We start from the raw sequence: 144,179 nt of genomic DNA, 5'->3' as shown, positions 1-144,179 counted from the left end.
AAATAACTGTAGAAATAATAGAGGTGCTTCGAAAAGAACTCAGAGAGAGCCAAAAAGAGATAAAAGATGCAATTAATGAAGTAAAGGCCTCAATTCAAAGCACAAACAACCGATTAGAACACATGGAGAACAGAATCTCGCTCTTAGAAGATGATCATTCCAAAAATGAACGCATAGTTTCTATTCTAGAAAAAAATTTCCGACAGCAGGAATCTGACATTGAAGAAATATGGGCCCATTTTAAGACAGCTAACCTAAGAATAACTGGAATAGAGGAGGGAAAAGAAAGTGAAACCAAAGGGATCAACAATCTCTTCAAGGAAGTAATAGCAGAAAATTTTCCAAACATAGAGCAAGAGGTCGATACACAGGTCCAAGAAACTTATAGAACTCCCTTTAGACAGGATCGGAGAAGAGGATCCCCATGCCACATAATTGTCAAAATGACCAATGTGGAAGCCAAGCAGAGAATCTTAAAGGCAACAAAAACAAAGGGCCAAGTGACATTCAGAGGCAAACCAATTAGAATCACTCCAGACTTCCCAAACCAAGTCATGAGAGCCAGAAGGGCTTGGAGTAACATATTCCAAACTCTGAAAGAAAACAACTTCCAGCCAAAAATTTCCTACCCAGCAAAACTTTCTATCAAATTAAATGGGGAAATAAGAAGCTTCCATGACAAACAGAAACTGAAGGAATTTATGTCTTCAAAACCAGCACTAGAGAAAATACTCAAAGAGATTAACTACAAAGAATAGGTAACACACACCAGAACCAGAGAAACAAGAGTTTCCATCCAACAGACAACTAAGATTGGTTATCTGTGGAGATTCATTATTTATGTTAGTCTTTTACCTATCTCTAAATGGTATTGTTTGCCTTTATTGTTGTTAATTTTTAGGATTTCTAGTTGGAATATTAATATACCTTCAGATATAGCATTTGGAAATATTTTATCCCATTCTATTAGTAACTTTTAACTCTGTTTACATTGTCTTTGGATATACAGTATTTTTTTTTTTTGGTAGGGAGTTTGTATACTTTTCTGTTGCCTGTGCCATTGAAATCATATCCAAGAAATCACTGCCAATTTCAATGTTGTGAGGTTTTATGACCCAGATTTTCTCCTTAAATTTTATAGTCTTAAGATTTATATTTAGGTCTTTTATCTATTTTGAGTTAATACTTGTATATGGGATTAGGTAAGGGTCCAATTTTATTCTTTTCCATGTAATTATTATTTTTCAACAATATTTAATTAAAAGATTATTATTTCCAGCACCAAATGTTCGTGGAAACCTTGTGAAAAATAACTTGACAATATAGGGAAGAATTTAGCTCTAGGCTTTTATTTAACTCCAATGGTTTATATATCTGCCTTTAGAATAGTACTACACTGTTTCAATTATTGTAGCTTTATATGGTTTGAAATCAGAAAATATATATCTTCTAGCTTTGTTCTTTTTCAAGATCGTTCTGGGTATGTAGAGTCCATATTCCATATTAGGATAGATTTTTTTTTCTGAAAAATAAATATATAAATATATGATAGTTTCACCTAAAAAATAGAAAAAAAATATTCTCTGGTAAGAAAGAAAGTAAAAAGAAATATTGAAATGTTATCTTTAAGTCATCAAAAGCTTGGTATCAGACAAATGAAACTGTTATGTGAGATTATCATTTTTAATTTTGGATAAATTGCTATAATACTAGATGTCAACCACTAAGCCAAGCATGGGAGGGAGGGATGGGGAGAGAATGGGGTGGGGATCAGGTGGGGGCTGACTGGGTGATGTGTGCATGTATGTCTACAAAAGTTTGTATCCCACTATGATGTATGAATACAGTGCACCAATAAAAAAATAAACAGAAATAACTAGAAAAAAAATAAAGTAGTATTTCAGTTTGGTTTTTATTTGTATGTCCCTAAAATCTGATGATGTTAAACATCTTTTCCTGTGCTTCTTTATATATCTTCTTTGGGAAAAATGTCTTCGAATCTGTTGACATGTTTAATTGGGATATTTGTCTTGTTATTATTCAATCTTAAGTGTTTATAAATTCTGAATATAAATATCTCATAAGATATATGACCTAAAAAATCTCAATCCTGTTGGTTATCTTTTCACCTTCTTGATAGTGCCCTTTGAAACACAGCAGTTTCTAATTTTGATGAAGTTCAAGTTTAGTTTTTGTTTTGTTGCTTGTACTTTTTGTAGCATACCTAAAAACCATTGTCTAAGGTCTAAGATCATGAGAATTTATGCTTTATTCTAAAAGTTTTAATACTTTTAGCTTTAAATGTATGATTCACTTTGAGTTAATTTTACATGGCATGAGGTTGGGGTGAGATATTTTTAAACCATTTTTATAAAACAAAAAGTTTTAAAAATTTTATCTAAGCAGTATACACCTTAGTTTTAGCTAATTTTCCTTCAGTAGAGATTTGTTCATTCATTCATTCATTCATTCATTCATTCATCCAGTGAATGGTTATTTAGAAACTGTTTTTGTGCCAGGCTCAAGCATAGAGTGCAAATAAAAAGGAAATATAGAGTAGTCTCTACTTCCAATAAGCTAACAGCAAAGGAAGAAAAAGGATAAAAGAAACAATTACCACTGCTTCATCAATAGGAGAGATTTGACCAGGTGGTACTTGACCAGGTGGTTGACCAGGTGGACAATGGAGTGTGGTGAGGGATGAATGGAATCTAGGTGGGTGAAAGCACTGGTTAAGAAAGCCATGGGGCCCTTGAGGAAGCACAGTGCTTTTTAAAATTTTTATTTTATTTTGACTCAGGATCTTGCTAAGTGCTAAGGTTAGTATTGAACCCACGACCCTCCTGTTTCAGTCTCCCAAATACTGGTTTTACAAGTGTGTGTCACTTCCTGGCTAGTGCGATGCTTTATAGATGTGAACATGTGGTTGTTATCCAGAAAAACATCATACTGGGAAATTGCAATATGATTCTGGTAGCAAAAAAGTAGAGGTGAGCAGACCGTGTGCAGGTGACACTATAACACAGGTGAGAAGTTAATATAGACCTGCTGGGTGTGGTGGTGCACGCTTGCAATCCCAGCATTTGGGAGGTTGAGACAGGAGGATCGTGGTTCATGGAAAGCCTCAGCTACTTAGTGAGGCCCTCTGCAACTCAGTGAGACCTTGTTTCAAAATAAAGAATAAAAAATAGGGGGTGGGGTGTGGCTCAGAAGTAGAATGCCCCTTAGTACTGAAAAAAAAGACAAAAAGAAAGAAAAATGAAAAATAAAAAAAAGAAAAGGTTAATATAGACCCAACTAAATCAGAGGTATAGAAATGAAGTAGGGAAGTAGATTGAGTCTTTAGGTTTAATTTCTGGCACAGGAAAACAACATCAAAATATATATGCATATATATGCATACACACACAATGCATGAGTTGGTGACTGATTTCATTTGGACAGTGAAAAGAAGATGCTTTTGGGGAACTTGGGTGTGGGAGAGATCAAGGTGCGGGAGAGAGAAAGGTGTGGCTCAAGTGTGGTTTGTAAAAATCTACCATCAAGGGCCTCTGGCCCCGACCCTGGGCGGGTGGGCAGGCGCTGGTGGGACATCCTTTGGCGACCCCCCTTCCACCTGGAATGACCCTGTGGTCCGGGCCGGCCTCTGGCCCCGGCCCTGGGCATGTGGGCAGGCACTGGTGGTGCACCCCTATGCAACCCCCTTTCCACCTGGAAGGACCCTGTAAAAAAGGAAAAGAAAAAGAAAAAAGGAAAATAATGGAGAGGGGTCAAGGAGGCCGTGGCGGATGCCAGGATACTTGGAGATGCAGACAAAACTTATCCAAATGAACTGGAATTATTGGAAAAATTCCCCGCTAAGGAGGACTGCTTCTTTTCTACATTGTTAAGAATCTTGGACATCACCTGTAAGGAGAGAGACTTTAGCGGAGACCAAGGAGAAAGGCGGTGCTGAAAGCGGTCTCCGCGTTGGTGGTGGAGACTTGTATCCAAGAGAAGCAGAAATCGGAGCCTACCAATCTTATTTTATTTATTTATTTTTGGAGAAATTACACCAAAGGTCGAATCCTACTGTCGCACATGCTTAGGAACACTGGACAACATTCAGAGTGGAAAAAGAACTTGGGAAAGATTTGAAATGGTGGAGACAGTGGCAATGGCAGTGGCCAGTACTCAGGGGAGGCAGAGATCTGATGCATTACACCTGGAACCTTTGAAGTAATGACACCAGGGGCAGAATGCTACCACCACACACCCTCGAGAACGTGGGACAAATGGTTGGGCGAAGAGGGTGCTCGGATTAGAGCCTGCCGAGGGGTGAGGCCAGCGACGGACACAGCAAAGCTGGGATTGGAGCCTGTTGTGAGGCAAGGCCGGTCCTGGGGCCTCCGAGGCCGGGATCAGAGTCTGCTGAGGAGTTAGACCGGTGCCGGGGCCAGCGGCCGACATCAGAGCCTTCCGTGAGGCAAGGCCGCTATTGAGGCCTCTGAGGCTGGGATCAGAGCCTGCCGAGGTTTCAGGCCGGTGCCAGGGCCAATGTGGCCAGGATCGGAGCCTGCCGTGAGACAAGGCCGGTGCTGGGGCCTCCGAGGCCGGGATCGGAGCTTGCTGAGGGGTTAGGCTGGTGCCGGGACCAGCGGCCTGCATTGGAGCCTGCCGCAAGGCAAGGCCGGTGCTGGAGCCTCCGAGGCCAGGATTGGAGTCTGCCAAGGGGTTAGTCCTGTGCCGGGGCCAGCGGCCGGCATCGGAGCCTCCCGTGAGGCAAGGCCACTATTGAGGCCTCCGAGGCCGGGATTGGAGCCTGCCTTGGGGTTAGGCCGGTGCTGGGGCCAACGAGGCTGGGATTGGAGCCTGCTGTGAGGCAAGGCCGGTGCCGGAGTCTCAGAGGCTGGGATCCGGAGCCTGCCGAGGGGTTAGGCCGATGCCGGGACCATCGGCTAGCATTGGAGCCTGCCGTGAGGAAGGCCAGTGCTGGGGCCTTCAAGGCCGGAATTGGAGCCAGCTGAGGGGTTAGGCCAGTGTCGGGGCCAGCGAGACCAGAATCAGGGCCTCCCATGAGGCAAGGCCACTGCTTGAGCCAGCAAGGTCTGGTTCAGTCCACCGGGTAGCCAGGCTACAACTGGGGCCGTCAAGAGTGGGATCGGTATTTTCAACGTGGCATGCACAGAGAAATATCTCAGAAAATTAAAACCAGATGCTTCCCCTAATCAGCAATAACTAGGAGGAAAGGGGCAGTAGGAAGTGGTCGAGCTATAGAAAGGGCCCTATAGTGAATCAATTAAGGTGACCAATCAGAGGGTATGGAATAGGGGAGGATGGAGCCTCTTTAAAAAGCAGGAGGTACATAAACATATGTATCAAAGTTAATCACCAAACAAGCATGGGATCGAGGGAGGGGGAGGGAATGGGATGGGGACTGGATGAGGGCTAATTGGATGATGTGTGCTTGTATATCCTCTCAAGTCTTGTATTCCAATGTGATGTATGATTACAATGCAACAATAAAAATAAATTTAAAAAATCTACCATCAAAGCTTTCAAAATACTTCAAAGAGTGTCGAGTGTTCTACTCTTTCTTCAAATTCAATTCCTTCTGTTTGAATTTTAGATAGAAAACTTCCTTATACTATTGTTAACATATCACCAAATTAGTAAAGCTTCCTTCTTTCTCCCTTTCGTCTTGGGTCCTGCTTCCCTTGTCCCCGTTTGTCCTTCCAACACTTGTGTGTTGAACTAGCTCATTGCTGGCTGGGGACAGGAAGAGCCCAGGAGTGCTGCTTTCCTACTGTCTCCGGAGTGGAGGTTCCTCCCTAGGCTGAGAATCGCCTGCTCCCGATGGATGCAAAGGAACTTGCTTTCCCATTGGCTCCCTTGGTATGAGCATCGCCTGGAACCCACAGATGCCTCCCAAGCAGGAAGTGCTGCTAGTTAGAAGAGGGAATTCAAAGAAGTGGCATGCTTCCTGTCATCTGCCAGCTCTGGCCAGAGAACAAGCCTTTTCACTGCAGCTGCAGCTCCCAGCACTAACAGTCTGTTCTTTGGGCATTAGAACCACATTGACCTGAGCTGCAAAACTCATGGTTCAAGATGGTCCAGTGGAATGTCATCTGAGAAGCTCTAACCCTGCTTTGTTTGGTTGGGGTGCTGAGTGAGCCAGGTTTTTGCTCTGCTTTTCTTGTGACCTAGTATTTCATTGGCGAGGTAATAGACAGGTCCAGGAAACTCAAGGTCCCTATAACAGGTCCAGGAAACTCAAGGGAACCAGGCAGTCAGTGTGTATCTGCCATCTCCACTAGAGTGTAAGCTGTCTGAGGACAGGGGAGTACCTAGCATCATCCATGTTCTTTCAGGAGAAATGTTCAGTCTCTTTACCTGTGTAGTATTATTCTGTGAAGTCAGCAGATTGGCTGCATCCTCTGCTTCTTCTCTTTATTCTCAGGTGAACTGATGGGGCTTTAGGAGTACATTCAGGCCCAAACTTTTCAGAATCTCCAAGGAGAGTAGGCACAGGAGTCCCTTCTCGCTGGCTCCGGGGAGGGTTGAGAGATGCATAGGAAAGGAGAGAGCCTACCCTCTCCTTGAGGCAGGACAAACACTGACCTTTTCTGGCTCCTCAGGAGGTGAGAGCTGGAGGACCATTGCTTTTATGATTTCCACCTGGTGATCCACAAGCCTCAGCCAGGTGGTCCTGGTTTCCTGGCTTTTCTTGCCCACTGTGGTTCACTTGGACCCATTGTTGGTTTGCTCATGTGCCAGAGCCCTGCACCCCCAACCTGACTTCACCTGTAGGGCTGGGGGGATACAAGAGTCACAAATGGGCAAAGAATGACAGCCACTGGGTACAAAAGCTAAGCAGGACACCTGGCCAAGTGGCTCTCTATGCACAAAGCTCCTTCCATAAACAAGATAAGAAGGAACTTTAACAAAATAATAATGAGGATTCTCAAGGAGATAAAATTAGAGCTTTAAATAGGCTTTCTGAAACTAAAGAACTCTGGTTTTTGAAGAAATCTAACAGATGCATTCTGAATACTTATTACTATTTAAAAAACTCTTCTTCTGAGTGCTGTGAGCACAGTGATGAGAGAGACTGTTGCTTTTCTCCAGGAGTTCAGTGTCTATTGAAAAGAGACATGGAAAACTAGATGGGGCACAAAGGAGAATGATGTCAGAACTCATGTGAAATGGGAATAAAGTGTCTCTGCATTTGGAAGGAGGATCTATTAATTCTAATTGGCATATCAGGAACGCTTGGCAGAGGAGGTGCTGTGCAGCCCAGCTCTGAGTGAGGAGGGGAAGGACAGGCCAGGGAGGCGGAGTGAATGCTGGGCTCGGGGACAGGGTGTGCAGATGCCTCTGAGGAGTGGCTGGAAGTGGATTTGTTCCCCAGGTGGACAAGCAGCGTGACACCTAGACTGTGGCCTTGGGCGTACTTAGGTTTCAAGGCCTGGTATGTGCTCTCAGCTGCGCGACCTTGGGGACTGGCATTGTGAACATAAAAAGAAGCGTTTTAAGGACTAGGAATGATGTATGTAAAGGGTGCGTGAAACATTGTGATCTTAGCATAGGTGTGTTTGCTGTCTCAATAAACAACCCAGAGAGAGGCTCGGGCAGGTTATCTCCATTTTGTAGTTGAGATGTTTGGGACTGAGAGGTTTAAAAATTTTTTTTTCTGAAGATTTAAAGAAGTTTATTAAAAAGATAGAAATACAGGGGATAGGTACAGCTCCATACCAGACTGACATGGAGGGGTGACTCGAATGAATACACCCGAGGTTTTAAAAAATTTTAAGGGGTTCTTTTTTGTCTTTTTGGAATTGGGGATCAAACCCAGAGCACTGCACCTGCAAAGCAGATGCTTTGCCACTGAGCTACATCCTGGCCCTGGGACTGAGAGGTTTAAATAGTGTGTCTAAGCTGTCCCAGCAAGGAAGATTTCCAATCAGGATGTTTACTCCTTTGAAGAGCATGCAGTCGGCCTTGTTTAGTGTGGAAGTCAGACTGCAAGACCGAAGGGCCACAGAGTTGTGCTAGAGGAGGTGAGCCCTGTGAGGGCCTTGGTAATGGGGGCTTCCTGGAGAAAGTGGATTTATCTAAAGAGATGAGCAGAGAGGAAATTCCAGGATGGGGAACACTGCCCAGCTGTCCAGTACCCTTCTTAGGAATTAGGGACTTAACTATCCCAACTATGGAAAACGCTACCAGCCCTCTGAGGCCTGCTTCAGCTGGAGAGAGGCCTCACCCAAGGCCACCTGCCTTCTTCCATACCCTGTGACTGACTGATGGCCAGCTTCCAGGCCAGGGCTTTTCGCTCACCTTGAGCCTGCTCCAAATACTCTTTCTGCACTCAGGCTCCATCTGGGATCACCTGAGGTCCTGTTGGGCAACCTGTCCCCTTCCTGCCTCCACCCCTCCCTGCCTCAGCTGCTGGCCCAGGAGCACTCCTTGTAGATGAGTCCACTTGCCAGGGAACTCAACCTGTGACATCCAGATAATAACCCACACCTTCACTCTGCAGCAGAGAGTTTGTGACTCAGCCCACCCCTGGGTGCTGTTGGACATCCAAGAGCTCCCAGTGTTCTCTTACAGACGAGAGGCCTGTTCCTTACTGTGTACCTACTCCCTCCCTAATATTCTTGCCTGAAAGGGACATTCTTTTATTCCAGGTGTTCCAGATCTGAGAACATTTAAGTGTGTGTGTGTGTGTGTGTGTGTGTGTGTGTGTGTGTGTATAGCAGGAGGACCATGAACGGAGGCAGCTATCTTCCAAATGCATTGTACTGTTGTAGTTGGCTGTTGGGTGGGGTGAGGAGAGTGTGGGGAAGGAGAGCTGGGAGGGACTGACAGAGGCCGACACAGTACTGAGCAGGGAGGACACTCATAGTCCCAGAAGGACACGTAAGTAGTCTCAATCTTTTTAAAGCCGTGCCTGATTTTGATGACTATGACTGTAAAAATATTATGCTCCATTATAATTATGAGAACATGTTCATTTAAGATGTATATTTAAAAATATGTTTGTATATACTTATACAACACAATGTTATCAGCCATATCCATTATATATAGTAAAATGATGAATAGAAAAAATTCATCAGGGAAAATAAAACATAATGAACAGGCATAAATGAGTAGGGTATCATAAAAAAAATCATACTTTGAAAGAATCGTGCAGAATAGAGAGCCATTTTCTGAAAATCTCCACCAGAAGAGATGATTCCACTGGGGTTTATTTTCTGTAGTTGGGATTATGTAGCAACCACTTATTCTTCATTCCACTTTATGAATATAAAATGATTAGTTGTGAAGTGGAGACTCTCCATTGGAAGTGTTTAGTATCAAGCACAGCATGCAGCCTGACCATGTGTCCATGTGAAGCTGGAAAATCTGGTGGTTGGTTCTGCAGGGGCCCTCGGTGCTGTTAGAAGTACATTTTGATGGCATCATTTTAAAAAAGACACATAATTGAAAGCAGCTTGGCAAGGTAAAATTTACTTTTTGCATAAAGGGATCCTTTCACCAGTAAGTCAGGTGTGCAGAAACAACATGGAGGAAACTTGCTGGGTATTTTATTTCCATCACTGGGCTTCTGTGCTGTGCTTCCATTAGTGGGAGCAGAGCCTCACAATCTTTACACCATTGGCTGAAGGGAATGCTGGGGGAGGGGTTGGAACTTATTCAAAGAAATGCTATCTTTGCAAAAATACAAGCACAAGTAAAGTTACACAATGACAGGTTTACAACATGGAGCCCAAGTCAAACTATTCCTTTGATGGAAAATATCTAATTATTTCTCAGAGTGCTAAGCAGCCACTTGGAACTTGGGGACCCCAGAAATGCTCTGTGCCCCAGTAACAGGAGGGTGCAAGCCTCTCAGGGCTACCTGACTTGCCTGTGTTTTAACAGACTCAGCACTCAAGTTTCCAGTGGCTTTCTCTGTGACTGACCTGGGCCTACTCTCTGCCATGCCTGGCGTGTTCTTCTGGCCATGTGCTGGCCAGGTAGAAAGCCAAGACCCAGCAGGAACACTGGCCCACACAGTGGCATGTCATTCTTCTTTAGACACCAAGACAATCATATCAGAAAATGTCAGACCTGGTCCTGAGAATGTGTGGGGGCCTGTATTCCTGTTTCTTCTCATTTCTAGGGCAGCAAAGAAGTAAGCACACATCTTGAATAAGGAACTGGAAGACTTGTGGCTCAGTTTTGACATCTCTGCAAAGTCCTGGCAGCAGTAACAGCAGCATGCATGTGAGTGCGTGCGTGTGTGCATGTGTATGTGTGTGTGTGTAGGGCAGGCTGAAGACCACACTGTGGGTGTGTGAGAGCCCCATCCCTGGTTGTACCAAGTTGTTGTCAGAATGGGGGCAGGGAGAGTGGACAGGAGGGATCACCAAAGACACGCCGAGGGCAGAATTTGTGGGAGGAAACAATGACCGGGATACAGAGAAGTCCGGTTTCAGTCCCGAGGGCTGGTGCCTGATGCTGCTAAACCAGGAAGTGAGTCTCACAAACCCTCTGAAGCAGGCTTCAAAAATAGATCTGGTTTCAAATTCTAACCCTGTTAGTATGAGCTGTGTAGGTGCCACTGGATAGTCATACCATGGAGTCTGATTTGGTGTTTTTTTAAATTTGTAAGATCTGAGATGATGCTGTTTCATAGAGTTGCTGAGTGCAAGGGATAATGGAGTGAGAAAACATTGCAAGGCATTTACAACAGGCCAGCATACAACATAAAGTCAATGGTAGCCATTGGTAGAGTGTGTAGGAGACACAAGCCCGCAGAGTAAACATTCTAGCCAAGTGGCATGGGGAGGTGTCAGAGCGCGAGCTGGTGTCTGTGCAGGGTCTGTAATGTTTCAGAAGACCAGCTCTCTGAAGAATCACAATGAGCCAGTTTACAAATGGTTTCTTAACTTTTTTTCAGCATTAGATGCAAATGGCAATCATGAATCCTACTGACAATCTCTTTTCTACATAAGGTTGAAGCAATTTTCTTTTCTTAGCATCTTAATAGCAGCTGAGATTTTTCAAAAAGGGAATTGGATCATAATGACGTTTATCATTTACTTCCTATGAAAAATTTTAACAATGTTATTAAGGATCTGGGTTCTCTCCTACTTTCCATTTACCTGATCTTGGGTACTTGGTTTTAAGCTTATTGACTGATGGTTATAAGATCACTGCTATAGAATAAGGTATCACCTCTACACTCGACAGAAAAATAAGAGAAAGCTGTAGCTCCACTAAGTTATTTGATAGCTATCCATTTTTATCAAAACCAGCATAGTTTTTTAGTAAACCTGTCTGAGTTTGGCCAGAATTAGGTCACATGGTTGTGCCCCAGGATTTAAGAAGTCCTGGAGAGCCAGTATCTGTCAGAGAAGAACAGAGTTGGCTGGCAATGGTTCTCTACTCTTGCAGGATATTTTTAAACAGTTGAGATTTGGGTATATGATTTTGGGAACTTAGAATTTTGGTTGATCCAGCGATTTTTCACTTAACTGAAGATTAATGGGCATCCTCATGATCCAGTAGGTCATCCAAGTGTTTTCTAGGGGACAAGAAAACTGAAAGGCTGTGTGAGAAGTAGAGATGTTTTTATCTTTATGGTCTCCCAGGGCCTACAGAAGCTTTGGTTCTATTTTTTAATTTTTAATAAATAAGTAGGGATCGCTGCAACTAGACAGTAACTAAAAATATGGGGAACTTCATGATTAAACTTTGTCGTAGCTTTTTAAATGTGTCTCCAAGTTTAGCAGAAGGCTCAATTGCACAGGAAGCTGAAATTACAGGAAAGAGGATGAAGTGGCCCATTCTACCTAGTGCAGGAAGGGACCTGGGTGATGGTGATGAGCAGTTTCTCCTTTTGAGCACTAAGGCCTGATGGCAGGCATGACCACCCCCCTTTTTTGGTGCTGAGAATTGACCTCAGGGGTGCTCTTCCTACAAACTACATGCCCATACCTTTTTATTTTGAAACAGGTCTCACTAAGTTGTTGAGGATCTAAGTTGTGAGACTGGCCTCGAGCTGTGTGCACCAATATACCTGACTCAGGCCCCTTAAAATTTTTTTTTTATGTGAATCATATTGAAAATGGCATACATTCAGACTGTGCTTGGTGTCCTCGCCCCCACTACCCCTCCCCCTCCCAACAATGAGTGTCCAGATTAAACATGCTACATTCCTACTTTTACACATATTTTATATTTTACACATAGCTCTTCCATTAATCAACCTCAGCCTTCTTCATCTCCTATCCTTACATTTCAGCTTTGCTGAGGTTTCCCCTCCATTATCTGGAATAACCTCTGGTATTCTTAATAGTCCCTAGTTTGGGCATATTAGAGAAAACATATGTCCTGTCTCTTTCTGTGCTTGGCCGATCTCACTAAACATAATGTTCTGCAGGCCTTTCCATCTTCTTGCGAATGACATGATTTTGTTCTTTATAGCTGAGTAGAATTCCATTGTGTGTATTTCCCATAATTTTGCAATCCATTCATCTGTTGATGGAGACCTAGGTTGGTTCCATATTTTGGCTATTATGAATTGTGCTGCTATGAACATGGGTATGCATATGTTACTGTAGTCCTCTGATTTCAACCCCTTTAGGCCCCTTCTTGAGAAGAAATACTTTTCTCACCCTTTGTGGTTTAGCAGGAGACAGCATAAACACCCACAGATATTTACAGCAGTCAAATGATCAAACTTCTTGTTATCAAGTGAATTAGAAAAAATATATATTTGAGGTGGTATTCAGTGACTTTGGAATCTATGACAGGTCAAGTTATTATAACAACTTCAAACACCTCTGTAATAATAAAAATGATCTGAATTAGGGATATTCATTAAAAATAGTTGTTTCTTTAAACAGAGGCAATGAAAAGAAATCTCCCCCAAATCTGAAGATGGATTGTAGTGATAGTAAGTACTTCATGCCTCTGAACTGTTACCTAAAAATGGTTAGAATGGTAATTTTGTTATGTCAATTTTACCAGAATTAAAAAAAATCTACTGAATGTATCTTTGCTTAAATGAGTGAATAGAATAATTTGTAAAGAGAAGAGCAAATAAAGCATGTAAGTGGGTGTTTTTACAATGTATTTAGTAGGATCTTGATCACAGAGTGTCCTCTTCAGTGGTGGACCCGAACATCCAATTGCATTCTACTTACTTGGCATGTTTCACAGGTACCCCAGGTCTACCAGGTCTGAAGCTGGATCAGTGCCTTCAGTTCCCCTGGGTACACCTGTTCCTCCCACCACCTTTCCTATTTATGGGCTCCAATACACACTTGCTGGCTCAAGCCAGAAATCCACCTGTCATTCTTGAATCCCAATATTCCCGTAGGCCCAAACCAAATCAATCACTGCTCTGATCAAATGCAGTCCCCTCAGTGTTTTTCTAATCTGCCCCTTTCTCTTCACCCCACAGTTTACACTTTGAGGTAAGTAAGGAATGAGGATTTCCCATCCCTGAAGTAAGTGCCCAGCATCCATTCTGCTCTTCACCAATCTTAAATACAATAGGTGTTACCAAGATTTGGTGCCCCACATATGTAATCCCCTACTCGGGAGGCTAAGACAGGAGGATTGCAGGTTCAAGAACAGCCTTAGGAATTTAGTGAGAACTTGTCTCAAAATAAAATATAAAAAGGGTGAGGGGTGTAGCTCAGAGGTAGAATGCCCCTGGGTTTGATCTCCAGTAACTTCTCCCTCCCCCAAATTGGTGGGTCTTTCCAAGGTGCAAAGAAATCACTTTCTTAGCCAAGGTCAATAAACTGTTGGCCTTCTTGGAGACATGATTGCTTAGCAAGCTAATTTTATAAAGGATTTTAGCCATCAGTTCTGAAAACTGGAGGTGAGTGATAGCTGAACAGATTTTCTGCACATGTTCAAAATGTCTTAGTCTTCCACAAAATAGCCAACATTCTCCTCTCTGTGTAGCACAGTGACATAGATAATAAAGACAAAAGAATACAAAGATTAGGTCCTCAGGGTATGTCGTAGGAAATAGCTATCTTACCCTAGCGTGGGCCAACCAACTCATCAGGTAATTCACGCAGATTCACAACTTATATATCTGGGGAACGATTAGGGGTTGAGAGATGGGACAAAGTCTCCACCTGCAAGGAGCACAGAGCCCTGAGGTGAAGGCAGAACAGAATGTGCTTTATAGCGTGGTGTGCAAATAGGGCAAGGTGCATTCCTCACAATCTGGAATGATTCATGCATGCTTCCTAGAGCTGGATAGTAAAGAAATGAAGTTGAGAACTTATCCTTTCCATTCCTGGCTCTTTTTCCATTTCAACTAAGAATGTTATCCATGAGGCAGGTACTGAACTTCAATAATCTCATTTTTATTTTAATTTCTATCTCCCTGGCTACCAGTAAGGCCGAGTATCTTTTCGTGTTTACTGAACCTGTGCATTTTCTCTTCTGTGTATTGTCCATGTATCTAACTAACCATTGTGAAAAAAATCTTAGTACTGAAAGATAGCCCTTTAGTAGATAGGGAACTTGTCTTTGCTCTTGAAGGACCGGTTTCCTAAATCCTACGTACATCTGTGGACAAAAATAAGAATCAGGATGTTTTCTTAAAAGGCTCTTTGCTTCCTGCCAATCTCTGCCTTCTCTCTGATTATCTGGCTTCCTTTTCTGGCCTGGTGTCACTAAGGGAGGTTAGCAGGACGTGGTGGAAGACACAGCAGGCATTGTCGTCATTGTTAACTGTGGTGCTTTTTTTTTTTCTTCTGTCAGAAGGGAGAAAATCTACACAGATGGACAGAGGGAGTTATGTGTAGGCTTGCAAATGTGAGAACTGTCTGATAAAAGCAAAGTATTTGAGTGTGCAAATCCTAGGAGAATGAGGTCCAATATCGGGTTTGAGGGAAGTATCTATAGATAAACAACTTAATGGATCTGAGAATGACTCTCGTTCATGCAGTAGAAGATGCATTGCCTTCAGCCTCAGAAGTCAAGGTCTCGTGCTCATCAGCACTGGGACCTCCGCCTTCTTGCTAGCTTCTCTGAGGGCAGCCAGAGACTCTCCAACTCTGCCTTGTTTTCACCATCTGGTGGCCAGAGGACAGAGTCAAAGCTGCCTGACATAGGACTTGAAGCCAGAGGTACCTAGCTAGGGGTCCTGGCTTCGTTACTTACCAGTTTTGTTTTGTAAAGCCATCTTCTTCATCTCTCGGGGCCTTTGTTTTCTCACATGCAAAATGGGGAAGATATTCCCTAGCCTACTGAGTCACTGTAAGAATTAAATAACACTAAGTTGCTGGACAGGTGTTAGGTGTGTATGTGTATTCTTTTTCACTCTTCTCCTGTTTATGATATCACACACACAACCAAGAAAAGGACTTTGCATATAGTTGGTGCTTAACATTTGTATATTGCTCAATTAAACAAACAGTGGTTCCTTGGATAAACATTTTGAAAACTGTTTATTTACTTACTGTACTAGGGATTGAACCCAGAGGCATTCTATCTCTGAGCTACACCCCCAGTCCTATTTTATTTTTTATTTTATATTGGCCTCAAACCTGAGATCTTTCTGTCTCAGCCTCCCATTTGCTGGGGTTATAGGCAGCCCCCCATTGTACCCCTGCTGAGGCTAAGGACCCCTTTTATTGTATCCCTGACCAACAGCCTCAGCATCAAATGAGAGCATGTTCTAAATGCAAATTTCCAGGTATACTAATTAGAAACTGCTCAGTTAGGGCTCAGCAAGTTTTTCTCCTTCCTTCCCTCCCTCCTACCCTCCCTCCCTCCCTCCCTTCTTGCTTTCCTTCTACTTCCCTTCCCCTTCCTCATTCCCTTCTTCCCTCCCCTTCCTTCTCTTCCTCTTTTTTTTTTAATACCTACAGGTGATTTTAATGCTTGTTAATGTTAGAGAACCATGGAAATTGTGTCTTCATTCTGTTGTGGTCAATGTAGAATGAAATTTGGTGAAAGGAAAAAAAAAGTGTCTTTTATTTTTAGTGGCCCTGGGGATGGAACTCAGGGGGAGTGGACCGCCGCCAAGCTATACCCCCAGCCCCATTTTTTAGACTTTTCATTTTTTGATATAGGGTCTCACTGAATTGCAAAAGGCCTTGCTAAGTAGCTGAGGCTGTCTGCAAACCACAATCCTCTGGTCTCCGCCCCCCAAATGTTGAGATTACAAGGGTGATAGACAAACTATTTAAAATCTTAGAGGAGGTTGCTGGGCATGGTGGTGCATGCCTGTAATAACAGTATGTAGGAGGTTTAATCAGGAGGATAGCAGGTTCAAGGCCAGACTCAGAAACCTAGCAAGACCCTGTTTCAAATGTAAAGAGCAGAGTGTGTAGCTTGGAGATAGAATGCCATCAGTTCAATCCCTAGTATCATAAAAAAAGGAAAAGTGATTTTTATCTGCTAGGTTTTCCTTAAGATAAAGAATGAAACCTGTTTCACACAGAATTGTTTTCTTTTATTTATGGAAGAAAAGAACAAGAGTTAAGCTTACTACAGGATCTGAGATAAGCTATCTGCATGTTGACACTGCACTGGAGCAGATAAGGTTTATCCTCTTTTCTGTTCTTTCTTTACACATACTAATCTCAGAACTTACAAATGAATGGTGGCTATGCTGACTACTCAGTTCTGGAAGATCTAACAATATGGTATTTTGCCATGCTATTGGTTCTGGTTAAATATATTTTTATTTAAAGCCTGAGCCTTTGCCTGTGCTTATAACCACAGTGATTAAACACATTAGTAGATTCATTAGTACATTTCTGCATATCAGTGAAAATACCTTCCCTCCCAGAAGTTCATTTCTAGGCATACAATTATTATGGCCAACCATCCTCAGCTTTGTCTCTCTTATAACTTAATTTTATCTTTTTACCATGATGTTATTGTCAGAAACAGACGCTAATGAATGGTTGTATTTATTATCATGAGTATCCTATATTACTGAATATTGCTAAGCTTATTAGAGATACATTAATCATTAGTGTACCTTTTGCTGGCCATTGGGATCTTTGGGTTTTTTTTGAGAAAAGGAACTGACATTTGTATTGGTGAACATAAAATGGATAAAGGAAATGTATATATACATAATGGAATACAATTCAGCCATAAAACAGTATAAAACATTATCATTTGTAAAAATGTAGATGTGCCCTGAAGATAGTAAGTGAAATAAACTAGGTACACATAGACAAATACTGCATGATCTCAAATGTGGAATCCTTTTTTTTTTTGGTACTGGAGATGGACACTGTATCTGTGATCTACACTCCCAGCCCTATTTTTTAGTCTTTTTAATTTTTTTGTTTTTATGTGGAACATATTGAAAATGGCATTCAGACTGTGCTTGGTGCTCTCCCCCTCAAACTCCCCTCCCTCCTCCCAACAATGAGAGTCCAGGTCAATCATGCTATATTTATATTTTTACATACATTCGGATGTAGCTCCTTCATTAATCAACCTCAGCTTTCTTCCTTTCCTATTTTTTCATTCTAGTTTTGGTGAGGTTACCCCTCTATTATCTGTTTTCCCCTATATTATCCCTCTGTTATCCCTAATACTCCCTAGTTTGGGCATATTAGAGGAAACATAATGTTCTCCAGGTCTTTCCATCTTCTTATGAATGACATGATTTTGTTCTTCTTTATAGCTGAGTAGAATTCCATCGTGTGTATTTCCCATAATTTTGCAATCCATTCATCTGTTGATGGAGACCTAGGTTGGTTCCATATTTTGGCTATTATGAATTGTGCTGCTATGAACATAGGTATGCATGTTACTGTAGTTCTCTGATTTCAACCCTTTTGGACAAATACCCAGGATCATATGGTGGATCTATTCCCAGTTTCCTAAGGAATCTCCACACTGAACTCAATAGTGGCTGAACTAGTTTGCACTCCCATCAAGAGTGTAAAAGAGTTTCTCTTTCCCCACATCCTCACCAGAATTTGTTGTTATTTGATTTCCTTATGCTTGCCACTCTGATTAGGGTTAGATGGAATCTTAGCATAGTTTTGATTTGCATCTCCCTGATGGCTAATGATGTTGAAAATCTTTTCATATATCTATTGGCCATTTGTATCTCTTCTTTTGTGAAGTGTCTATTCAATTCAGTTGCCCATTTCTTGATTGGTTGTTTGTTTTGCTAGTGTAGAGTCTTTTGAGCTCTTTGTATATTCTGGATATTAGCCCTCTATCAGAGTCACTGGTAAAGATTTTCTCCCATTCTGTAGGCTCTTTAGGAACTTTGAATTTTAATTGTTTGCTGTTTACATCAGAGAAGTAACCTGCTGACTTGTCTAAAGTGCAGTGTTCATTCCTTAGGGTGAAATGTGATGCTTAAAGGAGAGAAAGAGAGAGAGAGAGAGAGAGAGAGAGAGAGAGAGAGCGAGAGAGAGAGAGAGAGGGAGAGAGAGAGGGAGAGGGAGAGAAACAAGAAAAGAGAGAAGAGGGAGGAAGGAAGAAAACAAGCAAACAAGCAACAAACATGGGCTGGGAATACAGCTCAGTAGTGGAGTGTCTGTGTCTGTCTACCTAGCATGCTCCATGCCCTGGGTTTGATTCCCAACACTGGGAAAAACAACAGCAGCAGCAAAACAAGAAACAAATATGCAGTAAATGTTTAATAAAAGAAAAAGTTAAAATTGCTAAAAAAAAGGTAAGCCTATTTGTTATAATAGTCTTAATACTATATGTTGAGAGTTTACCATGTGCTAAGGGAGCTTATGAAAGTTATCTATCTTAATTTTTATAAGAACATAATTGGGCAGATACTACTGTTCCCATGAGATCAAAACAATCCTTAAAGTATTTCAAAACAAACATGAGGTACTTGGTGTTCCTGTACCCACTGAATATGGGAGAAGACTTGAAAGGAAAGATAAGGCTGGTTTCATAAAACTGGCATCTGAGAAACTACTGTCATGTTTCAATTGAAGACTTCTTACACCTTTTCTTTTCTTTTTTTTTTTTGATATTAGGAATTAAACCCAGGACCCACACATGCTAGGCAAGGGCTCTGCTACTGAACTATATCTCCAGCCCTTTTTATACTTCTTTATTCAAACAAATATTCTCGATTAATCTGACCTATTTGTAAATCTTCTTTGGTGCATAGTGCATGAAAGTATGCTTCAGGTTGGGGAGACAAGTGGTTAGGCACGCTGCCAAGCTCAGGTCCTGCAGGGGTTTGAGGCATGTAGCAGTTTACTGAGCACCTGGGTAGTGTTAAAATTCTGGAAAGCTTCAGCAGGATAGTAAAGTTTCATGGGTTTTCTTTATAGTTTACTCAAGTAATCTTTAGAATGTCAAAAAAAAAAAAGCAAATGAATTGTTAATAGTTTGAGCTAGCCTATGAAAATATACTTGGCTTGTTTTTTTTTTTTAGATTAGTACTATTTAGTGAAGAAAAGATGGACGATTCTTAGAAAACATGGAAAGATATTCTATGCACAGAAACTCTAATGGAAGAAAATTAAACTGTGAAGCAATACTGGGGGAGACAGCAAAACTGATATGGAGAAATGAAAAATGACACCAAATCCTTCACATTACATGTATCACGACAAACTGGGTAACATCAAGTGTTATTTTAACCACAGAAACAGCTTATTCAGTAGTGCTTTTTTGGTGTAAGATTACCTAGCAAATCCTTGCCTAGTTTTAATGAAGAACGACACACTGAAGTGGTACCTGTCATTGCAGACAGCCTCAGCTACATAGCAAGGCCCTTTGCAACTCAGTGAGACCCTGTTTCAAAAATAAATAGACCAAGGTATATGGTTTAGGGGTGTAGCTCCAAAGTAGAATATCCCTGAAATATGAGCTGTAAAGCTACTTTTAAAATGCCATTTCTAGGACTTCCAGGAAGATGGTGACTGAGAAAAGCAGTGTTTATGAGTCCTGCTAACACTTGATCTGCCACAAAATCAGCGCTTTTCATAGCCAGAAAACACTATCAGCAGAGAAATAAAAAATGTAAGCACAAGGGACAGAGCAAAAGAAGACTAGAAGAACAACCACAGACCAGAAAAGAAACCAGCCCCCATTGTGGAGCCACACCAGCGCCATCATGCCTCACAGCACCAGGCTCCAGAGAGGAAAGGTAAACAAGGAGCTGAAGTGAGCAGCTGCAGATCATTCAGGTGTAATTCAGCAGTTCTTTCAGTGCAAAGAACATCTAAAACTCCCAGTGGCCAGCTCATTACACCTTCCAGGGACTCATAACAGAGCTCAAAACCAGAAAAGAAATACACCAGCCTCACAGCTGAGGGCGTGGCAGTAGTGTCATACTGCCAGCAGTGGCGGTGAGTTCACCACATCCACGACAGCTCCAGATCAGCACGCACAATAACTGTAAGTGAAATTGCAGCCCCAACAGGAGAAATCCCAGCACGGCACCCCCAGGGACCTGCACAGCTTTGATAATCTATCTGGGTCTGAGATTTTGCAGTACAACCCAGTGAAGGAGTAGTGGTGGCAAAGATACAACACCCTAGTTGCAGCTCCCCGTGGGAAAACACCCAGCTTGGCACATCCACGGTCTCGTGCAGCCTCGATGAATTCCCTGTGTCTGAAACTTTATGATACAACCCAGTAAAGGAGTAGTGGCAGCTGAGATTACCACAAACTCCAGATCCAGAGCACCCTAAGTGAAGTTGTGGTGACCCGGGGAAGAACCCAGAGAAGGCACAAACTTCTGAAATCATGGGAAAGAGGAACAACAATAGAGCAATGAGTACCCACAACCCCATAATATCAGAACCCGATAACACAGAAATTCAGAGATCTCCAGAATATCAAATCAGGAATATAACTGTAGAAATAATACAGGACTTTCAAAAAGAATTTAGAGAGTCAAAAGAAATAAAGGATACAATCATTGAAGTAAAGGCATCAATTCAAACTATAAACAATCAATTATACCACATGGAGAATAGAATCTAGCTCCTAGAAGATGATCATTCCAAAAATGAATGCATAATTTATAACTTAGAAAAAAAATCCGACAACAGGAATTTAAAATTTAAGAAATATGGGCCGATTTTGAGAGCTAACCTAAGAATAATTGGAATAGAGGAGGGAAAAGAAAGTGAAACCAAAGGGATCAACAATCTCTTCAAGGAAGTAATAGCAGAAAATTTTCCAGACATAGAGCAAGAGGTCGATACACAGGTCCAGGAAACTTATAGAACTTCCTTTAGACAGGATCAGAGAAGAGGTTCCCCATGCCACATAATTGTCAAAATGACCAATGTGGAAGCCAAGCAGAGAATCTTAAAAGCAACAAAAACAAAAGGCCAAGTGACATTCAGAGGCAAACCAATTAGAATCACCCCAGACTTCCCAAACCAAGTCATGAAAGCCAGAAGGGCTTGGAGTAACATATTCCAAACTCTGAAAGAAAACAACTTCCAGCCAAAAATTTCCTACCTAGCACAACTTTCTATGAAATTAGATGGGGAAATAAGAAGCTTCCATGACAAACAGAAAAGGAAGAAATTTATGCCTTCAAAACCAGTGCTAGAGAAAATACTCAAAGAGATTAAAAAGAAATAGGTAATATACACCAGAACCAGAGAAACAAGATTTTCAATCCAGCAGACAACTAAGCAAAGAAGAATAAACATTATTTCAAACAGAAATAAAATCTTAACATGTTAGGAATTAAAAGTTATCTCTCAATAATCACACTGAATGTAAATGGCCTCCATTCCCCAATAAAAAGATATAAAGTGGAAAAATGGATTAAAAACCAGAATCCACCCATCTTCTGCCTACAAGAAACATACTTTACAAGTAAAGATAGTAACAAACTCAAGGTGAAGGGCTGGAGCAAGGTAAATCATATTAAGTAGCCATCCTAACAAATGTGAAGTAGTATTTCACTATAGTTTTTATTTGTATTTCCTTAATGATTAGTTATGATGAGTGACATTCATGTGTTTATTGGTCATATAAAAATCTTTGGAGATTCATTATCTATTTTAGTCTTTTACCTATTTATAAATTGTATTGTTTGCTTTTATTGTTGCTAATTTTAGGATGTCTATTTGGAATATTAATATACCTTCAGATATAGCATTTGGAAATATTTTATTCCATTCTATCAGTAACTTTTAATTCTGTTTACATTGTCTTTGGATGTACAATATTTTTCTATATTTTATGAAGTTTGTTTATTCTTTTGTTGCCTGTGCCATTGAAATCATATCCAAGAAATCACTGCCAATTTCAGTGCTGTGAAGTGTTATGACCTTGGTTTTCTTCTAATAGTTTATAGTCTTAAGATTTACATTTAGGAGGACTTCCGGGAAGATGGCGACCGAGAAAAGCGGGGCTTAAGAGGCCCGCTAACAACCAATCTCCATTACCACAAAATCAGCGCCTTTCATAGCCAGAAAACACCATCACCAGAGAAACAAAAAAATCACCAGGCTCCAGAGAGAAAGCAGACTGAGAATAGAGCTCAGAGCAACGGAGGAGATACACCGGCCTCATGGCTGAGGACGTGGCAGCAGTGCTTTACTGCCGGCGGCAGCGGCGAGTTCACTGGACGGCTACAGCAAGCCGAGGTGAGCCGCTGCGGAACAGCCAGGCAGGATTTCTCGGCGCAGAGAGCATCTAAAGCTCCCAGTGGCCGAGTTCAGCACATGCTGCAGGGATTCAGAGTGGAAATCAAAACCAAGAAGAAAAACGCCAGCCCCAAAGCTGAGGGCGTAGCAGCGGCGCCATATTGCCACCGGCGGCAGCAGCACCGAATTCAGCAAGGCCAGTACAGCTACATCTGCGTACTCAAGAACAGTGAGTCAAATTGCAGGCCACAGAGGAGAAATCCCAATACTGTACTCCCTGGGACTTGACCCAGTGGGGGAGTGGTGGTGGCAGAGATATCACACCATAGGAGAAAGTGCAATCTGGCACCCCCCGCAGTCTAAAGCAGCCTCTATCGACTATCTGGGTCGGAGACTCTGTGATAAAAACCCAGTAAAGGAGTAGTGGGGTCTGAGATACTACTGACTCAAGATCCAGAACACCTTAAGTGAAGTCATAGTGACCCAAGGGAAAAACCCAGAGAAGGCACAAATTTCCGAAATCATGGGAAAGAGGAATAACACTGGAGCAATAAATGCCCACAACCCCACAACATCAGAACCCGATAAAACAGAAAATCAGAGATTTCTAGAAGATCAAATCAGGAAAATAACTGTAGAAATAATAGAGGTGCTTCGAAAAGAACTCAGAGAGAGCCAAAAAGAGATAAAGGATGCAATTAATGAAGTAAAGGCCTCAATTCAAAGCACAAACAACCGATTAGACCACATGGAGAATAGAATCTCGCTCCTAGAAGAGGATCACTCCAAAAATGAATGCATAATTTATAACTTAAAAAAAATCAGACAGCAGGAATCTGACATTGAAGAAATATGAGCCCATTTTAAGAGAGCTAACCTAAGAATAATTGGAATAGAGGAGGGAAAAGAGAGTGAAACCAAAGGGATCAACAATCTCTTCAAGGAAGTAATAGCAGAACATTTTCCAGACATAGAGCAAGAGGTCGATACACAGGTCCAGGAAACTTATAGAACTCCCTTTAAACAGGATCGGAGAAGAGGATCCCCACGCCACATAATTGTCAAAATGACCAATGTGGAAGCCAAGCAGAGAATCTTAAAGGCAACAAAAGCAAAGGGCCAAGTGACATTCAGAGGCAAACCAATTAGAATCACTCCAGACTTCCCAAACCAAGTCATGAGAGCCAGAAGGGCTTGAAGTAACATATTCCAAACTCTGAAAGAAAACAACTTCCAGCCAAAAATTTCCTACCCAGCAAAACTTTCTATCAAATTAAATGGGGAAATAAGAAGCTTCCATGACAAACAGAAACTGAAGGAATTTATGTCTTCAAAACCAGCACTAGAGAAAATACTCAAAGAGATTAACTACAAAGAAGAAATAGGTAACACACACCAGAACCAGAGAAACAAGAGTTTCCATCCAACAGACAACTAAGATTGGTTATCTGTGGAGATTCATTACTTATGTTAGTCTTTTACCTATCTCTAAATGGTATTGTTTGCCTTTATTATTGTTAATTTTTAGGATTTCTAGTTGGAATATTAATATACCTTCAGATATAGCATTTGGAAATATTTTATCCCATTCTATTAGTAACTTTTAACTCTGTTTACATTGTCTTTGGATATACAATTTTTTTTTTTTTTGGTAGGGAGTTTGTATACTCTTCTGTTGCCTGTGCCATTGAAATCATATCCAAGAAATCACTGCCAATTTCAATGTTGTGAGGTTTTATGACCCAGATTTTCTTCTAAAAGTTTATAGTCTTAAGATTTATATTTAGGTCTTTTATCTATTTTGAGTTAATATTTGTATATGGGATTAGGTAAGGGTCCAATTTTATTCTTTTCCATGTAATTATTATTTTTCAACAATATTTAGTTAAAAGATTTTTATTTCCACCACCAAATGTTCGTGGAAACCTTGTCAAAAATAACTCGACAATATAGGGAAGAATTTAGCTCTAGGCTTTTATTTAACTCCAATGGTTTATATATCTGCCTTTAGAATAGTACTATACTGTTTCAATTATTGTAGCTTTATATGGTTTGAAATCAGAAAATATATATCTTCTAGCTTTGTTCTTTTTCAAGATCGTTTTGGGTATCTAGAGTCCATATTCCATATTAGGATAGATTTTTTTTCCTGAAAAATAAATATATAAATATATGATAGTTTCACCTAAAAAAAATTGAAAAAAATATTCTCTGGTAAGAAAGCAAAAATAAATATTGAAATGTTATCTTTAAGTCATCAAAAGCTTGGTATCAGACAAATGAAACTGTTATGAGAGATTATCATTTTTAATTTTGGATAAATTCCTATAATACTAGACGTCAACCACTAAGCCAAGCATGGGAGGGAGGGATGGGGAGAGAATGGGGTGGGGATCGGGTGGGGGCTGACTGGGTGATGTGTGCATGTATGTCTACAAAAGTTTGTATCCCACTATGATGTATGAATACAATGCACCAATAAACAAAAAAGATTTACATTTAGGTCTTTTATCTATTTTGAGTTAATATTTGTATATGATGTTAGGTAAGGGTCCAATTTTATTCTTTTTCATGTAGTTATTAATTTTCAACAATATTTAGTGAAAAGATTATTATTTCCTTCAGCAAATGTTCTTGGAAACCTTGTCAAAAATAACTTGACCGTATATGGAAGAAAAACCCAAACATATAAAAATTAATCAGGAAACCAAGCATGAGAAGGAGGTAGGGGGAGCAAAGGGTTAGGGTTTGAGTAGGGGCTGATTGGATGATGTGTGCATGTATATGTTTTTTTTATCTGATTAAGATGTATGACTACAATACAATGTACCAATAAAAATTTATTTAACAAAAAAAGAAAGGAGACTTCCATTTACTAAAATGATTGTCTCTTGTTAATCATATGTAAATTTTTAGCTAATAAAACAATGTGCTCATTTTGCTTTCTAAAATAATAAAATCATATAGAAAATAAAAATAAATAAACAAAATGCCATTTCTATTATTGTCTTATTGATCTGGCTAGAGTCTCAAGTACTATAATGAAAAGAAGTGGTGATAATGTATATCCTAGTCTTGTTCCTGTTTTTCGAGGGAATCCTCACAGTTTTTCCCCATTAAATAAGATGTTGGCTGTGGCTCTATTGTATATTGCCTTTATTAGCATAAATGGATGTTGGATTTTGTCAAATGCTTTTTCAGTGTCTACTGAAATGATCATGTGAGTTTTGTCTTTGCTTCTGTGTATGTAATGAATTACATGGATTGATTTTTGTATGATGAATGAGCCTTGTATCCCTGGGATGAACCCTACTTGGCCATGGTGTATGATTTTCTTGATGTAGTTTTGGATGCATGTTGCTCAAAGGAGTACAAATAGGAAAAGATGACCTAAAACTATCACTATTTGCAGATGAAATACTATACTTAGAAGATCCAATATACTCAACCAAAAAGCTTATAGAACTGATTAACAAGTTCAGCAAAGTGTTAGATACAAAATCAATCTTAAAATATTAGAAGCTTTCCTGTATGCCAACCATAAATCCACTGAAAAATCCAAGAAACACTTCCACTCGGGATATCCCACAAAAAATAAAATACTTATGAATAAGCCTAAGCAAGGAGGTAAAAGACCTCTACAAAGAAAATTAAAAAACATTTAAAAATGAAATCAAAGAAGACCTTAGAAGATGGAAAGATCTTCCATGTTCATGGATAGGCAGAATCAATATCATCAAAATGGTCATTATTTCTAAAAGTGATCTACAGATTCAATGCAATATCCATTAAATTACCGAGGTCATTCTTCACAGACATAGAAAAATCAGTCTTTAAATTCATTTGGAACAACAAAAAACCCAGAATAGCCAAAGTAGTTCTGAGCAACAAAAACCATGCAGGAGGAATCCCAATACCTGACTTTAAACTATACTACAAAGCCATAGTAGTAAAAACAGCATGGTACTGGCACAAAAACAGATACATAGACCAATGGAGCAGAAGAGAAGACTCAGAAACAAATCTGTATATTTACAGCCAATTGATTTTTGACAAAGGGGCCAAAAACACACTGGAAGAAAGCCTCTTCAACACATAGTGTTGGCAAAACCGGTTAACCATTTGCAGAAAAATGAAAATAACCCCCACTTTCTCACTCTGCATTAGAGTCAATTCACGATGGATCAAACACTTGGAAATTAAATCAGAGACCTTGCACCCCTTGAAGAGGGCATAGGTCCAACACTGCAACACATAGGCACAGGTCAAAACTTTCTCAACAAGACCTCAAGGCACTAGAAACAAAAAGGCAGATCAATACTTGGGATTGTAGTAGACTGAATAAACTGAAGAGCTTCTGTGTGTGGTGGGGCATGCTGTAATCCCAGCATTTGGGAAGCTGAGACGGGAGGATCATGGTTTGCAGCCAGCCTCAGGTATTTAGTGAAGCCCTTTCCAACTCTGAAACCCTGTTGCAAAATATAAAGAATAAAAAATAGGACTGGGGTGTAGCTTGGAGGTAGAATGCCGATGGGCTCTACCCCTAGTACTGCAAATAAATAAATAAATAAATAAATAAATAAATAAATAAATAAATAAATAAATCTCAACCGACAGAATGGGAGAAAAACTTTTCCAACTATTTCTCTGATAGAGGATTAATATCTAGAAAACAGAGAACTTAAGAAACTCAGCAATAAGAAAACAAATAACCGAGTCAAAAAATAGGCAAGTGAACTAAATAGATACTTCATAAAAGAAATTAAAATGGCCAATAATTGTATGAAAAAATGTTCACAACTACCCTGAGATTTTACCTAATTCCAACTAGAATGGCAATCACTCAAAACACAAACAACAAATGCTGGCAAGGATATGGAGAAGTGAGAACTTTAATACATTGTTGGTGGGATTGCAAATTAGTGCAACCACTTTGGAAAATAGTATGCAATATCCTCAGAAGAATGGGAACAAACTTATCATATGATCCGGCAATACCACTTCTGGGTATCTACTCAAAAGAATGGAAAACATACTACCAGACTAATGCATGGGTATCTTACGTTCATAGCCACATAATTAACAATTGCCAAACTATGGAACCAGCTAATACGTCCATCAACAGATGAACGGATTACAACTATGGGATATGCACACAATGGAATTTTACTCAGCTGTAAAGAACAGAATTATGTTGTTTACAGGGAAATGGATGGAACTGGAGAACATTATGCTAAGTGAGATTAGTCAGTCACAAAAAGTAAGAAATCAGATGCTCTCTCCCTAATATGAAGCAAGGGAAAAAATGGGTCATAGGAGAATCTCTAGACGAAGAAGAAAAACTACAGATGAGGAAATAAGGTGACCTGAGGGGGATTGGGGGCAGAGAAATTCCCTAATGTACATGATGTATACTCACAAACATATTAAAGTCAATCACTAAGCCAAACATGAGGGAGGGGGAGGAAATGGGGAGGGAATTGGGTAAGGGTTGAGTGATGTGTGCATGTATACCTCTACCATCTTTTACTCCATTAAGATGTATGACTATAATGCATCAGTAAAAAAAAAAATGCCATATCTAGTTCGGGTCATGAGTTCTACAACTTGTTAAGAGCTACAACAATGCTACCAAGGTTTCAGCATCTTTTTGGCTTTCATCAGCTTTAGAAGCAGTTACTTGACCTGTAGGTACTTATTTTACTGGCTGGCTGTTGCCAAAACATCCAGAAAATGAGGAAGATTCTTCTCATCTCTGCCTCTGTTAGTGCACCATACCTCATAACCTGTTAGTCCATCATAGTCCTTTCTTCCTAATATGTGCCATACAAATGCCAAGGATGTGATGTTCACAGTCCTGAAGCAGAAGACCCTCATTGATTTCCCTTGAGCAAGTATCATCATGAATGCCACTGAACGTTCAATATTGTTCTTAATATTTTACAAATGAGTTTGCCTGGATCAGGGAAGGGGACAAGGAAGGATCTGTACATCAGTGCAGTAAGTTTCTTCTACTGAATTCATCACTGTTTCTCTTCTTTTCAAGGACTGAAATATTCTTTACCAAGTCAGTGAACAGCTTTATTAAATTGTAGGCCTTACCTGGATGTGGTGTCACACACCTTTAATTCCAGTACTTGGGAGGCTGAGATAGGGGGACTACAGGTCTATGGCCAGCCTCAGAAACTTAGGCTTTTCAAGATAAAAAATAAGAAAGGTTGAGGGTGTAGCTCAAGAGGTAAAATGCCCCTGGGTTTAATCCCCAGTACTCCCTCCCCCCACAACTTACAGGCCTTTATGTCACTTTCATATCTAATACTTTATATAAATCAGATCTGGGATTCAAGAGAATACCAAGGAAATTTTGTGAAATGTTGAGATACAATATCAAAAGAACATCACAGAATTGATCCTATGTTAATCTTACCTATGTTAATTGTGAGACCAAGTTCAAACACATACCACGCTCATATATAGTGTGCCAACATATATACTCTCATATATGCTCATATATACTCTGCCAACATTATCAGTAATAATATTTAGTATTTTTATAAACTTCAAGTGTATATATGTAGATTATATACAGGCATATAAATATGTATATATGATAGTTCCTTACTAGAACTCAGGAAACAGGAAGTCTATATGCACTATTCAGAACTTAAGAGTAAACTCAGTAGCAGGAGCTTATGAATGGCTGGGCATGATAGTGCACATCTGTAATCTCAGTACTTAGGAGGCTGCGACAGGAGGACTGAAGTTCAAAGCCAGCCTTAGCAATTTAGACCCTGCGTCAAAATAAAAAATGGTTGAGGGTGAGGCTCAGAGGTGGAATGCCCCAGTTCAGTTCCTAGTAACACACCAGGGGAGAGAGAGAGAAGGGGAGGGGGAGGGGGAGAAGCTTTTTTGAGAGATATGGAAATGGTTCAATTGGATTCACACTGCTACCGTGGATTCATGGTACTTGCCACATCTTTATGGCTGATGGGCCACAATGTGGAACAATGCCAACTATTATATGAAATGGAAAAGCACAGCTGGACATGGTGGTGCACGCTTGTAATCCCAGCATTTGGGAGGCTGAGATAGGAGGATCACGGTTCATGGCCAGGCTCAGCTACTTGGTGAGGCCTTTTGCAACACAGACCCTGCTTTAAAATAAAAAATAAAAAAAATAGGCTGGGGGTGTCACTTGGAGGTAGAATGGCCCTGAGTTCCATCTCTGGTACTGGAAAAAAAATGAGTTAAGATTTAGCCAGCCCTGGCACTTTACTACAGCTCTTTCAACTTTTTGGCTATGTGATCTTGGGCAAGTCATTTAATTTTGAGTAAACTTCCAAGGGATGTTATAAGATTCCAGTGAGACTCTGATGGGAAAGCTTTCTGTAAGAGAATGTCTCCTATTCTTCTATACTGGAGTTTGCATGTTAGTGTTTAAGAGGGAACGGCAGATAGTTTTTGATTTTCACTGAGAGTCACTACGCACCACTAGAGAAACAACAAGATGCAACCTGCAGCATAATTGGCCTTGGGACTAGTCTCACTGTATTTCTCAATGTGATATTTGAGACATTTACTAGGAATTGAATCATTTTCTCTTAGTTTTTCTGATGAATAGACACATGTACAAAGGACTTAATTCCTGGCAGGCACAGTATGGAGCACTTAACATAAATAAGGTCACTTCTCGTCACAACTACCCTGGGAGAGGAAACCAGGGAATTAGAGATGGATCTACATTCAGTCATGACCACAGCCAGAATTTCACCTATTTACTGCGTTTAGTAGCAGTTGCTGTATTCTGTATGTTTGCTACTTTCTCCTACGCCTGTAAATCAGATTCCTAATAGAGGCTATTCCAGAACACTGGGTACTGTACAGTACCTTTGGGTGAGAAGGAAGTATAATTCTCCCCTCTCAGGTAATTTTCAAGCCTTGGATAATCAAGTGCGGAGTGATGTGCTGTGATACTTACTGGCAGAATATGCCATGTTTACAGCCACCCAGTAAGTTGGAAAGACAAGTTCCAGAGCATGGGAGGACAGCTGCAAATGGCACCAGGTATCTGCCTGGGGAACTTTCTTGAGAATTACTGCATTAAAGAGCATGCAGAATAGTTTCCAGATTTCCCAACCACACAGGCTTCAACCCCAATTTTGGCTGCAGCCCTCAAAATGTGTGGTTTGGAAACAAAGCTGGAATCAGTAGTCTCCCTAGCACAGATCTGTGCTCTCTTCCTACAGGATCTGCTAGGGGACTGTTTTAAGTTGATATGCCTGCTAGAATCTAGACGTGATAACTTTGTGCATTCTTTATATGGGGATCTCCACTACCTTAGCTCTCAACAGGAGCAATGGACTTGGGAATTTAATAGCACCACAGCAACTTCCTGGGACGCTGTTTTGGCGACAGTCCTTTTATTATAGCACACAAGGCATCCTGCCTACATGTCAAGCCCGTCTAGGCCTGCATCTCAGATGGCTTCAAAAGGACTCCTGTGGCTGGAAGTTCTGAAGCAGCAAGTTGTTGCAACTTTCTGTGGTGCCTAACCTTCTGGGAGTGTGCTTAGCAGTAGGGGTCATAGCAACATATTAATTTATTTGGGGCACAATGGTAAAACAAAACAAAACAAAACAAAACAAAAAAAACTTTAATTAACTCAAAAGAAACTATGCAGGAGGGAGATTTACTTCAACTTTGAGAGTTTTCCTTAAAAATAGCAGCAGTCTTAAAACCCTGGATAAGGCACTAATCCAATTAATGAATGCATTCAGCAGAGCAATGAATCTTATTTTGTAAAACTATTTGAAAGGCCCAGAAGAAAGGAAATATAGAAAAAAATCCAGCTGAGCATTATAACTACCTCTGCGATGTCACTTCCTTGGGCATTTATCCCATTTCTACTGTTAAATTTTCAGTAGATCTCTCAACATTATCACCACCCAAAAAGATTCCACACAAGACAGTAATTTATTCATAAAGAAAATACACCTCCAATTATTAATAACCAACTTTTTTTTATTAGAGCAGATACAGTTGTGAAAACTGTACATTATACATTTTGGTTTCAAGGATTATAAATAAAGGAACTCGCAAGTAGGGAGTTCTTTTTCACAGCAAGAAACTTTAAATAAACAAAGTCATGTTTTATTAAGTACATTGGCAGACTTCATGTGCTGTCCAAAATGTAGAGTACAGTATAACAACCCATTAGAAAGAGCCTTCATGTAAAATACAGCTGTGCACATTTTAGAAAAATACCAACAATTTGAGCTTTGTTTTAAAAAAGCTTATAAATCATACATATATTTATAAATGGAACCAACATGCTCACTTTATAAACATATCCTTTAGTTGTCTGTTACCCATTATTTCCAAAGCATTACACCTTTTAAATAAACACTTAATAAGATTAAATATTTTTCTCTAAAAAAAAAAAATAGGCTTTCCCAGCATGAGGAGCTACGGGGTTGGGAGGGTCAGTGAGAGCATTGAGACCGACAGGAACTTAAACGTTTGTTCTTGGGTAAAAATGTACTTCCTAAATTTAAAAGTCAAAGCAAAATGTAAAAAATAAATATACAAGTTGTAATTTTTCATTTGCTCTCTTTCTGCCTTCTTCTTTATTCCATATTGGTCACACCCAGGATTCTTGACATATTGTACTTCTGCAAAAAACACCACTGGGTTACTACCCTGCAGCTGACAGAGCGCGCAGCCACACCTGTGCTAACGTGGGAGTTGTGCGAGCTGTCTCTTCTGCATTGAAAAGGTAGCTAACAAGGTAAAAAGAATCTGATCAAACCATGCAAATCACGGACAGATTTAGGAGGAGCTCCCCCTTCACGACATAACGTCTTAAAGAGATTTAACGCACATCTTTCCTCCTCTTATTTCTTTTTAAATAATTACTTTTATGAAGACCATGTAATTTCTCTAAGCAAGCATGCTTCTGAGTAATAAAGGATAAATTATAAAACAGCAAAAAATCAGAATATGGCAGGATGACGAACTGAAAAAGATTTTTAAAATAAAAATGTCTAATCTTTTAAAGTTTGAGATGAAATTACAAAAGGTCTTGGAAAAAAGCGAAAGGCGGAAAATTGAGAAACAGTGATTTAACAAAGCTTATGCTCTACCTGAATGTATCCAACAAAAATTTAAGTGTGTGTGGGGGAGAGAGAGCAGTTATTAATAGCATCTTGCTTAACTTTCATGGGAATTAACATAGCCACTGACAAGATTTTATTTGGTTGTAAAGTACGTCAGCAATGAAACTGAACCCTCTAAACACTTATTACTGCAATCCATGCAACATTTTGACTATACTTCTTAGAATTCTGTTGTCTATCAGCTTTTAAAATGTAGCACCTCTTAAGTGCATAATTCATCTCAGTAATGTTAAAAATATTTTAAATTAAATAATTTCTTAGGAAGGGAAAATGCCTTCAGACTGCTGAATTTTAAAGGTAAAGAGCCTTTTATAGGAAGAATAAACAATGTGAAAAATGATATACTGCTATAAAAATAAACACATTTTTTTCCACTAGCATTTTATTCTTCTTTTTTCTTCCTTGAGATGCAACATGTGTGTTTCGTCCAGCCAGGACCGCAGGTGGTAGATGACTATACATCGCATTTAAATAAACGGTGAAAAAGGAGTCGTGCACAAGCAAACGAAATGTTCTCTCCCAGAACATTCTAGGAGATGTTAAAGCAGCAGGTCATGGCATAAGACTGGTGAGTGATGCTGCTACCTATTTCTTCTAATGAGAAAGGAGTGAATGTTGGAACCACGTCCACAGCAACACAATCCTCCGACCGCATTCCTCGGCAGTCGTTTCCCCAGCTCCCTACTAAAAACGTCAGATGGTAAAATAGTAAGGCAGCTGTTGACTTCCATCAGAAAACAAAACAAAAAAAAAATATGCAGCTCCATACATTTCCAGTTTAGTCACACTCTGCTAGGACAGATGGAGTAGCCAATGCCAAGAAACCTCGCCGGATGGGGCTGCTTCAGCAGATTTTAAAAAAGAATTATTATTAAGTTTTGTTCTCCAACATGGCTGCGTGCTTCAGCTCCCAGAGGACCCCAAAGCCACAAAGCATTCCCGGGGGACTGAACAGGTCCTCTGGCTCTGCATTTTCCAAGTTTTCTCTCTCGCGATCCCATCCTAATTCCAAGCCTCCTTGCCTGTGTCTGAGTCTGACTGGGGTGTGCCATTTAAAGGGCTGATGACACCACGGCAGAGAACTGTGGGCTAACACCACTAGTTGTCATGACTTCACTGAAGGGTCAAAACAGTTACAGCATTAAGTAACTACATTGAATCACATTCAGGCACAGCCAAAATTAAAGTGAAGGACAATACATCATTGTTTTTTTAAAGTATAAATTTGAATATGAGAATAGAATAATGTTATTTGTTGTAACTTTGTATAGAAATTAAGGCTATTCTTACCTGTCCTAATCCCAATCAAGTTAGAAAGTGAACAAAAAGAATGGCCAACCCGATATTCAACAGCATGACAAGGACAATCATGACTGAATTAGGGCCCTGGAAATGAAACAGAACAAAACAAGCATAACGTTTCCATGTTAATACCGGTCTATTAACCAAAACATGATGCCCAAACTAACGCCCAACGATTAAGAAAACAAACATGGCCGCAGTAAATAAGTTGTGAATAATGACAGCAGTTCCAAAATGTATAAACTAAAAAAAGGAAGCTTTATTTATTTCTTTGGCAGTACTAAGGATGGAACCCAGGGACATTCTACCTCCAAGCTACACCCCCAGCCCTATTTTCCATTCTTTATTTTAGGACTTCACTAAGAGGCTGAGGCTGTCCTCCAATTGCCATCCTCCTGTCTCAGCCTCCCAGATGTTGGGTTTAAGAGTGTGTGCCACTACGCCCGGCTAGGAGGCTATATTTAGATGGAGCTATTGTTGTACTTTCACTTAAAATTGAACCCAGTCTTGAATCAGGTGAAAAATGTTTTCAGTAATAACCTAATCCATTCACCTCACGACAGTGGATGAGAGTCTGGGTCCAGTGCATTCACCAGGAGGGGGATGGGAGTTAATGGGTATTAGACAGGCACTGTCAGGATGCTAGTCCAATAAAGAAGAGCTGTGTCCGCAGTAATTAGAAAGTGAGAGTAAAAACTGAGGACAATGGACATTTGTAGAAAAATAAAATTTTTCTAGGGAAAAATTTAGAAAAATGAGGTTCTTCGACTTTTGCTTTTCCCTGATCTTTCATTTGGATTCTCCCTTCTCCAACAAGTTAAACTTGAATACTTTAAAAAGGTCTTCTTGCAGGTCTAATTTTTTATTTCTCTAATCAAAACCATATCATTTCACAAATCAAGTTACATTTAACAAACTACATAGTCCTATTTTGATAGAATTACTATAATAAATACCAGATATTACAAGGTCTCCAAACTTTGTTAACTGGTTTAAACGAAGCCTTACATGGCCCTTGTGCTCAGATCTGGCTCCTAGAGAAGCCACTTTTATTAGAAAGACCTAATCTTAGCATTTACTACTAAAATAGTGTCTTATTCTTAAATAGCATTAAAAGTGTTCCAAACTGGCCTTAAGAGATAGGAAACTTTATTATTCTTAACAGATGAGGAAACAGGTATACTTTATTTGGGGTATAAAATCAGATTATAGTGCAAAGGCCTCAGTTTTTAAATCTTTGGTGCCAGGGATAGTAGTAAGGAAGACTGGAACTGCCATTGGTCAAGTGCTCATCCCTCAGGGCACAGGTCACATCATTTGCTGAAGGAGGTGTCTCCCGCGCTGGGCCATGCCTCCATCCTGGACAGAGGTCATTGTGCCCTGTTCTCTCTGGTCTGCTTTTCACATCTTACTGCCATTGTTGGATTCCACCTTCCCACTTGGCTCTGAGGTTCACCGCAGCAAGGGCTTTGTCTTGGTCACACTCACCTAGTGCCCAGTTCATTCAGAAAACCAAGGTTTAATGAGTACCTCCTACATCTCACTACTTTTCCAGGTGCTGTGGGTGTGGTGGTTGAACTAAACAGATTGAATCAATGAATTAACACTTGAATAATTAGTAAATGGGTAGGGGTAGGAGGTAAAGGAAGATGCCCTTGAGAGAAGGACTATTAGGGAGAAGAAACCCTCCAATTCTTAAAACCCAGTAAGAGGGAGACATGTTTTTTATAAAACCAGGCAGTGGACCCCAAAAAAGCAGAATCACAGAGAAAGTACCTTTGGTGAAGCCAACTTTAAAAGCTTAGGGTAAAGATGGGCATGGTGGAATACCCATAATCTCAGTATCTGGGAGGTTGAAACAGGAGGATCTCAGGTTCAAAGCTAACTTCAGCAACTTAGTAAGGCTCTCAAGAAACTTAGTAACACCCTGTTTCCAAATAAAATAGGGCTGGGGAGTAACCCAGAGATAAAAAGCCCCTGGGTCCAATCCCGTGAGTGTGTGCGACAGACAGACAGACACACACAGACACACATAGCTCAAGGTAGGAGCCGAGCATGTGGCCCAGTGGTAGAGTGCTTGCTTTGCATACATGAGGTCCTAGGTTCAATCGCCTGTACCACACACACAAAAGCTTACAGCATGCGTGAATCTTTAGTTCCTATTTCATAAAACCTTACAAGGGTCTGTGAATTTACTAATCACTAAGGAATTGGTTAGTATTTGGGTTTGTATATTGTCTTGGCTTGAATTTAGCTTACTATTTTTCTTCAAGTTTTGACCTACATCTCATTGTTCTGACAGTAATGTATAAGTTGTGCTGAATAATGAATGCTTTATGCAGAATGAAAAATATATCTTTTCCTAACACAAAACATATATTTATCTTGTATATATACTAACACATACACACACATATCCTGCTAGCATAGCTCCATTTATAAAACTATTTTTAAAGATGACTCAATGAAGATGAGAGTAAACCAGCTATGAGAGGTTGAAAGACCAACCCGGTGAAATTAAAGATCTGGGACGGCGCCTTGAACATTGAACGGGTGGCCCTTGAGCCATGGCCCTTGTGTTCTTCAGACACAGGCAGGCTACGGGGTGAGCAGCTTTAAGGTGAAGTCTCATAAATATGACTGTGATGGCCAGTTGTAGCTTAAAATAGCAAAATGAAAAAAAAAAAAGTCTTGCTTTTCAAGACTGACTGGAACAGGTGTAATGGAAGAAGCTGTGCAGGCCAAGTCTAAGTCCAGACTAGAAGAAATTTTCGGGTGCTTAGAAAAATGTAACAGAAGAAGTAAAAATATGGAAATTCTAGCCAAGAAATGAACCAAAACTTTTATTTTCAGCAAGAGATGATCACTCACATTTAAAATTGTGAAGAACTTCCTGCTACAATAGTAGGGTTTATTCATGTCAAAATCTAAAAATTAAAAAAATGCAAAAACTATTTTAATTTAGTACTAATAGCAAAGTTTGATTTCATGTATTTACTTTTTTGTGACAATCAAACTTGATTTTACAGGAATGCTTTTAGTTTTGCCCAAATTCAAAAGAAAGGTCAAATAAATGTTAAAACAAACTTAGAAGCTGATCATAATAATGGTTGAGAAAAACTGGGTAGTCAGTTTTCAGAACAGGTGGAGATTCCTGATTGTAGAACTTTTTGTTTATATAGTAATAAGGCTCTAAAGATGGTTCTTAAGCCTTGTTTCTGAGCTGCCATGTTGTAAAACCAGTACACAAGTATCAGTAACACATAGAATGTGTGCCCTGGGGACATTAGTCTACATGTAACCACTGTCCACAGGGGCCACAGTTTCTTTTTTCTTTTTTGATACTGGGGATTGAACACAGGGGCACTGTACCTCTGAGCTACACCCCCAGCCCTTTTTCACTTTTTATACTTCAACAGGGTCTCACCAAGTTCCATGGCTGACCTCAACCTGTGATTCTCTTGTCTTAGCCTCCCAATTACTGGGATTACAGGTGTGTGCTGGCATGCCCAGTGGGCCCCAAGTTTTTAAAGGTAAGTCATAGTGATCCCTACAGTAGCCTACCTTCTACCTCTCATGCTCAAGTAATAAACTTGTTTTGAGTGTTAGTATGTGTCCTGGAAATTTTTCTGCATTTCTAGGAGATCCTATCTGGGGTGATCCTGAGGGTGGATCAAATCTATTATGATATTTAGGAATTATTTATGCTTCAACTATTACAGTATTAAAACATAATAGTAATAGGCAATGTTTGTGAGTACTTACTCTCTTCTGTTAGGCATTGCTATTAACTTGTTTAATCACAATAATGCCATGCCCCTGAGATAGGACAGATGAGGAAACCAAGAGACAGAGCTGCTAGGAAACTTGCCCAGAGCTACACAGCTAAAAACCAGCAATGCTGAGGTTTGGCACCAGAATCTATGTTCTTATCCACTAGTCAGTACTAACTCAATCACACAAACTGGTTGATTATAAAATCCTAGATTCAGGTTGGTCGAATCCCCACAAACGGGTTCTGATTCAAACTGGATCTCTTAGTGTCTACAAAGAGCACTAGCTGATTCACCTAACTCTTCCTAACCTAACTCTTGGAGAAAGACAGTTGTCAGGAGCATGAAAGGCAACTAACTTCCTGTCATCATCAGGAAAACAATTTCACATGCTGGTGCCAAGTCAGCCCCGTCTTCCAACGCTGTCACTGTCACAGGGAGGCTGTCTAAGGCTCTGGAGTTTGCAGAGCTGCTGGCTCCCTTTCTCCTGAGGTATGAAGAGTAACACTGGAGGCTGGCCTCTGGAGATGGAGAATGCTTGACTAAATCCAACAGGACTCTTCACACAAGTAAAACAGATTTTTTTTTTTTCCTAAGTAAAAAGGCTGGAAATTCGCTATACTGTTTTACAGGAAGAATTTTGCGGCAAGAGTTAGGTAACTCAACATTTTTTTTTTCTATCATAGACTAATAAGCAGGACACTGGGACATATTATTTTCCTTGTGAAGTTCTAGAAGTTGATAGAACCCTAATACTGGATATTCACAGGTATAAAGTAGATGGCCTTGCACTGTCTGAATCTCTCCCTTGCAAATGAGGCAAAGTGATACTGATATATACCTGAGGCTTTCTTCAGCATGGATACTCATGCTGAATGTCAAAAGAGAAGTGATTATTACATATGACAAATTCAATAGGGATATTACTATAATATCAGAATACTAATATATCAATGGTAAAATTCTTAAAGTTAATGCTTATTGAATAGTCAGAATCTCCTAACATTAGCCTGTTTGAAAATTCTTTAGCTTTATGGAGGTTAACTCTTGGGTAATCCATTTTATCTGATTAATTCATATTGAGCTAATTAAAAAGTTGAGAATTTGTAAAACAAATCACAAAACTCCCCACCCCTGTGTCCAGTATGTCCAGTGTTTTATGGACAATAGCAAAAGAAACTTAAAAAATTTCAAGCACAAGGTAATTAGGAAGATAAATAGAAATGTAAAAAAGGTAACAGCTGAAATAATGCTATGTACGTATATTAAATTACCAACACCAATTTCAAAGATGTACGGGAAGGGGAAGAGGACGATGGTGTGACCCAGAGGGAACCATTTTGTGATATATGTGCATGTATATTCTTATCACTCACTTCAGTATGATGTATAATTACAATTATCAGTTAAAAAAAGGATGAATTTCAGGAGTTTAATTCTATAAATATACTGAACAACAAAAACAAGAAGTCAGTGGTTGAACTATAATCTTGTTGACCAAGATACCAACCCATACCATTATAAGCAAAAGTCTGTGACATCGGTAGTACTTATCAGATGAGCTGGGCCTTAATCCCTGAGCTGCCTCAAACACTCAACAGTTCTGTTCCCAAGGCATGCTACCAGGTCAACAGCTCAGTTGGTCAATTTTTTTAAAATCATTAATTACTTAGTTTCAGGTTATATAATTTCTATAGAATTCTACATACTATTATACAAGTAAATCTCTTGTGAAGCAGCATGAATGCATTTATCATTAACAGAGAGTTCTCTGGCCAAATCATAAACATCTTATATGCTCAAGATTCATTGTTAATAACTAGTATCTACTGGAAAACTAAAATTATCAGAACATTCATACTCCGAGAAATTAGAAGACCAAAGTAATTTTCTTAAACTGTTGAAAATTTCCCACTTAGAGACCAAAAAAAAATTCTCTTGGAAATCTGGTTAATTAAGTAAAACACAAGGTACAATTCAAAATGACTAGAAGAGATGTTCTTTTGTGTAAAGATGATTGTGGGGGTCAAGGGAGGGTTCAGAATCCCTTGCTAGGGCCCTGAGCAGGCCTGGCCATGGGCAGCAGCCATGTTTCCCTTCAGCAGCCAGAGAGCATGAAACCTGGAAGCTCACCTAGGAGGGCCGATCCAAGCTTGATCAAATGTGAGGTCATCCTGATGTGGCCAGTTGTTTACCTACCTGAATTATGTCTCTGGTAGGAGGCCGAGTGGACACAGGGATTCTTGCCTGGAGAACTCTGTCTCAAGCTACAAACATCTGCTGCTCCACTCTTAGCAACCCTGCCTGAGCCCCACAGACCCCTGTTAGCCCCAGCTGTAAGCAAGAGGACGCAGGTACCCCACGATGCTCCCTGCATGCACCAGGAGAGAAAGGGAGAGAGAATACTTCTCATTAGACTTACTGAATTGGCTTCTTTTTCCAAAGAAGGGCACGAATCGTTGCTTGCTGGATTCTTTGGTTTAGCAAGTTCAGACTTCTTAGCTTTTGGCTCAGCTTTGCTTTCTTTGGCAACTGGTTTCGTCAGCGATTTGGGGGGACTCCACTTGTTAGGCAAGGGCTTGTGCGCCAGTGCAGAGGCCTGGCTCGAGCCGTCCTCGTCCTCCTTGTCCACTGGAGGGTGCTGGGGGGCGTTCAGCTTCACATAGTAGCCGTGATACTGAGAGTGCAGCTCCCCGTTGCTGGGGTTGGGGACATGGTGGCGGCCAGAGTACTTGGACTGGGGCACGAGTGCTCCTGCCTCTTTTGAGGGAGCCTTTGACATCAAGGGCTTAGTGACCACGGCTGTCACCTGCTCATCAGCCACACTCCTTTTATCTTGATTGAGTCTGGCCCCTGAGCTGGGGTTTTGCTTCTTCGAGAACTTTGGGGAGGAAGGCTGGGGGGAGTGGCTCTGTTTGGGACTCGCCTCAGGAGACCTGGGGGGTGTCGTGCCTTTGCGATAAAAATGAGGAGATTCTTTTGGTGTAGGTGGCTTTTCTGGTACCTTTTCTTCTGGATTTTCTTTAGCATCTACACCTTCCTGAAATCTCTGTTTGATATAATCAGGGCCTGAGGTTTGGGGGCAGAAGACAAAAGAAAGTGATAAAAAGGCTTGGACATTAGGCCTCTCTGTATTTTTTGCCCCCCTCCTTAAATATATTTCTAAGCCTTTGACTAAGTATGAGCACATTTCATTCTCCAGGGCAAGAGGTTATTTATTACTGAAAAGGTACTTTTAAGAATATACATATTACTATCCTATTTTGGTAGCCATAAAAATTAAAAAAAAATCTGACTTCCCTAAAAATTGCATTGCTTCTATGTGCCTGTAGAACACAGAGGTAAAATTCACATTGGCAGGGAAATATCATCATTAACCAGTTTATTCAAATTATGTTGGATAATTAAAACACAGAATAAAAAAAACACAGAATATATATGCTTGTATAAAGAAATGACTCCTGTGTTTAAAAATTTAATAAAGTATCTATACTGTAACAGGAAACTTGCAGAAAACATCTTGAAATGATATTGCATGGAAGGACCATTAATACTTTCTAGTTCAGAAAAACCTCTATAGTTCAGGCTGCACTAAATAAATCACTTCCCCATAACCCAATCACAGCCGCTACTGTATGAAACTGCTATTACACAAGGCATTTTCTGAAATGTAAAGCCTCGCCCAAATCTAAGTATTATCATCCCCACATTACAGACGAGGAATGATCCACAGCAGCTGAAAAAAAACCACATGACTCTGTCCTTAAAGATAAAAGACAGACAGCAACTTATAAAGTGCAGCTTTAAAGCCAGAAGTCACTTGCTGAGAACACAGTTGTGGGTTGTACTCAGGGTCCCAAACACAACAGCATTATACAATTTCCACCCTCTATGTGACATCCAAAGTCATCAAGATTGCTTGTCAATCAATCATGGAGGCTTCCTTTCTAACTCTGGGAAGTGCCCCCACCCCACTGCCATACTGGGTATTGAATCCAGGGGCACTCTACCACTGACCTATATCTACCACCCTTGTTATTTTTCTTCTGAAACAAGGTCTAAGTTACCCAGATTGGCTTTGAACTTGTGATACTCCTGTGTCAGACTCCTGAGCTGGGATTACAAAAATATGTACCACTGCACCTGGCCAACCACCTCCTTTTTAAATCAGCAATTTTCTTTAATTCCTCCATCAAAAATGACAACACAAATTCCTGGTCTAGCTTGAGTGAAAAAATGGAGAACCGTGACCCATGCAAAATATGATGACTTTGTTTCTGAGTTCTTGATGCTGAGGGTAAAGAGGAAGTACCATGAACACACAAAGCTCCATTCCCCATAAGCAGACTCGCCCTACTTTTTAACATTTATCCACTGCTTATATTTGGTGCTTGGGATCAATCCAGGGCCCTGTACATGCTAAGCACCTCTTCTACCACTGAGCTACATCCCCAACCCTTGCCCCTACTTTTGAAAGCCCTAGAATCATTCATACTAGGCCTTCATGATTCTATTGCAGATTTTTACAACCCCCCTCCTTTTCGTCTAGGACTAAACATGTTTTCTGTATAGTGTATTGGTTATGTACTTTCCCTTACCCCTCCATCCAAAATGTCACCAGAGTTGGCTTCATTTGGGCTTCACTGTTATTTAATTTTAAAGTATTACAGTATTATTAAACATATCCATCCTGGTATGGTAGTAAATGTACTGTGCAAAAATTATTATTGTTTTTAAATTTTTTATTGGTGCATTATATTTATATATCATTGTGATAAAAAACTTGTGTGTACATACATGTATGCAGAAATTATTAAAATGGTCAAGACTCCTAGATCCAATGAAGTTTTAATTTAAACCACGCAACACTGAACAAATTATATAAGCAAACATACTTATGTCTTCAATCGAATGGATAAATATGAAAGCTCTTTTTGTACTTCAATGGACAGGATGTACACACACAGAGATTTATCAATGCCAATTTTAATTCTCTCTCTCTCTCTCTCTCACACACACACACACACACACACACACACACACATGCGTGCACAGAAAGCTAATATTTAACCCAATTAAACATGCAGAAAAAGTAGAAAAAATAATTGATGCTGGGCAACATTATTAAAGTTGAAAAGGTAAGAATTATAAAAAAGTTTCCATTGATGTTACATATATGTGTGAGAATATCAATACCAGGCTCAATATCTTGTATAGGGAAGGGGGGCCAGGGAGGGAGCTAGGGGAAAGCCCACCAAGTGCTGTAGTGCTGTGTGTACGATGTCACTATCATATAAAATACATTATGATGTGAGACTATAATGCACCGATAGAAGTAAATAATAAAAACTTTTGCAAAAATAAAACACTGAAAAAAGAAATCGAAGAAGATCTTAGAAGATGGAAGGATCTTCCATGTTCATGGATTGGCAGAATAAATATCATTAAAATGGCTATCCTTCCAAAAGTGATCTATAGATTTAACGCAATGCCCATTAAACTACCAAGATCATTTCTCACAGACATAGAAAAATCAGTTCTTAAATTTATCTGGAATAACAAAAAGCCCAGAATAGCCAAGTTAGTTCTCAGCAACAAAAACCATGCAGGAGGAATCACAATACCTGACTTTAAACTATACTACAAAGCCATTGTAATAAAAACAGCATGGTACTGGCAAAAGAACAGATACATAGACCAATGGAGCAGAATAGAAGACCCAGAAACAAGTCCACACACTTTCAGCCAATTGATTTTTGACAAAGAGGCCAAAAACAAACACTGGAAAAAAGACAGTCTCTTCAACAAATGGTGTTGGCAAAACTGGTTAACCATATGCAGAAAATTGGAAATTAATCCCACTTTCTCACCCTGCACAAAAGTCAACTCAAGATGGATCAAAGACTTGGAAATCAAACCAGAGACCTTGAAGCTCCTTGAAGAGGGCATAGGTTCAACACTGCAACACATAGGCACAGATAAACACTTTCTCAACAAGACCCCAAAGGCACAACAAATTAAAAGGTGAATCAATACGTGGGATTGCATGAAACTGAAGAGCTTCTGTTCAGCAAAGGAAACTATCAGGAACCTCAATCGAGAGCCAACAGAATGGGAGAAGATTTTTGCCACCTACCCCTCCGATAGAGGACTAATATCTAGAATATACAGAGAACTCAAGAAACTCAACACTAAGAAAACAAAGCATCCAATAACAAAATGGCCAAGTGAACTAAATAGACACTTCACAAAAGAAGAAATTCAAATGGCCAATAAATGCATGAAAAAATGCTCAACATCACTGGCAATCAGAGAGATGCAAATCAAAACTACCCTGAGATTTCACCTAACTCCAACTAGAATGGCAGTCATTCAAAATACAAACAATAATAGATGCTGGCGAGGATGTGGAGAAGTGGGAACTATAAGACATTGTTGGTGGGATTGCAAATTAGTACAACCGCTTTGGAAAACAGTATGGAGAATCCTCAGAAGAATGGGAACAAATCTACCATTTGATCCAGCAATACCACTTCTGGGTATCTACCCCAAAAGATAGGAAACCAAACTACCAAACTAATGCATGTGCATCTATGTTCATAGCTGCACAATTCACCATAGCCAAACTATGGAACCAGCCAAGATGTCCATCAACAGATGAATGGATTACAAAACTGTGGAATATGTACATAATGGAATTTTACTCAGCCATTAAAAAAAACTCATATCATTCTCAGGGAAATAGATGGAACTGGAGGACATTATGCTAAGTGTGATTAGTCAGTCACAAAAAATAAGAAATCAGATGCTTTCCCTAATATGTGAGAGTTAGGGAGAATTGGGTCACAGGAGGAACTCTAGATGAAAAAGAAAATCCTATGGAGGAGCAAACAAGACAACCTAAAGGAGGAGAAAGGAGGGGGGAAGAGGAAAAATCTCTAAAACACAATGTACTTAAACATATCAAAGTCAACCACTAAGCCGAGCAGGGGAGGGAGGGAAGGAGGGAATGGGGTGGGAATTGGGTAGGGGTTAAATCAGTGATGTGTGCATATCTCTACACACAAGTTTTTTTTTTTACCCCAATATGATGTATGAATATAATGCACCAAAAAAAAAAAAAAAGCCCACGTGGAGCCAGGCGTGGTGGTTCATTCCTGTAATCTCAGTACTTGGGAGGCTGAGACAGAGGAGGATTGCAGGTTCAAGGCCAGCCTCAGCTACTTAGTGAGACTGTTTCAAAAAAAAAGGGGGGGTGAGGGTGTAGGTCGGAGGTAGAATGCCCCTGGGTTCAATCCCTAGTGTCTCTGTCTGTCTGTCTGTCTCTCTCTCTCTCTTCACACACACACACACACACACACACACACACACACACACACACACACACACTCTCTCTCTCTCTCTCTCTCTCTCTCTCTCTCTCTCTCTCTCTCTCTCTCTCCATGTGTTTCATTTTGAGGATGTGACACTGATGGTGCAGCTTGGAAGTATAGGCTTTGTCCCCTGACCTTGGCCTTCACCTGCACCTGCTGCAGAAAGTAGACTAGCAGCAGCAATGAGGCTGCTTTGACAGAGCCACTGTAGTGATGGTGCAGGGAAGGCTGCAGTTGAGAAAACTGTTGAGGATGATTTGGCCACAAAAGAAATGTGTATTACTGAATTTTATGAAGCTAAATTCTATACTTCATTGAAATGTATTATGTTTCTTCTCAAATACCAGTACAGTTACTTTGTGTTTGGTAGGTACTGGAGACTGAACCCAGAAGCATTCTACCTCTGAGCTACTCTCCCAAGCCCACCCTCACTTTAAAATTTTTTTTTGAAACAAGTTCTTGCTAAGTTGCTAAGAGTACTGGTTAACCTGCTGAGGCTGGCCACAAACCAGTAATCTTCCTACCTCAGTCTCCCAAATACTGGGATTACAGGTGTGCGCCACCATGCCTAGTTCAGATCACTTCTTACATTTAGAGGTCTGATGTGTTGCCCCTTTTCATATAGTTTTATTGTCCTACACAGCACATGAGGAAAGTCATGTCCTGTATGATTACTTGTAGGATACACTCTTCTGAGTTTTGGAAGTATATCTACCCAGATTCACCACAGGGCTTCTAATGATACTCCAAATCTGTTGAGTTCAAAAGAGTTTACTAGAGCCAGACATGGTGGCACACACATGTAATCCAAGATACTTGGGAACCTGAGGCAGGAAGACCACAAGTTCAAGGTTAGCCTGCACAACTTAGTGAGACTCTGTCTCAAATAATTAGAAAAGGGCTGGGGATGGTAGAGTGCCTGTATAGCACATGTGAGCTAAATCTCTAGTATTGCTAACAATTTTTATACATAAAATAAAAAATTACTAGAACAATGAGAATATATTTTAGATAAAAATACTAGTTTTATTATGCATTTGAAAATGGCTTGGCAAGAAAATAAACGTACTCCCAAGTACTGGCTCCTACACTTGCAGCCTATCAGAAGCACCTAGGGTGTTATGCCCAGAAAATTTGATTTAGTTAAGTATAAAGCAAAGCCTAGAATCTCAATGTTTAACAAATGCTTCAGGTGGTTCTAACATAATCAGGCACAGGTATATGAAATCAGGCAACACCCCCCCCAGGAAACAAAACAAACAAACAAGCAAACAAGCAAGCAAAAACCAAGCATATATTAACTAGGCATGGACCTAACACCAACCGAATCTAACCACATCCAGCTGGAAATGTTCCATTGTGGCAGAGTCATGACAACTGGCCAAATAATGAGGCTATATAGCTAGGTTTTCCAGCATAAGAGTGAATGCTCTGTGAACAAGACTTTTAATATAATGCAGAAGACAGAAGTTTTTCCTGGAAGTTTTTCTCTTGGAAGGCACACATCGTGCCTGCTACTTGTTCTAGGTAGCAATGCCTGTTAGTAACACAGTGCCAGCAACATAAAGCTGATGAGATGCAGTGGCTCATTAAAAGGACGAGCCAGAATACTGCCAGGGAGGGAAATTATGACAAGTGCTAGTAGACATAGCAGTCAGCATTTTTATAGACTGTTATATTTTTATAGACAGGATCTACAAATCTTAAGCCCTTCCACCCCTGTTGGCAATCCGTATCGGGAAGAAGTCAGATGCAAGTCACCTGCCCAATGACATGTCACCCACCCACTGAAAGGTAAGTTGTTACTGTTGGCACAAAAACCTTGAACAGCCAATGGCAGATGGTGGCGGCAGGGGATCCAGTACGAACTTCAGAGGCACCGTGATCCTTCCCCCAAACAGATGTCTACAAGGGCAGTGCCCATCACAAATGCTTTGTAGTGACAACAGGAGCCATCGAATAGGAATCAGACATTTCCTTTGGAGATGCTAATCGCTGAAAGAGGACCAGGTTGGAAGACTCCAAAAAGATGGCATAACTAGTGAGACCACTTTAGTGTTCACTAGTTACACACTAGTTCACACTTTGGTGTTCACTAGAGAAAGAGTGCAATCTCCCCATAGGACCTTATAGGCCCCCCTGTAATGGGAATGCAATGTCTGTGACCACAGCCCCAGCACGCCCATTCCGGTGTCCTGCTTTGACTGCACTCAACGCACGCCTGTGAAACTCAACACAGGGGATGAGTAAGTGTCAAGCACAACCACAGACTCGTGAATCAGTAGTCATGCCCCTCTCAAATTAGTCAGTTTTCCCTCTTCATGAAGAAGCACATTTGGAATTTTTAGGCTTGGAAGGTGAACTAAGAAGCCATCTATTCCTCAATGCTTCCCTTTTCTTAACCCTAAGTAGGATATATTAATGATAGGCACGGGGAATTACGCAATGAAGGATAAACTTTGATTTTGAAAGACTTTTAGCTCTCAGTAGAAATGCAATGGTCCATAAACATCTATGCTAACTGAAAGACTTCACTCGCACCTTAAATACTCATTTAAATACTGTGTGTGTGAAACAGGAGACAAGCTGGCTGAGGACGCTGCCTAAGCAAGGGAGCTGGCTCTCTCCCAAGACAAAGCAATAACTTTGCCACATACCAGGGCAGTGTTTCAATCTCTTTAGCCCATGCCCAGCTCCACTGGTAAATATAAAAATTTTACTCCCTACTTAATATCACTTGAAGAACAAAACAAGAACCTTGATGGAAAGCAGATTGAAATGGTGGGACAAAGAGCCACACATAGAGTTTCCCACTTGCCCCTGTTCTTCAAACCCTTCGATTTCTTGGTGATCATTCTCCAAAGCTTCGTCTCAGCCTTCCTGGCTTAGGAACCTGCTTATATTAGCATTTTGAGGTAGAGTCATAGCTTGGGGTAACTCCTATTACCTCAGCTTCTCACACGATTGATGTCTAATACTGGAAAGCCAATTCATTGGTTTATAGTGAGCAATATAATGTCACCTAGGCCCCCAGCACTTGCACTGAGTAATACCTACTCTCCTTGAGAAGTGTGACCAAAATTAGTTACTGTGGAATGGGGACAAGGAGCTTGAGATGAATCCACTAATAGTACTGCCTGATGCAGCCATCTCCTGGATCAGGATGGTGTTGCCAAGAGAGCCATAAATGGCTAGTTGCATGTCCCTGCACCTTTCCCCAAACATTCCTGCCAATGTGACTTCAGTGTCCAAGGTTTTGGCTCAGGCTTCTCCTTCAGAAAGGGTTTAGATGGATGCAGCCAGTTTTTGCCTGTGACTTATGCAGACTGTTTGACCTCTCTGTGCAGTATCATGGCTTTTTCAATGCTAACCCTCAGAGGGCGACTTGTAAGTTCTTGGGGGGGGGGGCTCACCTTGACACTCACACTGATGGTTTTATCACAGCAGCAGATGGATGAATGTGAATGTGTGTAGACATGATTGCAGACACACAGAGGAACCTGAACTGCCATCATCTTTTGAGAACTTAATATCCCACATGGCTTTGCTTTTTCTTGTGTTTTAACTTTAAAAAACATATATATGTATGTATGTGTATATATATATATATATGTTTTTATATATGTATATGTATTTTATATGTATTTATATATGTATATATGAACTAAAGCCAGATTTAACTAAAATGGCAAATATGTGAAAATACTGCCAGTTCCTGAAAATTGGTAACTTACCACGCAAGTGTTCAAAATGCTAGCTATGATGGTCATCCTTTTCCCCGTGTTAACAGCTTCTAGGCACAGCACATGTATTCCAAACAATGGAAACACTTATGTCTGAGATATGTAAATTAAATGAACAGCCTAACTTAGAAGGACTCTGAAAGGCCTTTTAGCAAATGTCTATCTGATTTGATCACACTGTAAACGTGCAGCAGAAAGTATGAGTTATGGTCCCCTGAGAAGATCTATAATACTCAGCACAGAAAAGCCTTCTGTAGAGTTGCTGAAGGAAGTGTTGGCTGTGGGTCAAAGGGGCCTGCAGCCTCCCCCTTCGCTCCAGTCCCCAACAGACCCTCTGTCATCTCATGCTGCTGGGAGGTATTCATTGCTGATAGGCAACTTGCTCATGGGAAGCTGGGCTAGCTACGAAAGGGTGGAATTGCATTTTCCCACAATATTCCTTTCTTCTCAAATGCTTTTACACCATAAAAGGCTTTTAAAACCATTCAATCTGGGAAACTGAGATGACCTGCTATATCATTTCCCTCCGGGTAACACCTAATAGAAGTCTAGAGAGACCCCTTTCCCTAGCAGAATTAACAAAAGCCCGAGAATTAGCATGTACAGACAACAATACTAAGTTTGTTTGCTTTCAAAGCAGCTCAGGCCGGGTGCCTCCTGACTGTCCAGCTTCTCCCAATGGCAGCACTGCTGGGAGCCTAGGACCAGCCCTTGGCTTGCTGAGATCTTGCTGCAGCTCTTATGCCCCAGAACAGGTAATTCACCAACATATTTAGTCACCAGAGAAGTGGGAGTTCATTTCACCACGGACAAAACAGTTGATTTCTATCATAGGTCACTAAAGAAAATGCAAAAGGTCCCTTTCCTAACAAAATATCCATAAGTATTAAATGATTAAAAGCCTACCCAAAGGCTTGAAAGAGATACACATAAAAGCAGAATGCCCATGATCACTGGTTGTCTCCATTGGCCTTGAACTCTCAGTGAATTCATTCTTGAAAATAGCACCTATGTCTCAGAAACCCCACAGGACCCCTCTCCAACCCTTCCTGTATCTTCTTTCTTTGCAGGAAATAACAACATCAACAGATCTCCCAAAACCTGCAGGTCATTTTTTTACATTCCTTCATCCTTTATTATTGCTACATTTTTATGTTTTCGGTGGCTCCTGTCCTTCTGTTCATGTTTGATTACCTTGTGCATCAGAACTCAGATGCCCCAGGGTTCCAGGGTGATACCACCCTTAGGAGAACTAAATACTGAACACCAACACTGTTAAGGGTTCTTGGTTAGAGATGGGGTGTAATTATACATCTTGTTTTGATAAAAAAAAAAATAAGGGAATAATTTTTTTTCCTTTTTGGTACTAGGGATTGAACTCAGGGGCATTCTACCTCAGAGAAATACCCCTAGCCCTTTTTATTCTTTTGAAACAGCATCTAGTTAAGTTGCTGAGAGACTTGATACATTGCTGAGGCTGTCTTTAAACCTGTGATCCTCCTATCTCAGCCTCCCAAGTATAGGAGTAAACAGAAAATTGGAATATTTATTTTGGTTTCTTTATCTATAAATCTGTTTATCTCTGAAAATAATTACTATGAAGATAATTATAAAAAATGGGGAAGTATACATAAAAATAAAAATGAAACTACAGCAATATTTTTTTAAAAAATAAAACACAACCCAACCAGTATAATATAGAAGGGGATAGAAACAGTCTACTACTAGAAAGTAAATTAAATATTTAAACTGGGTGGTTGCTATTTTATGTTTGTAAAGCAGATGAGAAAGACTGAATTTTTTGAGGCTATCACTTTGAATTACTTTTATCATGACATGCATTTTTCTCTTAAAATTAATCTGTCTTTAAGTGGTTACTAAGCTAACCACACTCCTTGGAATTTCAGTTCTGGTACATTAAAAAGAAATCACAGTACTCCGTGGTTCTTATCTTGCTGCTTTTGCCATTATTTTGGTGCCTCTGAATTTGGTGATAATTACCATGAAATATGTAATCATCACTAACACAATTTTTAAAAATCGGATATTTCTTCTAGATTCTTGTCATGTCTACAGCTCTTGGCTCCAAGTGGCTGGGCATATTTGGCTTGGGGTAGGGAGGCAGAGGATGGTTATGGAGAAGTCCATTTAGTTGATTTCTAAGCATTTATCTACCCTGGGGCACAACCCAAATCTCCAGTGCTGACACCCAGACTCCAAGGGACACTCACTACTCTGTGCTTCCATGTATTTGGAAGTGTTGATGAGACTCTGGGAACACAGACCTTTACGTGAATAAAGAAAAGGAAATAACTGACAGCCCAAACCAGTGCTCCAACAACCTCTCCCATCAAAGGAGAACTGTTTTACCTGGTTGGTAGAAATCGGGTGACAGCTCCCTGGCCACGGCTCTCGCGATGTCGCACTCCTGGCGGGCGGCCAGCGCGGCCTGGTCAGCAGCGTCAGCTTTTGCTCTTGCATGTGCAGTCCTACATGAGGCGCACACACAAAAAAGGCGGTCAGCAAAGGCAGCACCTTGTTAATTACCCGTGGACAAGCAAATCTCCATCCAGGAAAAGAAATGTTAATTATGATCGTGGCCTGACACCCACAAAGACAAAGTTTTAGTATCATATCGCTGTGCTAGTCTAATGAAGGGAACAGATGAAACTACCTGTAAGTCACCTTGGTCTTTCCTTCAGGGGAAATGAAAAGTAATACTATGGTCTGTGCAGCCTGATGCTATGTCTGGCTGTCAAAACATACTTTTCAAATCTGTTGACTCTGGCTGGCATCACCCTCTGAAACTGTGGAGAGTAGCATATTAATATAGTGTTCACAGACTAGATTCCCATGATTAGAATCGATGTAAGAAGTTTACTAAGGGAAGTCTGGCCAGCAGTATGCTGACTGTGGCTCTCTGGTGGGGAAATTAACAAAACTGTTACTAGTGGCATTTCCTGATGGCCATGGTGAAAATTCTCCACGAGGGCCATTTCAGGTGACCAGTGGAAGGCCAGCAGGTGTGTAGCTGGGAGGAGATGTGCACTATTGGTCCTCATCTGCCTGCTTAGGCCAGTTATGGAGGAGTCCATTTAGTTGACTTTTAAGCATGTTTATTGTGTGAAACTAAAAACAGACAGTGGGAAGAGCTGGCTAAGGCAAAACGAATCTCTTGGTTTTCTACCCTCCTCCCCGGGGCCCATTCTCACTTGATGAAACTTCTACCCTTTCCAAAGGACTGGGGCGATGAAGGCAGGGAAAGAACTGGTTTTTTTTTTTTTTTATGGCATGACAGAGTGATAGATGTTCACCAGGCCCAGCAGAAAAAAGGCAGAGGTCAGAGAGCTGTGGACCATCCACTTCTGAAGTAGGGAACACCCTGTCCAGTTCCTCTTTCCGTGGCTGTCACAGGCACCTATTTCTTAGAACTCTAGAAACTTTCCATCATATTTTATTAGCACTAGGCAGAGCTATCCATAAGTAATACCAAACTCTTAATAAAAATCCAACAGAAGTATGTGCACGTGTCTCAGAGACAACCAGGAGAAGACGAAAAATGACCCTATGCTCCAGACAGGCGAGGCCCATACACCCAATGGCCAGGGCTGGCCTGCCAGCAGGCCCAGGAGGAGGGCAGAGCCTGACCTGAGCCGGCCGGGCTGCTGGCAGGAAGCTCATCTTCAACCTCCTTTCTCGCCCATTTCCTTTCCTCCTGGCCCCTTTCGGGCCCCCTTCATGGCCACTCCTGCCGAGATGGAGGCTCGATGTAGTAGATTGTAGACCTCACAAAGCCTGGGATCTCTGATCCTCTGCTATAAATGCCAAAGCATAGAACACTACCTGGCACATAGTCATTTATTTGGGGGAAGCACTGTATGAATAAAGAAATGAATGTTTCCTTAGGAACAGTTGGGTGGTTACTTAAATATATGTGGAGTGACAAAGCTAGAGACAGTAAAAAAGGAACAATGGTTGCCAGGGGCTCAGGGTACACAAGTGTAGGGAAGGAGGGGCAGGGGGAGCAAAGGGCTTATTTAGGGGAATAACCCCTGTGACATTGTAGTGGGGGCTACACAATTTTATACATTTGTCAAAACCTAAGGACCGTACAATACGAAGAGCGGACCCCAATATAAACAATGGACTTGAATACTAACGTATCAACATTGGTTCCTTGCTGTACCCAAAGCACTCACTAACCCTGTGTGTGGGCCTGGGGTGTGGATAAGAAGTATAGGGAACTCTGTGTTCTTTTTGGTCAATTTTTCTGGTAACTTAAACTACTCCAAGAAGAAAAGTGTATGAATTAAACATGACTGGATCAACTTCTAAGCCATCAATACAATTATTTCTGAATCATGCAGGATATTTCTAGTTACTTCTGGCCATAGGGTATCATAAAACGAGAAACAGAAACAAAGTTGCAAGGCTGAGGGAGCACACTCCTAAGCAACCAGTCCCCATGCAAGGAGGGCTGTGGCTCTGTGCTCTGCCCGAGAACCAGCAGATGCCCTCTGTAAATGTTCTTTCAGTTTCTCAGAATCTCAACATTTTCCCCCAGAATGATTTTCCATTTTATCTGCTATTCTTAGCAAGAACCTAATTATGTCTAGGTATCATAATTAATGAAGCCGTAAGGGTACAGCTATGCTGCCTCGTAATGTGATCTGCTAGCCCTTCAGTGATAAATCCACAAAACTCAAGTACAAACCACTTACTTTGATATAATCACAATATACCACACAATCAAGCCGTTATCTCTCTACCACTTTTTACAGTTTAATAGACTGGAGAATTGACAAATACTGCTTACTCTTCCTACAAATACATTTCAGAAGCACAGCATCAGGGAAGTCTCATTTGCCACTTCTGGACCTAACCTTTTACTTTTTTACTGCTCTTCCCGTTAAGACCACAGAGAGGACCTTCCTGTCTCTGTGTTGGAGGAGTCAAAACTGTATCCTGAGGTCTGCTCAAGAGTGGTCAGTGGACCCGATGATCAGAGGATGGGAGGAGGACAGGAACCCGCTCTGAGTTTGCCTGTGTGGCCGAGGCTGCCAGCGTGTCTAGATTTTGCCCAGGAACAATATGGACTTGCCTCTGGCTGTTAGTGAATTCATGTGTTCAAATCCCAGGCTCTATTCCAGAGCTACGTGCAACCTCTTGGATCAGGAGCTGGAGTGGGGGTGCAGGCCAGTGGGTTTGGGGAGATTGGCTGAAACCGCTCAATGCGGATGCCCAGGTGCTGTGGCTGGTCAGGTGGCAAACATACACCATAGAGCTCAACATACATACACCAGAGAGCTCAACATACATATACCAGAGAGCTCAACATACATACACCAGAGAGCTCAACATACATACACCATAGAGCTCAACATACACCATAGAGCTCAGGATGCATTTCATTTATTTAACAGCTGCTGCCATTACAAGTGTCTGGCCTACAAGAATCCCTAGTACCAACACATATACTCCTCATCCTGAATGCAGACAAAGAGAGGAGCAGCTCCTTTCAGTGAGGATCAGCCACTGACTTTCTTCCAGGGCACTATTTTTACAAATAAATCAGAGTTTTAACTTATGGAGAGGTGTGGCGAGCGGGTGAAGTGGCAAGGACCCTGCTGAGGTGGGGGCCCAGCAGCTGTATGAACTCACCCAGCAGCACGGTGCCTCCCCCCGCACAATGGCCCTGCAGAAGTCAGGGCGAACGGCGCCGTACTCAAGCTGCTGAAGGCAAGGCACCTAATTGCAGATTACTTTCTCATCAGTCACTAGACGAGTATCTAAGCTTTTTTTTTTGTTGTTTTTTTCCCCTCCTATGAGGATTGAAACATTGCTTCATGCACCCTCAAATCATGTTACTTGAAAGAAAATATTCTAATTTCTCCCAATTTTTTTGGCTTTTTAAAATTGATACATTTAATTTTTCTTATAACAATGCTTTTAGAAAAACTGTTCAACCTTTCATTAAATATGTTCAGCACATGCTCCTCTGGCTAAGGATCATGTCACACAAGACCCTTAGATGTCTACGGACTTCTAGCTTTCAATTTCTCCTAATGTATTTACTGACAGAGCTGGTGAGGATTTTAATCTGGAGTGCACCATGATTCTGCCAAAAGTAAAAAAAAAAAAACATGCCCAATATTTACAAAGTTTGTTATTTCTACTTTTTAAATATACTCTCTCCAACAATAAGCTGCTTTAAAAGTATGCTGACTTGGGGCTGGGGGTATAGATCAGTGAGAGCATTTTCCTCGTGTGTGTGAGACCTTGGGTTCTGTCCCCAAAACAACAACAAAAAGTACACTAGTTTGATGTCTTTTAAAACTTATTATATATTAAATCAAAGTGGGTTTACTGGTCTAACTCCTAACACTTGATGGCAGAGGCCATAATCTAATTGGCTCAGGGTATGCCCTTGTGATTTGCTTTGATGTTCAACTATTTAAAGAAAATGACTATTAGGAGCATTTGACAATAAGAGCAACTGGCATGTGGCATGAGAAGACCCTCATCTCAGCTGATAGAAACACTACTCACCCGGTCGCTCAGGTCAAGACCCTTTGAATCTTCCTCCACGCCTCCCTTTTTCTCACGAGCCTATCCGTTGTCAGCAAATCTTGTTGGCAAATACTTAAAAAACCCATTCTAAATCCAGCCATTTCTCCTCACGGCTCCTGCCCTGGTCACATCACCATCCTGTCACCAGGGTTCAGGCAAAGCCAGAGCCTACCCGCCCTGCTTCCATCCTCCTGCCATTCCATTTCCCTCTGGTTTTCGAAAACACCTGGCAGCAATCAGAAACTCTTCCCTGGTTGCGGCATCCCAGGGAATGAAATGCAGAAAATACGACCTGTTAGCCTTCCTTCGGACGGTGACAGTATTCATTTATGTGAGACCTAGATTTGAGAAAACCAATTATCTTATGCAGACAGTTGCAGCCCTTTTTAAGAAGAAATTAGTCTGCTGAGCAAGGCATACTCCTGATAGGGACAAGATGCTACTGGCTGCATAGTTCTGTTAAAGATCGAAGCTGGAGCCAGGCGTGGTGGTGCACGCTTGTAATCCTAGTACGTGGGAGACTGAGATAGGAGGATCGCAGGTTCCAGGTTCGCAGCCAGCCTCAGCTACTTAGTGAGGCCCTCTGCAAATTAGTGAAACCTTGTTTCAAAAATAAAGAATAAAAAAACAGAGTGGAGGGTGTAGTTTGGAGACAGCACCTGAGTTCAATCCCCAGTAACACACACACACACACACACACACACACACACACACACACACACACACACAATCTAAGTGACCAGCATCTGCCAAGATCCAGTAAGGTTCCCCATGTGCTCCTCGGGCCCTTAGGTCTGTATTCCTGGTCACTAACTTTTAATCTTTTATATACCTATTAACTGACAAAACTGATGAAAATTTTAATCTAGAACGGGCAATGATTCTATAAAGCTCCATCCTCAGTAAATATGGTTTGAGAAGGCTACTTACATGTCTACATCTATCTCATCTATTAGTTTCTGAATATTAATTTTCTCCATAAATTTATTTTTCCCCCCCTAAAGATTAAGACCTGGAAGGTTCTGGTTAAGAACCTAATTCTTAGGTTCAAGTTAGATAATCAGCCAAAGAGTTAATCCCATCTGCCAATGCAGGAGTTCATGTCTTCTCTTCCTTTAAAAGTGATAGCAACTTAGATACAAATTGAGGCAGGTGTGGTGGCACACGCTGCCACCCCAGTACTTGGGAGGCGGAAATAGGAGAAACACAGGTTTGAGGCCACCCTCAGTAACATAGGAGACCCTGTTTCAAAATAGAAAAAATTTAAAAAGGGCCGGAAGATGTAGTATGGAGACAGAATGGCCATGGGTACCATCCCCAGTATAGGGTAAAAAGATATAAATCATAAACTAAGGGGCTTAATTTTTTTTTTTTTTTTGTAGTACTGGGGTTCCTGGAAGCCCTTTTACCTCTGGGCTACATTCCCATGGGCTACACTCTAAGGGGCTTAATATTGCTATTAAAGTTTGGTATTGGTACTTAAAGGGCCTGAACTTTTACACACATATTAGAAAACAGGCTTTTAAACTGGGCATGGTGTCGCATGCCTGAAATCCCAGTGGTTGGGAGGCTGAGACAGGGGAGGATTGCAGGTTTGAGGCCAGCCTCAGCAACTTAGACTCTGTTTCAAAATAAAAAAAAATATAAAAAGGGCTGGCAATATAGCTTAGAGGTAGAATGCCCTTGGTACAATCGCCAGTACAAAAGAAAGGATGAAAGAGAACAGGCCTTGAAAGCATTATTAGTCAGGGATTAGGCCAATTCCTTTCTGAGCCACAAATGGTTCTTGTCAGTGAGATCAAAATTAAGCCAAATGACTATCACAGAAACGCCTTTTTTGCAGAATGGTAATCAGCCTCATACCTTGGCTTTTTATCAAGGGGGCGAGGAGGAGCTGAGATTCACATAAAGAACGTCTACATCTTCCATAAAATGCTGTCCATTACAAGTACAATTGTCATGTTTATCAAGATTCAGGTGACAATCCTCTTATTGATTGGTTACAGCCAGGAAAAACTTGGTATCTGATACTAAACAAGTTTTCTTCCTAATATCACACCGTGTAAAACATACGACTGCTTGTTTATCTTGTCAAGGCTACCAGGAAACCCGAGTCAAATTGTCCTCCACGTATGCACACAGTTATCTTCTCTAACCAGAAAGGTCCAACTCTGTGCTCCCCAAATGAGGAATGCCATTATGTGATTCATTAGAGCCCTGAAAATATCCTGTCTGCAAACTGACAGGTATTGAAATAAAGCTGAAAGCCAATTCCCGGATCAATAAACTCTTGTTACTCTAGCTCCTTTAGTAATGGCTTGGGAACGGCAGAGTCCACTACTTAATCTTCTTTTTTGGGTTTTCTCTTCTATATCCAGTATGTTTTCAAGCTTAGAAAATAAGTCCTCTTTCTTTGGCACTTTATAGACTTCATTACTTAACATTTTATCAAAAGCAAAGACTCAAAGGCTATATTCCCTTAATAGCCAGGTGAGTGTTACATTTCTAATCCTTGACGGGAATATGCCAAATAATTATTCCACTTTATCTTAATTTGGGGGAGCTGTGGGGACTGAACTCAAGAGTGCCATGCATGCTAGGCAAGCGCTCCACCATTGAGCTATACCCCAAGCCACTAAGTTTTTGCTTTATAAAATTATATAAGATTTACCTTGCCCTGTTATTTATGCTTTGAGAAAAATCTGATAAAAAATTTAAGGGATGTTTTATTTTTTGAAGTAATTTTTCAAGAAAATTCCCTTTTACGGATGATCATTTTAGAGTTCAAAAATGTTATCATTAGGGCCGGGCGTGGTGGCGCACGTTTGTAATCCCTGTGCTTGGGAGGCGAAGACAGGAGGATCGTGCAGGTTCGAAGCCAGCCGCCCTGGCTTAAGAGACCCTGTTTCCAAATAAAAAAGTATAAAAATAGGTCTGGGAGCGTAGCCCGGAGGTAGAGGGTTTCCAGGAACCTCAGTACCACCGAAAACAAACAAACAAAAAACCCCCAATAAAACAAAACAAAAAAGATGAAAACATCTCTTTAAAACTTAACTACCTGCAACCCACTTAAAGGGTGGGGGGGGTACTTGCAAATCATATATCTGAGATTAGTATCCAGACTATATAAAGCATTTCTATAATTCAATGACAACAAAATCTTATTGGAAAATAAGTAAAAGACTTGAATAGACATTTTCCCAAAAGAAGACAAATGATCACAAGCATATGAACAGGTGCTCAGCATCACTGAACATGAGAGAAGTGTAAATCAAAACACTGAGAACCCACTTCAGACCCAGTAGAATGGCTATTATAAAAATATGAATCTCACAAATGTTGGTGAAGATGTGGAGAAACTTGAACCCTTGTGCACTGCTGGTGGGAATGTAAAATAGCTGCAGCTATTGTAGAACAGAGTATGGTGATTCCTCAGAAAATTAAAAATAGAATGATCATATGATCCATCAACTTTTGATGTAGATGAAAAAAAAAAACTGAAAGCAGGGTCACAAGGAGGTATTTATACAATCATATTCACAGAAGCATTTTAAGAGCCCAAAGGTCTAAGCCAAGTGTCAATGAATGAATTAAAAAATATTGGTGTATGTTAACATATTATTCAGCCTTTAAAAGTAATTTGAGATACATGCTAGACCATAAACAAACCTAGTGGAGCGGGGCATGGTGGTCCATGCTTATAATCTCTGCGCTTGAGAGGCAGAGACAGGAGGATCGCGCAGGTTCGAAGCCAGCCTCTCTGGCTTAAGAGACCCTGTTTCCAAATAAAAGTATAAAATAGGTCTGGGAGTATAGCCTGGAGGTAGAAGGGTTTACAGGAACCCCAGTACCACCAAAATGAAACAAAAAAAAATCAACCTAGGGGATGTTACAGTAAGTGGAATTAGCCAGTCACAAATAGACAGTGTATAAGTTACCCAGAGTAATTAAATTTGTAGATAGAAAGTAGAATGGTGTTTTCAAGATGATGGAGGGAGAAATGGGAAAGGTTGTTTCACGGGTATATTGTTTTAGTTTTGCAAGAAGAAAAATTTTTGGATACTGGTTGCATTATAACATGTTAATAGTGGTCAACATGACAGTAATGGTCAAGTGGTAAATTTTATGTTATGTACACTTTACAATTAAAAAAAATCATCTTAGCCAGGCATGGTGGTGCACGCTTGTAATCCCAGTATTTGGGGGGCTGAGACAAGAGGATAGTGGATTCCTGGACAGCCTCAGCTACTTAGTGAGGCCCTCTGCAACTTAGTGAGATTCTGTTTCAAAATAATAAAAAATAGGGCAAGAGGTGTAGCTTGGAGGTAGAATGCTCCTGGGTTCCATCTCCAGTACTGCAAAAAACCAAAAAACAAAACAAAACAAAAAAATCTGATAGACAAGTATTTACAGAGCATCTTCTGCATCTAAAGGAAGTGAGAGGGGAAACCCAAAGGTTTGGCTCTGGCTGAGAAGTTGCTATACTAATCCCAACCACAGCATGCTAAGAGTCTAATGAAGAAAAGGGCTGTAAAATAAAGAAATACTTTAGTGAGGCCCTCTATTTATTGAGACCCTATTTCCAAATTAAGTATGAAAAAATAGGGCTGGGGGTGTAGCTCAGAGGTAAAAAGCCCCTGGGTTCAATTCCTAGTACAACCCCCCCCCCCCCAAATAAAGAAATAACTGTTCAACATTTCTAGAAAAAAGTTTCAGAACTTGGAAACATGAGGGCAGGCTCCTGTTTTGCTAGCTCTTAACATGAAGCCTGCCTTCAAAGCCATTAGGGGAGCCAGACATGGTGGTGCACACTTATAATCCCAGTACTTGGGAGACAGGAGGATTGCGGGTTCCTGGACAGCCTCAGCTACTTAGTGAGGACGTCTGCAACTTAGTGAGATCCTGTTTCAGAAAAAAGAATAAAAAAATAGGGCTAGAGTTAAAGCTCGGAGGTAGAATGCCCCTGGGTTCAATCCCCAGTACAAAAAAGAAATTGGTGGAATGGATAAATTGGTGAGGAGGAAAAAAACATCAGAAGTAATCCTAAGATTTCTAACTAGACATTCAGATGCATGGCCTTACTACAGATGGAAGTTGTATAGGCCTCCTCCAGTGTGACGGTGATGGTAAGTTTAGTTTTAAACAAGTAGGGTACATCATGTAGGTACCTACAGTTGGAAATATAGGGCTATGATGCAAACTGAAGGTCCAGGTTATACACAGAAGTGTGAGCATCATGATGGGCTCAAGGACAGGTGGCTGAACTATAAAAAATGCATATCAATGAAGCTTTACTCAGCCATAAAGAAGGACAGAGGTCATTTGTAGGAAAATGGAGGCAGCTAGAGAACAGTACGCTAAGTGAGATCCGCCACTCTCAGAGTCAAGGGTATATGTTTTCTCTCATGTGTGGAAGCTAGAGGAAAAATAGGAAACATAAGGGACTTTAAATGAGGAGAGACCAGCCGAGTAGTGAGGGGGGCTGGGAGGGGGACGAGGTGAGAAAGGAGGCTGGGGGAAGCAAACACTTCAAATAATGTTCATATGTGAGGGTGTTATTACCAATCTAAGATGTATGGCGATGCAGGAGGGGGGAGCAGGGTGGATGCAAAAAGAAATACACCAAGTGATGTGTGCATGTATGTCAGGATCACTTTAAACGTCACTATGATGTATAATTATAATGCACCAATAAAATTATATGTTAAAAAAAGCCATTTACTGGGGACTGAGACCCAAGTGTCCTGGGGGATCTTACAGAGGAAACAGCAATGTGACCTGACAGGTGGCAGTGTATGGACACTGGGCAACTTCCAGTGGGAGCCCTCAAGGCTCCCATTCTGGGTAAAGCCTGTGCTCCTTTCAGGAGCTAAGTGGGCCAGATCCAAATGTGTCTCTTCCTGGGTAGCCACATGCTTCTCAGCTTGGTTGGCTGATTCAGGGCAGCCAATGGGAGTGTGGTGAAAACCCAGGGAGGGCTGGTCTGTCCATTCCGCCGCGTGCCAGGAAAGAGAGGGCTGAGCAAAGGCTGCTGCGTCTGCTGAGACCCATGTGAGAGGCCAGTCTGAAGAAGGAGGCCACTGCTGAAGCCAGATGGAGGGGAGTCGGCAAGGAACTGGGCAGAGGAAGTGGAGGAAGCAGGTGTGGGCCACATGCTGGAGACTTTTGACCCAGAAAGGAAGGAGGAAATTTGGATAGTAACCAGAAGAATTAGCTGGTTCAAGAATTAGCTGGGAAAAGACATTTTTCTTGTACTTTAAATAAATAATAAGAGCTGATCCTGTTTGGAGGTGGGGGAGAGGGATGCTTGGAAGAAAGGAGGGAGTGAAGAGACTTTGAGAGCAGAGTTGTCAGAATCATGTCTGGGATAAATCAAAAGAACAAACATAGGAAAAAATAAAAATGGGGATAAATTAATCCAATGTTTTTCGTTATCTGAAGGACCCTAAGAGCTTGAAAGAGACCAAGCATGTCATGCACTTTGGAAACAGACAGATGTGGGTTCTTACTCCAGTTATCACGTTAGCTACATCTCGATTTCCTTACCTGTAAAATGGGGGCAGTATTAGCTTGTAGAGCTGGTGTGGGATCACGACTGATTTATATGAAGTACTCAGCATTAACTTAGGGTGTTTAGTAGATAAATGTCCATTATTAGTCCTCTGCAGAAATTAAGGAGTAGTGGGGAGAATGTGGCTTGAAGGAAAGAGGTGACAATTTGGAATCGGCACTAGAAAAGTTCTAAGGAATGGAAGAAAGGAAGGTCAGAATTGCTGTCACCTGGCTTGAGGTCTACATGACTATGTAGCTTTCTCTCAGGGCTCCCTGTGCTAGGAGAAGCAAGGGGGCAGAGATAGCCATGGTGAAGAGCAAAGATGGGAGCAAGGAGGATGGGACACCATGTCGCTCATTCTGGAGTCTGCGCAGGGAGGAAGTGCAAACATCCAACCATCCTGGCAGATAAAACAAAAAGGGCTAAGTTATAGCAAGTGAAAAAATGTGAAGACACTTTGCTCAAGTCATTATAAATGGAGGCTTTCACAGTTACAGGTGCCTTTTTAGTTGATTAAAACAAGGTTTCTGTCTTTTCTATCGCAGATTTTATAAAAAGTGTCTTATTTTGGTTGAATTTGGCTTGCTACTAAAGAATATATCTTTAGTTCAAATTATCTTTGAGCTACATACTTGGTAGCAATCAGTGGGCTAGATTAAATTATGTAAAAATGGATGCACAGTTTATAAAATGAAACAAGATATATTTCTGACTACATTTTCTCTTTGGCACAGTAACAGAAATGCCTAGATATGCCTAATAAGAACTCTATAACCTTCAGAACATGGAAAGAACTTCTGGATAATGGGAATTAAAATATTAATGTGAGACTTCTGGGAAGATGGCAATGGAGAAAAGTGGGGCTTACAAGCCCCGCTAACAACCAATCTCTATTACCACAAAATCAGCGCCTTTCATAGCCAGAAAACACCATCAGCAGAGAAACAAAAAATGTAATTACAAGGGACAGAGAAAAAGAGGGCTGGAAAAATGAGACACCAGAAAGGAACCAGATCGCAGTGCTGTGGCTGGAGCCACGGCACGGAGCGGCGGGCGCCATCTTCCCTTGCAGCACCAGGCTCCAGAGAGAAGGGGAACTCATAATGGAGCTCAGAACCAGAGAGGAGATAAGCCGGCCTCACATCCGAGGACACGGCAGCAGTGCCTTACTGCCAGCGGCAGTGGCAAGCTCACCAGATGGCACTAGACCAACACACTCAACAGCCCACCAGGCTCCAGAGAGGAGCGGCAGACAGCGAGCCGAGGTGAGCCACTGCGGATCAGCTGGGAAGAATTCGGCAGATTTCTCAGCGCAGGGAGCATCTAAAGCTTCCAGTGGCTGGGCTCAGCACACCCTGCAGAAACTTAGAGCGGAGCTCAACAACAGAAAAGAAATATGCCAGCCTCACGGCCGAGGGCTGGGCAGTGGTGCCATATTGCCACCGGCGGCGGCAGCAGCAAATTCACTGAGTCCACTACAGCTCCATCTGCACACTCAACAACAGTGAGTCAAATTGTGGCCCCTAGAGGAGAAATCCCAGTACTGTACTCCCAGGGACTTGACCCAGTGGGGGAGTGGCGGTGGCAGAGATATCACACCATAGGAGAACGCCCAACCTGGCACCCCCCATGGTCTAAAGCAGCCTCGATTGACTCCCAGGAACTGAGACTCTGCGATACAACCCAGTAAAGGAGTAGTGGGGACCGAGATACCACAGACTCGAGATCCAGAGCACCTTAAGTGAAGTCGTAGTGACCCAAGGGAAGAACCCAGAGAAGGCACAAACTTCCAAAATCATGGGAAAGAGGAAGAACAATGGAGCAATGAATGCCCACAACACCACAACATCAGAACCTGATAAAACAGAAATTCAGAGATTTCTAGAAGATCAAATCAGGAAAATAACTGTAGAAATAATAGAGGTGTTTCGAAAAGAATTCAGAGAAAGCCAAAAAGAGATAAAGGATGCAATTAATGAAGTAAAGGCCTCAATTCAAAGCACAAACAACCGATTAGACCACATGAAGAATAGAATCTCGCTCTTAGAAGATGAGCATTCCAAAAATGAACGCATAGTTTCTAATCTAGAAAAAAAATTCCGACAGCAGGAATCTGACATTGAAGAAATATGGGCCCATTTTAAGAGAGCTAACCTAAGAATAATTGGAATAGAGGAGGGAAAAGAAAGTGAAACCAAAGGGATCAACAATCTCTTCAAGGAAGTAATAGCAGAAAATTTTCCAAACATAGAGCAAAAGGTTGATACACAGGTCCAGGAAACTTATAGAACTCCCTTTAGACAGGATCGGAGAAGAGGATCCCCACACCACATAATTGTCAAAATGACCAATGTGGAAGCCAAGCAGAGAATCTTGAAGGCAACAAAAACAAAGGGCCAAGTGACATTCAGAGGCAAACCAATTAGAATCACTCCAGACTTCCCAAACCAAGTCATGAGAGCCAGAAGGGCTTGGAGTAACATATTCCAAACTCTGAAAGAAAACAACTTCCAGCCAAAAATTTCCTAAGCAGCAAAATATCAAATTAGATCAAATTAGATCAAATTAGATGGGGAAATAAGAAGCTTCCATGACAAACAGAAACTGAAGGAATTTATGTCTTCAAAACCAGCACAAGAGAAAATACTCAAAGAGATTAACTACAAAGAAGAAATAGGTAATACACACCAGAACCAGAGAAACAAGATTTTCCATCCAACAGACAACTAAGATTGGATATCTGTGGAGATTCATTATTTATGTTAGTCTTTTACCTATCTCTAAATTGTATTGTTTGCTTTTGTTGTTGCTAATTTTTAGGATTTCTAGTTGGAATATTAATATACCTTCAGATATAGCATTTGGAAATATTTTATCCCATTCTATCAGTAACTTTTAACTCTGTTTACATTGTCTTTGGATATACAATATTTTTTTTTATTTTTTTAGGGAGTTTGTTTACCCTTTTGTTGCATGTGCCATTGAAATCATATCCAAGAAATCACTGCCAATTTCAATGTTGTGAGGTTTTATGACCCAGATTTTCTTCTAAAAGTTTATAGTATTAAGATTTATACTTAGGTCTTTTATCTATTTTGAGTTAATATTTGTAAATATGTTAGGTAAGGGTCCAATTTTATTCTTTTTCATGTAATTATTATTTTTCAACAATATTTAGTTAAAAGATTATTATTTCCTCCACCAAATGTTCGTGGAAACCTTGTCAAAAATAACTTGACAATATATGGAAGAATTTATCTCTAGGCTTTTATTTAACTCCAATGGTTTATATATCTGCCTCTGGAACAGTACTACACTGTTTCAATTACTGTAACTTTATATGGTTTGAAATCACAAAATATACATCTTCTAGTTTTGTTCTTCTTTGAGATTGTTTTGGGTACCTAGAGTCCATATTCCGTATCAGGATAGATTTTTTCTGAAAAATAAATATATAAATGTATGATAGTTTCACCTAAAAAAAAGAAAAAAATATTCTCTGGTAAGAAAGAAAGCAAAAAGAAATATTGAAATGTTTAAGTCATCAAAAGCTTGGTATCAGACAAATGAAACTGTTATGTGAGATTATAATTGTTAATATTGGATAAATTGCTATAAAACTAGATGTCAACCACTAAGCCAAGCATGGGAAGGAGGGATGGGGAGGGAACAGGGTGGGGATCGGGTAGGGGCTAACTGGGCAATGTGTGCATGTATGTCTACAAAAGTATTTTCTTTATACCATTATGATGTATGAATACAGTGCACCAATTAAAAAAATATTAATGCTGTTTTTATTTCCACATAAGGCTGTTATGTTTGTTGCCCTTTGCCAAGGGCCATACAAATTAAAGTATGGCTAAGAAGTAGAGCACTTTAAGAATATAATGGTGAGAAAACAGGATAAAGCTAGGCGATTCAGCTGACTGACAGACTGACCGAGTGGTCGGGACCATAAACTGTCCTCATCCCCACTTGCTGCTGCAAATGCTCATTAAATGTACCCTCATGGTGCTTCAAGTGATTCCATTTTGTAGTTACATATTGAAAAAATTAGGCTCACTGCTCAACTCCTTAAAAATGACACAAACCTTTTAGAACTTCTCTGCTAACTCATAGTTGAAGATATTTTCTAAGTTAATAAGGTATCCAATTTCTACCTTATGTTATGTGAAATGGCCCTCTGAAAATCCCAAAGCTGCCAGTTTACCACTTGCCTTTGTTCTGCATAGATGTGCTTAAACACAGTGAACAATAAGGGACCGGCTCCTTGCCTGGGATTCTGATGCTGAACGATATGAGTGTGAGCTTCCTTGGGTTTGGCCTACACAAAACTTCCTGCATCTTAAGTGCTTCCCATTTTCAGAGTATACATTTTGAAACTGAGTTGGGAAAGGACTGCCCTGTGAGGAATGCTACAATCTTAGGGGTATGGCTATTTTCTCAGCAAACTAGTTGTATTCATTTCAGATTTCCTGATAGAAACTAGTTCCATCGCTCCATTTATTTCATACCTGGCTTGTGACAAAGAGTCATTCAATAGTTCAATCAAAAAGACTTCGACTATTATCACTTTAAATCTCTGGCCTTTTGCTGCAACAGACTTTATGGTAAATTAACACTGAGAAGTGCAAAGGTATTCCTCTGATATATGTTAAGCCTCTGGTTTTGAAAAAGTAACTCTTCAGACTTCTGCTTTTCCAGAGAGATTAGAAAATATAGTTGTAACTTGGAAGGGCTTCAGAGTCCTGTGGTCCTTCTGCCATGGCCAGAAAATTTCTTTTCCTTCTATAGAGATCTGGGACTCAGAGAAACTAAGAAATATGTTCAAAGCCACATAGCTACCACTAGGTCTAAGTGGATGGAACACATATCCCTTAACACTTTGGACAACGACAAAGGAGTATGTTGCGAAGACTTTTTTGGGGGGAGCAGTTCTGGGGATTGAACCCAGGGGCATTCTGTTTCTGAGCTATACCCCCAGCCCTATTTTTTATTCTCTATTTTGAAACAGGGTCTCAGTAAGTTGCAGAGGGACTCACTAAAGCTGAGGCTGGCCTCGAACCTGTGCTGCTCCTGTCTCAGTCTCCCAAGTACTGGGATTAAAAGCGTGCGCCACCACACCCGGCTTTGCAAAGACATTTCTGCATTAGCAAAGTGATTAAATTACTTTACCTTCTAGTTATATATTTTGCTTTCGGCTCTTAAAATTCACTCATGTTTGTAATTCATCTTGAATTTGTGCTTTCTCTTTGATAACCTGTTGGTCTCTCTCTATGCCTCTAATCACTTTTTAATTTTAATAGATTTACAGCCCTATTGAAAAATGCAAATCTTCGTTTTTCTTTTTTCCTGCACATTTTTTAACCAGTTTTGGCTGACTTTCAAGTGAAATAACAGAGCTTAGAAAACATCTTTCTAAAGACTACAGGGCAGCTTTGGTTCCCATCAAGGTTATGCTTTAGCAGGAACATTTTTAGGTGGTGTTAAAAATACTACAGATCATCCAGCTCAGAGTTGCCGTTCTCAGATCACCAAATTAGTAATTAACGCCTCCAAGTTTAAAAGGAAATATCAGAAGATCATCCAGTTTCTCCTGAATTTTTAAAATTTGCTTCTTTTTCCTGATGAATATCTGAAAAAAGTTGTGCTTTACCTGTATTCAATATTTGCTATGCTAAACTGAGAACAGAAAAATTTCGTCCCCAAACTCAACAGATAAAATAATAGCTTATTCAATGACACAGGGGGAAACAGAGGCAGAAACAAATACACAAAACCAGGGCAACTGGTTTCCTGTTTATCACATTTACATAAAAGTAACACTTGGTATAATTTGGGAGCAAAGGTAGTTATGAAGGACACATGAACATTGAGAAAAAAACTTTTTAAGAGATGGTGGTAGAAAGGCAAGGCAGGATTCAAATCGAGCAAAAGAATCTCAAATAGTAGGAACATTTTCCTTCTGGTCCTGATAGAGCACTGCTTCAATACTTAAATCTTTGCAGTGTTTATATATATGTGGGGTATTCTCGACCAAGAATCTGCCACGTGCCTGGGTATTGATTCTGAACACATTCTGATGAGCTAACCTTTACTTTCATGGTGAGAATGAGTGATTTTGGGGCTCGTTGCTGGGACTGAGGGAATGCAGATGTGTTTAACATGCATGGGACGAACCCTCCCCAGTCTGGGAATCAGACTGAGTCTGAAGGCACTCAAGAAAAATTCCAGGCATCAGGGGACACTATCCCACACTATTCCAGGCATAAGGGGGAAACAAAACATGTAATTCCCATGGGTTTCCTTGCAGGCCCAAGAATCCAGACTTCTGGTTGTCATCTGTAATTGTGGGAATGTCAGCCTTAGCCCTGCAGAGGCAGGAAGAACAGCCAACCCTCCTGGATGTTGTCGAGCATGAAGGTCAGGGCCTCCCCTGGCTTGGCTGGTACCTGATGATTGTTCTAGCAGGGTCTCCAGTCAGCCGCAGAGCACTGAGCTATACTTTCAAGTTAGACTGTTCAGTGTGCTAAGTTTTAGCCAGCAATATGCACTGAAAATAGTTCTTCTTGCCTCTTCTGAAATGGCAACAGACTTGGTGACAGAGGATGTGTCCTGGTTTTACTGACCAACCCTGTCCTATCCAAAGCAAGAATGTGAAAAATTCCCTTGCCCTTAAGAAGGAGAACCCCTGTTGCCATGATGGATCATATAGGATTCTGGTGGAAACTTGTAAAGCAGATGAATAATTTTGGACCCAAATAATACTGCAGTGGACATGATGAAAGAGGGACTTCATGCTCTAGGCTTTATTTTAGCATGAATGAAATGAAGGCAGAAAAAGCCCTGTTACAGTTTTATACGGAGTTCTTTGGAGTTGTCCAGTTACCCTGGTATCTGATGTCTACAAGAGATGCCGAAGAAAGGGGAGGCCTCTGAGAGTCCATCATGAAGCCCAGCAGAGGCCCATCTGAAGAGGCCTCCATCTTGTTAGGAACAGGCAGGAATCCACAGCTCTGGTGGACAGGACTTCCCCAGAGGAGGAATCAGAATACCCACAAGTGGCATTTGTTCCAGAGTGAGAAGGGAGTCAGGAAGGAGGAGACGGCACTCAGGGCTGTGGTAGGAGTCCTGTCTTACAGGTGTCCACTGCTCTCTGTCCTCCTACAGACCTGCCTCTAGGTTTCAGGTCACCTTTGATTCTCTGTTCCCCAGAACAGTCCCCCTGGCCTGGCCTGACTGACGTGTTCTCTTCAGTGTCCACACTCCCACTCCATGATTAGCTACTACGGTCTTCTACTGCAAACAAAACCTCAACGTAACTGAATGTCTAGAATTGCTTTTCTATTGTTTACTATTCTAGGCACACATTTCCCTTTCCATACTTATTATACATACAACAGTCTCCCCTTCTGGGGGAGAGTATTTAGTGGACATCTAAAATCACAGGTAGTCGCTGGGAGTGATGGTGCACCCTTGTAATCCCCGCGCTTGGGAGGCGGAGACAGGAGAACCGCGCAGTTTCAAAGCCAGCCGTGCTGGCTTAAAATACCCTGTTTCCCCCTCCAAAAATACACACACACACACACACACACACACACACACACACACACACACACACATATATATGTAGCCTGGGAATGTAGCCCAGAGGTAAAAGGGCTTCCAGGAACTCCAGTACCACCAAAAAAAAAAAAAAAAAACACCCCAAAATCACAGTATATATACTGTGATATATATATATATATATATATATATATATATATACTATCACGCTATATATACTGTTTTTTTTTCCCAGTTACATATGTAACTATGATAAAGTTTAACTTAAAAATTAGGCACAGTACCGGCTAAAACTGTAATAATGAAATGGAACTACCGTAACAACATATTATAATAAAACTTATTTTAAACTTATAAATCTTTGATTTCTAAAATTTTCTCTATAATTATCTCTGGACCAAGGTTGACTACAGGTAATTGAAATCACAGAATGCACCATGGTGGTTAATGGGGGGGGTGTCTAGTGGATCGCACACAACATCATCCTGCCCCACCCCTCTGAGAATCTGCATGTAAAATGAAAGCTTCTTTTCCCTGAACTTTCTAGCTGATGACCACCAGCAAGTCAATCCCAAACAAGAAGTTTCTCGGCAACATTTCTCTGAGCTGTCACAGTAAGGGCAGCACAAAGAGCTATCTGTGTAGCAGAGTGAAATGAACACAGTTCTGATACTGGCCTGAGAAGGATGCCTCTGTCATGGCCTGAGCGCTTGGACACACGTCACCACAAGTGACACTAATCTGATACACAGCTTCTTGCAAGTTACTTGTTAAGCTATCTTTTCCAAGGCACCCACAAAATTGTAGAAAATAGCCTGACTACCTTGCTTCTGTAAGTCCACAATTCACCTTTTGAATAAAACCTTTTCCATTCTAAACTGGAAAAACCTGGGATTATTATTACTTTTAATTATGCTTTGTAGTGTTAACAATTTAACCACCTCAATTGTGGATATCAATTTAAATGCTATAAAATCATGAATTCTTGTATCATTAAACATTTTTAAGGAAGTACTAATGTTTATATGATAGGTTTACTCTGACAATAAATTCAGAGAAAATATGTAATTATATATGTAAATATATATAATGCACACATTTAATATTCACATTTGGCTGCAATATATATCTGCACTAATAACTACTATGACTATTTGAAGTTTTTTTTTTCATTTGGGGATAATACTTGACTCTATCAATTCCTTAATACATTTATTTTGTTTTGTGTTGTTGGTTCTCAGAGAATATGACAGAGCTGGAATCAAGACAAACTAAAAGGCAACCATTATGTGAAACAAAAAGCTTCAGGAACAAATAGTTTTGACCAAAAAAATTAGGTAAAACTCTTGTACTGAATACTAACACTGCCTTGGCAACTAATTTTTAATTATAATTCCATTATGTACAATACCAGCTCCTTTGTCAAATAAGGCTTTATCACAGGGCTATTATGTAATCCAATTCATTTTAACCATGTCTCCTATGTCTGGAAAACCTAATGCAATGGTACTGTCCCTGACCATTGATGAGAAATTGTTAAACTGGAATTCAGTAACCAGAATTTGTTATTTTTAAAAGAATGTAGCCCATTCTACTCAGTTTTAAAAATGGGCATTTAATCTGCTGCACTAAGCTTCTTGTTCACATTTTGGGAACCTGTGCCCACCTGAAATGTAGGCCAGGGCAGGATCACAGGGTGTCCCACCTCGGTGATTATTAGAGACCTACAATCTGGCTTGAAAGCCCATTTTCCCCGTTCCTTAGCCATCTTCTGGCAAAGAGCCCCATTCCTTGCCATTTGCCACTTGTTCTGAGCTATTTTAATTCTGGACAAGTTGTGGTAGTAGGCTATATTTAAATTGGCCACACAGTGAAGAAACACAGCAAATGCACGTGGCACCTTTTCCCTGTTTGACATAATCCAATTCTGCTCTGGCTCTCAATCAAGCTCTGTAGGATTCTGCACCATACCCTCCACCATATTTGAGGGCTTGACTACCATCCCTTATTCCCCAGGTGTTTACCACCCCATGGTGGGGGGCTCCTGGGACCCATGGAAGTCACCAGTAGCTTCAAGAATAAACTGAGAAACAAGGGCAATAATGAAACAAAAAGCCAACATGTCACCAGCTCCTGGATGAATTCTTCCAGAATTGCAGAATAATTTCCCAAAGACCCATTTCCAGATACAAATTTTATAAAATTGAATGCACCTATTGAGAAAGCCTTAAGGGACACTGCATCCTCATGGTAAAGCCAGCTTTGAGTTTCTAAGCTTTTAGAGGTGGATACTAGGAAATGTCTTGTTCTAACCTCCCCATCCCCACCTGTCTCCCACCCCCCTCCACTGCCTGTTTATGTACTACTGGTGTAGAGGCAGGATGTGAGTTCTTACCTCGAGTAACACTGTTGCTTCAAAGATAGAAAACAGGTCAGGAATGCCGTCAATCATTAAAAGTTAAAGAAAATGTAAGAAACACCTTTCTACAGAACAAGTGTGAAAGTGTTATAAAGGTTCACCATTCAAAGCTAGTGTAAAGTAAGACTTACTACCCCATCATGAGGAATTGGAAGATGGTTAACTTTTCATACTTCATGAGTCTAGAATTTGTGCCTGGGGACCCTATGTTCCTGATGCTGATGCTGATGTGCCCATTTGGCTGGCAGTGGGAAGGGATTTCAGCCTAGTCACATGGCAGTATCCCTCTAGCAGGTCTAGAGGTACTTTAGTAGAGAAACCAGGGTTTCTGGCTGCTTACAGATCTTTACTTGGACTTTTTTCTGCTGTGAGTCAAGTTTCTACTTTTTTTTGTTGAATAAATTACCATCCAAGTAGGTAGTAAATAACAGATCTGGCTTTTGTTTTCTGGAATAAGCAGGAGAATGTTAGAAATGTTATGTTAAAACAGAATTCACCCACATAGACTAGTCAATTAACTTGAAACCACTTTTAAATGTCCTTAACAAAGGAGGAGCCATTAGCAGACTATTTGGTTACCTGTAGTCAGGGATACAGACTTTCAAACTTATCTACATAGTGGCAAAATAGAGATGAAGAAAATGGATCAAAACAGAGGTGTCTATTTTTATTGGAAGGGAAGCAAGTGCCACTGAATATAATTATGCTTTGAATATCATCAAAACACGACTTAAAATAAACCCTGTCCTATCCTTAGTACTCTGCACTTTTGGAGAGCTGATTACAAATTTCAATAAATAAGATGTCACTTTCTTTCAGGAATGCATTCCAGGTTCCCTGATTATCATTATTATTATTGTTATTATCAGTGCTGGGGCTGAACCTAGTGCCTCATGCAGACTAGAAAAGTGCTCTACCACTGAGCTACTCCCAGCCCCATGCTTATTCCTTTTTTTCTCTTGCAGTGCTGGGGATCCAACTAAGGCCTTCCAAATACTAGGGAAATGCTCTATCACTGTGATACATCCCCAGCCTTTTAAAAACTTTATTTTGCAACAGGGTCTCACTGAGCTACCAGGCTGGCCATCCTCCTGCCTTCACTGCTTCTCCAGGAGCTGGGATTACAGGTGCATGCCACAGTGCCCAGCTTCAGGCCCGTTCTTGAAGGCAGCATAACAGTGAACAATGTGTGAGAGTCTTCAAGTGACTATGTGTAGCATCAAGTTATGTATTGACTGTCTGGGTCAAGAACCTGCTCTGGAGATGCTACCAATGAAAGGATAACTGTGGTCACATCACAACTGATAATGGGAGCACAAGGTCCCTAGAAAGGAAAAGAAAAAAAAAAAGCCTTTTCTTTTTTGAAGTAAAAAGCAAGGCTATGACGTGGGCCCTTCCCCATTCTGTTCTGAGTAGAGAGGCCTCTGAGAGATTTGTCTTGAGTCAGAATCAAGGCAGGAAACAGGCAGAGACCAATTCTGGCTTTACTCAAAAAACCTGAAATGATTATTAGAGTTTCTAAAGATTTCTTTCTTCCCTTTTGTTAGTACATCTTAATTATACAGAATAATGGGTTTCACTGTGGCATAACTATTCATATATACAACATTCTTTGATCACATCCAGCTACCATTACTCTCCCTTCCCCCTGATCCTCCTTTTCTCTAAAAGTCTCCTTTAAAGATTTATTTCTAATATTTCACGTTTAGTAGTTCAATTTTACTATCTTGTGTATTTCCCTGTTCTTATTATTAACACATATCCAGGTCACATGTACTCCAAGATTATTTCTAAGAATGAGAGGGTAAAGAGAAATCACAATTTTTTTTGTAGGTGGTGTGTGTGTGTGTAGGGCCGGATATGGGAATTCTACCTCTGAGCTACAGTCCTAGTCCTATTTTTATTTTGAAACAGTGTCTAAGTTGCTGAGGCTGACTTCAAATCTGTGATCCTGTTTCAGCCTCCTAAGTACTGGGATTACAGGTGTATGCCACCACACCCAGTTTATACCACAGGAATCCAGGAAAAAAAAATTACCATTAAACAGACAAAGTTACAAATGATAGAAGCCAGGGGAAAAATAAAGGGGGCTTGGGCCAAATCTCTAGATTCTGAAGGGAAATAGGGATGAACGGATTACACAAGTCTACACTGTCTATGGGCCCTGCTCACTCATCTTGGACAGCAGGCTAATGGGAAGCAGGGAAAGTGTGAGCAGGGAAACGGATGATGAACTCTGAGGACAATCCTGGCCTCCGCAGGAGTAACAGGGCATTATTCAAAGCAGGGAGGTAGACCATCTCTTGCTGGTCAGTGACTTGCAGTCTATAAAGTATCAACACTGGAAAATAGAAACATGAGTACAATGATTGTGCTGATGGTAATTCTGGTTAACATTTACCGTGTGCTTATTATGTGCCAGTGAAATGGGGGTGTTTCCTTTTATAGGGTTCTTGTCCAGTGGCTTTTGACAAATGAAGTCCAAGGACTTGCGAAGGGTTAGAAATATGGAAGTTTATTTTAAGTCACGGAAAGACAGGAGACATAGATGGAAGGGGGTCCCAGAAGAGTAACCACCAAAGCTCTTGAGAAGTGGGCTTTTAAAAACCTTACTGAGGTTTCACATATGCTTTTTTATGATTGGTTAAATTGGACTTGGAGGAATCAATGACCTGCACAATTATGATCCCTAATTTAAATTGTTACCTTGTGGGTAACAAGGTAAACCTTCCAGTTTACCTCCCTCACCTATAGAAGGTGATACAGAAGGCCTTCTTCCTTCCTGTTCCAGTCCTCTGCCCTGCCTCACCAGGTTTAACTTGCATTACCAATTTATGTGCAATAACTTTTATAATCTACCCTTGGTCGCTAGTTGGTGAGTGGTGGGTGCTAGTTTGAGTCAGATGAGAACTGTGCTCGTACACCCATGCCACTGAACCCCCTATCCAGTCAAGCTGTACAACGAACTCCCGTAGCTGTTTTCCTTTTCAATCTGTCAATTCTTGGTTGTCCTCACCGTCTGAATTATTATGAGATGCAAATTCATTTCCAGATATGATTTAAAGAATTCTCACTGGGTGTGGTGGTGCATACTTGCAATCCCAGTACTTGGGAGGTTGAGGTAGGACAACTGCAGGTTCAAGGAAAGCCTCAGCAACTAGTTTCTTAGCAATTTAGCAAAACCCCGTTCCAAAAAAAAAAAAAAAAAAAAAAAAAAAAAATAGGGCTGGAAATGTAGCTCAAAGGTGGAATGCCCCTGGGTTCAATCCCTAGTACCTCCCACCCCCCCAAAACTCCCTTTTCTTCAGTCAACATATTCATTTCCCTTTATTATTGTATGAGTTGGATCTTGTATATAGTAACCTTTTATGGATAAACAACTTTTAGTTTAAGTTAAACGTAAAATGGACTGTATTAAAGCAATAAGTGCTTTTAAGGACATTTATCTCTCCAGTTGATTTTTCCCTAAGATAAGGAACTTTCTAAGTTGCAGTGTCTCCCTTCTGCACTGTAAGATGCTGAGAGCTGCACTGTGTGAGGGTCTGAGCTGTGCCGGTACCTCTTTTGCTGGGACTCAGCAGGTGACACCTGTCAAACCCTTGTAGCAGGCACTTTACAGCCACAGCCCATGAAGCCTTCTGCCTGCCAGTCTACCCTGAGGCTCGCTTGCTCCCATCCTGGTCCCCTGCTGTGCTCTGGCCATCTGGAGGCTCCGCCGTCCCTCCCCACCTACTGCCCTGCACATGTCCTCAGGTGCCTCTGTGCTCGTAATGTGTGGCACTGATAACCAGGCTACCTCAATCTACAGCACGTTGTTCCAGATACAGCATAAATGTAATCCTTGGATTAGGTTGGCATAATGAAATTTCACAGCCCCCATGGATTTGCTCTATAGATGCAGACACATTATTTAGGATTCACAGACTTCAAAAGTGCCAAACTAAAAATACCTCTTACATCACACTGGAGCACACTCAAAATCAAGTTTCTTGTGTTTGTCTAATCCATTCCTATGTTAAGAACAGGAATTTTAGAACCATTCTGCCCAGATGTGAGTTCTTGCCTCTCATGAGCCTGTGACCCAGGGCCAGTTTCTCAGACTTGCTAGGTCTGTTTCTTCATCTTGCAATGTAAAGAGTGGTAGAACCTAACTTTCAGAGTGGTATGAGGGTGATACATGTAAAGCTCTAACCTAACACAGATCTTATAAAGTCAGGACAGAGTAATTGCCCAAAATCATATACAGAATAAAGTTATTTACACGTTTCAAGAACATATTAAGAATTAATGAGCTGCATCTACTGATCATCCTGATACCCAGCCACAGCTAACCAGTTTGCATGTGTGTGTGTGTGTGTGTGTGTGTGTGTGTGTGTGGTACTGAGGATTGAACCCAGGAACATTCTACATCTTAGCTATATTGCCAGCCCTTTTAATTTTTTGTTTTGCAACAGGGTCTTGTTAAATTGCCGAGACTGGCCTCAAACTCATGATCCATCTGTCTTAGCCTCCCAAGAACTGGGGTTATAGTCGTGTACCACCATGTCTGGCAGTGTTGCTATCTTTTAAAAGATGATTTTCTCAGAATTTAAGTATATATGAGAAAATATGAATATAAAATCTTATTTTCCCTTTTTTCTAAATGGAAGGAAGCAATATATGCACCACTTCTGTATCTTTGTAAACTGTAACCAGAAAATTGTGACCAAGCAAAGCATAAGGCAACATATTGTGCCAAACTAATGTATTTCTTCACCTCTATATAGGAGAACAGTGAATATAACCCGCTGGGTGAAGCAGGGCAATAGAGGTACTGAGTAGAAAACCTGCATTTGGGTCTATCCTGACCTTTATAAGCTGTGTGATACAGGGCAGACGATTTACATCTTGGAGGTGGCAGTGGGACTGTTAGGATGTTTGTTGTGGGATATAATGGAGTACGTAGCAAGAATTTTATTTTTTGCGGTACTGGGGATGGAACCCAGGGGCATTTTACCTCGGAGCTATACCCTCAGCCCTATTTTTATTCTTTATTTTGAAACAGGGTCTCACTGAGTTGCAAAGGGCCTCACTAAGTAGCTGAGGCTGGCCTCGAACTGTGATCCTCCTGTCTCAGCCTCCTGAATGCTGGGATTACAAGTGCACACCATCACACCCGGCTAGTGGCAAGTTTTTGCAAACTGTGACGATAGAGACAGGTACACTAGTGTGTACACACACACACACACACACACACACACACACACACACACACACATATCATTATCACCAGTTAAAAGTTACTACAACTCATCGAGCAGTCTTTACTCTGGAAACACCAGTAATGGACGTGGAGAATATAAAGTCCCTATTTCTGATGCAGTAGCTAGCCAGCCAGAGGATATTCCTTGCCTAGGGTCCCAGGGTCTGCTTTTTCTTGAGCAACAGAGACCTGGAACAAGGTGTGCTCTGTGCCACAGATGGAACTTGTTCTAGCATTTCAGCATGGCTGCAGGGTTTTGAGGAGGAGCTGATGTAAAATACTGTCAATAGTAATTTTTACCTGACACTAGGCTTGAGGTTTGAAAATAAACAACAAACAACTGGAAAGGAGAGTAGAATAAGTTACCAAAGACTTTCAAGCAGTTTTTCACTTCCAAAGAAGCAATCAAAGGAGTTCAGCGCTCTATATCATGGCTGGCAGGCCTCACCCGCAGGTCCCTGATACTGGCTGCAGGCGCAGGCGTCAGCAGGGGACTGAGCACTGGTGGACAGGAAGCTCTGAATGTGCTCAAGAGATTTAGGTTTGAGTTACTTCTATTGCTCATGCGTCCTTTTTATGACGAGAGGCCTCTTAACTACTCGAGATGCATTAGTTCCTTCATCTGAAAAATCAGGTGGCTGGAAGTAGAATAATACTAATTTGTTTCCAAATTCAACATATGCTTTCCCCCTAAGTGCCTATGCTCTGGATTACAGGTACCAATTTCCTCGTCCTTGGCTTCCTCCTGTCTCCTATCGACAGCCTTCAATAAAATCTGAGAACTCTGAAGAACACACTTTGAAGACTAATGGAAAACAGAATGGCTCTAAAATTCCCTTCAACTTGAATACGCAATTATTGTGGTATCTACACTTTCATTTCTACTGAAATATATTACTTATAGGCAAAAATAAGATCCCAATTTTTTAAAGTGATGATAGTCTTCCTAATAAATCAGATGAATTAGTTTCCTTTGGCAGATAAAGTTAGAGTTATTAGATTCAGGTAGGAACTAATTTCCTACTTTTTGAATGATAAAATAATACTAAATAATAATGGGCCTGTACACAAGAATCAAATAATCTATGGTAGTAAGAAATAAAGTTATTATGTTTTGTAACTACGTATCAAAAGGTCTGGCAACATATGTTTTTATACATGAAAGTAACACTGTAAGATTCACAGATAACTTTTTTGTAGGTGGGTCTCTAAATGTAGTCGATGTCTTTGTTCTGAAACCTGCTAATTCAACCCAGAATCAGTAGTTATAATATTAGCATATTCCACAAGATGTGGAAACTCAAATCTCAGAGATGATTTAGTTCCAGCTTGTTTATTGATTGATTGATTGATTGTAACTGGGGATGTTACTGGGCATTGGGGACCCAAGGTGCTATCTTCAAGCTCCATCCCCAGCCTGAATTCTTATTCTTTATTTTGAAACAGGGTCTCACTAAGTTGCTGAAGGCCTTACTAAGTAGCCGAGGCTGGCCATGAATCTGGATCCTCCTGTCTAGCCTCCCAAATGCTGGGATTACAAGCGTTCACCACCATGCCAGCTGATTTATGACCAGGACACTAAGACTCAGAGCAGTTAAGGCTAACGGCCCCCACCCATATGCATATAACACATGTTTGCCTGGTGTGCAGAAAACATATACAATCATACAGACATTATGGCCCTGGCCTCCCACTGAAGTGTCCATGGTGATCCCATGGTAGAAGGCATCATAATAGAGCCACCCAGAATGCAAAGTGCAAAGATTACTAATGGGTTGGGCAAAAGGTGATTCTTCCTCAGCCCTAGGTGGTAAAAACTTGGGGGGACCCGCCATGCTCATGAACTGTGTAAGCTCATCACGTGCGGTGATGATTGCTTTAAATATAACTACGAAGAACTGGGTTACTCTTCAGCAAAGCAGACAGATGTTACCCAAATATTTGTTTTTATTTATTTTTATTATGTTACTAATGCTTTTGCTTCTCTTATTTATGATGAAATGGATGGAGATGGGAGGAAAAGAAGAAACAATCAGCCCAGAGAATGGTGGATGATGAGGAAATCGAGGCGGAGGGACAGAGACACATCATCTCTGGTGGGTTCAACACAACTGAGGTACCTACCTACCAAATGTCCTAGAGTTAAATTTAACACAGAACTGAGTGTGGTGGTGTACGCTTGTACTCCTAGTTACTTGGGAGACTGAGACAGGAGGATTGCAGGTTTGTGATCAGCCTCAGCTACTTAGTGAGGCCCTCTGCAACTTAGTGAGACCTTGTTTCAAAATAAAAAATATAGGGCTGGAGGTATAGCTCAGAGGTGGAATGCATGGGTTCCATCCCTAGTACCACAAAAAGAAGAAGAAGAAAGAAGAAAGAAGAAGAAGGAGGAGGAGGAGGAGGAAGAGGAGGAGGAGGAGGAAGAGGAGGAAGAAGAGGAGGAGGAGAAACCATGAAGAAACTATCTTAAGACACTGAAAAAAATGTGAAAGTTAAAATTTCAATAATGATATAGTACTATAATATGCATGTAGACACACTTATCCTTATACAACTATATAATACTGTTCTTCAATTATTGAGGATTTATAGCCCAAACCTTTGCTAAATGCTTTATGAATAAAATTATTTTGTTGGACACTCAGTCCCACAAAGTTACTATTCTCTCCATTTCATGTATAAGGAAACATGCTCAAATAGGTAGTGGTATGTCCAAAATACACATCAGTATATAAAAGCTGTATATATAAAAGTATATAAAAAGTAAACCCAGCATATTTAATGACAGAGACCAGACTCTTCCCTTCCCCATTATTCTATCAGCTTGAAAGAATTAGAATGTTATGGGATAATTCTGCGAACTTGTGATATCCATTTGCTTATTATAATGGTTTTTATAATTCAGTCATAAACATCTTAAACTTTTGTATTTAAGTCTTATTTTTACATAACATTTCATTATGTTGATCCTTCAGATAAAGAGGATTTGCATCAATTCTGTGAGCTCCAGATAAAATTAATCGCCAGCTGGAAATCAACCAGCATTGCTAAATTAACTCGCCTACCATGATCCTCCCTGGATCGGAATGTCACCAGTGGTCACTTGGGCGTGTAAGGCTTGCCTTAATATAGTAAGAGCAAAAACCCTACTGATCTCTCAGAGAGCCACTATGGTCAAGAGAGCTGAAAATATTAAGTGGGCAGATGTATTTACTCAATAATTTTGGTCAAAAGACCCAGCCTTAGTACCCAACATTCTAAAATAATTCCATACTTTCTCAGAGTTTGATGAGAAGATTCTGTGTTTCTGAGAGTCTACAAACAAGTGTTGCAAGTGCTGAATCTCAAGCCCTGGATTCATGGCACTGTGTTCAGGTTCAGTCTCATCTGTCCTGCGTGGCTGGTGGGAGCTACCACAAACCGGACCCGACTCATTCCACACTTATCCCTCACATCAATCCTTCTCTGATCTTAGGTCATAGAGTAAATCTTCTTGGATTTCCCCCTCCTACATCCTGCCCTTTTCTTATAACCACTGGTAGCACCCACCACCAGCCTCCTCCTTCCAGAAGAACGGAACAGCAGCCATGATGGACTTAACAATGGGAGGACAGGGTGAGGCTACACGGAAATGACCGAGCTGGCTCTCAGAAACATGCTGGAAAGCTGTCTGTCCAACCTGAAGCTGAAAGACATCCCTTGTGTCCCACGGTTACACAAGATTCAACTCATACATGAACTCATTTTAGCTTTATTTCTCGGTGAAGAAGACTCTGTAGATTTCCTAATGTTACAGATGAAGACACAGAGGCTGAGAGATTAAAATAACTTGCCCAAGGTGAAGTAAAGACATTGCCTGACTTCAAAGCACGTGTTCTTCCCACATCCTACCACCATGCATTAGAGTGAATCAGATCCATCCCCCGACAAGGTCTACCAGCCTAGAATCTGCCACCAGGTTTTCCCTATCAAAGATCCAAGCTATTATTAGAGAAGATGTATGAATATTTTATTCTAAAACTGAATAATCTGTGATGGTCTGCCCAACCATAGGATGGACACATTCCATACTGTCCGAAAGGTTAAATCTTTTTCTGTGCTATTAGGACTCATATGTGAAGAATAGTCATACTGTAGCTGGGTGTGGTGGCACATGCCTGAAATCCTAGTACTTGGGAGGCTGAGAAAGGAGTATCACAAGTTTAAGGACAGCCTGAGCAATTTATTGAAACCCTTAGCAACTTAGTGAGACCATGTTTCAAAAATAATAAATATAGGGCTTGGGGTGTAGCTCAAAAGTGAGAATGCATCTGGTTAGACTATGCAAATGTGCGCACACACACACACTAAGCCATGGGTATCAATAATGTAATAAAACATCTTAAAAACTTCAGATTAGAATGTGTATATTTGAATATATATTCAAATATACTGTAATGTTTTACTAAAGGCATTTTAAAGAAGAGCATCTTGAATTTTAAAAGATAGTTAAGCTGGATGTGGTGGTGCACGCCTGTAATCCCAGTACTTGGGGGGCTGAGACAGAAGGACTGCAAGTTCGAGGACAGCCTCAGCAAGTAAGACTCTCATCAACCTAGTGAGACCCTGTTTCCAAAAAAGAAATAAAATCAGGCTAGGTGTGTATCTTGAAGGTAGAATGCCTCTGGGTTCAATCCCCAATATCTCCCTGCCCCCACACACATAGTTAAACAAGGTTATTAGACTGCTTGTGAAAGAAAGGTAATAGGGCAACCTAAGGATACATTACAAGGAAAGTAATAAGTAAAATGTGGTGCACCTAGCCCGCAGAATCCAACGTCACAGGCAGGTCAGTGGGCCTCATGGATAAGCCTTAAAACACTCGGCAGAAAAAAAAATACATAGAATGGTAAAACATAAAATATTAAAACCTGTAAGTAAAATAAGCTGTGTTGTATGGTGCCATTTGTGTAAATTAAAAAAAATAGAACACTACATTTTTCAATTTATACATAAACAATGACATATATAAGCGTACGTCACTGAAGAATTATGGAGTTGAAGAGAATGGGCCTGGGAAAAAGAGAAAACAGTGGGGCTTTATAGTGATGACTGCATACACAAGGCCAGGCACCGAGGACCGTGAGTACTTTAACCTTCTAAGCAGAAGGGCTAAGAAAAGTGAAAGGAAGGTGGGGGAGGAGATGAAGGAAGGGAAGACGTGTCGATAGGCCAACGGATGGTCAGAGGATGGACACAGGCTATGAATCCAGCTCAGAACGTTGACTCCACACATTCGTCATTATCTTTCAGTTCTATTTTTATCTTATAGTAAATATAAAGTGTACAATATCATCTTCAGTTTCAGAAACGTCATTAACGACATGCCTGTGCACAGTCAGCTCCTCTTCCCTGGCCCTGATTAGAAACCCAGGTCATACATAGCATGAATGCTAACATGCACTGAAGATGGTGCTTGTTGGCCACAGAACTGAACCCTTGGATTTGGTCCTTGTTATAAATATATAGACTGGCAGCATATAAACAGAGATAAAGGAAATGAATGGTGGTGAGCTGGTGATCAGGTGGGATTTACCATGTGAGTCCTTTTCCTCCTCTCCCCACCCCTGCTCCAGCAAGTCCAAGGAGCGGCAGTGATTGTGGATTTCCTCCCCTCAGACCCCGGCCTCCCAGAGTCCTCCTGCCCTCTACCCTCAGGCCAGCTGGGGAGGCACTGTGGTGGCTGGGGAAAACGCCTTCAGGAGCCAGGGCTGGTGAATGAACTCCTAAACAAACTCTCCACTGACACATCACTAAAAATAAGTCTGCTTACATGCATAACACATTTTTGGAACAGTAAGCCGAACTCTCTACTTTATCCTCTCCAGAGACTTACGTGCCATTCCCACTCTACACTATAGAAAATAAAATGCAGGGGCAATAACTCTGAGCACCGCAGGCAGTAACTTCTGATGTGATAAACGCTCATCTGCCAAGAAGTAAAGGACGGCAGGCCGGGTGGACAGGCACCGTGTATCAGCTGCGAGCCCGGATTCCGGTCAAATGCTGATAAGGCTTGCCTGGGCATTGCCTTATTTAGTCAGGCTGCTCTGCCCGAACACCGGTGCATGGTGACAACTGCGCATGCTATTACAAGTCTTTCTCCTTTCAGTCATCTGCTGACACACCAATTAGAAGAAGCGTCTCCACTACTGAAACACACTATTGCCTTTCCTGCTAGTGACCTGCCTAGAGAGAATGATGATGACGTTACAAATAAACCTGAGTATTTACTTGGCAAAGAGATTCTGAAAAGGAATAATACAAATTAAGTTTAGTTCTCAAGGTTCCCTCATAAGACTGAACTTTAACATGGGATATTATCACCCTATTGGTTCAGGTAAATTGCACATTCTTTTTCCAGAGACCACTATAATTACTATTTCTAAGTGTATTTTAAACATACACATTGTGATATTATAAAAAGCTTTATTTCAGGAATCATTGACATTAGGTGCATATATGAGAATACCAACGCCAGCCTCAGTACTGGATGGGGAAAGGGGAGCGGGAGGAGGGAGTCGGAGGAAGCGCTACATGGACTGTATGCATCTATGTCACTACCACTCTCAACTACACCACGATACAAGAATGCACCAAGTACAGAAAATCAGTGGTTTGACCTAGATGTGACTGTGCTACTAAACAACAACTAAACATGAGTCATCACAGACATAATCACCTTATGTATCTAAATTACTTTCTCTAAGTCTAGCATTTGAGACAGTTTTAATTGCTTATAAAATGGGGAAGTTCTTTATGTAGTGATATGGAATATAAATATCATTAAGCAACATCAAAACACACACACACACAAAATTATGAATAAGACATGGTTAACCTGGACAACCATTGGTGGGAGGGGGGAAGGGAAAACGGGGGCGGGGGGGAGAGGGCACCAAATATAGTTTAAATGTATACTATTTATGTTCAATAAAAAAATTGTTAAAAGAAATTAAAAAAATAGAAAGACTAAAAAAAATAGGGCTGGGGGTGTAGCTCAGAGGTAGAATGCCCCTGGGTTCCATCCCTAGTAACACACACACACACACACACACACACACCAAATCAGGGGGCAGACTGTGTATTCTGAGTGATAATCCTTTATCTGCAATTCCAAGAGCTAAAGAGCTTTAAAAACCAAAATTTTCTTTTCATAAGTTTAGTGCCAAGACTTGACAGTAACACCTGAATGCAACTGACATAAGGCTATTTGTGGTTCCTTTTTTTAATCCCACTTAGTGTGAATATTCAGTTTCTCTAGAGAATTAATGTGTTTGATTACTCGGTGCTGCTCGGGCCCCTGGGGATATTATGTAATTTATGCTATGTGCACTGTACTGCTTTTCTAAAATCCAGTAAGTGCTGGAGATGTTCTAAAACATACTTGGACCCAAAATATTCTGGATAGGAACAGTGGATTTGTGCTATGTGACTATCTGTGTGAAAAAGATTAAAAATTATTATATTTGTATATGTAAATATCTAAGAAAAAATGTATGAAAATACTAATAACAAATACTGCCTTCAGGGAAGAGTACCTGGTCAGCTGGGACAAGAGCAGGCGGGAGATTTACACTTGGTCTAAACCATCTTGATTTTCAGATTTTGAACCATGAACATGAATATTTTTGTGAAATAAAATTAAAAAAAAAATATATATATATATATATATATAACCACTTGAAAACATATGGCAAGAACACAATCTACTTACAATATGTCTTGTTAAGTTTTCTGTAAGTGATGCCAAACCCCTAAAGTTTGTGGAGCCTTTGACCACCCCTTCCAGGGCTCCATAAATCCATTTCTCCTGACTCTCATTTTAAACATGTCCAAGTCTTCCTAAGGTAGCCCTCTGTCCCTTTAAAACACTTTCCATATTTATTTTTTGTACTGGGGTTTGAATCCAAGGTCATTCTACCTCCCACAGTATACCCCCAGACCTTTTTATTTTTTATTCTGAAACAGGGTCTTGCTAAGTTGCTAGGAGCCTCACTAAATTATGAGGATGGCCTGGAGCTTGCAATCCTCTTTTCTCAGCCTCCCAAGACAGGTCTGCACCATCATATCTGGCTCTTTAAAACATTTTTTATAGTCCATATCTTACATAAAGCTTTCATCTCTCTAACCCACCTAGGGTTTTTTTTTTTTTTTTTAGCTATGTCAGTAACACTATACAATGCACATGCTTATTTGTCCTCTTCTCTATTACACTGGAAATTCATGGAAGCAAGGGGATTAGATACTTTGCTTTAAATTTTTTACTTGGCACACTTTTTCTCACATTGACAGTTAATTATACTATGTGTATATTTGGTCTTCCTAATGAGTCTTCCAGGGCCTGCTCAAAGAGTAAGTGATAATTGTTTGCTAAACTGAATTAAGCATATAAAACACAATCATACCTGGCATACACCTGTAATCCCAGTCCTTGGGAGGTTGAGACAAAAGGATGACAGTTTCAAGGCCAGTCTCAGCAATTTATAGATACCCAGCAACATAGTGAGACTCAAACAAAAAAAAGGGGGGGGGGCTGGGGGTGTAGCTCAGACAGTGAACACCCTTGGGTTCTATCCACAGTATGTAAAACAGAAAAATAAACCCGCAAATATTTTCTATGAAGTCTTTATAATTGTTATTAAGAGTCCTAAGGAACCTAAGAGTCAAAAACCTTTACAAATCACAGGCTACTAAATTTAGAAATATCCCAAATCCTTAGCTTTCTTAGGCCACTTGAAATCACTTCAAAATGATTTTTGTAAAAGGTCACTAAATTGTACTAGTATACCTATGAGATTTAACAATGAGTTTACAAATTGGACTATTTACATTGCTATGTTTATGAAACTTATTAGTTAACAATTTTTGCATTAGTATACATATGTAATTTAATAACAGACTATTGAGTCAGTTTCTCTTTTTTTGTTAAGGCACAAAAGCAGAGACTTTTGAAGAAGGGTGAAATTTCATTCAGCCAAGTAAAATTTCCCTCTGACTATGCACTGCCTTCAAGTCCCTCTGCTGCTTTGGTGATGGCAACAAACCTCTGCATTCAAAGCTATCCAAAACAAAACAAAGTACATTTTCTCTGGAAAATTATTCCTACTGAAGAAATGTAAACACAAACTAAAGACAAAACATCTAAGTAGTTTTCAATATGTACTTAATTCACCTGATAATCATAGATTTTTTTTCAGCCAGAAAAACTTTGACAACGATTTTGAGTTGTCATTCTCACTTTATGGATAAGAAAATGTGATCTACTGCTGGTGTGTATAATTATTTTAAAAACTGGCTGGACTTATTTAAAGAAACAAGTACTATACCGCCCAATGAATATCCAAACTGGCTTATGTGCCAAGTGCCAAGGAGAAGAGGAATAGGAGGCACTAGGAAAGGCGGCCCAGAAGGGGCTTTGGCAGGCTGAGTTTCATCTTCTCGTGCTCCCCTGGTTGCCAAGTCTTGCTGCCCAATACAGCAGAATTTCAGCTGCACCAGCACTCACCCTGCAAGCCCTGTTTACCTGCCTCACTGGAGGAAGGGCTGCCTTGACAGCCCATTTCATGAACATACATAAATGGACTCTTAACAAACATCCATTAAATGAGCCCATGGATATGATATTTTACATATATATATATATATATATATATATATATATATATATATATATATATATATATATATATATATATATATATATATATATAGTGGTACTGGAGTTCCTGGAAGCCCTTCTACCTCCGGGCTATGCTCCCAGACCTATTTTTACATTTTTATTTGGAAACAGGGTCTCCTAAGCCTGCACGCGCGGCTGGCTTCGAACCTGCGCGATCCTCCTGTCTCTGCCTCCCAAGCGCAGGGATTAGAAGCGTGCGCCACCACGCCCGGCCCATGGACATAATATTCTAAGGTAAAAATGGCTGTAAGAGACTGGGGCATCAGGGAGAACAGAGAATACTGGTCTCGAACAAGGGAAGTGGTAAAGGTAAGGAGTGGGAAGTGAGGAGGCAGATCAAGTAGAGGGCAAGAAAAGGCAAGAGGATAGTCAAGGAGCATGCGAGAAGCCAAGGAAATAAGTACTTTACTACCAAGGTGACACAAAGAAAAGTTGAGCCCTTGGAAGATCGTGAGAAAGATGGACAGGTTTATCACCTTCAATAAATGCTAAATAAACAGAAGGCATGGAACCACAGACTTACATAATTTTAGGGATAGTCTTAGATGATTTGTAGAGTCATTTGTTTCGATGTATCAGATAAGAGCTAGTAAGTATTTTAATTGTGTAGATTTTATTAAAGTGACTCAAACTACGCTCTAGTCTTTGGTGATCTGAATAATCTTTTGTTCTGATATTTCAGATAAAAGCTAGTAAATATTTTAACCATTAGAGCTGACTTGGTTTAAAGTGACAAACTATGTACTTCTATGCACAGAATGGAGATTTCACCTAAGAGTTTATGGCTGGGCAAACAGGGACTCACACTTAGGCCAGGTGAAGAGGGTGGCTGGGTGGCTGTGTAAACTCTGAGGGATGCCAGCAAATGAATCCAAAGAAATACATCTGCACTAAAAACTCAGGACCCATTAAACCATGCAACCTTCGATGTCACGCAGAACATTTTCTACAGAAACCTTGTCTAAGAAGAAGGGGCACCAGTTTACTTATGTCTGATACAGAATTAGAAGGCAATGACTATGATGGCCTAACTGTAGTGGGCGCAGTGCTGATATCCATCTCAGGCATCACTAGCTTCGGAGAAAGACAGCAACACAAATCTGCTTAGCAAGGCAGAAAGGTGGTAAAACAGATGAATAATGGTAATTAAAGCTTTTATTCTTTTTGGTATTGGGGATTGAACCTGGGGGGATTCTACTTTCAAGCCACACCCCCAGTCCTATTTATTTATTTATTTTTGTGGCACCAGGGATGAAACTCAGGGACATTCTACCTCTGAGCTATGTCCCCAGCCCTAGTTTTTAGGTTTTTTTTTTTTTTTTTTTTTTGAAACAGGGTCTCACTAAGTTGGCAAAGGGCCTAAGTGGCTGAGGCTGTCTGTGATCCTCTGGTCTCCACCTCCTGAATGCTGGGATTACAAGCATGTGCCACCACGTCCGGCCCTTTTTATTTTTTTTTAGTACTGAGGATGGAACCCAGGGACATTCTATCTCTGGGCTACACCCCCAGTCCTATTTTTTCTTTTATTTTTGAAACAGAGTCTCACTAAGTTGCAGAGGACCTCACTAAGTTGTTGAGGCTGGTTGAGAACCTGTGATACTGTCTCAGCCTCCCAAATACTGGGATTACAAGTGTGCGTCACCATGCCTGAATTTTTTATTTTGATATAGGATCTTGCTAAGTTGCTGAGGCTGGCCTTGAACCTGAGATCCTGTTTCAGCCTCCCAAGTACTGGGATTACAAGCATATGCCACCATGCCCATCCAGTCAATTTTGAGGTTAAAAAAAAGAAAACTCAAGGGCAATTAATTGAAAAATGCACAATAATCACAACCTTCTCATAGGACACCAATCAGGAAGCAGGTGTGTTTCACGCTGATCCCAACCCCCCGCTGTCCTGCCCTTGCCCCCCACATCCACGTGGTGCCCTTTCCGAATGCTCCTTGCTCTACTTAGAACAGGCTTCCCTCATTCTGTCTGCCCAAAGCCTTCTCATGGTTCAAGATCTGTCTCCAACCCAATTCCCCCACGAGGCCTTTCCTGGTGCTCCCATGTGCATAATTCCTTTGATCTTTTGAGCTTTATCCAGCACTTAAAGGATTCTGAAAAGCACAAGAGATTCTACCATGTCCTCTACTTGTAGCAGTTATATTCCACAGCTGGGAACACAGCTTGCTCACCTCCAACCCCGTGAACACCCCGCAGCTTTCACTCACAGAAGCACCAACAAATGCACCTTAATAAAGGGGAACAGTGTAGGTCTTTCACGAATTGCCAAGACACCCAGGGTTAGTACCAACTTGTAGGTCCTTATTTTTAAATTAATTCTTCTGGTGTTGTTTTGCAGATTACAAGATTACCCAACTCTGTATGGAGGAGGAGACTGGTGCCAGGGATTTCCCTAAAGCCTAAACAGACACACAGTGAAAAGGACAAAATGAGGATATTTTAATAATCATAAGTTGGAAATTTCACACTGTTTGCTTTAAAAAATTAAATTAAAAAGTAGTAGAAAAAGAATTTTCTCATATTTTAAAGTTCGAGTATTTCTTCAGAACAGGCTGACTGAAGCAACATAGGCAGGAACGCAGACTTGTAGATGTGGAGGTGGCAAGTGTGTTGAGTGGGGAAGTCCACCCTGTCCTGTTCAGCAAGGCAAGACCCAGAACAAAGACATGGGTGTCCAGCCCACAGCTGTATAAACACCACAGCACATGGAGGTGAATCAGGCTAGTCTGCGTTTGAAAAGGAAACCTGCTCCTCAAAAATCTGTCTCTATGGTCACGTCTGCACACACCCTGCAGCAGCCTTCAGGAACTTCAGAGGTGTGGCCACGCACACTGCAGGCTGTGTTTTATTCACATGTGTATGCAGTGTATTAGGAGAAAACCATTTACCCTAAACCAGAACATGAATAGAAATATTTATAGGTATATTTCTTTTTCATTTTTTTCTTTTTGGTGGTACTGGGGTTTCTGGAAACCCTTTTACCTCCGGGCTACACTTCCAGACCTATTTTTATACTTTTTAATTTGGAAACGAGTCTCTTAAGCTAGCACAGCTGGCTTTGAACCTGTGCCATCCTCCTGTCTCCGCCTCCCAAGCGTGGGGATGACAAGCGTGCACCACCACGCCCGGCTTACAGGTATATTTCTAAAAGACCTTGGAGTGCCAATGAAGTTCCACTAGCCTAATAACTGAGTACACATATTGCCTGAAAAGCCTCGGATGATAACTCCAAGGCATTATCATAGCCTCAGATATGCCCTGCGTGACCACAGAACAACTTCCCCAGATCTCTTAGTGTGTCCCATAAGAGCACTAACAGCTCACAGTATATGCTAAGCCCCATTTCAAATGCTCAACATACACCTACTAGACTTGACTCTGACTCACTGAGCACACATACCCTGTGGGTCCTATTAATTATCACTCCCATTGTACAGATGAGGCCACTAAAGCTTAGAGAGAGAAAGGTGGCTGCCTGAAGCCACTCAGCTCCAAGGTGACAATCAGGGTTGAGAGTCGCTTTGGCTCTCGTGTCTGTGCTCTTAACCACTACCCCACATTGCAGAAAATTTTCAAACAATTTTCTAAACCTGTCTGGGCAAAACTCAGACTGTTGTGTTAAAGACAAATTGTTTCTTTTCTGTTGATAAATTTCTGGGTGATGTAGCTCACATCATTTCTTTCCTGATTTCAGAAACTATAATAGAATTAGTTGACCTCTTCTTCCAGGGCCAGACTGGCCAAAATAAGCGAAGACACTTTATTAGAGATGAAACTAGGCAGAGTGTTCATACCACCACCTATGAGACGTATTTGCCAGAAACAGGATACTTTGAACTCTACTGTTTGAAGATCCTGGGGACCAACAGACACCCACCATTCCCTTGCAGGTGCTGGAGAGGTGGGCTCTCTTGAGGCAACACAGAGGAGCAGAGCCCTTGCCTCAGTCCTGGCTCCCAAAGTAGAAGGACTCACTCTGGGCTGTCCTGGGGAGTGATGGGGTGACAGCCTTGCAAATCGGAGTGAGCTCTTTTGAAGGTGAGAGCTGACAGAGCCACTGGAATCCACAGCAACTACACAGAAGCAGCACAAGTGGGTGGAAGGGGAATCTGTGAATGAGTGCCCAAGCCCAGGCCTGGGGACTTCTCTGTAACTTGACTGCTCCCTGTTGAAGATAAAGCTCCCAGCTCCTACTCTCTGCGCCTCTCAGACTGCTGAGTGATTCAGATGATAACACGAACCTGCCTTACTCACCTCTCCAGCCTCAGTTCCAAAGGAGAAGCCAAAATGAGGTTGGCCACAGCTGAAACAGGGCTACCTTCAGGCCTAGATGCACCTTCCCTGAGCCAGTGGGCAAAAGTTTTATACCCAGCTCTCTTCTCCTGGAAATTGCTTCCTTACTCGAAATGAACCTCTTTCGGGTGATGCTCCCAAGTATTAGCTGACCTCCAGCAAGCTCTTATTTAATTTCAAGCTGGATGGCAATTTGCATATCCATCTCTGCCACTTGGTCAAACATTCACTGGAGGATAGGGACTACATCTTTTTTATTTTGTTTTCTCCCGAAGCACCTACTTGCTCTACGTGGAACAGGTATTTAGGAAATGTTGAATGGGGTTACAGAATTTACCCTAACACAAATATTAACTACTCTTGTGACCCTCACAATAGTCCCCGCAGCTGTCACGGCTCTCCCATTCTGCAGATGAACCCATTCTGCAGATGAAGGAGTGAGAGAGGAAAAGGTCCAGCCCTGTGTCCCACTCCATCATCAACAGGGCCAGGGTTTGTGCCAATTGTCTGGCTGCAGAGTGTGCATCTTACCCAGCAACTACGCAGACTGCTCCTCTGTGGCTTGCAACTACAAGAGTGCAAGTGATAGTAACATTTTCCTTTTTTGCAGGGAACCAACAGATGAATATCTCATTCCTGCCTGCCTGCATAGGGGATTGAATCTTGGGGTGTTCTACCTCAGAGCTATACTAACAGTCCTATTTTATTTTGAAACAGGGTCTCGCTAAGTTGCTGAGGCTGGCCTTGAACCCACAATCCTCCTGTCTCAGCATTCCCAAGTACTAGGATTTTAAGTATGTGCCACTATGCTTGGCTCAGATTAATCTCTTAATCCTCTGGGTTCTTGCCCATGCAGGTCCCTCTATTTAGAAAGCTCTTCTATTTCTGGAAACAGATCTCAAGACCCCACTCACCAACTACCTCTTCAAAGTCTCTCTTGCTTCCTGCAGATAGTTAGGGACCTATCAATCAGCCTATCTATTTCAATCCATCTGTCTATCTATCATCCTTTGCTGTCTCTGTCCTCATCACTTCACATTTGATCTGCTAGCATTACCCTCAGTATCCTGCCCTGAATACGAGGTATTGGGCTGCTTTTTCATGATAGTCAGCATCTAAGTACTTAACAATTGTCGGCAGTAACAATTTACTAAATACCTATTGTTACTATGCTAAAGACATCCACATATAGACTTGATATTCTTTAATTCTACAACCTTCCTCAAGCTAGGTGCCAAATTGTCCCATTTTTTAGGACTAAAAATTTAAGGTATAAAAGGTCTCAAACTACAGCTGCATAAGATTTCCCTGTAAGATTTCAGCTCAGTCTAATAAGGTTCTAGAGTCTTTCTGGCATCGTTATCCTCAAACCCAGAGACAGCCAGTACCCTGGGGCAAAGCAGGATGCTCTCCTGCAGTCTGTCTGCGGGTGAGTTTGTAGGTTCTTGCTTCTGGGACATGATCTGGGTCTTGTGAAGGAAGAGGGTACAGTCCCTGGGTCATGGGCCAGGGGGACCTCTTGCTCCTGCTCAGCTCACTTACTTCCCCCAGGTGTCACCTGTGAACTTGAGCAGAGCTCAAGGATATCAGTGTCTCTATCCACAAAGGACTTTCGGTAATAAAAGAAATTCACTTCCCTACTGAACTGAACAACTTTCATGCAATAATCTCAGTAAGGAGATTTAAAAATATATACATAGCTGGGCGTGGTGACACACACTTGTAATCCCCGTGCTTGGGAGGTGAAGACAGGAGGATCACGCAGGTTTGAAGCCAGCCCTGCTGGCTTAAGAGACCCTGTTTCAAAATAAAATATAAAAAAATAGGTCTGGGAGTGTAGCTCAGAGGTAGAAGGGTTCCATCCCCAGTACCACCAAAAAAAAAAAAAAAAAAAATATATATATATATATATATATATATATATATATGGGAGGGAGGGAGGGAGGGAGGGAGGGGGAGGGGGAGGGGGAGGGGGAGAGGGAGAGGGAGAGGGAGAGGGAGAGGGAGAGAGAGAGAGAGAGAGAGAGAGAGAGAGAGAGAAGCCAGGCATGGTGGTGCATGCCTGTAATCCTAGTATTTGGGAGGCTGAGACAGGAGGATTGCAGGTCCAAGATCAGCCTCAGCAATCTAGTGAGACCATGTTTCAAAGTAGGAAAAAAAGGAAGGAGCTGGGTGTTCCTCAGGGGTAGAATGCTCCTGAGTTCAATCCTCAGTAAACACACACATACACAAATAAATGTATATATGTAATATATATAGTAGTGAGCTAACACATGAACTGTCATAATCCTTATTAAATCTTAGCCTTGTCCTGCATATTCTAACTCTCTAAAGAACACCACTAACTTGAAATGATAAACCAGTCTAAACCAAGTGTTTAGAGTACCTATACTGTCTTGGCACCTTTGCTGGGTTCCATGTGAAGCATAAAAAATGAATTTTTATTAGTTATAGAGTAGTATTGATAAGCATATAGTAGGCCACTGAAGTTTAAAAATGACCTGTTCATGATCATCACTTTATTTCTCCACAGTGTATAAGTAAACATTTTATTCTGGGCAGCACCCCCAGAGGTAGTTATTGCTAAAAGTCATTCTAGGTTGCTTTAGATTTGTGAATAACTATTGGGAAAAATCTTTTAATAACTCTTTCTGACCTTATAGCCTCCAAATATAGCAGCTTGCCTAAAAATTCACCCAAAATTTTTATTTTTTTCCTAACAAGAAATGTCTTCTTTTCCCGATCTTCACAGCTTTATTAAAGTATAATAGATGTGTAAAAATTGTATGTTTATGATGTACAGTGTGTTTTCACATGTATAAATTGTGGAATGACTAAACCAAGCTAATATATCCAAGAAAACCCTTAACTTCTGAAACTGAAAAACTTTTGTCTCCAACTAAGTCAAAGTCCTCAGACAAAAAATATAAAGTACAACTTGATGCAGTCCAAGATGTTGCAAGATCATCTCAGCAGCAACCAAGTGTGTTCTTAACCAGCATCTACTCACACGGCTTTTCTGTGTCTTCAAGCTACACAAAGGACAACAGCATTTTCATTTTTGCAGGAAAGAAACAGACCAATCTCTTAATCCTCTAGGCTTTCTGCCCAAGCAGGTCCCTCTGTTTGCAAAGCTCTTCTTCCCCTTTCTACTTCTGGAAACTGAAAGAACTTGTGAAGAGTTTATTAGTCAAACAATGATATTTTGACTCATTTACTCATCATTTAGTAATTTTTTTTTGTTTATCATATTTTTATGTTTTATGAGCCTTAAGAAATACTATTGGAGTAAAGCAGAATATTCCACAACTATTATTTTTCTTTTTAAATATATTGTTATTGGTGCATACTGTTGTAACTATCCATCATATTAAGGATTAGTGTGATAGACGCATATGTACAATATGTACACACAGCACCTGGCACAACTAGTATTTTTCTTTTTCTTTTCTTTTTTTTTTTTTTTGTGGTACTGGGGGTGGAGCTCAGGGGCTTCTCTGCCTCCAGGATTTACTCCCAGACCGATTTTATACTTTATTTGGAAACAGGGTCTAAGTTGCTGAGAGCCTCACTAAGTAGCTGAGGCTGGCTTTGAACTTGTGTGATCCTCCTGTCTCAGCCTCCCAAGCGCTGGGATTAAAAGTGTGCGCCACCACACCTGGCCTAGTATTTTTCTATTAGAAAATTAAGAATGCTTCACAAGAGACCTCTGCACCTCATGATCCTTACCCCCAACCTGCTTCCTCTCAAGGGATGACAGATCAGATCCTGAAGAGCAGGAGGCCGGCTCACTCTAGCAGGGGCCTACTACTAATACCTGCAGGAAGACTAGATTGAGCTCTAGGACAGGCCTTGGAGCCTGCATGGATTCTCTATCCTAAGCCAGAGGGAGGTCAAATCAAACCTGTGAGGCATTAAGAGTAGGGACCAGAGAAAGAAAGACAGATGATACTGCAAAACCTAAGTACAAAAGAGGCCCTCAGCTCCTCTTGTTTTTCTTTCTAAGCTAAACCCAGCACTCTTTGCAGAACTCCTGACTCGGTGTTCATCCTACCTACTCCATGGAGTTGCACTGCCCAATTACGTTCTCCCAAGAGTTTAGTGGATAGGGTTTGGGGCCTGAATTAAGCACGGCAAAGTTTCCACACTCTTTAAACCAGAAAGATAAGAATTTTCAATCTTCAAGTAAGACGTGTTCATTCTCCTGTTTTGTATTGTACACAAATAACTGATATAAAAGGAAAAGTGTCTTTTGCATGCAAAGAAAGTTGCAGGGGCTAATTTCATTCTCCTGTATAGATTTAATCAAAGACAACCAGCAGCATGGAGAGTGAATTACAGCTCAGGCTGCTTTGTAGTAGACTAGTTAGTGTGAATGCTATTTTATTGATTATACCTTAAATAAAACAGATTTGCTAAGTTGATTATATTTTAGGTAATGGAATTATGCTAATAAACTACATTTAAGGCCACAACCAAGCCTGTTTGGCACCTTATCTTAGTATAAAACCATTCCCTGCATCATTATCTTTGCGTCCTCAGAGATTATTTCACTTATCCCCTCTACTCACTTTTTCAACTCTATTTATTATAAATGTCAGTGTGGATCTTTGAATTTGACTTTCATATCCCTAGGAAGCTCTGAGGTCCCCAAGGCTCCACAGTATCATTTAAATATGGAACTCATGTGTTGTTTTTCTTCAATGTCCAGATTTTGTAGGGTTGGTTATTTTCCTTTCGTAAGTGTCCCATCATTATTCACAATGTCATCTGTTGCTCTTAGCTAGTTTTGCTCTTGTCTTTAGAGCTTTAACTCCCTTGTATACAACCAGGTGCTTACGAGATGAGTTTTCCCTTTATAGACTTCAGGATCTAGTTCTTTTTGCCTGGATTGATTCTGTCATGTCCTTGACATCGTCTCCCCTGTCCCCAACTTCTGCTGCTTGCAGTCCACCTTGTGCACAGCAGCCAAGATCACTCTCCTCAGATGTTGTTTTGCTCATGTTACTAACTTCCTCAGAACTCTGAAACGGTTTCCACTTGTGTATTGCATAACTCCTGATTAGTGCTTCTGAGAGCCTTTCATAGTCAGGCACCCCGTATCTAATTGTCCTCTCCTCCTGCCATGACTCAGCTGTGCTCTGCACAGCAAAGCAAAACACTGGGTCTTGGATTATCCACACTGACAGGGTGGCGTACGATCCCGAAGGGATCTGAGTACACTTCTGTACTCACATTTGTGACTAAGACTTCTCAGGGGATGAAGCTCCAGAGTCTAAATCTGACAGTAGGGTTGTATCCAATGTGTCTAGCCTCCTACTTCCCTATTTTAAAAGAAAATTCCTTGCTATACACCAACAGCATTAATTTTTCAGAAATTTTGGGAGTAGCATCACTACTGCTCTCCATATATCTTTGAAGTTTCTGGATATTTTCCTGGTGGTAGATGAGGGTGAGAGGGAGGTGAGTGCATAAGAAAGATCTTTGTGATCAGGTTCTATTGGTCATGAACAGCAACACAGAACACAAAGAGATTCATCATCAGGCTTTGAGGCTAAAATCCAGATCCACCCCAGCAGACCTTGGGCTGATACTGCTCATAGACAGGGAGTGCTGGGTGAGTTTTCTTGCCTTGGAGAGCATTTCCTTCTTCCCAGGTTCTGAGTCATAAATACACTATTCCTCTCCCACCTAGTGACACCTCCACCCACCTCGGGCAAATGAGCTTCCCCTGAAAAGGTTGCTCACCGATCACATTCTTTATGAAGTAACTCCAGACCAACTCTGCTGGCCCCAGCCACACCAGTTATACCAGGATCCTCTTTATTCACATCGGCTAATTTTCCTCCCACTTGTCACTGTCATTTCTTAGGGGTCAGCAGGCACACACATGCGTTTACATAGACACTGCCTGCAGGGAGCAGGATGCATGTTTTATTTTCTTTCCTCTATTTACATACGCCTCTTATTTCCCTTGAAATATCTTTAAGCTCTGACTACTGGGCACTGAATGCGGTGCGGGCTCTCTCACTGTAACAAATATAGCAACTGCCATTTAAAGAAAACTTTTAAACAGTGAAGTTTAGTAACAAGTTCAACAGCACAAAATTAACACATTACTGAAGATTCTAAGGCGAAAAAAGAAAAAGTAGGGAAGGAAGGAAAAACTCTTAAATAGGCTTTCTTCTTACTGTTGTTTTCATTTGTAGAACTAAACCTTAGTGACTGCTTATTCTATAAGCAGATTTTAATAATTCCAACAATGGGTTGAAAGTTATTGTCATCTAGTGAAGAGTGAGAATAACATTTTAAAATGCTTTGTCTAGTTCACTTACTACAAAATGAAAAAGACAAAAATATTACTGGGATATGTGGCCATGTTCAAGGGGGTCATTGGCCCTACTTTATGAACAAGTCAATCTATTCATTTTTAATTCCTCTAAAACCAGCCATTTTGACATTTACATAACATGTCTTGAAACTTTTATGTAGTAGATAGAGCATTAGCAAACGCCGAGCCGGCTGCAGTGCTTTCCACTAGTTTCCAGCTACCTCCTGTTTGTGTATGTCATCTCCATCTGACTCTAGGCTGGTGGTGCGGCCGGGTCCATCTTTCCTTTTTCTCATTTGGGTCTCTCATAGCATGAAGTATGCTTGACAACACTTCTGAGATGAACAAGAATGATCGGCTCCTGGATACTTGGAAACAGTCTTTAACTGTGATGTTCCCAACTACACTCTTGTTCCTCACAGTTCACATGGTAGGACCTTTTCTCCGAGGACAAATTTTATAGTTGGGAGAAGTAAATTATCCATGATATTTCACTATATTGAGTAATGTATATATTTATTGATGTTTCACTATGTTTTCTGAGAAACTTGGTTGGTATTGTAATGTAAGAAGGGGAATTCCCACATCAGGAATTCAGGCTCCAGTTTTCTGTAACAATCTGGACCAGTTTCCCATTTCTCGCCCCCATCTTACTGATAACAAGAGACCCAGAAAGATTAGTGTCACACATTTGAACGATTAGTGCCATGCGTTTGAAATAAATCACCCATACTCGGGTAATGAACAGATCCTTTGCTAACTTCTTAGGAGCCACACAAAACAGCTTATATTTGCTCCTGTTCTTCACCCACTACTTCCGGTCCACCAAGTCCTGCCAATTTTATCCCCCATGTCTCTAACGCCCCTGCCCTCCACTGGAGCCTTCATTAAAATCTCCTCAGACTGGGTGTCCAGTTGGAGCCCCACTTGAATCCCTCCTCTATGACACCATCAGACCATCCCTCTCAAAGGTAGGAAAGCTCCTCAAAGCCACTTACCAAACTTCAGTGCGTCTGAGAACTTTTCAGACCTTCTCCAAAGAAATGTTAATTAAGTACTAGGTTTCTGGAAGAAAAGAAGTTGTTTTTTTGTGGTGCTAGAGATTGAACCCAGAACCATTCTACCTCTAAGCTATACCCCCAGCCCTGTTTTGTTTTTTATCTCGAAGCAGGATCTAAGTTGCTGAGGCTGGCTTTGAACCTGAGATTCTCCTGTTTCAGCCTTCCAAGTACTGAGAGTACCATGTCCATCTGAATAGGACTTTTTGTATCCTTCTGATCTGTGTCTGGGGGTGGATAAACAATGACCAGCAGAGGACCCTGCTCCCTCCTGGAGATACAGTGTGCTCTCACCACCTTCCACAACCTTATGCTGTATGTTTACTTCTTTCCACTGTATCTTTGCTCAGATCTTCTTCCCTTCTGTCTGCAACATCCTTGCCACCATTTGGCTTCCTGCCTAATCCCCCCTCACTCTACATAACTAGGCTCAGCCTCAATCACTAGTACCCATGTTCCCTTGGCACTCCTCCCTCTTTTGGATTTTCATAAATTCTTATGAAATTTCTTAGAATTCACCAGATTATACTGATGTTATTAATTTATGTCCAATTTGCAAGATCTATGGCTGTTGAAAGAATCTGTTCAATGAAACAGTAGTAAAACAAATGCTATGACTAAATAATACTGTTCCTTGATAGGCTGGCCTTTATAAGCTTAAGGGATGTGGGTTCAAGAAAAAAAAAAAACCTGCCCCAATTTTCAAGCTCAGCTGGACATGGTGGTGCACACTTGTAATCCCTGTACCTGAAAGGCTGAAGTTGGAGGATTATAGATTTGAGGACAGTCTCAACAACCTAATGAGACTCTCAGGAGCCTAGTGAGACCCTGTTTACAAACAAAACATAAAAGGGCTGAGAGTGTGTCTTGGAGGTAGAACACCCTTGGGTTCAGTCTCCAGTACTGCCAAACAAACCCATCCAAGAGGAAGTGAAGAGTTTGGACTCTGATGCTATGCTGCCTCTGACCCAGCCTAGAATTATCATATACTTTTTGTGACCTTTCTATGGATTCACAGGGTTGCCCTGTGGATTAGGTAAAGATGTCAAGTTCATACCACAAGTCAGGAACCAGGTAACCACTCAAAAACTGTCAGCTGTTGGATCTATGGACATCACCCAAGTTGTTATACTCAAATAATAACAAGAGAATAAAAGGGGAGAGGCACTCCTTCTAGTGCATAAGGCACTCGGGGGAATGTTTAGTGGTATCTGTATGGCTTCCTTATCTGGAAACACTGTCAAAATATTTACTGCCAAACAGTTAACTTTGACGTCTCTGCATCCAAATACTGCTAAAAAGATCCTGCTGCCACCCAGTATCTTAGGGACTCTATGCAGAAATAATTCTTTAGACTCTTTAAAGAAACTACTAGTCATTTCCCTTTTTGCACTATAAAATTATTATATATTTTATGTACATTCATTTAAAAGCATTCCTATTAACAGGGGTAAGATTACTTATTTGATTAAACATTTTTTGTTAAGTTTCTTCATTTAGCCTCCTGTGGACCTTGAGTATAATCACAAATAACTAAGAAAGCCGGATGGCCTGGAGTGAGGGCATTACAGGCAGAGAGCTGTTTATGCAAAAGCCCAAGAAAGTGTCTGTAACAAGCTGGCCCAGGCTGGCTCAGGGCCCTCCTGGGCGGGGGGGGTCCCTCCTCCTGCAGCCCCACAGCACCTGCCAGCTGAGAAGAGTGCTGAGAATCAAGCTGGGTATTTGCTTTTAACGGCAGGAGTTTGTTTCATATAATCTCTGTATTCCCAGGGCCTAGTGTCATGTTTGAACAGAGCTGGCACTAAATAAATGTTTGCTGAAGGATGATTCTTTAGCATAATAATTTTTGAGTGATATTTTCTTCCTGGATGTAGAAAAAATAAAAAAACTGTCCAACACATCCTGCTCACTGGGTAGATCCCCTGAGCACAAATCTTAAAAAGCATAATTTCATAAATTTGAGAACATTTTGATACCCAAATTGCATTGTCATAAGGCAATAGACTCGTTTAATGTGGGAATCACTTGAGTATTACTTAAGAAGAGATATATCTAGTATCATATATAGAGACTTCTTTGTCTGCATTCTCCCTAAATATCTTTGTTCCTCGAGGTCAGAAGCTGAGCTCTGTGTAAATCTCTCCGAGTTCTAGACCCATCTTCTCCATTATCATTTGGGCTAGCATCTTGAAATTCAGGAAGTCAAAATTCCAAACTCATCACCTGCCAAGTAGCAGCCTAGGAAGGAGCCCATAGGCTCTAGGGTTGAGCTAAGTGCGTGGCTGCTACTTGGCAGGTGATTACTTAACCTGTCGGTAGTTTTACTGCCTCTTTGCTTTCTCCAACACTTACCATCACCTTCAGACAGAGTGATATTTCTGTCCCTGCTCAACTCTCAACCCTTACCACCGCCCAACACTGTCTTTGCCAACCACATCCAACATTTGACCATCCCCCCCAATAACATGGGCCATCTTCCTTTGCACCTTCCTCCACCTACTTCTGGAGAATGGCCACACATCCTGTGATTCTCAGGCTCGATGCCACCCGTGGAATCCTGCCTCCAGCCCCAGGCCATGACTAAGCTGCTCCTATGGGTTCCTAAGTTCACAGAAAACTGCTTTTTAAAATCTGCTCCAATCAGATTCCATGGAGGATAGGACTAGGTTTAATCATAATTTTACATTTACATGGTAATCCATTAATGTAACAACTGATTCTCCAATCACTAGGTAGAGTAGGAATGGGGTGGAAAACAAGTGAGCAGGGTTAGTGGGAAAGATAACTCCCCATTATCTGATGCTTCTCCATTCTCACTCCGGAACCCTAATCTGCTGGGTTTTGTGGTGTATTTCCTCAACATATTTTGATTAAATTCTCTCCTAATGAAAATAAATTTATAAAAGCTTGAAATTCAAAAATACCTCATACCCATGTACAAAATTAAACAGATAGGAATTTCTAGACCAAGCAACCAAAATTTGATTGACTTGATATAGTAAAATTTGCCAAAAATTTTAACTTGAGAAGTTTTAAAAAATTAACAAAAAAAAAAAGAGCAAGTTATTTGTTGATCTCTGGTATAAGCTACTGTTTTAGTAGAAAGTGAATAAATATATTTTAGTTGGCTTAAGTACGTTTCTTTGGCCCACACAGAAATCCTAAGAAGATTGACTTCAAAGTATTACACTGTTTTGAAGGCAACCTTGATTCCTTACCTATTAATTAAATTTCTGAGAAAGAAGCTTATTTTTTACTTAGCATATTAAACAAATAATTGTGAAGCACCTGCTAAAAGAGAAAGGCAAAATTATGAAAAGCTAGTTTGATTTTATTTTCAGGAGGCTGCTGTACTAAAGCTGAATGACTTACATAAATACCTTTGGCATTTGTTGGACTCTGTTCCTAAACACAATGTTCATATTTCATCTATAATAAGAAAAGCATCTCAAAGATTTGCAAGGCACTAGTCTTGCAAGCATCCAGTTTGGTGTCTTGAGTAAAGTGAGATTGGCAAAGTCAGCTTAATCCATAATGGAAAGTTGTGAGTGGGGTGCTCTGGCTGCCTGGCAGCTGCTGCTGGGAGGAGCTTGCAGCTCTGCTGGCTCAACCCAGAGCTCCACCACTTGTGCCTAACAATGTTTCTCGGGGTCAAAGCTGAAATTCCCCTATGGAGCATGGGGAATACAACATTTAAGACATCACAATTTAGGGGCTCTCCAGAAAAACATAATAGTATTGTGATTCTCATTACAAATGAAGCTATACTAAAATGAAATTGCTGCTTTGACTCTTATATCATCAGTAAACTGTTATATTTCAGAGCTAAATGAGACGGATGGAATCTCTTGAAATCTGTACTTCAGCAAACTCCAATTTCTACAGTGAAAACCAGGTCGACATGTCTCTCCCAAACGTAGTTATCACCGCCTTGGTTTTTTTGGCTTGTTTTTCCTCCAATCTTCACAATCAGTTTTCACTAGGGAGATCTCTACACAATTAAACACTGCCTGGAATTACATTTGCACTGCACAGAACATCTCCTCCATGCCCTCCTTGTGTAGTCAAAGTGGAAAGCCACGCTTATATGACCCAAGTTCTAAAAAGCATGTTCACAACAGCCCGAGAATCTGGATAACTGTGACCCTCCCACTCATTACAGTCCATGACTAGTTTTCATTAGATTTGTGTTCGCTTGAGCCTACTCCTTAGTCATTAAGATGCATGCCCACCTCAATGCCTCAGAGGTATGTGAATGAGCCTCGACTTGGGAGGGCCAGGGGATGAGGTCTGGAAAGCTAGCTATTTAGAAGCAAGATACCTTAAGAAGGTTTCACAAAGTTCTCATAACACAGTATGTTCCCACATTGCATGTAATGGTCTGTTAGGTGGTGAGTGACATTCAGAGCTGCAGGAGGTGAGCAGCTATTGGAGCTTCTCTGTGTTCCCCACTCACACCTCCTAGCCCCTTGCTTGGGGGCAGGACAGAGCTGGTCCCAGCTGCTCCCTCTGGACACCCACACTGAATGTTCCCTCAGTGACAGCTCCAGGCCCTGGATATGGAGAAGCTCGACTTTCCTTAAACAGCCCAGAGACAAATGTGAGAAAGTTATAACAGGCTCTTTGCTTTCTCCCATGGGAAATGGCTTTTTTGTTAAGTATAGAAACCTATTTAAAAATGTTTTGCATAATAAAAAAGGTAATATGTATAAACAATCATGATGACCTATAGTAATATATCTAAATGATATGAACGTAATTGTTTTTATCATCCTATATTATCTTCAGAACAGTACCCTGACCCAGCTCAGTATAAATAATTTCCTTACTCATTTGCTTCTCAATCATAAAAAATATAATTGTCTGTTGACAATACATGGACTTCACACAGATCTGGAGGTAGAGGTAGAAATGGGGAGAATCTTTTTTTTTTGTAGGGGTGCCAGGGATAAAAGCCAGGGCTTTGTGCATGCTAGGCAAGCACTCTGCCATTGAGCCCTTTTTTCCCATCAGGTAAGTCTGTAGGTAAGTGATACAGCTTGGTGGATTTCATTCTTTTCCTTTTATCCCCCTCCATTTTGGTACTGGGATTGAACCCAGGGGTATTTACCTCTAAGCTACACCAGAGCCCTTTTTTCTTTTCTTTTTTTTTTTTTTTTTTGCGCTACTGGGGTTCCTGGAAGCCCTTCTATCTCCGGGCTACACTCCCAGACCTATTTTATATATTTTTTTTATTTGGAAACAGGGACTCTTAAGCCAGCGTGGCTGGCTCCGAACCAGCGCGATCCTCCTGTCTCCGCTTCCCAAGTGCGGGGCTTACAAGCGTGTGCCACCACGCCCAGCCACCATAGCCCTTTTTATTTTGAAACATGGCCTAAGTTGTTGAGGCTGGTGTTGAGCCTGTGATCTGTCACAGTATCGTGAGTACTGAGATTGCAGGTGTGAGCCACTACACCTGGCTTTCATTATTTTCCTTTTGCTTATCCCTATTTCTGCTTCCCAAGCTTTCCTTCCTTTCCCTTTTCCTTTTTCACTCGGTCTTACCTCCATTCTACTCTGGTCTTCTATCAACATGGGCTTCTGAAATACTAGGACTGAAATATTTTCCTAGACATTAGCTGAATGCAGTGATTATTGGTTTATGAAGCCCTGGGACACCTACTCTTTTATTCAGTCTTCCTCATCACCCTGCTCTGAAGGCAAAGTGAATATTAGCCTCTGTTCCACACAACTCTCCTGAGCCTCAGATTCAGTGGGCTTTAATTCTGTTCAGAGAAATCTGTTCAGAGAAGCACTGCTTGTAACAAGTAGAAAGAGGGACATATAGCCAAGGTGCGGATATGGAAGAACACAGGCAGCACAACTAAAGAAAACAGTAAGTGCTCTTCTTAGCTAGAGATTCCTGCACCTTTACCCATTAAACAGTCTCCTCATTAAACTAACTTATGAGGCATTAGAAGAAATTCGGCTTTCTGCAAAAATCATTGTGCTAACCACTGAAAGTTAACCGGAGCCCCAGAAAAACAAAAACATGAAAAAAAGTAATCTAAAATTGGTTTTTAAAAGAATATGACCACCAACATTACAGAAAAGAAATATAGCATATAAACTAATAATTTTGATTTCCAAAAGAGGAAGAGTGTCCTTTTGTTCAAAAGAACTGAAGAATTTCAACGTCTTGGCCTTCACAATAACTTGGCAGAAAATGAGTTTTTCCCTAAAATCTGTAGTAGTCAGTTTAATTTGATCCATTATACACAGTGACTCATGGTTGACTTTGGGTTTTAATTCCTAATCAGGGAAGTGTGAATCAAGTACTATTCTATCCACCCCAGCCAATTTTGTGTATTAAATTCAATCACATTATTACTATTATTTGCAGTACTGGGGATGGAACCCAAGGGCATTCTATCTCCAAGCTACACCCCCAGCCCTATTTTTTATTCTTTTATTTTGAAACAGGGTCTCACTGAGTTGCAAAAGGCCTAAGTAGTAGCTGAGACTGTCTGTGAACCATGATCCTCCTGTCTCAGCCTCCCAAACACTGGGATTACAAGCGTACACCACCACCACACTCAGCTCAATCACATTATTTGAGCTTAAGAAAAATGACCCCCACCCAAAGTGGCAGGATATAAAACACTTTCAAAAGGAGGAGAGAAAGCCAGCTGTCTTTTATTTTTAAAAGACAATAAGCAGCCCAGCGTGGTGGAACACATCTATAATCCTGGTACTAGGTAGGCTAAGACAGGAGAATCAAGGTTCTTGGACAGCTTCAGCAACTTAGTGAATAAAAAGGGCTGTAGCTCAGAGGTAAAACTACCTTGGGTTCAATCCCTAGTACCACTACCTTAAAAAAAAAAAGACAAAAACAAGACAATACACTCTCATTTTCTGACTTATATATGCTGGTGATGTCAAATATATAGGATGAACCAGAATTGTTATAGTTGTGTAAGTGGGCATCTGGAGTTTCCTATCTGTAAGGGAAGCATACATATATATCACTGGACCAGCTTATACCTATGAAAAATATTGACAAGTATGAGTTAACTTAAAGCTTTATTACCTGGCATGTAATATTGATTTAATGAAGTAAAAAGGGTACTTGAGACCCAAACTTTTGTAATTTTCTGTACTTTATTGAACATTATCAGATATAATAAATTATTAGAGCTAAGTTTCCTTTAAATATGTTCATAAATGCCCAGAGAAACCAAATTAGAAGCCCTGACAGTATTTATACCCTAGATGGTAAGAATTTAATTCACATTCATCAAATATTTACTAAAGCACTTACCAACATCCCTGTTCTAAGCTCATGCTGGGGACACAAAAGGGAGCAGAACCACCTTTGGGGTCAGTCCATCTTTCCCAATCCAGTGTGGCAAGATATACTGAATCAATGCACTGATGGACAGTAATAATTTAGAATAATGGGGAATTTAGTCTAGAGGAGAATGGGAGTGAGATGGGAGACAGTGAGTCAGGCAAAACTTCCTGGAGAATGAAATCTTCTGCTTAAATTTGAATGAGGACCTAGAAGCTGGTCAGGTGGAGGGATGGGCAGATGATGAACTTTCCTTCCCACTTCAAGAAATCTGACACAACTGACTCATTCTGAGGGGAGACTGGTATGGAATTATGTATTTCTAAAAGTATGGGAAGCAGTTTTTTAAAATCCTACAGGAAAAGCAGTATGTGTTACTAGGGATTGAACCCAGGGACATTCTACTTCTGACCTACATACTCAGCCCCATTTTTTTTATGTTGAGACAGGGTCTCACTAAATCGTGGAGGGTCTTGCTAGATTGCTAAGGCTGGCCTCAAACTTCCAGTTCTCTTGTCTCAACTGCTCAAGTATTGGGATTACAAGTGTGTGCCACCACCACACCAAGTTAGAATGCATCATTTTTGTATTTAAGTATAAGACTGGCAACCCTGGACAGCCATACCTGTGACAACAGTCATACAGGTAGGGCTGAGTCTGGGCAAGGACTGAAGAGGGCTCTCTCCTGACATTACCTGACTTTGTGCAGTCATCACCTGTTATGATTTACATACAGAACGTCCCCTGAAAGATCTCATGCATTGATGTTTAGAGTTGATATAATTAAATCATGAGGGTTGTTATCTCATTAGTGAATTCATTGTGATGGACTTATTGGGTGGTAGCCTAGGCAGAGGAGATGAGTGGCTGGAGAGGATGGGTCCCTGGGGGTGGGACCTTAGGGACTATGCTTGTGTCCTTGAATCTCCTTCGCTACCTTTCTTGCTTCTGGCCTCTGTGATGTAAGAGCAAAGCACTTGCTCTTCCCTCTCTCTGCCTCTTGCCACCATGCCCTGAGCCCCACTGATATAATCTGGTCTAACATGGACTGAACTCCTGGAATCTCTAGAACTGTGAGCAAATAAATCTTCCTTCCTCTATGTTGTTGTCAGGTGTTTCGGGTCACAGAGAATGCTGACTGAAACATCACCTTAAGTAGCACCAAAGGTCAGGGAAAGGGTGGTGGCGATGGCAGCAACACAGTCCCACGTAACTGACTGGCCTGTCCCAACCACTGACACGTCCACATCGGCTGGCCCGAGTCAGGTGAGGTGTGCAGAATGCAACACTTATTGCTGATGCTCAATTTCCACTTTCTAGTCTTTCTTCTCGTGGGTCTGATATGGTAACATCAGTATAAATAAACACTGTGGTCCTCGGTTGCTTTACACCAGCTCTCTCCCTTAAGTCTCTTCACACTCCTTCCATCCTCTAGTATGCTAATTATTTCCTCGAAGGCTCAAATCATGCAAAGCTCTTCTTTGGATTACATCCCTTCCTAAAGGATCTAATCGTGTGTGTGTGTGTGTGTGTGTGTGTGTGTGTGTGTGTGTGTGTGTGTTACCTGGGAAGGAACCTAGGCCCTTGCACATGCTTAGGTAAGCACTTTACCACCGAGCTACATCCCTAGCCCATAGTCATTCCCAGAAAAGTGCAGTTCCCTACAGGTCACTTCTCATTTGCACTTATAACCAATCAAATGCCTTCCCTTAAAATTCTTCCTTATAATATCATTCTCCAGCAGCAGTCACTGCTGTGAACATCTCACATCAAGAATTACTGGAGACAAGAGCTGATGGAATAAACAGAAACCAGAAATAAAACTAAAATGACAGTGATGACTGAAAGAATGCCTGCAGGCAAGAGCCAAGGGATAGACAGCACCTAAGAGAGAAAAGGGACTGGCGGGACAGTGAGTGATCTTAGAGCCTCAGTCTCTGCTCTGATTTTGGGGGGGGGGGGGCTTGAATCAGACAAGATTTCATAGCCCTTCAAGATCTGAGACTGGGGGCCTTCAGATTTCTCTACCAAAACAGATTTTGCTCTTATATTTTCTAGAAAATAAATTCAACATATTTGGGACCCATTTTTAGTTACAATGATCCAAAGTACATTCTAGTGACTCAAGAGAATCCAATTGAGCAGGTTGCTGCTACAGGGTAAACATGGGCAAAGGAAAGACTGAAGGGTCTGGGTGTAGGTGCTGGCTTGGCTCTTCCCAATCCCAAAGTCTCTCAGGATAGTGCCCACTTCTATAAAGCCAAGTGGGTGGGACTACAGAAGAGGAGTCGGTGTATCAGCTACTGGGTTGGCACAGCAGCCTCAGTAACGGAGAGGCAAGCTTAGTTTTTGAAAATACTCGAAGTCATATTCCCACCTCTTGAACATTACTGTAAAAACAAGGATAATGCCTGTTCTCAAAGGTAATGATGTTTACCCTCAATTAAAACATAAAATAATTTTTTTGTTAAATCTTATAGAGTACCTTTTGGACCAGAGCAGAAAACTAAAGTTCCAGAAGCCAGCAAATTACTGGCATCCCTATGAGTTTGCATCTGAGTACCAACCTGCTAGCAAACTATCTACACATTTTATGCCTATCAGGTGATGTCTATTCTACTAACTGTTGTGTCATTTCCTTGTTCCCTGACCTTAAGAATTAGGCAGAGACAATAAGAGGCTGCAGAAACAAGCCTCTTGTGTAGGGCCTAGGGAGAAACCAAGCCTCTCTTCAGAGAGTTCTGAAGCAAAATCAATAGATCTCAAAGTCTACAATCTATAGATCATACTTTCTTCAATGTTTGGGCCAAAGGTGGTGGGTTTTGTATCTCCTTATTTCCCTGAAGAGACATTACTTAAGGATATAATTATTGTCCCAAAGAGCCAACTTAAAATTTTGCTGTAGATAAAATGGAGTGAATGTACAAAGTGAGATTCATTTTCTTGGGACTTAAGAAGCAAAGAAAAGTCTCTAAATAATAAGAAAGAAGAGAATCATGATGAACACTATCCGGCTGGACAAACTGAACAGTAATAACTATTAACTAATCATTTCTCAATATTTCTAGTGGAAACTAGTGATTTCCATACCCATATATATGACAGGAGTCTTAGTTTCTAAAATTTATTCTACTATTAGTGGGAATGCTGTGTATGTGTGGGGCAGGGGGTTGCCTTACATTCTCAATTTGCCACTATTTTAAAAAATAAATATTAGGTTAGAAGCGTAGTTCAGTGGTTGTGCTTGTACCTAGCATGCACAAGGCCCTGGGTTCCATTACTAGCACTACAAACAAAACAACAAAAAACAGTATCAACAATTGCAGCAGGGCCAGGAAAGACTCAACAGATACTCTGGCATTATCAAGAGCCAGTTTAAAGCTGAATGTGGTGGTGCACTCTTATAATCCCAGCATTCGGGAAGCTGAGACAGGAGGATCGTGGTTCGTGGACAGCCTCAGCTACTTAGTGAGGCCCTCTACAACTCAGTGAGACCCTGTTTCAAATTAAAGAATAAAAAATACGGCTGGGGGGGGTGCAGCTTGGAGGTAGAATGCCCCTGGGTTCCATCCCCAGTACTGTAAAAAAAATAAAAGAGCCAGTTTATGACCATAACATAGCTGGAAGTCCTACCTCCCAGGTAGCATCACAAGTAGTTCCCCTTCTTAATGTAGTTTCCTTCAACTGAAATTTGTCATAAAAGTCAATAATTAGAAAAAGCCATTTGAAAAAAAAAAGAAAAAGAAAAAAAAAGCCATTTGCTAGAGTGTTCTGCACAGGCTTATTTTCCATTTGACAAGACTGAACTTGCCTCTGGTGTATCACTAAGTTGTAAGGTGAAAATAAAATGGAGAAATCCAGAAATGCACTTAAAATTAGAGACCTGGGCCTATCAAAAGATAGAGTGTTAGCTCTACGGTTAGCTGAGAGCCAGGGAAGCTAGCAAGACTAGATGTGTCAAACAGTCTATCTAACAAGCAAACTGAAAGGCAGGTACACAAGCCTGGTGGTCAGAGAAAAATAAGATCTACAATAAAAGAAGCCCATCAGAGAAGACAGAAGAATTCCTTCATGAAAGCTTGTATTGATTAGCCAGAAATGTCCACTTTAAAATGGGATTTGTTTGGGATAAAGAGGAAGACCTTGAGGACTTTTAACCAATATTTATCTAAAAATAAAGCACAAAAATATGTGACCTCTTCCACTCTTCAGTTAGTGTTTGAGATGCTCAGAAGTAAATAACAGCCCTAAAATAAGGGCATTAGAAGTAAAAATGGAAATCTAGAAGTCTGGAAGTATTATATGAAACTGCTGGGTTTTTTTTTTTTTTTTTGTACACCAAAAAGTTCAAATATCAGAAATTTCATATGGTTCAACTAAAAAAGGGGAGACTCGTTAATTCAATGCTTAGAATTAAAAACCTGAAGATAGCCAGGTGTGGTGGTGCATGCTTGGGAGGCTGAGAAAGGATGGTCACACGGGTTCAAAGCCAGTCTCAGCTACTTAGTGAGGCTCTCAGCAACTTAGTGAGACCCTGCTCCCAAATAAAGTATAAAATAGGTCTGGGAGTATAGCCCAGAGGTAGAAAAGCCCCTGGATTCTATCCCTAGTACCACACACACACACACAAAGAATAAAAACTTGAAGATATGCTAATATTCTGTGGTTCAAAAAGAGGTCTACAGGGCTGGGCATGGTGGCGCATGCTTGTAATCTTGCCATTTTGGGAGGCCCAGATGGGGGATGGGGGATCGTGGTTCGTGGACAGCCTCAACTACTTAGTGAGGCCCCTTGCAACTCAGTGAGACTCTGTTTCAAAAATAAAGAATGAGGAATTAGGGCTGGGGGTGTCACTCAGAGGTAGAATGCCCCTGGCGTTCCATCCTCAGTACTGCAAAAAAAAAAAAAGTCTACAATGGCAGAAGAGTATTACTGAATTACTGAAGCAAGATCAGGATTTTTAATATTCTATGCCAAATTTATGTCTCAAAGTCACATAAAATTATGACCAGTCATGGCAAAAACTATGCCTTTACCACATAAGACCTCTATTGTTTTAAATAATGCATGCCACATTTTTGTCATATAACTTTCTACTTTTGCCATCCTTGTGCCTTTCTTATAATTAAGTCTAAAAGTAAAATTTCCACATATAACCATCTTTTCCTTTTTTGTTTAGCCTATGGCATCTATTCCTAATAAAACTATATTCCCAAGAGATTTATCCATCTCTCATACTGGATCCCTGAACCCAGCTATTAGTGAACTACAAGCACAAAGCCCTCCTGTGCTCATATACACCCCCTTGTCAGTCTACTATCCACCCACATTCTCCTACTCCCTCCAGCCCTCCTCTCCTGCTTTCTTCCAACCTTGGCATAGCAAGAGTCCCATCTGTCCATGTCAGCTCCCCCTTCCCCCTTCCTTTTAATACACAAGTGATCTAATCTCTCCTGCATAGACCGTGATGATTCTTACAAGCCTTAGTCTCTGCAGTTTTAAAAATTGCATGCTAGATTTCTGTCGTGTAACTTTCTACTTTGGCCCTATTTACATCCTTGTGCCTTTCTTAAAATCAATTTCACCTGTGAGGCTTCAAAATTTGGATAATTTTACAGGGGAGATGTACATATGTTCAATTTATATACTGGAATAAAGGTACACAAGTAAATTATATTTCCATGAGGAGGGATATTTTCTTTCAGGCACACAAAACACTGCTCTCTATAGCCATATTTCAGAGGTCTTTCTTGGAAAAATAAAAAAAAGAAACCCAAACTTCCTGAGCTGAGGGCATAAGACGTGAGTGAATGCCATCCTGTTGTTAAATATTAGGAAGAAATTTAGAACAGGAAAAGGGCTCATTCAATGAGCCTCTGGCGCTTTTTGGTGTGGGAAAGTTCCGGAACTGCACAGCTCTAGGCCTCTTATTCTACGGGGCGCCATCCTTTCCCACCTTTGACTCTCTGGCTAGTGCAGACGCCTACCCGGCCGGGTCACGGGATGGATGGCACACACGACACACACTCCAGGGCGTGGCACCCTCACCCCGCGGGACGTACCTCGAGTTCGCTATTTCCACTTTGGTTCTGGCCATGGCGGCGGCCCTCTGCGCGCCTTCGATCGCTCGGTCCACCTTCTCCCTAGTTTTTGTGTTTCGTATGGGTATCAGCTGCTTGCGTATCCCGCGGACCAGGACGTTGTTCTTGTACTTGCCCTCCTCCTTGGAGCCGTCGGGGAACACGGTGCAGCCGTAGCCGTGCCGCTTGTTGTGCGCCCACTCGCCCTCGTACTTCATGCCGTTGGAGCGCTCGCTGACGCCGAAGCCGCTGCGCTTGTCGCTCTTCCACTCGCCCATGTAGGTCTCGGTGGTGGTGGCGTCCACGTGGTCCTCCACGGCGCAGAAGTCGCAGTCCACGTCGCCGAAGCTGATGGTGGAGTTGGCGTCGCTGGAGCTGATCCTGCTCATGGCCGCGTCGCTGCGCACCGAGCTGCGCTTGCTGGAGATGGAGGACTTGGACTCGGACTTGCGGAGCTTCATGCTCCCCAGGAGCGAGCCCCGGCGGAAGAGGCCGCCCTTCTTCTTGCCGGCCAGCTCGGCGTCCGCGTGGAAGTTGAGCACGAAGCCGCCGCGGGTGCCGGCCGGGTTGTCGGCGGCGGCCGCCGCGTCGTGCAGCACGCTGCCATTGCTCTGCTCGCTGCGCAGCGAGGCCAGCGACGTGCGCAGCGGGGAGCGGATCACTGCGGCCATGCCGTAGGGCACGCTCTGCCGCACGCCGTAGCCGTGCCGCATGCCGCCGGCCCACTGGCCCTGGTAGGTACCTGGGGAGAGCGGAGCACAGCGTGAGCGCGGCCGCAGGGGCGCCACAGCCGGCAGGTGGCCAGGGCGCAGGGCCAGCCCGCCGAGGGCAGGCAGGCCCAAGGTCAGATCCCAGCCTGGCGCTGCCCCTCCACCTGGGGACCCCCACCCCGCGCCTCCACCTGGCGACCCCCCACCCCGCGCCTCCACCTGGGGACCCCACCCTGCGCGTCCACCTGGGGACCCCCACCCTGCGTCTCCACCTGAGGACCCCCACCCCGCACCTCCACCTGGGGACCCCACCCTGCGTCTCCACCTGGGGAGCCCCACCCCGCGCCTCCACCTGCAGATCCCCACCCCGCGATTTTGGCTTTACGACTTTTTCCATGTTGATTGCATAGGATTTTCCAAAAGTCTGGCCATTTTTGTGTGTCACTTAAAATTTTATGACTTTTATTGGCCATTTTACGGGGCACTTATTTTCGGAAAGTTTTTATACTTTATAAGCAAAGATTTTTTTAAAAAAAGTTCAGGTTTTGCTGGGCGTGGTGGCACACGCTTGTAATCCCTGTGTTGGGAGGCGGAGACCGGAGGATCTTGCAGGTTGGAAACCAGCCTCGCTGGCTTAAGAGACCCTGTTTCCAAATATAAAAATATAAAATAGGTCTGGGAGTATAGCCTGGAGGTAGAAGCTTTCCATCCCCAGTACCACCACCACCCCAAAAAAGTTCAGGTTTTATTTATTTTTATTTATTTTTTGGTGGTACTGGAGTTTCTGGAAGCCCTTCTACCTCCGGGCTACACTCCCAGACCTATTTTTACATTTTTATTTGGAAACAGGGTCTCCTAAGCCAGCACACGCGGCTGGCTTCGAACCTGAGCGATCCTCCTGTCTCTGCCTCCCAAGCACGGGGATTACAGGCGTGCGCCACCACGCCCGGCAAAATAAATTTTTTTTGAGGAAATTAAAGTTAAATGAAAACCAGTCGCTTCTAATATAAAAAAAGCGGTCATTAGGAAATACCACCCAATTCATGCCTTAAAAACTCCTCCTAAGCAGGCAGAGCAACTGTAGAAGAAATGAATTCTATTTGTGAATATTATTCTAATTTTAGTCGCTTAGCTGAAAAGCTCCAAAAATGACTTTTAGGTCTATGTGTCAGTGTGACATTCCAAATAAGCATGGAGGCTTAAAACTAACAATGATCTGAATACTTGGGAGATAGCTCATCAAATGAACGATCTGGGGTTTTCTTTCAGCATCTTATGTTTAGGGTAGGGAAAACTAAATGTTTAAGATTAATATTTGAATTTGAGTGAATGTTTTTCAGCTAAGAGTGACTGGACAAATATAGTATCTATCCTGGATAAATATAGTATCTATCCTGGATATAGTGAACAGTTGAAAAAATGAGTAATTTAACATTTTGTGCTTCCAAGTGAAAAGGTCAGGTTTTGTACATTACTTGCTAAATCTCTTTCTCCCAGCCACTCTTTACGGCTTTCTCTGCCTCTGCCACTGCAGGGTGAATCCCATCCGACTGGAAGCCCCCTGAGGACAGGAATTGCTTTTTAAAAGCACAGAAAGCCATGCGTGGTGGCGCACGCTTGTAATCCCAGCATTTGAGAGGCTGAGACGGGAGGATCCCAGTTTGCGGACAGCCTCAGCTACTTAGCGAGGCCCTCTGCAATTCAGTGAGACCCTGTTTCAAAATAAAGAATAAAAAATTGGGCAGGGGGGTGTAGCTCGGAGGTCAAATGCCTCTGGGTTCCATCCCCAGACCTGGAAAAAAAAAAAAAAAAAAAAAGAACAGAAAATTCCCAAGCATGTGGTGTCTGGTTGTTGGTTTTGTTGTGGGTCCGGAGCTAGAACCCAGAGGCATTTGACCTCTGAGCTATACCCCCTGCCCAATTTCTTATTCTTTATTTTGAAACAGGGTCTCACTGAGTTGTAGAGCGCCTAAGTAGCTGAGGCTGTCCACGAACCAGGATCCCCCGGTCTCAGCCTCCCAAATGCTCGGATTTCAAGTGTGAGCCACCATGCCTGGCTCCTCTGGTTGTTTGATGGCTATGTTTAAATACTTGAATATTGGTGATGGCTGAAAAGAATACTCCCTTTAGCCTTGGAAATCTGAGATGAGGCTGGAGGAAACCTTCCCACTTAACTATTGTGGACTTCATCTCTGAACCGTGGTGTGCTTGACAGTATCCATTGTTGACTCCAGGTCACCTTTTCAATGAACATTATGCCTTTTCAGGAATAGGGTAATCTCTAATTGAAAGCATTTGTTTTCAGGAAGTTTTTCTACTATACAAGGAAGCAAAGATGTTTAAAAAATAACCTGACACGGGTTTTTAAATCATTTTTGGAGGAAATGAAGGCTAAATTAAAGAATTTAGAATTTTCGAAATCAAGGATATTTTCCCTAATTAAAGGGAAATTTCATATTATAGTATCCCTCCAAAAGCAGCTATTTGGAAAATTTTAAATGTAATTACTCCTGTGTTTTTCTTAACAATTCACAATGTCATAGAAAATAAATCTTCATTATAGTCTGTCTGCCCTTCTTCTGTTTCTGATTACAGAAATTTACCTTGCCCTTTGTATTTTACATCCCTATACAGATTTCCAATGGGTGGTTTACATTTTTAATACATTGAGCAATAATGCCAGTGATTTTGAATCATTGTGTAAACAAAGGCTATTTCATGGCACTTAATAGCTAAAACTTGTAATGGCTTCCAAAAGTTTAGACCAATTCTAAGACTACCTTCTCTTTCTTTTCATTCTGACGTGTTTACATCATATAAGCACACAAGAGTTGATCAATGACGAAATACCAAGTCTGATACCATGACTGCCACATGATGCCTATGCACTTCTGAAGGGGAAAGTGGGGCCACAGCTTTCTCAAAAGGATAAACCCCAAAAGATAAGATAATTTTTGAAAACATTTCAGGGTAAGATGCTCCTTACTAAATTTTAGCTATCTCCAAACTGTCACCTAAACAGGAAAGGGAGCTGAATTATTACAAAATCTTAACTTTGTCATTACTTACATAGATAAAAGTATAAATTCTAGCTGGACGTGGTAATCCCAGCATTCTGGAGGCTGAGAATGGAGGATGGCAGTTCGCGGACAGCCTCAGCTACTTAGTGAGGCCCTCCGCAACTTAGTGAGACCCTGTTTCCACATAAAATATAAAAACAGGTCTGGGAGTGTATCCCAGAGGTAGAAAGTCCCTGGGTTCCACCCTCAATACCACCAAAATAAATAAATAAATAAATAAATAAATAAATAAATAAATAAATAAATAAAGGGAGTGTAGCTCGGAGGTCAAATGCCCCTGGGTTCTATCCCCAGACCCACAAAAATAAAAATTGAAAAAAATCAAAATTCTAGGCTAAGTTATACAACCTGACTTACCTACACCAAAAGCACCTTAATTTTAATATTTTGTTCAAAATTGCTATTATCGTATCTTAACATTCCTATATAACAAGTTTATATTGCTAGTTTAAAATACTATTTTATATCAATAATATATATACTCTAAAAATATAAACATACTTAGTAAATGTTTAACACTGATGGAAAATCAATAGTGGTTCCTTAAACTGGTATCTCCAAAAGTAAGACCAGTGTTTAGAATTTACAAAGAAGCACTGCTTAAAAATCCAGGCTGTTTAAAGCAATAGCAATAATTAGAAAGTTTAAATCTCTGCTTAACTGTCAAGTAGGGAGGGGGCAGAGAACAACCTTTTACTGCATCCCTCTCCTATTTTGTAAAATGACAGACTGTGAAAGAATTCCTCCATGGCATTGCTAGAAACCACTTTACAGTCTGACTTTAAGTGGTTCATCTGAAATTTAAAATAGGTTTAGTTTAGTCAATGAACCCAGAAAAAAGGGCCTATTTTTTTTTATAAAACAGGTGGATTCCAACTTCTTCCTGCTGCTTAAATAAAGTTGTAATTAGTTTCTCTCGATTCCTAAAATATAGATGTGTATTTCACAAGGGTAAAAAATTATTTTTACAGGTTTTTATTTTAAATTATGTTCATTTGGCAGCTGATTTTTTTTTAGACCTAGTCCTTTTAGCTGCACAATCTTATAGTGAAAGGCATGTAGTTCAGAATGAATTCACACTGCTCTGTTCTAAACTTAAGTTTATACGAACAACAATATGCAAGTACAAATGTAGTTAAAACAATGGGTCTTCCTAAATACTTTCCATAATTTTATGACAGGTGAAAAAAGCAAAGCACAACAGATCAAAATTATATAAAAATTCCATGCATCTAGACTAGGATTTCATGAGTCTGTAACTAATTTGTTTTAATTAACATTCATGGGGTTTCTATTCCAACAATACTTCACACACAAATTGCTAATAAATCAAGTGATACTTCTCACATGGAATCACTACTTTCTTCCTCCTCTATTCTAATGTCACCACAAAATACGTAAATCAGGTTTTCTTAAATCTCATAGAAGGACACATGGTGGTTCAGAGAATGGAGGCAAAGCCCAGCTGCTTATCTTCAGTTAGAACAGGGAAAGTAATATTCTGATTTGGGCCCAAAATGAAATGTTACAGCAACAGACTTTGATTTAGACTATTTTATGATCAAACATTTTCTACTGAAGTAATATTTGAGAAAAAAAAGAATGGCTACCTGAGAGTATATATTCAAAACTGACTTAAAGTTTTTTTCTTTCTAATTGTAGCATAGTAAATTTTTTTTCTTTTTTGGTAGAAAACCAGAGTACTATGTTGATACTAAATTTTAAGTTGTTAAAAAATTTAAAGTTCTAAAACAGAAGGCAGATTATAAAGTCATTCTGGAGAGTTATTTGAGTTTCTATAATACATAGACAGCTTCTACTGTGCTATATATATATTTTGATTACTAGGTATAATGAATATTCTAACCAAGAGGTTTTGTTTAATGAGCAGTAACTGTAAAAGATGACTATTTTTAACCTTCCCAAACTGAAGTGAAAACTATCCACAGCCTTCTGGAAGGGTTATAAAATAATTCCCAAATTTAAAAATAAAATTTGTATTCCACTTTTATACATGAAATTTCGTTATATAGTAGAGTTGGTGCCATCAAGAAAATCCAGTCACAAACTTCAGATTTTTATAGGACTGCCAACCAAGGCTCTTTTATGCCCCATTCAGAATATTTAAGGGCCTTGACTAACTACTATGGAACTCAGGACTCATACAGCCATGGAAACGTATTAAAGTTTTTTCCTTTTAATCCATGAGAACCATATCCTTTATTTATACTGTAGGATGAAAAGATGTCCTTTTTAGCAAATCCTACCATTCTGCTGTTTTGCATCTGAAACACGGCCCAAGTGTTCTGAGTAAGTGAAGTGTTCAAATTGTATAAGCTTTTATATAAGCAATGGCATAACTGTCGTTGCAGTGGGCTGGAGAAACTTTTAATTGGATCCTTCTAATATCCTCTAACTTTGAGCAGCTTAATTCCAAAAGGTGACATCGCCTCCTACAATCCTTTTCAACTGAATATGTTTGTCAGAAAATGTACCTTGCCAAAGCATAAGCCATTCATCTTCCTCAGCTTTGTATACAAAGAAATTCATCAAGTTTTGACACCTGTTTCAATAATGTATACTTTTTTAACTTAAAAAAGAACTATTATATACACAATTTATTTTGCAAATATTGTTATAAAGATTAAAGTAAGGTGATTTTGATTCACAGGCAGGCATACTGTTTAATGCAAACCAGTGATCAATACTGCTGTTCTCAGAAGCAAAGTTGCCTCTAACTTAACAGACAGAGGGACACATCTTTAAATTGTACTTTATAAAATGAAAACTTCATTGCCCATTTCTAGAATGTTTTCCCAGCAACTTTTCCAAAGATCTCTAGGCCAGCAAAGGCTGCTTAGCCTTTCCATGGAAAACCAGTACTGTAAGGAACCAAAAGAAAACTTGGAATAAAGCCCTGTGAATCCCACCTGCATCAGGTGGTCTCTTCACTCCGGCAACTAGCACGTTTCCAGATGCACCCTAAATAAGGTTCAATTCCCCAACATCCTAGTTATGGGGTTCTGGCTTCTATCTTTAGGCTACTAGAGGACCAGAAGCGAAATACGAGACTCCACGTGAAACCAATCCGGGGGAGCCGTCAGCACCGACGGGCGGGCGGCCCCGCCAGCCCAGGGCGCTCGCCTTGACTCCACCGGAGTGGCGATTTCAAACCCGGCCCGGAGAGGGAGGGGTCGGAACCTAGCGAGCCGGGCTCAGGTGACAGCGTCCCCCCTCCAGCCCAGCCCTTTCGGGAGGCGCACCCTCCCGGCGGCGGTGCTGCGCCCGCCAGGTACGTCCACGCCTCACCTCCCCGGGTGTGGACGCACCGCGCGTTCCGAGAACCGGGTGAGGGCAGCCCCGCGCGCCCCGCTCCGCCAGGTGTTTTGGCGGGTTTCCGGACACGTGCGCCTCGCATCCTCCCGGTCCCCCGCCACCTGGCGACGCCGCTCACCTCCGTCCCCGTAGGTCTCCACGCCGTAGCCGTCCTGCAGCCCGTTACTCCAGGTCCCCTCGTAGCGGGCGGGGGTGCACAGGCTCTGCCGGACCCCGTAGCGCCCCTTGAAACCATGTGACCACTCCCCCCGGTACATCCACTTGCCCTTCGTCTCCACCCCCAGCCCGTGCCGCTTGCCCTGCGCCCAGTAGCCCTGGTAGGTGTTGCCGCTGGGCCAGGTGTAGCCTCCGACCACCTCGAAGCCGTGCGACCAGGAGCCCGAGTACTCGCCCTGGCCCTTGGGCCCCGTGCAGATGCCGTGCCCGTGCGCCTTGCCCTCCTCCCAGCCGCCGCAGTAGGTGCCGCCATCGTCGAAATCGAACCTTCCGCCCGTCATTCGGGGGGCAGCCCCGGCGCGCTCCCCGCGGGGGCACGGGCAGAGCTGGGCACGGCAGGGTGTAGCTCAGGGTGGCGGCCCGGCGGGCGAGCCCACGACTGCGCCCCGGGCAGCTCGCGCCGCCGCTCGGCCCCAGTCCGCGGCCGCCCCCGTCCTCCCCGCCGCCGCCGCCGCCGCCGCCACCGCCGCCTTTCTCCGCCGCCGCCCCGGCCAGCGCCGCGCGCGAGAGGACAGCCCAGGCTCCCGAGCGGACCTTCAGCGGCTCCCGCCGCCCACGTGAGCCGGGCGCCGCCCCGCCCCGCCCTCGGCCCCGCCCACCAGGCCCCGCCCCGCCCCGCCCCGCCCCGCCCCGCCGCGCTCCGGGGTGGGAGAGCGTGTGCGGGAAGAGTGAGGCGCGGCCGGCCCCACGTGCGGGGGAGAGCGGGGCGGCGCGGGAGCCTCCGGTTGGGGTTTCTCAAACGTGGCTAAGCTCCTGTAAGTGCGGCCACGTGTGTGTGTGATGAGGGAAAACTCTGTGTGTGTGTGTGTGTGTGTGTGTGTGTGTGTGTCTGCATGGGGTTTGCAGTTGCATTTTTTTTTACCCCCATTCCAACTCGCATACTGTTGCATTTGTCATGCTCAGCTGTCATCATGAATTAATATCCTCCAAATATATGTATGCATGTGATATAAATCTGCGGCAGCCTAGATATAATTGTGCAGAATGTTCTTTTACACCTACCCATTTCAAAGCCCATGTGTTTGCATTTCTTTAATGAAGATCACGAGGGAGAGCAGTGCGGTTGGGGAAAGCACAGGATAAACTGGTTAGCTTTTTATTTGTAATAATGAAGGAAAGGTTTTAAATCCATCTTCGGAGGGACACAGGGCATTTCTTTTTCCTTCAGAGCCTGCTCCCTCTAATGCCTCTTGGTGGTTCTTCACAACCTTAGTCTTCAGCCCCGCCCAGTGTACCCAACAGGCAGACCGTGTGTATTGTTTAAGTGGTGGAAGGTACACTTGATACCTATCAGTGGCATGCACCGTTTAAGAAAGTAAATAGAAGTTTTCAAGGAGGAATATGGTAAATAAAACACTGCTCTAAACTTACAAAGAGGCTGTGACCTACAAAACCAGGGACAGGTGTCAGCTGATCCACTTTCCAGCTACAACACTGTCTTGTTGAATTCACTTTAGACACCTCTTCTAAACTTTTCTTTTTTTCTTCTTGGTGGTGCTGGGGATGAAACTCAGGGCCTCATGCATGCATGCGAGGCAAGCACTCTACCACTGAGTTACACCTCCAACACCTAAACTTTTAAAACTACTCACTGTGTTCTGAATAGAAGTAACCAGCTGTGCCTTTCCCTTTCTGTGTTAGGTAATAATGGGGTGTATTGTGAGTGTAGTGCCCAGCTAAGAATTAGAGATATGTTAGCAGGCAAGTTGAGTATTGCCTCTTCTAAGAGAAGGGGTTGGTCTCAACCTCACCCTCAAAATACCCATGGGAGATACATCTCCCAGGTTCACAGCCAGGGGGCTCAGGGTGGCCTCTCAAGGAAACTGCCTTGCAGGGGATTCCTGTTATTTATTCCCTTGGCTCAGAGGTCTTTGGATGAGTGGGAGAGCCAGACCACTGGTGGCCATAGGTGCTTTCTAGATATTCGATTCATAGATAAAGGAAGGCACTGTGGGAAAAGTAGACTTTCCTGCACAGGAAAGGAACTGAAATTGATCCAGATTGTCTCTCTCAGAACTGGACCTGGTCTTCCCTGCTTATCTGTCTGAAAGACTGGGAGAAAAATCTCAGTTTACACTGAGCCAAATCACCAAAGAGAATTAGAAACCCTCATGCATGGCGCTGCCCGCAGAGTTGCCAGGAATAGTGCTTACCCTAGTGGCCTGAAATAATTAGGCATCTCGCTCAGCATCTTGTCCTGGACTGGGGATTGATTTAGGCCACTGGGAAAAGGAGGGCTCAGGGCTTTGCAGCTGAGCCATAATTCCATTTCTCTGTTATGGGACACACCAGAACCAGGAGCTAGCAAGGTTAGCCACATTCCCATCTCTTCTGAGGTTCTGATGGGAGAAAGAGTGCAGTTGTTCAGGCTGACACTTCTTTCTTACCCCTGTCTTTTAAAACTGGCTTTCTTCACAGAGTGGTGTTTGCCTCTTTGCTTATTTGCTTGTCTGTTTTTGTTTTGGGCCCCACCCTTATGTGTTGGGACTCCTGTTTTGCTTCTTAAGGATTACATTTTTGAAGCATTTATTTACTTATTCCTTTTCCTAATTAGTTCTCACACAATTGGGGTTTTGCTAGGACTGTATGGCCCAGAGCAAGCTTCTGGCTTCTGTAGTGGCTTTCTAGTCCATTTGCCATGTAAACACAAAGGTATTGCATACCCTTCTGGGTAGAAAATGGAGATTTTGGCAGGGTATTAGACAACTCAGTGAGACCTTGTTTCCAAATAAAGAATAAAAAATAGGGCTGGGGCATAGCTCAGAGGTAGAATGCCCCTGGGTTTCATCCCCTGTACTGCAAAAATAAGTAAGTAAATAAATAAATAAAAAATAAACCATTTATTTCTTAGTGTTTTCCTCTGGCTAGCACTAATAGGTTTCTTCTGTGGAAGGCACTTAATTAAAAGTGAGAACCTTCCATCAGGTACTTGCTATTAAATTTCAACTAAACTTAACCCTAACCTGACGCTGCCATTGACTTTCTTCATGGAAGAAATTTAGTGATGAACTTTTGGTGTCTTGCTGAACACTTTTTGGCAAAGTAGGTATATAATTTGTGCCTCCGTTTACTTGCCCCCATCACATAGATTTATTCGTTAATGCAAGTGGTCCTGTTCAGTGGTCACGGTTGTAGAAACTGGGGAAGAGGACTAGGAAGAGGATGAGCAGTTCAGAACGATGGCGCAGCAGATAGTAGGCAGCCAGCGGGATAACGTTGCAGTTTAGTACTTGGGGTTAGTAATGTCCTTATTTTCCCTTTCATGCTGAACCTTTGCCCTGGATAAGGGGGAGTTGAATTTAGCTTTAAGAAGGGATTAGTAAGAAGAGAATGTGAATGTTGGTGTGACAGGTGGGATGGGGGAGGTCATTAAAGCCCCGGGGCCAGCAACCATTCTAGCAGTTTGTGTTCCTCTGTGCTCAAAACTCAGCTATTGTATGCTTCCCTTCTAAAAGCTTATAAGAAATGATAAGCCACTTTGAATATAAATATGTCTTCTAAGAACATGTTGGTAAAGACATTTTGCTTACAGTTTTAATGCTACTGTTTTTTAAATGAAGGTATGTTTAAAATTTTATCAATTATTTAATTTTGCTTATATATTAGAATTAATTATTGAAAATTTTTTCATAAATTTACAAATGGCTAAAAATGCAAATCTGTAGGTGTTAATTATCTAAAGGACATGAATTAAAGTATATAAAAAGGACATACAGTTAAAAATCATTTGATGTATTCGAAGTGAATGATACTAGCTTGATCTATAAAAATCAGTCAAAATAGTTTATTTATAATAAACCAAGCATTCATAAACATTTAAAAGATTTGCCCATAATAAATACAAAATTAAGCCAGGCGTGGTGGTGCACGCTTGTAATCCAGCATTTGGGAGGCAGAGACAGGAAGATCACCGTTTGCGGACTGCCTCAGCTACTACTTAGGCCCTTTGCAACTCAGTGAGACCTTGTTTCCAAATAAAGAATAAAAAATAGGACTGGGGCATAGCTCAGAGGTAGAATGCCCCTGGGTTTCATCCCCAGTACTGCAAAAATAAGTAAGTAAATAAAAAATAAAAAATGTGGTTATAAGCTTATAGACAGCATGGAATCACAAGAATAAGCTGGACATGGTGACGCACACTTGTAATCCCTGTACTTGGAAAATGGAGACAGGAGGATCGCAGGTTCAAGACCAGCCTCAGCAATTTAGTGCAGCCCTTTGCAACCAGTGAGACAGTGTTTCCACGTAAAAAATAAAAATAAAATAGGACTGAAGATGTAGTTCAAATATAGAATGCCTCTGGATTCCATCCCTAGTACCAAAAAAAGTCACCAGAATAGAATTATAAAAGTAATGGTTTCATATCTATAAGGTAACTACTGTGTGTCAGTTACTGTTCTCAGTTCTTCACATGTATTCATTTAAATGTTATAATAACTGTATAAAGCTAGAACTGTTTTACAACCATTTTAAAGGTGGAGGATATTAGTTAAGACATCTATGTGCCCAGGATTATTCAAGGTGTCGAGGGTTGAGCTAGGATTCGAACCTTGTTCTATTTTCTATTGGAGTGAAGGTGAGAGCCCGTGGAGATCTGTCAAGTATGGGGAGGAAGCAGTCTGGGGGTAGTTAAAGATGACTTTATTTCTTATGATTTTCTGTTTGGGTGAATGGTAATGCTAGAATTTTAAAAAGTAAAATGGAGGAAAAAGTAAATTATAGACAAGGCTTGGGGAAGAGATATTATTTTAGGAAAGGAAGATTTCAAAATACACGCCAGGGCTAGGGATATATCTCAGTGGTGGAGCATTTTATCACATGCAAGGGCCTGGGTTTGATCACTAGTACCATAAACAGAAGAGAGAAGAGAAGAGAAGAGAAGAGAAGAGAGAGAGAGAGAGAGAGAGAGAGAGAGACCAGAGAAGATGGTCAGTATGCAGCTCAATAATAGAGGTCAAAAACTAAAAAATAAGTAAGCTGATAAGTAAATACCCCTTATTTTTCTCCTCTCAGTAGCACCTCCTTTTTTTTTTTTTTTTTTTTTTTTGCGGGTCTGGGGATGGAACCCAGAGGCATTTGACCTCCGAGCTACACCCCCTGCCCAATTTTTTATTCTTTATTTTGAAACCGGGTCTCACTGAGTTGCAGAGGGCCTCACTAAGTAGCTGAGGAACCGCGATCCTCTGGTCTCAGCCTCCCAAATGCTGGGATTACAAGCGTGCGCCACCACGCCTGGCTACCTCCTTTTGAATCTTAGAGCATCTGCTTAGCCACTGTGGCCTTACTTTTGTCAGTGTCTTCTCTAGGCCAGAACTGGTGGCTCACCCACTTCCTCTGTCGGCCATCCCCTTCTATCATCCTGAACAGCTTCATCCAAGCCTGATAATCTATGACATTTTGCTGCTCACAACCTTTATCTTAAAGCTCCTTTCCTTGGATATTGTCTGGACCTTTCTTTGACCCAGACATAGGCTAGTTCTGAGAACTGGAACTTTATAGCTCCATTCTTTGACAGCATTCTCTTGTCTTCCCCCCTCTCCCTGAACAAACCACTGACCTTTATCAAAGTCTGGACTCCTTTGATGTGCTCCTGTCCCCAGCTCTTCCTCACCCTCCCTGGAGGCCCTCATGAGTCATTTCTACCACATTGTCCCTGGCATTCAGTTTGCTTTTCTGGTGCATCTGGCCACCTGGTCTCCAATCCTAAGCCACCATTTCTCATCCCCTGCTCCTATGCAGCCCCCTTTAAAGATAATCACACCATTTATCAGTTGCCCCTGTAACTTGTGGTGCTGAGTATTGGGTAGTCCTTCTATCCTGCGCAGCAGATATTTTCCCTGTCAACTTCCAGGTGTTTATCACTGTCTTGGAGACCCTGTCATCCCCAACCTTCTTCTACTGAGCAGAAGACCTGGTCTTTGCCTTCTAAGATGAGATAACATATGAGAATAACTTAATTTTTCCTCTTTTCAGAACTTAACATCTCTGTTAGTCAGATTTATGCCACCATATGACCAAATGCCAGAGAAATTTAACTTATACTGAGGAAAGGTAAATTTGGGGTTCATGGTTGTTTCAGTATACAGATGCTTGGACCAGTTGCCTTTGGACCTGTGGCGAGGCAGTATATCATGGCAGGGGTGTGAGAAGCTACTTAACTCAGCAGCTGGGAAGCAAAGAGAGAGAAAGGAAGGGGCTGAAATTCAGTATTCTCTTCAAAGGCCCACCCCAATGACTAACTTCCTCGAGGTCCCATCTCTGAAAGGTTTCACCACTTTCCAATTGCATCACAAATTGGCACCCAAGCTTTAACATGTGGGTTTTTGGGGGACGTTTAAGATCCAAATCGTAACAATATCTTTCCCATTGTCTTTCTCCCCTATCCTGAGGAAAATATATTCTCTTCCTCTCTAAGTTGTGGATCAACTCCTTTCTTAAATTTGCTGTAATTTTTTTCTTTTTCTAGCCCCTTCTAACCAACAAACATGCTCTGACATTCTCCATATTAAAACAGCCCTATGCTTTGGTCCTAACTTTCTCCTCAAGTCCTCTGTTTATTCTTTTTTTTTTTTTTTTTTGGTGGTACTGGAGGTGGAACCCAGAGGCTTTCTACCTCCGGGCTATACTCCCAGACCTTTTTATATTTTATTTGGAAACAGGGTCTCACTAAGTTGCTGAGAGCCTCACTATGTAGCTGAGGCTGGCTTTGAACCTGTGCGATCCTCCCGTCTCAGCCTCCCAAGCGCAGGGATTACAAGCGTGCGCCACCACGCCCGGCAAGTCCTCTGTTTATACTTGAAGATGCAAACCATCTTGACAGAGTGTATTACATTCCAGTCTTTACCTCCCACCTTTGATTCACACACCATTTGATTTGGAGTCTGTTCTCACTAGTCTGGTGAAGCTTGTCTAGCTGTTTGGGACCTCCTATTAGACATATGCAAAGATGTCTTCAGTTCCCATCCTGTTAGTGGCAGCTACACATTGGATACTTGGGAGCACTTATCTCTCCAGTTTCTGTGAAATCTGTCTCTTGCTTCTCTTCCTTTCCCTCTCCCACTACTTCAGCTGTCTCTTCCATGTTGAGTTTTTTTCTATCCCTTTCTAGCCTTCTTAATAATATACTATTTATTGTGTTCCAACCAGTAGCTTTATGGTTACCAGAATCTTCTGTCATTGCTGGATACTTGGCTGGTGCAACTTGGCAATCCTGCTTTAGAGGCTACTTAGAAGTGGTCTAATTCCTACATAAACACCAGCTGAGCCTTATTTGACTCTCAAGGGCACTTCTTTGGTTTCTTCCCATACCTTTTCCCTTGTGGCTCTGCTCTTTCTAATGGGGAAAGCTCCACATAAGACAGCATTCATGTTCAATGATGAAACTCACAGAGGGTTTCAGGAAAGTTCTCACAATGAAAAAGAAAACGACAGATTAGAGGAAGACTTAATAAAAGAGTAGTAAACATGAAGTATGGACTGTAAGTGTGTGTTGAAGTTCTAGTGTCTATGTGTGTATTTATGTGTACATAATAAATGTGTTAGGTTTGTAGACACAGAAGTAAGACCTTGACCTTGCTCTTAAGGTCTCCCTAAAATACCTCTATAGAGGTAGGGGATTAAAAAAGAAAAATAATAAAAATTTAAGGGAAACAACTACAAATATCCAGTAAGAGCCAAGTGTGCTATGAGTTTAGAAGACAGAGTGATCTTGGGACCATTATGATTGAAAGGTTTTGGGAATCCTGGGCATATTGTTTAGCTTTGGGATATAGTGAAAGTGAATCCTTCCAGATATTACAATGGAATGAGCTTCTTGAGCTGAAACTCCCACAAGAGGAAGTAATGAAGGGTCTTCATATGCATAGTTGTGAGAACAGAAGAGACCTGCTAGAAGAGGGCTGCCTGGAATCTGAGAACACAGGGTCGTGAGTTCATCTGCCTCATGCTGTATGTAAAACCACAGTGTTTTGTTCTAAAGATATAGCTGACAGGCAAGTCGGTAATGAAATAGCACAGATGAGGGATGGCAAGAGAATTGAAAGCATATTTTGTAGTGTTGGTATTAAGATATTAAAAGTCGTGAAAAATGATGCAATAACCTTTTCATAAAGTGGTTGAATAAAGACGGGAGGCACACAGTATTGTTGCAAGTACAACTAATGAGTAAGTCAGTTAAATTACTCATAGCTGAAGGAAAGAAAAAAAATCAATTATTAGGCAGCAAAAGAAATGTAAATTATAATTGAAGAATGAATGGTTCCCAGAGCTCTAGAATGGGATTTGAAACAATAGTCAATAATAGCGAAGGCTTTCATCCAACCGAATGATGGGGATCATTCATCTTTGCTGTAGCCTTGGGCTGCATATCACCTCGGCAGGCCACATCAGAGCCCTTGGAGGATCCTTCAGATACTGATTGCATTCCACAGAAAGCCTACATTCCTTCCTTTCCTTCATCATGCTCCAGAGTTTTGTCCTCTTTTGCATTACACTTATTGCTTTTACATGGCAAGCACTTTTTAAAGCTTACTGAGACATCAGAACTGCCCATGGAGTGGCCATGAAGGGTTCTCGGGTCTTCTTTCAACAGAACCTGCAGTGAGGAGAACACTTGTTAGACAGTCTGCATCTGCCATGACCTCAAATCTGCTGCGGGTTCATGTGAAGACCAGGACCTCGCCGGGATGGACCCTCTGAAGTAAGAAGCAGATTGTGGCACCTCATGTCACTTAGTACCAAAAGGAAGCAGAGCATTTGGTGCATTTGGTAAATTTCTTGGGTTCTAGAAGCAGCACATATTTAGAAACTGCCTCTGTGCTGGGTGATGTGGAAGGAAAGCCACAGCTTGGAGAAGGCTCAGGACAGCATTTTGCCAGAGGCCCAGGCTCTGTTGCAAGCAGCCCAGCTTCTTAGGTCATATGACCCCACAGGTCCTATGGTGTTAGAGGTGCCTGTGGTGAGAGAAGATATGAGAAGACTGTAGCAAGGACCACTGGACGAACCACAACACAGGTCTGAGAATCTAAAACAAGCTGCATGATCTGCAACAGAGAATTATGTATCATCTTTTAAGAAATAGCTCTGGGTAAGTTACTTGGCCTTGGTAGAGAAGGAACATTTGACCATTGGACCATGTGCCATTCATTCATAATTTCCTCTCACTGTGAGCTGGCTTGTGTTGACCCTGCCAACATGAAGTTGCATAGACTGAAGCAGTCTATTGTAATTTGTACATGGTATATCCAGGACTAAAGGCACAAGAAACTGCTAGAACAGGTTGCTTAGCCCCAGTCCCCACCAAGGTTGTACTCTATCCCTTCCTAGCTCTCTCCTCTGGGCAGATTGGGTTCAGCCAGCTAAAGGAGGAGGAAAGGCCACATCTGGTTTCTGGATAGATGGTGTGGCGTGTGCATTAGCTGTAGCAAATGGAGGGTGCATTAAAGCTGTACTCAGGATTGGCTCTGGAAGTGTGCATGTGGGGAACATCTTTCCAGTGGGCAGAGCTCTGAGCCATGAACCAGATCACATCTTTTACATAAAAGGAAGAATAGCCCAGTGTCCAAATATATTTTTTTTCTGGGCAGTGGTTAACATCCTGGTCATCTGACTGAGGGCCTGAAAGAAAACCAACTGAAAGAATGGAGACGTGGAGGGATAGAGTAAAGATACATGGGTGAATCTATAGGAGTGGACACGTATGAAGAGTTTGTACTAAATAATAATGCCTTTCATGGAAGAGGCACTGCAAACCCAAGTAGACTACAGGGCCGGGCTAGTTGGTGTTAGTCACTTTTTTCTCTTTAGTCATCCCAGATAAGGAACCAGGGGCATATGAATTTAGCAGACTCAGTGGCAGAGATGGAGGTTATACATGGGGCCAAGAAAAGGTCTCTTACCTATCAAGGCTTGTTGAGCTATTGCTGTCCATCCTGCCAGCATCAGAGACTATTCCTTGAGAATACCAGTCACCTAGTTGGAGGCAAGTTGACTGTAACAACTCCTCCTAGCTTGGAAGAGCCAGCGGTTCATTCTTACCAGGGATAGATACCTATTCTAGGTATGAGTTTGCCTTCCTTGCATGAACAGCCTTAGCTTCTGCCATCACTATCCAGGGGCCAATTGAATGTCTGAGCCACAGACATGAAATTTCACCCAACAAATGTCCAACCAAGGGATCAACTTCATAGGAAGGGAGGTGCCAGTTTGAGCCCTGATCTTGGAAACCCCTGGTCTTATCACATACTGCATTGCCACATACCTGTATTACCTATGAAGGGCCAACTTCATAGAACAATGGAGTGGTCTACCAAAGGCACAGCTAAAGTACCAGTTTGCTGGTAATAATCTGCAAAGACAGAGTGGTCTCCTTTGGAATGTAGTATATGTACTAACTTAGGTTGCTCTATAGCACTATGCCTAGTAGGAAGGACACACACACACACACACACACACACACACACACACACCTGGAAACTAAGAAGTAGAAGTAACATTACCCCACTTACCATCATGTACAATGACTTACACAGGATTTTTGTTTTTCCTATACCTGCAGCACTGGCTCTGCAGAGTCCGTAAAGTAGAAACAGTCTTATTAGAGACAAGGTAGGAATTCGCTTGAGCTTCAGCTGGTGGTTGCTGCTTGGCAGTCCATTGACTTATGCTGGTGGTTCATCCAGTAATGGAGTAATCACTATACTGATAAGGATGCTTGACCCTAAGAGCAAAAAGAGGCATTTATACAATGGGGAGAGAAATGACATGTGGAGATCCCAGGTGATGCGCTGGGAGGGGGCTTCTTAGCACTCCACTGACACCTCATTGCTACGGATGCACACAGCAGTTTACGAATGGTTCAGACCCTCCTGGAATGAAAGTTTGGGTCACACCACCAGGTAAGCTGTCAGAACCTGCTGCTGTAATAGCTGAGGGTGAGAGGAACTTAGAAGAGAGAGACAGACAGACACGATGAAATAGGAGGGAGAAGACAAAAATCATTTGTAGCCTTAAGATCTACTGTAGAGATTGGGGTTGCTATTGTCCTGTTAACTTCCCTTTCCAAAGCTTTCTGTCAGGAAGAGAGGCTTGTGGCAGATGCTCCCCAACCTGCATGGAGAGGAGATCTTTGCAGTGCAAAGGGACCAGGTGGTGCTCATGGATGTGTACTATTCAGATCCTCCTTTAAGGGAATTTGCAGTTAGATGTGAGATTGATGAGTAGCCTCAAGCTGCTGCATCTTCAGACCCCAACAATGTTCATGGCAAGGCCACAGGCTGCCCAAGCTGTTTTCAGCTGATAACTGAGCATGGTGGGGTTACAGAGGTGGGCACTCCTCAACACGTGTCCTCTGGAGGGTATTTTCAGTGTTTCCTACTGACACAGATGAAACTTTCTCAGGGATACTTGAGATATTTTGCACCATTCTTCCTCCTCTCTTCCTTTCATCAGCTTTGGACCTGCATCATGACCCAAAGTCCTGCTTCCTCTGGCCTTTATCCTTCACATTTGTTATCCCGTAAGTCTCTTGTATGCCTAGTCTGTCCTGGCATCTTCTCAGAAGCCTGAAGTGATACACCTAGTGATCTTTAAATCATGAACAAATGCACATATTTACAGGTGGGTCTTAGTCAATGAGAGATGAAAAGTCGACTTCAGAAGAACTTCACAGAACTTAATTGAATGCAGGCTCCATAATCCTTGAAGAATGAGAAAGTTTTCTCTGTACTGATATAAAAAATCACCAAGATATATTTGTAAGAAAAAGTACAAAACATATATGTAGTATGCAATATTTTTCTGTTCTTGTGTATATGTAAAGATACAAAGAATAAAAGACATGAGAATAGAAAGATTCACTGAAGAACAATTATTTTTATCTTGAGCCTCAAAATTAGACTGCTTATTACTAATTGCATTGGAATATTAATCTTAATCATGTTGACATTTAATTTTAGCTATTTAAAATATAATTCTGCACCAGGCGTGTTGGCACACGCTTGAAATCCCCGCAATTGGGAAGTGAAGACAGGAGGATCACACAGGTTTGAAGCCAGTCTTGCTGGCTTAAGAGACCCTGTTTCCAAATTAAAAAAAAATATAAAATAGGTCTGGGAGTGTATCCAAGAGGTAGAAGGGTTCCATCCCCGGTACCACCAAAAATAAATAAAATAAAATTCTGCTTATGTTATTGAATAGAACTGGCAATTGGCAGGTGATGCAATAATGTGTAAAGCAATGTATTGATCCACTGAATTTTAGGACCCTCTAAAACTTACTGTCCCAAATGGAAAAAGACTGCCTGGACAATCCAGATGGTATGAGTGATTTCTGACTCACTGATTGATTGAATAATTCATAGACTGTCTGTCTGTGACAAAAGTGGACATTTAGGAACTTCCAACTGCATGCTGGATTTGCTGTTCTGAAAGTTCTGCTATTTCTAGAAAGAAGCATGCACCATAATTTCCATTCATGTAAAAGCCAATGCTAAATTATACCTCATCTCCACGCCTCAGATTCATATTAAATATTCCTTTAGGACAGGTACTTCATCAAGGTGAAGGGCAGAATCCCTTGGTGAGCATTTTCAAAAGATGCTCATGCAGATTCTACCTTCTCCAAGCATCACATATATTGGAGAACTTCCCTAGTATCTTAGCATCTTTCTCTGATGAAGTTGTTATTGAAGGACAATTTCCAAAACTCCCCTGCTGACACTCACCAGGGGAAACTTGTTAAAATACACATGCCTAGATATTTCTCTTGATAGATTCTGCTTCTGTGGGTTTGGATTGGGGTTCTGGAATCTGGATTTTTTAATAAGTACTTGGAGTGTTCTTCAGGGACACAGGGTGATACTCTCCTGTGGACTTCCTTTTGTTCTACAAATGGATCAAATACATTTAAAGTTGCCTGGTTAGCTGAGAGTGGTGGTACATGCCTGTAATCCCAGTACTTAGGAGGGTAAGACAATAGAATCATAGGTTCAAGGACAACCTCGGTAAACAGTGAGACTCTCATAAACCTAGAGAGACCCTGTTTCAAAATAAAAATAAAATAGGGCCGGGGGGTGTAGCTCAGGGGTAGAATGATCCTGGGTTCAATTCTCAGTGCCACAAAAATAAATAAAAAATAAAGTTGCTTGGTACTAATTATCTTAATGTGATATCATCTTTGTGCATGGATCTTCTCTCAAAGTGCTTTGCATATTATAGAGAATATCTTCTTTGTCATTTATAAAAGCAAAATTAAAATGTACTAGGTAAGAGCATGTCTCCTAAGGACAAGTGTACAAGGGATAGTGGGCTATTCACGGAAGAAAAGAAACCACTAGTGAGGCACCCTTGAAACTGAGACATGAAATAACACTGATAACTATGGACGAGATCAGTGGGTGGACCCGTAAGGTTTCCACCTCTTGCCCAGCACCTGGTGCCTGACCTCAGGCTGTCTTTTGGGACCACTAGTTTTGAGAGGTGTGTCTCCTTCACCTACCCTGGAGAAGCAGGGAGTCACAGGGCCTGCACTAAGCCCCAAAGAGCTCTCTGCCCTCGGATAACCACACAATCAAGTTTGCCCTGCCCTAGCTCTTGGGGTTTCCAATTCCTTTACAATGATAGCCTTGATATAACTGGCCGGCTTTGCATGGCCTGCCCCACTCAGTCCTGAGTCAGCACCTGGAGGAGCCGGTTTCCTTTATCACTCCTAGGGGTTAAAGCAGTGTTGAGACAGGAGAGGCTTAGAGCTAAACATGCAGGAAGAGAATGTGTCCAAATGATTCTGGGACCACCTCTTTTTTTCTTTTTTCTTTCTTTTTTTTTTTTTTTGTAGTACTGGGGATTGAACCCAGGGGTATTCTATCTCTGAGCTAAACCTGCAGCCCTATTTTTTATTCTTTATTTTGAAAAAGGGTCTCACTAAGTTGCAGGGGCCTCACTAAGGAGCTGAGGCTGGTCTCTAACCTGTGATCCTCCTGTCTCAGCCTCCCTAGTCCTGGGATTACACTTGTGCCCCACCACACCTTGCTTCAAGGTGCTCTTTAAAATTTTTTGTGAGGGGAAAAAATAAATCTTTTCCACTATTATGATCGGATCATTTTATGATTGATGAATCATATTCTCAGAGCTGTTCTTTCCTAGCTATAACTGAATTTTGCTGAAAGAAATCTGTAGCCTTTGAAGTCATTTTATACTGATTATGATGTATGCTTTGTCTATGATTAGTGTCTAAGGAGGCCATCTACAAGTGATGTTTTAGTTTGTGGTTTTCTTTATGCTCAAAGGCCACATTTACCTTTTCTCATATGTAAGAATACCAATGCCAATCTCAATATTATGTATGGGGAAGGGAAGGGGAGGGGAGCGGAGGGGAGCGCTGGGGGGAAGCTCACCAAGTGCTGTGTGGATCAATGTCATATTTCTTATTCTTTTAGGTTGTTCTATCTTAATGTATTTAATTAAAATATTTTAAAATGTTAGAAAATATCTTTCCCTTCCTTGCAACTTTTAAGTGATGTGAATATAATATTCAGGTTTTATTTTTGTTCATTTACTCAATACTGTATGCATGTAGCAGGTGCCTTCTAAGTGGGACATCCTGTAATACGTGTAAGGTCATGAACTCCATGCCCTCATGAAACATCTAGTCCACTGGCGGGATAAATATAAATCAATATATCATTGAAAATTGCTGTGCTACAGAAGGAAAAGCAAGGGACATTTTTATTTAGATTAAATTGAAACTCGTTCATCCATCTATCATCATCATCCATCCATCCATCCTTCTATCCACCCTCCATCCATCTATCCACCATCCATCATCCACCCATATATCCACCCACCCATCCACCATCTATCAGTCATCATCCATCCATCTACCATCCACTCATCCATTTATTCATCATCATCCATCCACCACCCATCCATCTATCCATACACCATCCATCCATCCACCATCCTTCATCATCCTTCCAACAGATATTGCTCAGATGCTTCTCTAAGGAAGTGACATTTAAGGTAAGCTCAGAGGACGAGTAGGAGATAGCCAGGAAAGTAAGTAGATCAGCTGGAGAAGAGGAAACAACTTTGGTGCAGAAAAGAGCTTTGCGCACTGAAGGGATTGAGAAAAGGATGAGCTATCATTCATTATGCAAGGGGCAGGATTTTGGTGAGGGATGATGCTGGGGAGGAGGACAGAAACCAGGGCCTGTTTGTGATCTTATTTTAAGAGCTGGATAAGAGACATGACTGTTTAGTCACCTTCCTCATAGCTGGGTTGGGGCAGAGAAATCAGAAAAGATGGGTAGTATTAGAAAGAGAATACGAAAAAGGAGTTAAAGGCCAGTCTCTGCAGAGTGAGTCTAATTACACCCCCCAAAGCAAGATGTGGCCCTCTCTTCTGTGAACAGTGTTTTCAAACTTGAGAAATTTGCAGATAGCGTTGGGAGGAAAATAAAAATACATCTAGATCCTTCCCTCATGGTGTCTTAAATAATTTTATTATTTTTATTTAAATTTGTAATCACTATATATGTGTACTTAAATACATAAAAATAAAACAAGGTATACCTCTGTGTGCTTCTAGTTTATTTACAACATGAAACCAACCTAAATCAAAGCAATACTATTGAAATCAACAACCTGAATTTAATGTGACAGATGATGTTTTGCATTTTGAAATGTTAGGGTTCTGCCCACGGACATGCAGCTTCTCCTGAGTTCAGCACAGGCATCCTGCTAGATGCTGTTGAGGACTCTGCCATGTGATCTGTTAGGAAGTCTTTGTACAGTGGGCTGGCATACCATTCGGCTGTGCTTGGACGGATGCACTGATACATATTAGCCCCAACTATCCTCATTAGTCAGCAACAATTACAAGCAGAAGTGCTATAGTCAGTGCCATAGTCAGCCTCAATATAAATACATCAGCCCCTGAAACCAAGTAGCTGTCACAAAGATGAAAAGGCTAGAGAGATTTACCAGACCCCCTAGAATACATGGGTGAATTCCCATGGATGTATGAACTTCTGTTTGGAAAACTTCCTAAATAAATAGTGGATTATTTCCAGAGACTTCCTAGAGGTAAAAATGGAAACTACTTCTTCTCACCTAGAGCCATGGGGACAGAATAAATTGTTCCTCCCAGCATTCTAAAAAGGGATCATTAGAACTCAACATTTGGTAGAGTTAGGAGGGATCATTAAGATCTGAGTGTAAGGAGAGGACAATGTGGATGAGGTCACGGTCCCTGTGGGTCCTGTTCGTGGTATCCAGGGCAGACAAGATTAGAAAGAGGCGACTGAGAGGGCTTTGCCTCCCTGGCCAATGTGGCTGAAAAGGCTCCGGGCACTAGTCTTCAAAGTCGAGTGCAAACCTATCTACTGGAGTGTGGGAAGAAAGTATTAAGATCCCCTGGAAACCTGCTGTCAGACACAAAAAGAACAGCTCTCACAGGAGTTAGAGTCTGGACTCTGTAAAACAGAGTTCTCAACAGTTTGTATAATTTACCAAATTGCAAAAAAAAAAAAAAAAAACAAAACGATGAAAGAGATGTTCATTTTGTGAAAAGGCAACAAATTTTTAAAAGTATAGCCTACATTTATAAGTTGATTAGGTTAATAAATTTGAAATGTCAACTAAAGCTGAGTTTCACTTTTCCAAATTATCAGAAGTCTTCTGTCCATGATCAATAATGTTTATTGCTTCGGGGCAGAGAGCAAAGTCCAGGGGGTAAATCTGAAATTTCTAATTTGGAAACAGTTTTTTTTTTTGGTATGTGTGGTACTGGAGGTTGAACCCAGGGACATTCTACTTCTTAGCTACACTCCCAGCCCCCCCTTTTTTATTTTGAGACAATCTCATCAAGTTGCTGAGGGTCTTATTAAGTTGCTTAGGCTAGCCTTGAATTTATATTCTCCCTGTCTCAGCCTCCCAAGTACCAGGATTACAGGTGTGCACCATTACGACAGGCCTTTAAAACAGATTTTTAACTTTAGAAGAAAGGATATGCCAGAGCAGAAGGCCAATATTTGTATTATTCAGGCTTATAATTTTCAGAAAGGAAAAAAGATTAGTAAGCTTTCTAAAGGTCATCAGTTGAGAATTGAATGCAGCTGTTTTTGTTTTTAATGGTGAAACACGGACTAGAGAAGTTACAGGATATTATTATTACTATTATTATTATTTATTATTATTATTATTATTATTATTATTATTATTTTGGTGGTACTGGGGTGGAACCCAGAGGCTTCTACCTCTGGGCTATACTCCCAGACCTATTTTATATTTTATTTGGAAACAGGATCTCACTAAGTTGCTGAGAGCCTCACTAAGTAACTGAGGCTGGCTTCAAATCTATGCGATCTTCCTGTCTCAGCCTCCCAAGTGCAGGGATTACAAGTGTGCGCCATCACACCCAGCTAAGTTACAGGATATTATATCAGAACAGTTTGGAGAGGTTTGGGACTGATTGAGTGAGGAGAGAAATTTCCAGATATATTCCAGAGATATGGAGGATCTGAGGGCTGTAGTGTCTTGTAGAACACTCTGCTCCGAGAGATGGAGGGGTGACAGTAGCTTTATCAAACAATCAGAGACAATCCAGGACAGCCACGACAGGACAGAGGGATGGTGTGGGATGCTGGGCAAACAGAGCCAGGGAGACTCTGTGGACCTAAGCCCTGCCCAGGCCCCCTTCCGCACCCAGCACCGGTGTCCACAGCTGCTGTGAATGTCAACAGCCAATGCCTTCTAGCTAGGTCCTTTTCCAAGAATCACCCTCTGCTGAAAGGGCCTCCCAGCCTGAGGCTGTGTGAATTTACGGAGGGCAGCCACATCCAAGGACTGCTTGACTGTGGAGCATATAAGGATCTGGACCCCCCTCTCCCCAACTCAAATGGATCAGCTCAGAAAGGCTGTCCTAGTCTGGAGCTTCCTGTAAAATCAGCTTCTTTTCGTGCCTTCTGTCTGCTCAACCCAGCTGCTCTTGCTTCCTTATGGGTGTTATTCTAAAGAATACCTGCTAATAAAACTTCTGTGAGCAAGTCTCAACGTCTGTTTCTTGGGGGAGGGATTAGCTATAATCAGCCTCCTTAGGTCTCCTGGGGCCTGGGGTTGGGGTTGGGGTATGGAGAAAGCTGGAGATGAGTTCTCCTGGGTAACAAGTACAAGCTGGGCTGCTGGTGGGTTCTGTACCATGGTAAGAGTAGGGCTGTGTGTGGATGTCACTGAGGCAAGCCTGGACGGGAGATCTGGCTGTATTTAGGGGATCATTTAGAGTCAAGGTTGAGTCAGCTTTGGAGGGGAGGGGTGGACAGCCGCTCGCTGACCGTGCCTGCTTATGTCAGGAAGGCTGACCACAAGTGGCCCTAGATATGAATCTTTCAGCAGCAGCAGCAAGGCCAGAGGTCAAATCTCAAACATGCAGCTGGACAAGACATTTCAAGGGAGGTCAATGAGGGCCAGAGGACTGTTCTCAAACAGATGCCCCTCCTCTGAGGACAGGGCAACACTAAGCCACCAGAAAACTGAATCTATTCCCCACTCCCCCTCCCACCATCAGAGGGGAGAAGGGTTGGCAGAACATTTATCCCAAAAAGTTTTGTATTATAATGGAGATGGCTGAGTTACCCTAAAAGGGTCAAAAGTGAGTTTTTCCATCATCCATGGAAATATATCTCTAGAGCCAATAGTCTTGATTTTAAAGACATAGAATTATTCCATATTTTTTTTTTACATGTGAGATGTGAGGATGCAGAAATATACAACTGAAAAGTGGATGGTGAAACAAAAGCAATATCGGGGCAATGTATCCATATATATGGTCAACATCTATGTTGTATGTTGTATGCATATATGCATGTGTCACTGGCATTTAAAGACAGGGCCTGTTCTAAGTGTTTTTGTTTGCATGATATAGTTTAGGTATTTTCAAGTGAAAATTCGTCAATGTGCCAGCTGATAGTGAACTTTAAATAATAACTTGAATATTTAAAAGATGTTTCCTCCAGAGGTGGCCAGAAACATTGAATGTGTAGCATAACCACATATTGTCATTTTAAGAGCTGATAGTTTAAAAAATAAACTACAATTGATCTAAAGGAAACTTTGCTAGAGTAAAAATCTCCCCACTCTAGAGCAAAAACGCACTTTCTGTCTGTTTTTTTTTTCTAATCATTTTTGCATGTTTCTTACTGAATTGTCCCTACAAGACTATACAGTGGTTTTTATCACTTGAATTTTATAAAGGAAACGGAGGCCGTGGTCCCACAGCTAAGCCATAGCAGGGATTTAAACCTAGAGCTTTTGGATATCATCTCCACAAACCACAGCCTCCACCATACATTCTGCTTCTGTATGCATTTCAAATTGGATTTGCAGAAGAGCACACGAAACCTGAAGAAACATTTTAGCTCTGCTATGATGATCATCTGGGTGAGGACAAACATGGCGGGTACAAGCTCTGATAGGCTTATCCAATTGGGTATGAGGAAGGTGTAGTGGGCCAGTCAGAATCACTCTCATTTGGAGCCTCATGCCAGGCGTGTTGTAATTAGTTATTTATGTATCTAAACTCTTCATTTAGAAAACTTGTATATAGTTACTTCCCAGGAGCTGTCACCTGTGCCCTGTATCATTGTATCCTTAATTGGAGAGTGAGGCTTGTCTTTTGGTCCCTTTCAAGTCACCACAGAGGAGTGTCTTAGTAGGAAAGAGAGGAAGGACTGAGGTTGCACACAGGCAAGCGGAAAATCTTCAAGTGTTCTGGTAACATTTGGATTCTCTTGACACTGAAGTCAACATTTGCCAGATTTCTAAGCTGTGCTTATCCATCAAGTTGTTTTCCCTCCCCTTTCTCCATGTTTCCATGCCATAGTGAACTTACCACCAATAACTGTTTATGGTAACAGGGGATGCTAAGAGTACACGTTTGAAATATAGGACGATAGCATTGAAAGCTTTTAATGCCATGCCTCAGGATGATCTGGAAATGCCTAAGAACTTCTCATTTTAGATTTCCTCCTGATGGAATCTATTTGTATCGCTGGTTTTAGCCTCGTAGTCTTGGAGGGAGCGGTGAAAGATGAACGGGCAGTGCTCAGCCACAAGGGGAGAAAAACGTCATCCAGACCTTAGAATAGCAACAGTAATAAATATGGTCATGTCGCTCTTCTGCTAAGGCTGAAACGACAGACGGGATCACATTTACAGCACCCAACAGGCCTCCTGGCTACAGGGGTGTCTCAGGGGGTTGGAGGAATCGTGACAAAAGGTGAAGCTGATTTAAAGGCTTGATCTTGGAGCTGGAACTTTGCACGGAAATAAAGAAGGAGAGGGGCACAGAGTCTACCCCATATGCTAGAGGGGGCTGAGTACCCTCCTGGCCCCAGGGGAGGACGTTCTAAATCAGCTTTCAGGACAACTGGCTCCGGGCTCTTGAGGGCTGAGCCGAGAACTTCCTTGCACGCCTGCCCGAGAACTTGCTGTTATCTGCAGCTGCCCCAGCCATCAAGGCACATGCGTAATGAGGGTGAAAAAGAGGGCTCCCACTGGCCACCGGCTATTTAAAGAGGGCTCATGGGATTTCAGCCACCGAATTGGACAGAATCAGCACCTTTGTTCAGGGAGGTCTAAGTGAAAGGAGTTGTCTCCCTCTCTTCAGAACTCCTTAAGTCACCTTTTCCAGACTAAGCCACTGGGTTCTAGCCATTTCTGGGATGCCAGGTGCTCCATCTTCGTCTGTACATTTTCATACATATTCTGATTTCATATGCTGTGTGGTCGTGTCTGGATAGTTGTGGTTTTAGGACCTTTAGCTTCTTTTGCCACTCAGTATTGGCGGGACCTGCGTCCAGCAGCCTCCCAGGCTGCAGAGTGAGTGGGCCAGCCCATGGAGCTGATTCTTCCCATGTGCTTTGGAAACCAAAGCATCACCTGAATCTGACCTTCTTTCCTTTTGCTGTTAGACTTCCCTGCTCTGAAATAATGTAGTTTCTTATAACAAGCTCCTTTTCTCTGTGATCACTGTGGTATACTGATCTCTCCAACCTGTCCCTACAGAGTATTGAAGGAAGAAGGCTCACTCTGGTTCCATGCCATCCATTTCTCTCATGAAGCTTTAATAGGCACAGACTCAACTCCGCGCTTTTGTTTGTCTCAGTTACGTGCTGAGGATTTAAACTCATCTTCTCTTGAAAGATCACAATATTGAGTTTATTTGGAAAATACAGTATTTGGAAAGTTAAAGCCAATATGCTCTAGACTTTGATTCAATGTGAAATCCATCACCGTATTCTATTGTTACTGTTATGCTAGTTTCTTTAGAATCTTAAGACCAACAAGATAAATGAAGTAGGTGTTTATAGCACTAGCTCTTGTGTTTGTTCTTTCAATATTCCTGGTGACTTTGGGGAGTAAGAAGTAAAATCATGCCAATGTGTTGAAGTTGGTGCCAAAGAACATAGATGACTATTTGGTGCCCAGAATCTTCTGCTGCGCGGAATCTTATCTTGCTCTATTTTTATATTCACAAAGCAAAATCCTACTTACAGCAACCCTTGAAACATTATCCATTTCTTTAAAGTTTATGTCTGAGTTTTCATGCCATTTTTCTCATGTGGTCAGAGACACTGTATACATATATTCACTTCTTCATGTATTATTTAGTGACTAAAAATACATAAACAAGGGCGTTTGAAAAAGAAATTCCAACGTAGTGCTGAATATTCTAATTTTAATTATAAAAATGTGCATCAAGTAAGCTTAAATTTCTAGAAGGATTCCTTTAAACATAAAAAGAGCATGAGCATGGAACTTGGAGCTATAAGCCTTTTATTTTAGTTCTAGCTCTACCACTGATTTGTGGGGTTGTCAAGTTCCACTTCAGTGCTGATCCCTTATATCTAAAAGGGGAGTTCTTGGCATAATCAGATGAGTGAATACGATTTACAAAGTTACTTTGTAAACTTTTTAAAAGGGAGTCAGATAGTATTAGGAGAATGTTGATACAACTTGTAATAAGCATTGGTTTATTCGAGGGAGGATATTCTCCGCTTTCTCACAGTTTTTTCTCTAATTAATCTAGGGCAAGAAATTTCTGAAGTAAAACCATTTGTGACTTAGGGACTAGGTAATATTTTGTATGAGAGACTAGGAACATCACAGCTGATGGCTATGCTTGTGCCTCATAATGTCAGGCTGGATCTTGTAAGAATGTGATCCCTAGATCAAACTTCTGAATTCAAGTCTCCATTCTGATACTAATAGTGTGAGTTTGAGTTTACCTACACACTCTGGCTTCCATATCCTCCTTATCTATGAAATATGGATATTTTTCTCTGCCGTTAAGGGATTTTTTCAAGCACTAATGTAGTATGTATACAAAGCCCACAAAACAGTAAATGTTCCAAAAAATATTAGTAATCCAGTAGTAACCCAGTGATGCAAATCCATCTTTGTTTGAATTGCATATGGTTCATATTCATGTATTTATTTATTCATGTATTTACTCGTGACTGTAGAGATGGAGTAAGAAGGGTAAATAGGTGTCAAATCCTTTTATCAGAAATACTGTTCAAAATGAATTTTCTATTAAAAATGAAGAATGTAGTGTATTTTTAACATTATTAGTCATTCTTTTGGAAACTAGAAAATTAATTATTATAAGTTACAGTAACCTCACAGCTTGAGCCTCTTGAGTTAATAAGTTGTAATTGATATTTAATATTATTTACTCTGGGATGCAAGAAAGATGAGCTGAAACATTTCAGAGTTCCCAAACCAGGCATGAGTTATTCCCAGGTCACTGTAGCTTTTGTTCTGAAGCCAACAAAGGAGTAATCTACACTTTTTGAGGGGAAAGTGATAATTTTAGCTCCTTAAGCCTGGGAACTCTGGTGGTATATCACCAGTGTTTTTGTTTGTTTGTTTGTTTGTTTACCTGTTTTGTATAGGTTCCAAATTATTTAACTTTTTCTTCCAGCTACTATTAAGTCAGTTGTTTGACTTTCACACACTACTCTGCTCATGTTTTACAAATGGGAAACAAGAGACTGAGAATTGTCAATTAATCAATTACACACCAAATTGGTTGTTGTCAGATTTTATGTGCATCAGTGAAACCCGTAGGGCTTGTTAAGACAGACTACTGGGCCCTCCCTCCAGAGCTAATGGTTCTGTAACATGTCACGTCTAACATTTCGCAGGTGATGATGAACTACTTATCAGGGAACCACACTCTGAGAACCACCACTAATCAAATTGGAAGTCAGGTTGATTAAAGCTTTGGTAAACTCTTCTGAACAGTGCAACTCAGCCGGGCGTGGTGGCGCACACTTGTAATCCCAGCATTCAGGAGGCTGAGACTGGAGAATCGCGATTTGCAGACAGCCTCAGCTACTTAGTGAGGCCTTCTGCAACTCAGTGAGACCCTGTTTCAAAATAAAAAATAAAAGCCGGGTGTGGTGGCGCACGCTTGTAATCCCCACACTTGGGAGGCAGAGACAGGAGGATCGCGCAGGTTCGAAGCCAGCCGCGTGCGCTGGCTTAGGAGACCCTGTTTCCAAATAAAAATGTAAAAATAGGTTTGGGAGTGTAGCCCGGAGGTAGAAGGGCTTCCAGGAACTCCAGTACCACCACCAAAATAAATAAATAAATAAATAAATAAATAAATAAATAAATATAAAATAAAAATAAAAAATAGGGCAGGGGGTGTAGCTCAGAGGCTCAGAGGTCGAATGCCCCTGAGTTCGATCCTTAAACCCGAAAAAAAAAAAAAAACCCCAAACCCAAAACAACCCAACAGTGCAACTTTTTTGGCACATCAATGCACTCAACCAGCCATCTTTCATTTCATTTATCTAGATAAGTTTTGAAGATGCTTGAGAATATAACAGGATCTGTGTTCACATTCAACATAAAAATACTTAAAGAATAGATTCTAAATAAGGAACCCCATCTTTGGGGAGTGAGGCAGAGTATTCAGAGCTCCTTTGACATAGCATAAGTTTGTCATGCACTGTGCCTTGTTCTGGTCCACAGTGTGCTTTCAGTCATAGTAAGTCTTGGTTTCTATGTGCTTTCTTTCTTATGCTTATGTCTATGTGGGTGACTGCTTCCTCCTTTTTTTCTTATGTGTATCCCATTTACAAATCCTCTGTAATTCACATGGATTAGACTAGCGGCATGAGTGAAGGCTGAGCAGGTAAGCTAATTCCTGCTTAGTATTAACATTGCTACCACCAGGAAAAAGTGAAGATAATTCTATTTTTCTATATTTATAAAAGATTTTATTATGAAAAATCTGCTTTTGAACTTAATTAAATATATTTTTGGAGAACAGTACCATTTCTGTTTTTGAATTTGTCAAGAAAGAAATATAGCAGGGGATGATTTCTTTAAAAATAGAGACCTCTTGTGGTCATTTATAATAGCACGTTAAAAATCAAAAGCCATAAGCATATTCTAATTTGTTAGGTTTCAAGGTCTCTGGCTTAGTTAACATTCATTTAAAAAATATAAGAATTACTTAATACACGTCAAAATATATAATTATAATAGGAATTTAGGTAGTGTTAACTTTCTAGGTGATTAAAATTTTAATCTTACTGAAGCATAAAGTATACAGGAAAGCACACAAATTATAATTGTCTTGCTCAAGGAATTTTCTCAATTTGAGTGTATCTATTTGGCTAGAGTATTTAGTAGATTTTATAATAACCTAAT

The 144,179-nt window shown here is 41.3% G+C and overlaps 1 protein-coding gene across 1 annotated transcript; it reads right to left on the bottom strand.

Annotated features, from left to right (window-relative positions):
• Positions 1-34,060: 34,060 nt before the first annotated feature.
• JPH1 (junctophilin 1) lies at positions 34,061-119,741 on the bottom strand (the record flags this gene model as incomplete). The annotated part of the gene is made up of 5 exons (XM_080693846.1): positions 34,061-34,141; positions 40,253-40,899; positions 51,317-51,435; positions 112,101-112,860; positions 119,363-119,741. The coding sequence occupies 5 exons, from the start codon at positions 119,739-119,741 to the stop codon at positions 34,061-34,063; spliced, it is 1,986 nt and encodes a 661-aa protein (XP_080549972.1).
• Positions 119,742-144,179: the final 24,438 nt, after the last annotated feature.

The sequence above is a fragment of the Muscardinus avellanarius genome (assembly GCF_963383645.1).
Source record: "Muscardinus avellanarius genome assembly, chromosome: 4".
Lineage (NCBI taxonomy): Eukaryota > Metazoa > Chordata > Mammalia > Rodentia > Gliridae > Muscardinus > Muscardinus avellanarius.
The sequence above is the reverse complement of the archived record's forward strand: the minus strand, read 5'-3'. Positions and strand labels throughout refer to the sequence as shown.